The sequence below is a fragment of the Hetaerina americana genome, unplaced genomic scaffold (genome assembly GCF_022747635.1).
Source record: "Hetaerina americana unplaced genomic scaffold, ioHetAmer1.1.p SCAF_38, whole genome shotgun sequence".
Classification (NCBI taxonomy): domain Eukaryota; kingdom Metazoa; phylum Arthropoda; class Insecta; order Odonata; family Calopterygidae; genus Hetaerina; species Hetaerina americana.
In genome coordinates, this window is record NW_027286963.1 from 4,301,344 (window position 1) to 4,434,191 (window position 132,848).

The 132,848-nt window shown below is 40.4% G+C and overlaps 2 protein-coding genes across 2 annotated transcripts in view; one reads left to right on the top strand and one right to left on the bottom strand.

Annotated features, from left to right (window-relative positions):
• Positions 1 to 39,471: 39,471 nt before the first annotated feature.
• LOC139691556 (cyclic AMP response element-binding protein A-like) lies at positions 39,472 to 117,577 on the top strand. The gene is made up of 10 exons (XM_071589430.1): positions 39,472 to 39,624; positions 61,629 to 61,863; positions 108,552 to 108,943; positions 109,701 to 109,827; positions 110,715 to 110,935; positions 111,653 to 111,796; positions 112,735 to 112,983; positions 113,327 to 113,420; positions 113,523 to 113,741; positions 114,777 to 117,577. The coding sequence occupies exons 1-8, from the start codon at positions 39,472 to 39,474 to the stop codon at positions 113,366 to 113,368; spliced, it is 1,563 nt and encodes a 520-aa protein (XP_071445531.1). The 3' UTR covers positions 113,369 to 113,420; positions 113,523 to 113,741; positions 114,777 to 117,577.
• An 8,527-nt stretch (positions 117,578 to 126,104) lies between these two features.
• LOC139691582 (uncharacterized) overlaps positions 126,105 to 132,848 on the bottom strand; it is a 15,640-nt gene continuing 8,896 nt past the window's right edge. Inside the window, exons 8-13 of the mRNA XM_071589473.1 lie at positions 131,553 to 131,664; positions 130,110 to 130,156; positions 129,574 to 129,681; positions 129,046 to 129,171; positions 128,713 to 128,878; positions 126,105 to 126,311 (exon numbers count right to left, since the gene is read on the bottom strand). Coding sequence (XP_071445574.1) covers positions 126,184 to 126,311; positions 128,713 to 128,878; positions 129,046 to 129,171; positions 129,574 to 129,681; positions 130,110 to 130,156; positions 131,553 to 131,664 — 687 coding nt within the window. The 3' untranslated portion in view covers positions 126,105 to 126,183. The remainder of the gene's footprint in view (positions 126,312 to 128,712; positions 128,879 to 129,045; positions 129,172 to 129,573; positions 129,682 to 130,109; positions 130,157 to 131,552; positions 131,665 to 132,848) is intronic.

Here is a 132,848-nt window from a genome sequence, read left to right on the forward strand (position 1 = left end):
AAGCGTAAACTCAACTTTGACGGAAGATATACTCATCAGACACGGATGGCTTTAGTCGTTGAAAAGAGAGTTTCTGTTTGTTTTGTGTGTCCATTTTTTCACGGATGGGTTTACTGAATAAAGACAGGTTTATCCGAATTAAACTAAGATAAAGAGTTGGAGAAAGTTAGCGGTGTGAACGGGTCACGTTTTACTTCACTTTTAAAACTAGCACCTCAAGAGGGTGAGGTTTAAAAATTAAAGGAGAACGATAAACACGATAATAAATTGGGTGCCGGTCAAATCTGAATGACACACCTTCGCCGGAGAGAAAACGTTCACATTGCCAGAGAACTTCCCCGCCATCTTGTCGTGACAGTCCGCAAACTCTGTGGCGAGGTGGTTTGGGGGGGGGGGCGGGTGCAAAGTGATCGTCGCTTCTCTCTCTAAAAGCCTCTCCCGAGACAAAAGGACCGTAAAGGGCAGAGGAGAAAGAGAGCACGTGCGCCTTGAGAGTGAAGTAGACCGATCGGTGTGCGGGAGGAAGAAAGATAGGGAAATGCGGCCTGATGGCAGATGAGAGTGGGGAAGGCGTGCGTGGGGAGGGGGACCCTTCCTCGCGAGCTCCGCACCCCTACCCCAGCCTCTCCCCCTCCGGCGACCACTGCTCTGCCCTTCACCCCCTCAGGCAGCCACACCCTTCCCCTCTCCCACAGCCCTCACGCGTCCTCTACGCCGCACCTTTCTTCTCCTATCCTTCCTTCTCCACTCCCTCCCTTTACCGCCGGCATCTTTCCCATGCCCCCATCACGAAGTCGGTTCATATAGGCCAAGTAGAATATCGTTCTTACGTGAGTACTCTACTGTTAGTGGGTACTTCTGTTTCTTCCGAGGAAGACGCAGCTAAATTCTGTCGACATTATTAAGAAATAATGTGTGAATGTTCTTTTTATGTGTGTGTGTGTGTATATATATATATATATATATATATATATATATATATATGTAAACACAGTCATCAACCCTTAAGTCGGTTTGGTAGGTAATGATTAATACTGATTTAGAATTTTAAACATTGAAGCACAAAGAAAGGACACTCACATATGTAGTTTTGACGTTTCGACGGCACGGCCGTCATCATCAGAATGCCGTTCTCTGGGGAAGAGCGGAGATGATGTGTGTGGGGGAAGGGTGAGGAGAGGAGTGGTAAAGAACGAATTGAAAACGGATAAGGGGGTGGTAGGGGGTATGTAGGCGGCTATTGGATGTATCCAGTTGGCTTGATTCAGTCCAGGAGGTTTTAATGACTGGACCACCCAGATATACGCCATCTCGCGGGTTCTCACCTCTATGCTACTTAAAGATTTGGGAAGGGTTTTAATCATCAAAACAGAGAAGCAGTCGTCATGAGCTAGGTCGTGGAAAGCAGTGTCAGTAGGGATGGGATAATTAAGGAAAATGACAGATTTGGTGGAATAGCGGTGGTTATTCATGCAGAGGGAAAGGGTGGTGGTGCATTCCTCCACGTAGAAAGCAGGGCAAAAGTTACAGGAGAGGCGGTATATAATGTTTTTGAGGTACAGGTGGCGTAGGGTTGGGAATTGGTAGTAAGGGAGGTGGTGGGTCGTAGAATGTGTCAGCATTCGCAGCGTGGGCGGTTTCATGGTGCGGACAGGGGTGCCCGCTGATGGAGGAAAATGGTGGAAAAAAAGAAGGGAGGATAGAAAGTATGAGAAACTGAAGTAATTTTTATTATAGTTTGTAGGAAGTCAGGGCGCGCCTTATTAGACGAAGCTATGAAATTGAGCGATTATCAATCTGTGTCCATTCTATGGATATCCTCATCTCATTCTATGGACATCATCCAAATATTATGTTAAACGGATGACTACCTAATAATAACAAGGCATTTCCAATAACAGCAAATTTTCATCCTCTATGTAATTTTCCTTCCGCTCACGTATTTGTCTTGCGAGGAATGGTATTCGCAAAATTCTTTTAATTCGCTCTTTGATGTTCCCCCGGACCGAACAACTACCAATTAAAGTCGAATAAAATAAATGATCGACGAAGCACGTAAGGAAACGTGCTAATTCATCGCTGTGCGAAAAAAAACACTATCCTTTTGTCCTGTAGATGGATGGATAAACTCAATCGATCCGGTGGAGTGCAGGTCATCAGGCCCTCTTTTCCATTTAAATCCTTGAGGGTTAATGATTAATTTTTCTTTTTAATTCTCCCGCCGGGAATCTTGTCGGACGAACGGCAAACAGTTCAAGAGTTAATGGACCAGGCGTGGGTCCGATTAAAGGCGTGAAATAGCCTCATTGGCCGCCGGACGAGAATATTTCGAGGGCGGAATTCACGCCACCACGTAGTTAGGGCGTAATAATATTTTTCCACCCATTCACTTTAGATAGTGAGGGAGGAAGTCTGGGGAGGGTGGTAAGGGTTGAGGAAAAATCAGTTTCCTCGCCTGAAACACTATTTTCGTTCCTTGAATTCCTTCATGCTTTCCGTAATTAATGGCCCGGGAATTCTGCTCCCGTCCTTGGACCTGGTACATTCTATATTAGACCCTTTCTCCCTCCCTTTTGTACCCTATTTTTCCGCATCCTTGCCGTCATCCTGGACCTCATTCCCTTCCCCCCTGCTCAATCTGCCGGTCATTAATCATCTTTGAGGGGTCGCAATTTTTTTAAGTCTCTTTTCCACGAATCAAGCCCCCGTGTCCGTTTGACTTGGCCACTCCCCTCTTCCTTCCCTTATTCCATTCCGCCCTCCTCCCTGCGGGGATCTCCTCCCATCAGAGATACGCTGGTACGATTACCTCAAAAATCGAAAGAGTATTACGATATTTTGGGTCATGCTTCGATACGGATATTCCCAATCGCGATTTTTGACGCTTCACTTAAAAGAATTGATCAACTCTGTTTGTAAATATCCCATGAATCTGTTTAATCACTCCCGATGCCCAGTCGATTCTTCGGAATATCGAATCGGTCGAAAGAAATCCGTTCTCTTCCTCTCATGAAGAAAAAAAGGACCAGTTTCCTACCCTCCTCTCCCGTCTTCAAGGGGCAGCGTAGCCCGACCGATTCAACCTAATTTTTTATATGATTCAATTCGATTTTGATTCGATGTCTCGATTTGTATCGAATCGACGTCAAACCCACGTCGTGAAATGTGATTTTCCGAGTGGGTCTCTATACTATCTTATCGTCTCTTTCAAACAGATTCTTTCCGCTCTTTGAATGACCCCCACCACACACCCCATTCCGATATCCCCTCTTCAAGCCTTGTCTCTCTCTCCTCTCCGGAAGCGAACCGCTCCACCGGAGAGAAGAGTATCCGTATCCCTCCCTCCAGATCTTTTAATGGTCAGAGATAGTGGTCAATAACCGACGTTTTCGCCCTTCCTTCTCGCTCACCATCTTATTAATCTTTTTGTGCCCATTTATTTCACCTCCTTCCCTCTCTGTGTGTCTGTCTCCCACACCCTTCCCTTCGGAAATGCGAATCGGTGAGCGCGGGCCGTTAGGAATGCCCGCCCGAGATCAGAGGCACCCCCATCCCCGTCCGCCACCCCTCCCCCCTCACGCCCTCCTCCTCCTCCCACACCTCTCCTCTTGGCTCGTATATTACCCACAATGCTCCTCCCACGCAAGTCGAATAACTGGAACTCCATTGAGGGTGTCCTGCTCTCTTTTTCTTCCTCTATTTTTTTTAATGGTTTATACCTCACGACCGCTGGTTCCCTCCTCCCCCGCGGCTTTGCTACTTTCCTCTCCTCCCCATAGCCACCCACCACCCGACCATAATTCCTCCTCCTTTCTCCCTCTCCTTCTCTCGTCTCCGACTCCTACTCTCCCTCCTCGCCTCACACGTCAGCGAAGCACAAAAATGTTAAACCTTTAACTGAGAGAATTTTTTTGTTCCTGCCCTCGGTTTCAATCGCCGACTAAAACGACTACATACGTACGTATGTAGTTGGTTCTCATTTAAAGAAATGCGATAGAAATCCTACTGATTTAGTTAAAGTATTTTGACCTTATTTTAAATAAAAACGGGCCTATCTGCGAGCGCAGTTGAAGAAGAATCGTCAATGAAACTAATACCGACCAAAAGTAAGGAACTGATGACAATGACGCTAAGTACCAGACGCAGTTATTTACCCAATGGTGAGTTTGATATGGCAGGGTAGCGACCACGCGGTACTAAACCCTATGCGGCCGGTGAAATTCAAGCATTAGCAAGGTAACAGTAATAAGAAGGGGGCAAGTTCATCATGCCCTGTGCCCCGCCTGAGGTTTCCCAGAAATTTCTGGTGTCTGAAAAATTACGCAGTTTGGGTGAAGCTAGGGTGCCCGGAGACGTCACCTGGAATCAAAGCCGGGCCCAACTGTCAGTAAGCCCTGTTCTGTTACCAATGGGCAACACAACACTCTGCGGGCAAGTACTTAGAGGCAAGGGCCTAGCCATGTAGATAGACGTACCGGTTCCCGCGAGAATCAATTCACTCACCGATGTTCCCAGGGGTATGCCTTCACTGTGTTGCTCCTGTTTGAATGTGGATCCTGTCAAAGCTCCCCTCACCAACAATCGTAGGGCATGAATTAAATGAGCCGATATTTCCATTTCAAGATCCAGGATCGGAAATGTAGAAATTGTTGCCGAAAGACCGATATCGTCAGCAAGTATCCCACCTAACGATTTGTAAGTACCAGTACATAGACCAGGTATTGTGAACACACCCGGTACTTAGTTAACATTATCAGCCCCTCTTTTTTGCTACATTGAACCAATTGTTTTGTAATTTTAACTGTATTAATCTTAATCTTGTGAAAGAAAAGGAGTGGTGGGTGGAATAGAATAAAAATAGGTGTTCAGTCTTATCCGGAAAAATTAAGAATCCTGTCTATCGCCCATTCCCCTCGGCCGGCGCGGTGCTCTGCAGCCCGTCTACGAATCCCTCACACATCCCTCCAGCCAGGCTCAAGAACCCTGCCACTCTCTTCTTCCCTTTGCCCACAGAAGCGTCCCTCCTTTATTCCGGAGCCGGAACTATTAGTTCCCTGCCCTCTCTCCCCCCCCTGACCCAACTCCCAACGAATCTCCACACACCAACCCCATTTCCCATCAATTTGTACCAATTTCCCAGGTCCCGCCACCTCTTTCGCTTCTCTCCCTCTGCTCGCCCCAAGCATACACCCTCTTCCTACACTTCCACTCTCCACGGCGCCCACCGTTCTTCCTTCAGTCCTACGTCATTCGTCGCTCCTCCTATTTTCCGGTCCCCTTATTAGACTTGATTAAACCGGAGCACCGTATCGCATTATTGAGTTGGCCAGATTGAACGTTTCGTTCGTCCGATGCGCAGCGTTCTTCGGAGCTTCAGATCGCTCCTGTGTGTATATGTGTAGCACGCAGCTCCAGTACAGTGCACCGTTCGTGGGGTGAGATGTTAAAGCGAGTGACATCTACATCTACATAATACCCCGCAAGCCGCCGCAAGGGCGTGTGGCGGGGGTTGTTAGGTCACCAACCGTAAAAAAGAAAAATACCACATGCAAAAAAAACAACACGGAAAATAACACCCACAGCAGCGCACACACTCATGCAAAAATCCATTCATCCAATACTCATGCAAACACATATACCGCAAACAAACAAAAAACTGCACCCCAGGATGCAGCACGAAAGCCATCCTACAACACGGAAGCCAGGACACAACAAGCAAGAAAGTGAAACATCACTACCACATGAAAATGCACCACGAAACACTCTACCCCCAAAGAGTCTCTAAATGGCAGGGAATGCGACCCAACGTTGCAGGTAGCAGGAATTTGCCCCCGCGGAGAGGGACGAGGGATTGAAAGGGAGACTTAAAAACAGATGAACGGAACACGAATGAGGTCATTCGGAAAGAATGGGTTATTATAGCAAAACACATAAGGTTAGTGGAAGAGCATGTATTTAAATACAACTAATTATTTTTTAGACGCTGAGGGTGGCAAGTGGAATTTTTGCTATCTATAACCCTGCAGTTGCTATCCCGTATTGTCCGTGGGAAGAAGGAGTCCTTGAGTCGGCTAGTTCTGGCATCTATTTCCCGAATTTTATATGCATGATCCAAGCGACTAATGTATGTAGGAGTACGAATAATTTGCGAGACCTCGGTGCTGAAACATGCGGATCTAAATTTATTTAATAATTTCAATCTTGCATTGAATCGTCTCTCAGCCAATGATTCCCACCCCAAATCCATGAGCATTTAAAGTGACACGTCGGTGTGTCCTGAGTTAATATGAAGCCATGGCTGTGGTCAATTTATTTGAATAATAGGTAATCCCTCTATTATCCTCACGAGTTTCCTGCCGCGTCGACCTTAATAGCCTTTAGTCTACCGTTGCCAAAGGCATAAATATCACGCGTGTGCATGTAATCTCCCTTCCGGGCGACCGGCTGTTGTAATTTAATAACTGCCGCGATGCGAGAAATTGGGGACTTAGAATTCTTCATTTATTTTTGTGTGCGCGCTGTTACTTCGCAAACATTTAATATCAATATATAATATATATTACTCTAGCAAACAATATGCAATTTGAATGTACTTTATCGTGTTATATGCGTTCGTGTATGTGTATATATATAGTATAATTGGAATTATTAGGATGCACCGACATTCAGGTTTATTTTTCTTATTTTATTGATCTGAGAAAAGAAGAATCTCATTATCACAGCAGAAACATTAAAATTGTTTTTATATTATCTTTGTAAGGTAAAGCAATTATATTGGGATAAATCAAGGAACATTGGTTAATTTTGGTTGTTAATGGCATATTTTATCGCAATAGATATTGATTAGCTCAGCGATATATTTGCAGTTTTGTCTCATTTTACGCTTTTTATTAGAATTGAGCCTGTGTATGGATCTAGTGTATATGGGTCGCGGTAGTTCAGAGGTAGAGCGTTGGACTTCTGATCAGAGGGTCCCGGGTTCCATTCCCGGGCAACCCTCTCTGGGCACCTGCAGCTTCACCCAAACTATGTGATTTTTCGGGTACCAGATCTTCATGGGAAACCATAACCGGCACAGGGAAAGGAACTGGCCCCCCTACCCTGATATGTGAATTTTACACGCCGTCGGGCTTAGTACTGGATGATCTCTACCATCACCTACCAAACCGACCTTCGGGTTGATTACTGTGTTTATGGTTTGTATGCAAGTAGTAAACCACTTAATATGCGCACTAATGCTACTAAAATAATTTCCAAAAAAGAACTTATCCAATTTGGTTGGGTGCAGTCCAATGAAAAGCAGATGCTGAAATATGTATATCTGCTGCCGATGGAATATTGTTCCAATTAATTCACGGTGTTTTCTCAAAATGTAATTTTGATGGCAGGTACTTGGACTTGATTTGTTATTCCAAACAGTTCACTTGCTGTTCAAGACGCTTCCACTTTTCCTCAATTAATGGCTCTCTCAGTTAATGTACTGCCAGTAATTACAAGCACGTGAAGCTACGCGCATTTACGATACTCATTTCTCTCTTGCCTCGGGTGGCACCTGCTCTCCCTTAAGACATTAAGCGTTCGATCAATCAATCACCCTTCCCTTCGATCTGGTCGTGATCGGCCGCCTCATCGCATGCAAAAGAAATATTTGTGCTCGGTCGAGTGGTTTGCCTGCTTTGAGATGAAAGATTGGTTGGAGTTGATTAAGCTTTTGTTTACTCCGTAATTATTAATCCATGCCCCGTGACTAAATAGTCCATTCTATCTCTGAAGCTCCAGGGCAAGGCTTAGAATTGAGGTTCTCTTGCTCGTCTTCCCTTTTCTCTCTCTTCCCGCTCTGGTTTCTCACGTCTTAAGATCAACTTCAGTTTTCTTTAAGTCTTCAATTTTTTTCTTTCCATCTTCTCGAGAGATATTTAACCCCTTCCACTGTACCCTAGGGTTCAGTAGTGTTTTTGATCCTCAGAACGGATTCCCTGGCGTTAGTAATGTAAGTTTCTCGGAACAAAGCTATTAATGGATCGTCACTTAACATCAATAAAATGCATTATTAGTGTCCAACATTTGATTGATATTTTCGCGAGTACGAAAATGTTACCGCACCTTCATGAAGCAGAAAATTGTGTCACTGAGCAGAATAAGTTCCTTATATTTCTACTCAAATGGCAGGAAGACAAGAGATGTTCTGTTCCATAACAAGTTTCCTTGGGATTTCAGTATCCTTGCCACGTCATTGTTTTCTTGAAATATTCTCTATGATGACCCCACGTGCTGTTGCAATAGCTATTTTTGTTTCCTAGATTCAGGTATTATAGTAATAAACAGTTGTCTTGCAAGTTAGGATAGGTTTTGGTAGACCTTGCCACTACACGCAACTGTACCTCTAAGTTTTAACTTACAAGCACAAGATATCTTCAAACTCGAAAATACGTGTTCCTATTCCTTTTCTCCCTCTGCCTTGCTTGGCAAGCATTCTCTCCTCTATTACCGCTTTCATCCACATCTCTTGCCTATTACGACATCATTTGTTTTCCTTTCCGTCCATTTGATTTTCTCCATTCTTCTCCTTATTCAAATATCGAAAGCCTCCGATGTAAAGTCAAGTTATAGCAGAATTAATATCCATACCTATGCATCTATGCTTGGACTTTAATGGAAACATTTAACATGTTAAAGGATAGCATAAGAGAATCCGGAATGGAAGGGGGTAGGAATAGTATTTGAAAGACAGACGTTCGAAATCAAAGGTGTTAGTGGCAGAGGGGAAAATATATTTGATGCTAAGGTACTTTATTTCCATCCCTTGTTTATACCAAGTTAAATGGAACTCCATTCCATATTAGATGCACCTTATCAAAATATTAGAGTTCTATTGGAGTAAATTAAGCGGCCGTGTCAGTTTGAACTGGCCAGCCTGGGTAGATGCGCGATTTCATAGGTCACGAATTCGAGTCCAGCCACGGGCGTGAATGTGTTGTAACACCGATGTCGAGTCTTTGGAAACACTATGATTCATCGAAATATATAAATGGCAGAAGAAATATAACTCAAGGGGGCGAAAGTTCTACGTTCTTCGGGTCTGAGTTCATAACTCGGCGAGGAAAAAAATATAGGTGTATATTTTTATTCAGCGTTCAATCCAAACAGTTTTAAACCGAGGGAAATGATGCAACTGCTTATATTTTAAAGTATTGCGCTGGTGATGATTCATTTGTTTGGGAGGAGAACGAATGGAAGAAATCATTTTGCCGTCTCGGTAATCGAAGGCCGTGCTTTGCAATGACCGAACGAGTGCGATAACCTAATTTGTCAGCAATTAGTTTGACTAGCTAAACACGCCCAACTGGAGATATAGTGTTCGATTCCAGGCTTGGTGTAATGATTTCTCGGTGGATTTCTTCGTGCGTCTATTTAATTGAGACGTACCGTGGGGATGGATTGGTGAACAAGAAAGTGTCCGCCCACAAAATAGGGCTCTCTCGATTCCCTCCATCTCCCCCCTTCCTCCGAGAACGGCCCTCCTGAAGACGCGCTAACCCCCCCCCCCCCGCCCAAACCCCCTCACCCCCCCGGCCAGCCAGCCCTTCCGTGTTTCCGCCGTCTCCTCCCTATGTCGCGTGTGTCCTGTGCCTGCGTGATGGCGTGCGTATCACTTTGGGAGAGATGCAGAAAGAAATCCTTTCCCGAGGCTCACAATCGCCCCGCTCCCGTCTTTTGTTCTGTTTTCGTAAAGTTCCCGTTTTGTTTTTCGTTTTCTTTACCGTGTCACGTTTTTTCCGTTGCATTTTTGTTTTATTATTCTTTACATTCCTGATTTATTTTGTAGCTTGCCTGTCGATTCGGGCTCTTTCCTCATCGTAAGATATCCGTGAGTCTGCGATGAGAGAAAAAGTAAACGGCCGTCCTGAGAAATTGCCCGAGGATACATACATATGTGTGGTTGTGTGTGTATGTATGTATGTATATATACATGGATATATACATATTTACACACACACGCACACACACATACACATATATATATATATATATATATATATATATATATATATATATATATATATATATAATACACACACACACTTATCATTTTTTCCATTTTTTTTGACCCGCTGCACTCTCATCTCCAGTTGCTAAATTTCGTGCGGTCGTACATTTTTCTCTTTGGAAAAAAGTCTGAGTTTTTTTGCCAGAATAATGAATTTTTCACTTGCATGTTGCTGAGGCCCGTAGTATTTTCAGTTGGGTGGGAAATATTTTGACCAATGCAATCACAGCCTATCAAATTAATACTCGCCTTCGTTTCCTTCCTCTAATCTCTTTCCTCTTTCTCTCTCTCTCTGCAGGTGAGTGTTTTCAAAGACGAAGGGCTGCCTTCGAGGGCGATCCCTTTCGTATACGAGAGCGTCAACAACACTTCGGAAGTCGTAAGTGTTTGCCCACCTCCGGCTCACAACGTGATCAAAGGGAGTCGCGCACTCCCTCGGTGAGCGATGGAGTTCCGGCGGCCGCGCATGACGTCGAGTGAGGGAGGAGTGAGCTGTCTCGCGCTGGCTGACGGACGCCATCGCTTCCAAGGGATCAACGCCGGCGGCTGCGAACGATCCCCATCCCCAATCGAAGGAGTCACACCGGTCCTCTTTTTGCCGACTTAGTCGATTGCCCGACAGCGTCTGATGCGAGAGATACGGAGAGTGAGGGCGGATCCCTGATATCAATTAGCTATGGTGGTCCATTATAATGTGCCGCCCCTAAGCACTTATTCTGGGACCTTTTAAAAAGATCCCCGTCCTTAAACTTAATAAAAGGGTAAACTGAGAGATGTCGTGATTTTCCACGGTTGTTAATTAATTTGCGGTAAATTCCAATAATTTTCATTCCCGCTCTTTAGGGACTTTTTGAATCTCTGTCGGTAAACATGTCATGTCATTTTCGGGATGATGGAGGAATAATCTGACTGAGCGACTTTTTTTGTAACTTGAGGCGGGTCCTTAAATCTAGGCTGCGTTTCCTTTGTTTCAAAATGGCCTCTTTAATCTCTCAGATTTGATTTTCCCATTTCAATGATATTAGTAATATATGAATTTATAAAATGTGGAGGCATGCTCGCATAACGCCTATGTTCATTTCTATCAGATCTCAAATTTGTCTGTGGAATATGTAAACAGTATTTATTTTGAGGGGATAGAAATGTGCTCATTTTTTCAGGGATTGGGTATCCTGTGACATTCCTCATACTGTTCTATCTTGTCCCATGGTGGCTCAGTGTTCAAAATGGATTCGGGGAATAAAAAAATGCTGCACTTCTCTACAGATTTACAACACCACTGACCGTAGTTTCAACGTTTGTGCGTCGTTCTCAAAGTACTATATTCATTGTGTACCATCATTTTGGTAAAACTCATTCACAAAAAAGTAAGGATAGAATTTTTTTTAAATATCCTGACGACCCAAATGTCTGGAAGAAATTAATTCCTTCGTTTACACCGTTAGGAATTTTCTTTTTTTTTATTATTATATTTTAGTACCCTGCAAGCCACCGGGTGTGAGGCAGGGGGTGAATACACGCCAGAATAATTTTAACTCGAATATGACCCTACCGCGGCTGGACAATGTTATTCTGATTCCATATCGTTTGCGGAACAAATGACATCTTAAATCTATTCTATACTTAATCTCTCTAAGTGAAAGTTTTAGTTTTTTAAAAGATTAGGCTTCGACTCAATTTAACGTTTTGTTTTGAGAGTTCTTAGGGTTTATTTGTATTTGATTCTGGGCGCCAAAAAAATTAATATTCCGTGATATGTGTGCAAATAATTAATAGTTTACACTTTTCGTAATCGAAAAGACGGTACCGGAACATAAATATGAGTATTTTCGCTTCTCTAGTCAGTTATTTGATGAGAAATGTCCCTGAGTTATTTTATATCGGTGAATCGTGGCCCATACATCATTCGTGTTCCGTGTGAGATGTCCGCGGAATGCTACAGGCATAGGCAGGTATACTATTTAGAGCTATTTACCAAATTATGTTAATTTCGGGGAGTGGATATGGGCAACCGGTTCCATTCAGAGGTTTTAAGATTAGTCGTCAATAAGTTGCACGGATAGGAAAGAAAGCATCCTAACGCACGGCATAAACATACGTTCTCCGTTATGCTTAAACTTTTATATCTTTCCATCGGAGTTTTATTCGCTGCTTGAGCATCAACGGGTGAACTCGTGCGTGTCTGTTCGCCTAAGCATGGAATTGTGGACCTCGATAGCGAACGAAGTGTGTTGGGATTGAAAGGTTTCACCAGGGATGGCGAAAGAGATCCATACCCCTGCTCCAATTCAACCAGGAAGCAATGCCGCGAGGAGGAAAAAGACAAACGGATGGAATGAGGGTAAATTTTAAAAGAGTTCACTACCAGGGACCCACACATTCCTCCGCAGATTCGTGAGCTGATTCACGATTGGCGCACGGAGTTTCTCAGGAGTTATCCGCGGAATTACCATCTCCTAAACCACACACGTGAGCATTCCTCTTGTTTCGACTGAGGATCAATTCAATCGGTCATCAAATCTCGCGGCCAGTCAGGTAAATGAGAGAGAGAATTTACATCGATCAAAGTAAATTATATGTTGAGGGACGCAGCATTGACCTACACTCCGAGGAATTCCATTCGTACGGAGGGGTATGAAATCATTTCAGCAAAGCAAAGTCTCAAAATTTTGTTTGTACGCCACGGTTGTGGGAAAATGGAATTATGAAAAAGTTCGGTGACAAATCAACATGAATATTTCGTGCCCTGTCGGCACTGGTAAGTGTACACACGTGCATATTTTCACAAATTAATGGAATTTACGGCTTTTACCATCGAATTCTTTGGTGTGAAAATTCTTAAAAACAACATAATTAGCTTAGAGGAAAAACTTACTTGGTAACAACTTCCTCTTAAATAATTTTCTTGTGATCCATTTACAGAAAGTATTTCTAATTAGAAGAGCTAATTATAAGTAAGATACGGAAGGTTTGTTCCTTTAAAGTCCTTAGAAATTCGCAGTTTAAGAGGACGGCTTGGTTGGTTAATTGGTTGATGCATTCCACCGGGAATCTCGGGATCTGGGTTCGAGTCCCGGTAATGGCGAGTGATATTTACGCTGTTTAATTTCTCCACTGCGGCACGCATCAGTGAAAGATTCCGTTTTAGTAACTGTCGCGGAATCTTTCTCAATTCTTTGAATTAGTTAAAGTATGTTGGGAGTGTCCTATTACCTTAAAAACTAATCTTCAACTGCGAGGATATCCGCCGACATGGAACAAGAACTTGCCAAATGTACATAGAGTCAGTCATCGAAGGAGAAATATCATGTGCAACGGCGCTTTAGCAGTGGGAACGAGAATGTATGACTCCCTTCCAAATACTATATGTCATTGTAGAATCTATACGTATATTTAAGAGTAGACTGAAAAAATGTTTTGCTGATGAAGAGTTATTTTGGTCTTGACGAATTCTTTATGGACAGCCAGAAAGTATTACTGCCTACGTAGTTTTATTGTTTTGTGTGCCCTTTGTTTTATAACGTATTTATCCTGTACGTATTATTCTTTAAGAATCCTATACTAGCTTATAGTTTATTAATATTCCCTGGATAATAATAATAAAGTAAATCCTGAATGCAAAAAAAATCATGGTATGAATCTACTTTGCCGTAATTTAATCCCGGAAAGTGATTATCCTGGAAATCTTCGAATCGAAAATTCCGATCGGATATTGCAATCGACCCTTGATCAGTCCTGAGACTAGATCCCTTGAATGGTTCAGGCCCTGATTAAAATAATAAAATCGTAAATGAGACACCTGCCTATGGTACTAATCTCCATTTTACCGTGGTTATTTATTTTAACCGGGGATATATTTCAAGACTGGTGGTTCCAGACTCATTTGCCATCGCGTGGACAATTATAGAGGAAGGAAAAAATTGTGGGATGCTCACGTGACGGGGAGCTATCCTAATCCTTACGGAAATTACTATCACTTAGTATTTTCCGGCCACGAGAAGACGGGACTAAATACGACCCTTAACACTGAGAAGAGCTCGGGAGGAAATAAACCGTGAAATGTGCTCCTAGATATTTTTTTTAATGTCGAGCTTTAGTAACCCGAGCACATTTATCTTGAACTCGTATAGGGACCTTCTTATTTTCAGTTACTTGATTCATTTACCTCCGTATATCACGTCGTGAAGTGACAGTCGACCGTTGTTTTGTTCTCTTGATCCATTCCTTGCTGTGAAATTCATTTGAGCAACTCCTGAAAAATCTTGAAGATTTGATGGTGACTGGTAATATGTGACAACTTCGCGTTAAATTATCACCTAAACTCTCACTCCGTAAATAAAAAAAATACATTGTAACTGAACGTGACGCGAAATTCAATGCAATGGCTTAATTCTCACGACAGCGAACGCGCGTGGGAGCAATTTTCCCAGCGTCATATATCTCCTTAGCAAAGATGTTGATGCGTCTCTGTGGGGATTTATTCATGAAAGCGCTTATTCGTGCAGAAAATAACGGGCGATAAATTGGTGAATTTAGTATTTCACGTCCATTTATTTGTAGAATTTTTTTCCATATACCCCCACCAATGTTCCCGTGTGTAGTCGTAGTTTTCAACACGGCTCAAATATAGGGTGCATGCCTTATGCTCGCTTCTAAGGTCGCTCTTCATATTTCTGAGCCTAATTTGTGTCTCGTCCTCTGCCTGAAAAAATTGAGGCACCCTGACGGAAAATTACGTTTCGGACTGACTTTTCATGCGGCAGTTCCACAGCTTTAAATGGGGAGCACTATATTTCATTCGTCGTTTTTCTTTCTATGCTATTCGTTCCATGGCCTAAGATGTTTCAAAAAGCAGAGCTTATGTTGTTCACTAATGAAGGAACATTCTCAGGACACTTCTTTAGAACATTCCTTTACTCACGGTGCACTCGACTGTATGAAATAGTTGTCATTGTGCGTACTTATGAGAATAAAACTTTTGGAGCGTAATGGATTGGTTAAATTGCATTTTCTTATGTCAGCAGAGCTTTTAATGTATTATTTTATTATATTATATTATTGTTGCATTGTTATTTATTCATTGATTGCTGCTGATATCATAATTTATCGATGTAACTATTAAGTGTAGAAGTGATAGATTTAAGATGTCATTTTTTCCACGTAATATAAGGTATCTGAATAACATGTCCCACCACGGTAGGGTCATATTCGGGTCAAAATTAGTCTGGTATGTATTCACCCCCTGCCACACACCCTAGCGGTGGCTTGCAGGTTACTAAAATGGCTAACTAACTAAAAGAACTAATAACTAACTGAAATTAAACTTATATTATGCCACGTTGCATGAAAGGTTCCTTATTTTGTTAATTTCGCCACTCGCATTTCTCTGCAATTAATTACTGTCTGAAGACATAAATAAATTCCGGAAAGTTTTGGCCTCCCTCTTTCCATTATTTTATTCTTCTTGTCACTTTTTATATCGTCTACATTATCTCCTCTTTCGTCGGGTCCCAAATACTTGCCGCGCACCTTCGAAGTGCGGTATCGCCAATGCAGACTAAAACGCTTTCTATACGCTCTCATATGCGTAACATTTTCTTACGATTTGTCGAATGAATCCAAGTCTCTTTCAAGGCATCTCCTGAAATCTTCCTTACGTGCTCGCGCCATGATATGTTTTTCGTTAGGGCGACACCCAATTTCCTTATTTATTCCGATTATTTTCTTTCGATCTCGTAAATTTTGTACTGTGTTGAGTTCCCCATTTATTTATCACCAATATTTCTAATTGTACATGCCATTCCTTGTACCAAGCCAAAATATTGTATAAATACGAAAGAGTAGACCGTGATCAATTTGGCGACTTTATATCTCTCTGTGCATGTCACCCTGTCGTTCGAAAATGACCTATTGCTACTTTTTATGGGGGAGATTGTCGTTGATGTATACATACAAGGAAGAGTATAGACCCTACGCAAAACACTTCCCTGCGGGACGCCGGAGAATACAACTACTACTTAAGAGCTCATTCCACCGACTATTGATGTCAAATTAGAAGTCGAACATCACGCACGTCTAACTACCGAAATGTCTATGTACGTTTTTTTAAGATCCTTAAAATATTGGTATCAATAGCGAGTCACTGGGTACAGATTGTGTCTAATCGTCAGGTCCTTTTTAAACGCTGGGTGAAGTAACTCTGATGGATGTGTACCCTAATCAAAAAGTGCTATTGGGGTCATTGGCTACACGGTTGCAGTTATCGGAAAAATCATCTTTCAAATGATTGAAGGCTGAAATTGATCGTTTGTAGGCATCATGTATTTGGAAAACACGCGTATTGAGGTCACGGAGGCGACAAACCCTTTCGTGGCCATGGACCTTTAGCAATGAACCGTGTTGATTTCTCACGCACCCACAATTACTAACACTACTCTCCTTGACACTCTTCTCGTCCTCCCCGAGTGATTTTTTCCGTCGCATCGCAGCTTCAATCTCCGGCCTCTAATGAGGGAAACACCCTCGGTACTTAATGCAAGTCCTAACCCAGGGATCGATGGATGGGACATCCTCGGCCGGGGCCAGCCATGGGACGAGTCGGGTAAATGTTAATTTCATCGCCGCGCTTTTGTTTGTATTCATAATAGGAAAGAGACATCTTAATCCCGCGAACCCGCCCGTATATGCATTATCCGGAACATGCGGCGGCCTTTGGGAGGTTAACGCGTCCGACGCCATCTCCCGAGGCATTATTGGACTAATCTGTCTCTTTCTCGGGGAGGGTGAAGAGGATGACGGTTGTCGTGGAACGGGGGTGAGGGAGAGCTTAAGGATCGAGGCGGTGGCGGCCACAATGGAAAAGGTCAAATGGAGTGAGAGATGATGCCGCTTTGTCGAAGAGGAGATGAGGGACGGTTCTGGCGGCCAATTGGGAATGGAATAAATATGATATGGGTGTATATGTATGTATATAAATATGTACCAGGTTATATAATAGATATTTATGTGTGTGGGCATACGCACATATTATGCCCACGCACAAATATATATGTACTGAACTCAAAAGGGAATCGCAGAATTTATTAATATTATGGATAATGCGAGTATAGGTTTTGGAACCACATTGACTGAAAAGCGCTACAGCTACCGTATGAGTTTGTGTGCTTCTAACAGACGGCAACCTGACATTCGAAACTACAATGAATCCTTCTTCGATTCCGGATACTTCCTTCATTCCGTCCGGCCTGACTATCCTATTTCTACCCCTTCCTGGTTTACCTAACGTTCTCCTGTCTACTATATATCATAGTCTTCAATATCCCATTGCCAATCAAAATGTTGTACCACCACATTTCCCGACTCCTTGGGATTTCTCTCAACAATTCTCCCTCCTTCCCCTACACAATGCCTAGCACTTCATCCTTTATTTTCCTTTCTGTCCATTTCCCTTTTTCCATCCTTTTCCGCGCCCAAAGCCTTCAATCTGTGCCTATCATCTTTCTCCAAAGAACATGTTTCTGCACCGTACGAAACCCCACTCCATATTAATGTTTTCATGAGTCATTTATTAACGTCCTTAATCGACATACGTTTCATCAATGCCCTCCTTTTGGAAGCAATCGCAGAAATATATGTGTATGTAAAGTTACATATATATATATATATATATATATATATATATATATATATATATATATATATATATATACATATATACATATATATTTATATTTATATAATCTTATTGATTATCATCCTTACATTATCACCCCGTTTATTTCGTTATTGTAATTATACAATAATACACTACCATTTTTGAGGAATACGAATACGTATATCACGTAAACATACTGACGTTTTGTTGTTGTAAGGACTCAAAAGCGTGAACATGAGCAGCAATAAAAATTCGAAATTTCCAACACATCGACATGAGAATACAAATGAAAAAGAAAGAACGGATTAGGTACACGAATTTTTTTCGGTGACCTCCTAACCGTCTTCATCATCGTAAGGGAATGACCGAAGGCTGGGTTTTACTGGGTTTTAACGAATGGACAGCGATCGGACTCACATGCACGCACAAACTCACAGACGAGCACATAGTCAATGTATAGATTGATTCGGTGCCTTGGTTCCTTTTGGTGCGGGGGGGAGTAGGGATAGAAGGGGGCGGCAGGGGGGTTTCGTGGTGTTTACACGTCTTCGTGCGTGCGCGCATGGAGCGTCTGCATGGCCCACTCACGAATCGACGCTCCCGGACGATATGCGGGCATTAAAAGAGGAGCGGTGACGGGTGAGTTTGGGGCGTAGGCTTGGGGGCAGGGGGTGAGGGCGGATCGGAGGGGGGGTTGGTAAGGGCCGGGACGGTTGCGAGGGGATGGGTGGGGTGGTCCCGCATCTCGAATCGCCTCCCGTACACACGAGTAAGGCAAACAAAGGATGATTTGGTCGAAAAAAAAAGAGTAACGAAAGGTTGGACGAACCAAACGCCTTGTATCACGATTGGGATTTCCTCCCGTTTATGACTTCAAAATACCCACATGCATGCGCCCCATAACTATGGTAGCGGCATGAATATCACGGTTTTTTATTAAGTGAATCGATTAAGGATTAAGCTTTAAGTTCCTGATATCACATTCTATGACCAGAACTTATTCCACATGCATGTGTGTGTGCGTGTCTTCATCATCAGTACTTCAGTCCTTTAATTGTTTTATTTCAGTCCTCCATTCTTATCTATTCAGTGAAGATAACCTCATCCCCTGATGGTGTCTATTTATTTCCTCCCAAATGTGTCCTATCTCTTGGTTTTCCTCACCGGATATTCCCTTCAATTTCGCTTATTTTATGTTCCTAACTAATCAATCGCTCTTCGGGGTTTGTCCAATCCATATAGTTCTTCTTCGCTATTGAGATAAGACTTGATGCCGTTCGAATTTCTTCTATCCCAAGTTATACTGCTGCCCAGATAGACAAAGTATTCCACTCCATCTAGATTCCACTCCTCGAATTGCGACATCTGCTATCCGCTTTTCTAGTCCACACACAAGAATTTTAGTTTTCTTCTTGTATACTGATATATTCCCTACGTACATGGTCCCTTGCATTCAAAGTAGGTCAGCATAGTTTAAAATTCTATCTTTCGGAGGCAGTGCTGAGCTAATTAATTTACCCAGTGCAGCCATATATAACTCGGAATATAAATGGAAACCCTTCGCCCCGGAAATTCAGCTCGCTTGCCATCGCTTCCATCTATTCCCTTTTTTTTCTGGTCTGGTGTCTTAATGTCTGGTATCTTAATGATTACATGAGAAATACTGTCCTGGGACTTATGGTCTATTGTTGATTAGTATTAAATGAGGTGTCATAAAGCCGGACTTAATTGATTAAACTACGATTATTTTATATCCGTCTTGAGGTGGAAGAATCTAACGTACACATTATTTTGTGAACTCAATTATCACACACCCACACATGTATTTTTATACATATATATATATATATATATATAATATATATATATATTATATATATATATAATATATTTATTATATATATAATATATATATATTATATATATAATATATATATTATATATATAATATATATATTTTATATATATATATATATCTGTGTGTGTGTAAACAGGGCAGTTTCTCCTCAGGTGTATTTATCATCTAAAAGATACATTCATAAAGGATGTGGAACGGGAGCATTCAGTAGTACTTAATCATAAAATAGTTTCTTGACGCGAAAGGTGGTGCTAATGGACTTTGAATGTTCATTTATATGCTTATTATTGGAATACTACCTTGATCAAAAAGTTCCCGGAATAACCACCGTGTGGCGCTCCCATTGTTCCGATTTGTGTTCTGTTTTTTTTGTTAAATTGGTACATCTGTTGTTGATATTCCCTTTAAATCTTAGTGTCATAACTTGACATTTGCAAAAGTTACGGTCGGTTTTCGGTATGTCCATCAGTGCTTCCTGCGATTTTTCCATTACTTCCTCTCGGCTGCTAAAACGCGTTCCCCGTAATGGTTTTTTAACTCGATTGAACAGAAAGAAGTCACAGGGAGCCAAATCAGGTGAATTCGGTGGCTGTTGGATGGTATTTGTTGCATTTTTCGTCAAAAAATTACGAATAATGATAGCACTGTGCGACGGTGCGTTATCATGGTGCAAAATCCACGAGTTTTCTGCCCACATTTCTGGTCTCTTTCGGCGAATTGCTTCACGCAAACGTCTCATAACGCCCAAATAATACTCTTTGTTTACTGTCTGGCCTTCTGGCAAACATTCATGATGCACTACACCGTTGTAATCCATGAAAACCGTCAGCATTGCCTTCTTTTTTGACTGAAAACGACGTGGTTTTTTTGGTCTCGGCTCATTTGGTGAACGCCATTCACTTGCCTGATGTCTGGATTGCGTGTCGTACTCATAAACCCACGTCTCGTCTCCAGTAATGATCCTTTTGATGAATGTGGGATCGGATTCAGCCTCGCAAATCATGTCTTTTGCGACGTCAACACGGTCTCTTTTTTGCATGAAATTGAGGTCTCTTGGCACCAACTTTGCTGCTACACGACGGAAACCCAAATCATTAACCACAATGTCTTGGGCGGATCCATAGGCAATGTTCAAGTCCTCCGCTATTTCTCTGATGGTTAATTTGCGGTTATTGACCAACATTTCTTTTACTTTATCAATTTTTTCACCGACTTTCGATGTCGATGGTCTGCCACTGCGTTCATCATCTTCGATTGACTCACGACCACTTCTGAACCGCTCGTGCCACTGGTAAACGACCGTTTTTTTTAGAGAATCGTTGCCGAAACACTTTTCCAACATTTCCAACGTCCGTGCGCCACTAAATCCGTTTTTTACGCAAAATTTAATACAAGTTCGTTGTTGCAAATTTAAATCCATTTCTGCAATTGTAAAAAATCGCCAACACACACAGAGATAGATGTACTCTTGGCTACGTAACTTTTGCAAATGTCAAGTTATGACACTAAGATTTAAAGGGAATATCAACAACAGATGTACCAATTTAACAAAAAAAACAGAACTCAAATAGGAACGATGGGAGCGCCACACGGTGGTTATTCCGGGAACTTTTTGTTCAAGGTAGTACACCTGTATCGATGTGGAATATTTTCTTTTTCCTACGCTCAGCCTTTCACTTGATCCTGCCTTCGGTCTCACCGGTTCACAATTATCCGTCACGTACTGAGTGAGAGAAACTCATGTGGAGAAATGTTACAGATTGCACATCCTTGCTATATTTTCTTTGTGAAAGGCGACTGGCAAAAACTTCCAATCTTTGAAAGTTCTGTGTCCTTAAAGCGAGCGGAGAGGATACTCATCTGATTATGCATTCTTAATGTCAGTGTATTTCACATTAAGGGTTATTGTCATAATTTAATATTGCATGTACATTACAAACAACCTCTTCGAAGTCGTACTAAGTTAAGTGTTGACTGAGTTAAATGGAATTTGAAGTCGTATTGAAAATTTACTAACCCCATAAAGTAATTGCCAATGACTATTTAGTTCATTCCTGTTATGATGGATCAATGCTTGGAAATAAATGTTTATCTCCTCGTTTATTCGCATATGTTTCAACAGCCTGCAGCGCTGGACCTAGGTATTCTTACACAGGTTTAGAAAATGTATCACGTGGTGGAAGAGCCTCTTAATTCGCTCACCAGTAAAAATAACCCAAAAACCATCGAGAGAGTTTTTTTAAAAATGCATACATCCCTCGTTCCCACCTAAAATGAAGAAACCTGTTTCCTAACTCCAAGGTGATTAATTTTCTCATCCCTGAATTTTGCATAACGGCCGCATTAATTAATTGTTATCCCGTCCTAAATGCGGTGTAATCACCGTTGCTATGATTAATAACCTTCCGCAGCAATTTGGGTGACCACAACGAGCTTTGGACCTTAGGGACTTCGGTGGGTCTCCATTACCCCGATTAATTAATTGGCGGACCCGGCGGCAAATTAAAAATTCAGCCGGAAGAATCCGCCCGCTGTGTGCAAGTGCGCCCCGTCTCACCTTGAAGCGATTTAAGTAGAATTCAGTCGGCTAAGGGCCTTGCATTTTTGAGTAATGCCGTTGTATGGGGACTGCCGAGTGTCGATGGTTGTTGACTTGGGCCGGGAGCGGTGAGAAGAAGAATGGACGACGACTCCTTCGATTGGGCCGTAAAGAAAGGAAGGAGCAGGAGGAGAGAGGAAGGAAGGATGGGAGAGAAAGTGGGCGCGTGGGATAGAGACGTTGTTGGTTGCGGGAGGGGGAGGAGGGTGGGCGAGATTCGAGAGGCGAGATCCATCGGTGGTCCACGCACGCCGCCTCGCTTTGGTAGTCAAATTGGGACAGTTGCGATAGCAACTGAGGCGGGAGGAGGCAGGTGGATAGGGGCACCTAGAGATCTCATCATCTCGCGCGCGATGGAGCAATCGCTATGGAGTTCCGTGATCTGCCAAAAGGGGAGTGGGGGGTTGTTCTTTTCCTCCGCCGCGTCCCCTTCCCCCGCCTGCCACCCTAGTCCCCTTCCCCGCTCCCCCCCAGCCCCCGACCCTCCCCCGCATCGGAGTGGTGGTTGAGGGGAAAGGGTTGCAAACCTTCTTCCATGGGGGTGTGTGGTGGAGTTGGTGGGAGAAGGGGGTCGATGCTACGTTGGAGGCGGCTGGGAAAGCGGAGGAGATGATGGAAGGAAGCAGAACATAGCGGAGCCGCTCCACTTACTTCCACGAGAGGTCTTTTACGAATAGCACACGTCAGTTTCCGCCCACGCTTCTTCAACCAGGTCTCCCACACCACCACCCCCTCTACCGTCCTCCCACTCTCTCCAACCTCACCCCACCAGCTCTTCCTTCCCTATCTCTTCCCCCACTCCCTCCCTCTCTGTCTACCTCTGAGAGAATTTTAAATATATTCTCTTCTTATATTCCAACGTATCCGGATTTAGATCGTGGAATTCCATCGCTTTCGTTGAAGTACATACTGGTTTATCCTCCACGGGAAATTAAATTTTGTCCCCGTGTAGATCGGTTTCGTCCGGCAAAACTACGGACGTTCGATTTAAGCTATTTTTAATCAGATGTATTAAGTGCGTCTAAAATATATCCTTCCGCACAATTGATGCACATATTAATTGATATTTCTCTTCTGGCAATTAAAATCTTATGTACTTGCTTGTATTTTCTATCTTGTACCTGTATCTTGCATTATTGACGCAGTTAATCGTGTAAGTATGTTTTGTCTGCTGGACAAATCTGCCTGTTCGCCCGCGTAGGTCAGCGGCTATGTACTGATGTTCCATTGGTGAACTTTAGTAAGGTAACTAGGACACGAAACCAAGCCCGAAAGCTGAAAAAAATTTCTCGGTCGAAACTTGGGAAATATTTTGTGAGATTCTGGCATGCATTACGTTTACAACATGACCGATGCTAAACACTGCAGCAACCTAACGCAAAACTCTTCTTATCAACTGGGATTCCTTTTGCCGTCACTCAATAAATCTTCACATTTACGAAGTTAATAAGCCTGTTGCGATTTGAATTTCCACTCTTCGTACACAAGTTACAAGTTAGGTTTCGCTGCGGGAAAGGGCTTTCCCTTATGAATAATAATCCTTAGAAACAGGTATAACATAAGAAAAATGTCGCCACATTAATACTTATTACCTAATGGGCTTATGTTGTACTTGCTCATTCGATAGATTTTAATGTAAAAAATGTATTGACGAATTTTTTCATAGTTTTCTACCCTAACGCCGTTGAATTATTAGCTCTAGCTATCATCATTCTGTTGGAAAGAAATTGCCCCAACCGCTACCAACGTAATTCGAGAAAGACTTGATGTTGCCATTGAAAGAGGCAAAGGTCAAGCCAGCCACCTGTTCTGGTTGCCTGGCGATCACTTTCGTCAATAATACTGCTTAGACCCACGTACTTACATATTATTCTGCCGATGGCAGTAATGACATACCTCTTCGATTATACCTCCTTCCTTGCCACTTTACGATGTCCGTTGAACTCAAATCTCTATCACCGGTGAAAGTTCTGGAAGCCGGTGGCTCAATGTGCTCTCTTCTTACCTTTTTGCACCACCCCCACACCAACCACCCTCCCTCTCTCCCAACCTCTTCCAGTTCCCCGCGGGTGTTCATCATTGAGTGTGGTCCCGGTTGGAGGGAAGAGTTTGGACGGAGGGATGAGGTGGCGGAAGGACTTGAGCGCGTCTTTATTGAGGATATTGAGTGACTCTTCGTAAGGGTTTTTGTAGCCGAGATTGGAGTGAAGTGGAGGGGGGGTCGAGAGAAAGCGATGTTGGGTGCGATGGCGGTAGAAATACGTATATTAAAAGAAGGAAGGAGCAACGAACTGGAGAGAGTTTTACCCTCGCATGAGGTGGATGAGGGCGCATGAAGAGGGGGTGGATAGCAGCTGCATATTCCTCTACGTTTCCGTCCTTCACTCTTTTCCTAAGGGTTTGAGACCAAGGGTTGAGGTTTTCGGTGAAAATTATGAAGGACGAAATTATATTTAGCAGGAAGAGCTAGAGAATGAGTTATTCTAATATGTAGTATGAGATTTAAGGATATTTTGTCGCATGTTAGTTAGGACATAGAAGATGGTGTGTAGTGCTATGGGTCATCAACAACTTAACCCAAACTGGTAGGCTACCACTAATAATGATAAAACTCTGTATTCATATATATGTGTGTTGCGGTAGTCCAGTGGGTAGAGCGTTGGACTACTGTCCGGAAGGCCCGGGTTCGATTCCCAGGCAAGATTCTCTCGGTACCCGCAGCTTTACCCAATCTATGTGATTTTTCGGGTAGTAGCAGATCTTCCTGGGAAACCATAACCGGCACACGAAAGGAACTGGCCCCTCTACCTTGATGTCTGAATTTTACACGCCATATAGTGCGTAGTACTGGGCGAACTCTACCATCACCTACCAAACCGACCTTAGGGTTGACTACTGTGTGATATATAAATATTTATTTATAGTATGTTATTATTTTCTTTTGGGAGAGGTAAGTAAATGTATTGTTGTACAATTATCTAGGCTGTGTCCATCCAAAACAGACTTTAACCGGTAGAATACCATTAATAATTTTTTCAGGCAGGATAAACTAACATTCAAGCAACAGGTATGATCAAAGTAACAGAAAAATATAAAGCGAAAGAAGTAAGCTTCAGTAAATAATTTAAAAAATAAAGCGGTCGAACTATACACGAGAGAGATATTTATAGTGAGTTAAAAAAAAGACAAAAGAAGTTACATACGTTAAATTATTTGTAGTGTCATTTGGGCAGTACTTGCGCTACTGGCAGTGAATATCGCTCAAACTCTCACGGTCGATGATAATGGTCGATGCTGTTGATGCATTAAAATAATCTAAATAAATATCGATTGCTTATAACTTGATAATTATCGTTAATAACTTTATATTATATTTATTTCTGTCCTTATTACTTGAGAATATGCATTTAACCGAAGGTATGAAGTTATTATCAATTTCAATTCACTGAAATTAACTATCAACATTTATTGATCAAGAAAGGAACTAGTATCGTCTTACATACAAAATATGTGTAAATGTCGAAAGTTTCATGTTAAAAATTTGTTATCGACCAATGTACGAGTATACTCGGTATATATTTGTATTTTATATTAATATTTATTTTATTAAAATTAATGTTCACCTTTATGTACAATTTTCTGCATTAATCAGCACTCTAGTGACATTCATTTTCATTCCAAAATAAATATCTTGGATGTAATTTCTTCGCCGACGGGTGAGATTTCGTGCAGAACTCGCTGATTCAAGAGATGAAAACGGATGGATTAGCAATCCAGGCAGGGGGAAGGAGGAACGAGGGCTCCTTATTAAGCTCATCCTTGGTGGGATATTAATCCCGGTAATTTACCGCCGTCTGTCCGGGAAATATTCTCCGGTGCGTGGGTGTTTCATCATTCATCCCTCCCCGACCGCCTCTGCCTCATCGCAAAAATAAACTGAGGAAAGTCGCGAAAAGTGTGTACCGAAAGAATGAAGTCCGACCTCTCTAGGCTCTTCTCCAACACGATTCAGGGAGGTACGCGGCCAAACCGATTTTCTTTCCCGAATAAAAAAAATGTGTGCTATGGATTAAAAGAGGGGATGGAGCCGCGAGGGAAGGGATGGAGAAAGTAATCTTCCTGATTTACGGCTCGCATTCCTTAAAGGTTCGCGCTATCACGAGAAAAAGACGAAGACGTTCCCTTCCGTGGTCTGTTTGTTTTTTGCTCGGCCCGGTCCCGGTCTCGCATGTGGCTCTGGCGAAGAATGCACTTCGCGGTATGATTTGCGATTCCCGCCGTAGAAAATGATGGGGGCAATGGAATAGCCTCGGGCCACGTAGCGGATCCCTCGAGTGGAAGGTATGGGGCTCAGGAGGATTCAACAAAAAAAATAATTCCCGACGGAGCACCTAAGCACCCGGCTTTCGGCATGCAAAAGGGGTAATTGATACTTATAGATTCATCTCGTCCAAAAGAAAACCTGTCTCAATTTACGCATAAAAATCCCCTCTAACCTTCGTCCACGCACGTTTTACAAATTCAAATTTAATGCCTTTATTTTGCGATTAATTAGCAGCAAAATTAACGGGTTCGAATACTACCCCAAGAATCAATACTTTTGAACGAAGTATATGGGATCCTAATGAATCCATGCGTCGAAAATACCCAGGTCATAGCATGGCATATCCTCATAGGGGCAGAGAACTTAGGTGTACTGATTTCGTATCCCTTACGTTAATATCTAGTGAAGCTTTTGTTATGAAGCGATGTTTTGCATCGCTCGGAACCGAAATGCTCATTGGCTGCCCGAACTGGCAAGTATACAAGTGTACTTGAAAAACCGTCCCGTCCCGTGAGTGAAATCTCACCTTTACCGGTCATTGTGCATAAAAAAAGATTGGTATTGGGACGAAATAAACATGGCTGAAGGTTAAGTGTGGTTTGTGAAAAGGAGAAACTTAAAACTAGGAATAAAATATGAAATCTTAATCTAACAAGAAAGTAAAGTTGACTGGGAACGGCTTTTAATAAACAAGTGAATATTCGAGCTAAGCAATTTTATAGAACGACTCTTGGTTGGTTTGTACATGCTCGTAGAATGTGTACATTTATTTATTCAATTAGAAATTGTTATCATTTTTCGTAATTTTCTCATATTTTTTTTGTCATTATCAGTGCTAAGCAGGAGAGAATTAAATGAAGGACTTCTAAATCCGTCCTTCTTTCCCTCAGGTGCTTAAACTAGATTAACCTAAACTATAGCTAAGTGAGAGGTTGAGAAAGAAATGAAAGAAAAAAATAACAATGAAAAACTGCCCTCCGGCAATCTTGTTCGTTGTGACAAGGGTGTAAGCGTACATTTGAGTATTTCGAGATGTTAGTGTGTCCAAAAATGGAAAAATATTAAATAGACGGAGAAGAGAAACAAAGTATGAAGTTATCAAGGAATGGTATGGAAGTGAAGGTTGTTCAGGGGATTTGAAGGAGGCAGGACAATGGGGGTCAGAAGATAGTGAGACGCAATAGGGTGCTGAAGTAGGTTATAGACGGATAAACTTGAGTCAATCGAGATACAGGGAGAAGAACGATAGCGGACAATGTTGAACGGAATGAAGGGAAGTTAAAGTGTATGCGAAATTGAAAAAGGGTTTATCTTGGTGTGGGGTATCTGGTTTTGTTCCGTGAGGCGAGGCTAAGATATTTAGCATTTTTCAGTCTGTGTCCATCCAAAGCCTACCTTAAACGATATACTATCAAATGTAAGCAATGTCTCCGTGCTTGAAAAAGATAGAAATTTTGGATTTTTTAAGGGGGATAGAAAGTGTCCAAGGATAAAGGACGAAGTACATGTATTGTAATATGTTCTGTGCATTGTATTTAAGGAAATTGTGTCGTGTTAGTCAAGGCTTAGGAGCAGAGCAGTGTGTACTGACAGGGTACGTGGAAAACGTAACCCTTGCCCAATATCCTACTGCCAATATATCATTAAATGTATGAGAGCGTGCCCCTGCCCAAATACCTCAAGCGATAGACGCAATCGAGGGAATGCAGAATGAAGGCGGTGGATCAAGCAAAATAAAACTCACGTTCATCCGTGATTCGACCGGAGTCATTTATATCCCCTGAGAATCTATCGCCTATCTGCTCTAATTCCAGCAATTCCCGTGACGACTTAGTGGTCGCTTCAAGCCTCCTAGAACTTGACAAACTCCCCCGTTCAAAGATTCGAATCGTCATTCATCATTCCTTGATGGATTTCCCGAGGAAAACTGAAGGAGATAGGAATCTATTTCTCTTCGCTTCGGGTATTCCGGCCCGCACCTCGACGCGAAGTGGCAGAGAGAGAGAGAGGGGGGGGGGAGGACCCGTTAAGTAAAAAAAAAAATATTCCAACTCACGAAACTCCTCAATTCATTTTAAAAAATGAAAAAAAAAACTTCGATGCACCCCGCGATAAGGTTGAGAAGTTACCATGAATGACAATGAAGCGAAAGCGGGGAATGGAAGGGAGTGAGGGAAGGAAGATAACTCGGGTGGAAGGTGTTGGGGAGGGCGGAAAGGGATGAGGAGCGGAGAAAAAGAGATGCAAATAAGTTTCGCGGGTGCTCTCCTCCCGTACGCTCCTCTGAATCTGAGAACTAATTCGCCCACACTCTCCGAATGGGATGCCCCCGCGGAGGCGGCCTACCCGAGTTAATTCCCATTCCTACACCGTCGCAAACCCGAGAGGGATGGGGGAGGGAAAGGGTTAGTGTGCGTTCCTCCGTGGTGGTTCCGTCGCGTGGGCGGACTGGGGGATGGCATGTGGGAGGGTTGCAGGTCGGGTCTGTCGGGGGATCGAAACTTTTTCTCGCTCTCAACAGCGACAACTTCCCCCGGGCTTCCAGCCCCTCCCCCTAGATCGACCCGAACCCCTAACCCCCCCACTAAAACCCTACCCCTTCGCCTTCCCTCCCGGTGACCCCTTTCCTCAATAGGGTCCGTCCCATCCGTCCGTCTCCTGCCGCGACCTTTAAAAACTCCCACGCGCCCTGGGAGACCGCGAGCAGATGAGATGAGGGAGATACGCCCACGCCTCCTACGCAGGCACGCTGACACGCACACCCTCCCTCAATAACTGTCACCGCCAACCCCTCCCTCCTCTCTCCCTTACGAAGGGAAACCCTTTCAAACTTATCCCCCTCCCCGCCCGTCTCCGACTTCTCTTCCGTCGGAGTGGAAGCCGAGTTTCCCCGGAGGTCGTACGAAATTCCCCTCTTCGCTCGCATAGGAAAAAAAATGTCCATTCAATTCCGCGAGAGGGGATTGATTCGAGCGGGTTACGTGGGATAAGAGTAAAAAAGAAATACCTGGCTGGTTTTCTATCGCAAAAGTGCCACTAGGGATTGATGTTTTTTATTCAAGTTCCGAGGGCATTCAGATCTGATGGTCTTGGAGGGCGACAACGTATTAATGAGAGAGTGGGACGTCTATCCCCACACGATGTAAAAAAAATACTTTGCCAAAGGGTGAATACTCATTATAAGGAATGTTTCCCCGGAGGAAATCCAGCACGCAATTTATATTGAGGTCGGAAAAAAATCGATTAAGTAAAACAGTCGTGATGCATGAGGGTCTTTCAATTCGATCAAATATTCATTCTGTGCGCTTTCAGTTCAGTTCGGCCCCTACTTAGGTGGCATCGCTCCCATGTCTTCGTGTGTGGTAACATTGAACAAAACGGTTTCATGACGATTTTTCTGTCATTTTTTTTCGAAAACATTTATAGTTTTTTTAATGGATTTTGCTTTAATTATTGAGAGAAAAGGGTATTTCGTCCAGACAAATTAGATTGTGTTAATCCCGACCCTTGTCCAGAGTCTACGAAATCAGTGAGATGCATAAACCTTTTTATTTTTGTGCAATTCTTGTTTGTAGAGCAATTATTGCTCCTATTTGTTCTTATTGATTTACTGTGAGATTTGCGAAATCATTAAGCACAAACGCCATTCAACTTTCATTCATAATGATTTTTATGTTCAATGTCTTTTAAAAAATTTACCATGGTAGAAGTTGAACTTAACGATTTATTTTTTTCATGGTTTGACTTGAACACATCGGGCTGTTAAGTCTGTATTAGTTTGATAAAACTATTTATCTAAATTATTCGAATCTTCTAAGAAATCTTCATAATGTCTAATTGAGTTTTGTCAAAATGATACCAGCACAAATTTAGAAGGTTGAATAAAAACCTTGTGGGTTTCATGGAAATTACACGTGCTTATCTCAGTACGAGTAGTTTCTTCACATAGTTTCCAGTCACGAACAGTTTAATCGCCTGACATGTTCAGATCTCTAGAAGTTACATTGGTAATGAAGCTATTACCGTAGTAAAACATTTTTCATGTAATTCACAAAATTTCTATTAAGTCTTCAAGATTGTATTTTGCAAATTTGACCCTGGAACGGTTGACACTTTTTTATTTGGGAAGTACCGTATGTACCTGTGTCTAAGTCGACTTTTAAATTTTAAATTTCGATGAAAAAATCAAGGGTCGACATATACCCGAAAGAGGTATTATAGTAATTTAAAAATGATGTTATTTGAGAAGTGAGTTTAACTTCAACAAGGTCACATTCCGTAATTAACCGCCATCACCACAATGCATTAATAACGTAACAGTTGTGACTTTTCTTACCGCTGTTGCTGCATGATGAAAGTACAGCGGTAAAACCGAACAATTGCAGCAGTATCCTTTAGGCAATACCTACGGCACTGGCGGCCGCTATTCGGAACGCTATAAAAGTATCGCTGTCGATGATTTAGGTCAATGATGTCGATATCTTGAAATAAGCGAAATAAATATCGATTGTTTACAACTTAAGAATGACCGTTAAAAGTAAAAAATTATATTTTTGAGAAAATTCATTTAACCGAGGTTCAAATTAAATTAAATTCACTGGAATTAACTTAACAGAATTTAGCAATTACGGATAAGGAAACTAATGTGGACTTACATACGAGGTAAGTAAAAAAAAGGCAAATTTTAAGTGTAAATTCAGGGGTCGACCTATACACGAGTATATTTTCGGTAATTGAGACGTACACCTGCAATTTAGAAAGAACATTAGGCGTAGAATTGCGTTAACTGAGGAAGCAGAGGTTTAGAAATAGGACGGAGATGATGACAGTGAACAAGAGTAAACACGTAACCGATACATCGCAATCAGGAATTTTTTAAAGTAAAATATCAATTCTCCGAAATGCTTAAAACCATCAGGGCGGCCCTAGATGTCATCATTCCAACAAGAAACACCCACGCCCGATACATCCTCCTCCTCCTCGGGCTGTCCACAAACCCTTCACTCGGTTGCCTGGGTGACGTTTTACTGGGACGGATGAGGAAGCAGGCGATGCGGTAGGTGAAGTAGGGGATGATTGGGGGTGGGGGAACGTGCGGGGGTGAGCGTAGAAGGCTTAGGGTATTTAGAGGAAGATTCTCACCTCATGTCTTCGCAATCCTCCCTTCCCCTCGTATCGATTGTACTTTTCGCACCTATACTATTCTCCGTCGGTTGCCATTTCGAGGAGAATAGTGAGAGAGAGATTTAGTGGGAGGTATACAGGCAGTCTTAAGAACTTGGCTTAACAACCCCTCCGTCTGCTTTCCGAGAAATTTTGCGAGGTAACGTTGTAACTCTTGTAGCGAACCAGGAGAAGCTCTCTTGTGCTGATATATAGGTCGCCGACCAAATCTCTCCACACCCTCCGGCTCTCTTTAAATGCCAGCCTACCCTTTTCCTCTTCTCATGCGTAGATTCGAAGAGATTCCGAAGAGTGGTGAGTCATGGAGGAATCTTATTACTTTCTTCCAATAATGATTTCCCCCCCCCCTATATATATATATATATATATATATATATATATATATATATATATATATATATATATATATATGGGGGAATTCCCCCAAGATAATATGATGAAATTGTGGAATCGATGCTGAAAAATAATGGTGTTGCTTTTTCGCTTGAATTTGGGCTCTTAAAAAAAATCGAATGAGGATAGAGCAAATTGCGAGCGAATATTTTCGCAATCCTTGTATCCGATGCACTTGCGACATTTTCAATATCGAGTGTGAGGAGTGAGAAATTCCGTCTCCTGCACTTCTTAAGGAAAAAATATAGTCATATAGTGCTCAAGGGATTTGAAAAGTTGATGCAACCGAACCAAATTTGGTATTTAGTGTAAGCTATATAGTATATACTATGGGCAGTCAAACAAAAACCGAACACCCGCTACAACGTGATCGTGGGTCCAAACGGACCGTTATGTACCGTGATTTGTCATTATGCAGTTCTTATACCACAGCGATGGTAGTATCGACACGTAACAACAGTGTAGCCACCTTTCACGTGGAATGTGTGTTACAGCGGATTTAGTCTTCATTTGACTACCCGTCATAATATTAAATATTTTTATCAAAAGAAACATTCGTCCTATTCCTAATGTAATAATTACTAATTAATCATTAATTGAGAATACAATGCATAATATTTAAAAATATTAATATTTGCCTAGGTATCGAATCGATCTGATTGAATAAATAATAAACTGAACTATGGGTTTCATTTTATTTTTTTGCCGTAATTATTTTCGTAGATCAGCGTTAATTTCTAATAGCTATCACCTCAGAATCCTGCTAAAATGTGTTGTCTTTTTCAATGTATTATGTGTTATAATTTATAAAATAATTAGTTACTGGTTTTGGAATATGTATGTACCCATCGCCATCATCCTTATTCGTTCGCGCAGCCTTTTGCGGTATTGAAATTCTCGTTGCGAAACATAGTTACCGCCAGTAGTTCCGCACGTTGCCGAATTCTCATCAGATTCGTGCCGCCGTATCTGCTGGTGATGCATCGGCTAAATCTTGAGCCCCCCCCCTCAGTCGACGGGAATCGAGTTTACCTTATAGGGACATCGGAGTTATTCTATTTTACTGGGTCACTCATTTGGGAGATCGTTTTATTCCGCGCTCGTAATATAAATTCGAGGGTTGGGTGGGGTGAGTCGGCAGAATATCCAACTTCGGGACGCGGTGAGTTTTCGCCGCGGATTGTAGGTGCGTGGGGGAGACCTTTGCGGTTCAACCCTTCGGCTACGCGAGTGCTGTTGCAGGCATTTCGAAATTTCCCTTCCAAGGATTCGTAGCTTCGGCCGACTAAGAGCAATTTTTCTTTTTCTTCAGTCACTCCTCTGGGGTGAGGGTGGAGTGGGGGGAGAGACTTTCCCTCCCCGAAATTATAACCCTCCCGCGGGCCGCAAGCACGACTCCGGAATGCCGTGGAAGGGAGAGGGCATTTCCCCGAGAGCGGAAATTTTCCTTAATGGAGCGATCATTCGTCTCCACGTCGAGCGGTGGGATATTCCGCTGGAAGTAAAAAGAGGTTGGGGTGAGATGAAAGGGGGCAGGAAGAAATCGAAATTCGCTCTTTATTCCGCAGTAAAGCTACTCCCGTCTCCCTCTCACTCTCTCCCCCCATCTCTCTCTCCTTCTCCCTCCCTCACTCCTCCCCTCCCAGACCCAATAACTTTCGATCTCACTAATCGAGCTCGGACGCGTGACGCGAAGTGGTAAAATCGACGCGATGTGGAAGTATTAATAGTCGCACTCATGCTTTTATTTCACGCATTCGATCGAGTGGATGACTGCTCTAAAATGCAGTGCCGAGCTATGCTGATCATTGCCGATGAGAAGTCTGTTTTTGGTTTTGAATTGCCTCTTGCTCATTCTCAATCCGCGTACTTACACCAAGTCTGCTTGATTTGCGTTATTATGCCGACCGACCGAGTCCCTCTTCGCTTTCCTCCATCGCTCCCCTTGATTCCCTTCCCCCAATTAACGAAACTATTCCACTTCTTCGGACGTTTTTGGTGACCCAGTTTTATTTCTGTGTTATCGTCGGTATTTTGCCTCAGGGGATAATGTTTGGTTTGGCTTCTTTTTGCTTTTATAAATTACTTTTTCATCACTTTCTCCGAGTTAATCAGCGTCTTCGCTTGTTTCTCTGTCCCAACAGCTCTGTCATAGGGAGAGTTCAACGTTTTGTTTTTTTTTCTTCCCGCAGCATTTTCTTGTGCCTAATTCATTTATTACTCTTTGAATGTATACGTTAGAGATGAGTGTAAATATCTTTTCCCTTTCTTCAGTGTGGCTTTCTCGCTGCTTATTCCATACTCTCCAGCGGCCTGGTATTTCTTATGTCCTTTAGTATATGACTCAATCTTTTCGAATCGATGCTATCAAATTCTGTCACCAATTACTTGTGACTCTGGTCATGGAGTTGAGGAAACGGTCGTCTAAATTTTAAGAAGCCGATCACTTTTTCGTATCAACATCTTCTTTTGTTTTATGTAAATATTAGTACCTCGGTATGTGTTTGTTTTAATCATTGTAAAAATGTGGAACAATACGACCGCATCATTTTACTTTTAAGGAGTAATTTTCTTTAAATAGTTAGCATTCAGGTACTTCCAAATAGTTAAGCCGACGAAAAATAAACTAATGTAGTTCGGGGTTTAAGGGTGTCTCTTGTTAGTCGAAGCTAAGAAATGTATGCGAAGTTCAGTCTAGCCCCATCCAAAACCTATCTTAAACGATAGACTACCAGTAGTAACAATTCCAGTCCTTATAATTCCTTAGGTTTCCCATCGGCCATGCAGTTACACGGAGACCTTCCGTCTCAGACAACGATACTTTGGAAGGATTTTAATGCAGTGGAACTCAATAAAAATCAAGTGAAAATATTCCATGTATTTATGATTCAGAAATTTTTCGGTATCGTTTGGGGGAGAATTTTTATTAAATTATCGGAATATGATCTGGAAATCGGGGACTGAGCAATCCATTGGTACACAGAATGGCTGAAGGATGGGAGGCTCATCTTTAAACTGAATACAATCCTGTTAGTGGGCATTTTCGGCACCGCCCTCATACACTTCATCATTAATAGATTGCACAATCCTTGGTGCGAATGGGGGGAGAGTTCAGGTGTAACGTTTAAAATGCGCTTCAATAATTTCTTATGTTTGATGAATGATCTCGTGACGGCGTCTTTTCCCGCCATCTGTGACGCAGACTTAGCTTCTTCTTTCCTTAAGCGTGCGTCATTCTCTCACGTTTTTAAGTCTTGTGCCCCGTCTAAAGGGATTACGCCACGAATCTCTCACTACCGTTTCACTTGGCGTGGCTACACGTTAAATAAGAGTCCGAAAGTGTGAACACTCAGTAGGATGTAAACATGGGTGCTCCCGGCACGTGACGAAGGCTCTAAAAGCTCTTTAAAGGCTTCTTGTTCGACACTACTTCGCCGCCAAGTAGAACAAACGTGGACTGCAGTAATCCTGATAAATATTTCAGTGGAAAGAGCCCAAGAGGAAGGGGTTGATCCGCTTCTAATTTCGGGACAAATTTTAGTAACCCTTCCATTTCAGCATTCCGTGAAAATGAAACAATAAAATAGTTTGAAATTAATTTTCAAAAATGTGATGAAACTGTAGGTAATGGAAACCTAACTGAATTGAAACTTCACGCTTGGGTAAATCAAAACTTGAGACCGTATTATCTCAATTCTTTGTCACTTCAGCTGGGTCTTTTTGCATAAACAATATTCCAGTGGGCACAAGTGACCTATATATAAAAGTGGGATTTTTTAAGATTTAGCATGAACTTTTAACTCTCGGATCAATTATTGTGGCAGAAAAAACTAGAAGGTCTTAGAACTTGAATGCACCTTGTACCGTAAATAATCGTGATGCATAATCGATACCCAATGATTGAAAAATAACTCTAATTAATGATGCTTCTGTAAACAGTTGTGCTAAACTGAAAGATTATCTTTAAAAATTAATACGGAGAAAGTATCCATTTACTCTCATTATCTTGAAAGTTTCAGTAAAAGCTGAGATATCTGTTTAGAAATCTCAGATAATGATGTTATTACGCACTGAATTCGATGAAATTAATTTTTTTGCAAATCCATTTGTCCCTTTTCTGGTCGAGAAATATTATGTGAAGCGATAATTGAGCAGGTACATTTCATAAATTATTCAACGGAAAATGAATAGACAGTAAATGTGTATTATCGTTCTGGGGCTGTAAAATTAATTACTCTATTAGGCACTCTCGAATTGCACGTAGTATTTCGCACATTTATTTTATGAATTTATATTGAAGAGGAATACCTTGTAGCTTACAATGGAAACGCTCGAGATCGATAAAACGTAGTTACGAGAGGAAAACACAAATGGAAAAATAATGGATACACTATACTAAAAATGCCCGCGGCGCTCTCTTTAATGCCTTACTATTCGCAGCTGAAAGCTTAAGGAATTTTTCCAATGACACGAGTCTCGAGACTCATGCCAACTCCATTGTCAATATACAGGAATAAAGTAGTAGATCGATTATTCCTTTGAATGTATCTATTGATGCGAACCTGTAGGCGTCATTTCACCATTATAAAATAATGCAAAATGGAGTGAATAAAATTCAAATAATGTGCTAATATAGAAAAAGGATTAAGTTCTTTGATTCAATTAAGCGAAATAATACTTTCCAAAACAGCAAGAGCCGTTTGTGGTAATTTTATTCGTACTTTATATTTTTAGTGACATTTTTTTCTTTGACAAATCTCACTGACCACCCAACTCTTGCGTGTGATTTAGTGCCCTCGCGACTTCCAGATTACACCAGTTCTGCGTCGGTGGATTTTAATGGACGAGTGAGACAGCTGCATGGTTTCAGGGTCCTCTGAATTATAGAGTGACGCAGGGGATAGGTTTAGTGAAATATTAGGTTGGTACCGTGTGAACAGGGATAACAAAGTGCACGCATCGCATTTCTTATCTGTGCCCTTTTTTCGGTCAAATTCATCGACTCAATCGTCAATGGAAAATTTTATGGGAATTTCAGTCATGCCACTTCAATAAATATAAATCATAATCGTGTCTCTTTAGAAATGGGCAGTATTGCGCTGAATTTTATATCCGCCTGGTTCAAGATAGGTAGGTGTATGCAGTCTCTTTTCGATAACCATCCCCTGTGCCCATGAAGGTATTATTTTTTAACAATTCCACTCGTTTGTAATTCCTATCTCATCGCCAATTAAGATCGCACACAATCCGGACCGTGGTTATGGAGAAAAATTCAACCGGATCCTCCTTGCTCACACGCCCGGAACGAATCTCGTTGCGTCGCGTGCAAATCACGACCTCGCGGGCGGGAGAGTACGAGGACGGCGTGGGTGACGACGCGCGTGGAAGCAGGACTTGAAAAAAACTGTGGTGGTTGTACGAGGCGGCGGACTGAAAGACTCGGGAGGGAATCGGATGGGAAGTGCTCGCTCGTGCGAGCCCGCTTGTTCGGGGGAAGATGGGAACCCAACGAATGCATCGCGCCGAGTTGTCAACAGGAACCGAATGCGGAGGGGGGTGGGAGTGGGATACGAGTCTGCGAGGGAAAGGAGAGGGAAAATGGTGGTGACGGGCGGGGAGGGAACGGAGATGGATGGGAGAGCCGAGTCCGCCGGGGGATGCAAATGAGACAAACGGGTAGTCGCCGAGGGAATGGACATGGGCGCGGATGGATGGACGTCTGGACCGACAGACGGACCTTCCCATCCCCCCTTTCCCCGCACGCCACAACTCCAGGCGATACCCATCCCCCCTATACGTCGTGCACATCCTCTCCAGGGTAGGTGGAGCGGAGGAGACCTGGAAAGAGAGAGAGAGAGAGAGCAGCCTCTGAGACGGGTCCGCGAGAAAGCGAATAAATCTACATCTCTCATTTCCCACCCTTTTCGGCAACGGAAAGGCGGGGGTGGTTGGGCAGTGGGGAGGGGCGTTCAAGCCGTCACCCTTCGTCTCGGACCCTGGGGTGTTAGTTTACGTCCAGCCGAGACCGTAGTCTCCTTCTCGGATGTAGGATCATTTTGTTTTATCTCGCCCCGCGGAAATGAGACGTCAAGGTCTTTCTTGCCGATTATCCATTCGCTATAATGAAGTACATGATAAAAGCGGACGAATTTGGTGTCAGAATTGGATTATCGGTCTGGTTTTAAAAAAATATGTAAATGATCATGTCATCATTCGTCAGTTTTCCTTTCCCTGTCCCATTCAGTCCACTTTGTCAACTAGTTTCTTGATAAACACTTCCAATGATGAATTGCTTGAAAATGTTAAATCTGTTCCGATGGAACGAAGGCATTCTTTATTCATCGTGGTTTCTTTTTATTTCAAAATCAAAGAATTGCGGGATATGCTGTGACGGTTACTTTAACCAAGCTTATCTGCTCATGTAAACCGAAACACAGGAATATTAGATTGAAAAAATAATTTGCCTCGACCCAGATTCGAACCCGGATGCTTTTGTTTTCCGGTTGAGTGCCGTAAGCAATCAAGCTACCAGCCAAAGATCCGGGTTCAAGTCCCGGTTGAGATGAATGATTTTCACTCTGTGGCATTTCCGTATTTAGTTCGAAATAGCAGTGAAACGAATAGTTTTTGTTTTTCTTCAGAATAAAGTTTTTTCTCGTGTTCACAAAATTTCTGGTGTGTTTCCATTACTGCGTTGTTATGCTTGGAAAATATTGTTGATTGAACAGCTGTTGCGGAATTACTGATATTACCTTCGGAAAATTGTCCATTCTTTTGCTGTTTGAATAGTAAGAGTGATCTTTTTAAAGCTAACCTTGAGCCTCGGCTGATATCCGCTAAAATAATCAATATCCGACTAGTGTTTCAACAATCAATTGCTACGAATTTCTATTTTTTCATGTTCGTAACGGGTAGAATTGTATCCGAATCGTAATGATTCTATCACATTCTTACCCCTTCCCTATTTTTTCTAATGCATAGGAGGGCGAACCATAATGCAGTGTTCCCCGAAGGCTAGTCCATTACTTTTTCCAGTCCCATCTAGGGCAAGGCCACTTTGGCCTAAAACGAGAATCAGAAGGACGGGAAGAGACCGGTCTCACATGCTTTGAGACCGTTTTAAACGGACATCCATCCACTTAATCCATCAAATCACTCATTTGAAAAGACTGACATGGAAGTCTTCACTTGTTTCCTTTTACACGGATACGCATTCCTACCTCAGACAAGTATATGGAGCTGTACCACAACCCCGTCTTTCCTTCAACGTCGGTGGACCGTTTGAGTGGCCGGTGGTGGACTGATCCTCTCCTATTGAACGGAATGACATAATAAATTTGCTCCGGGATCCTAAGAGAAAGGAGACCGATGGCACCGGGAGGGCGGCACCGTGGTGGGCCGTGCCCCTAGCATGAGGCGACTGGGGCTGAGTTTTGGGGAGCTGGGTGTGGCCGTTGAAGTCTCTCAAGATCAAGGTCGGCAGCTCGAAAGGACATTGGCTTTTGGTCGGAGGGCTGAAGACGAGAGAAAGAGGATGACGCTTCAAGGTGGTTGGGGGACCAAGGTGGGAAGGGTGAAGGGGCATTGGACGCGGAGGTGGGGACGAAGAGAGGCGATGGAGAGAGGGAGTGGAGGCGGGAGGAAGGGGAGGTAAAGGCGGGGCACGCACCTGGGGTCCCTCGTGAGATCGTATGAATTTATGCGCTTGGCCCCCAGGGCGAATTTAGTACGGAGGGGACAAGGAAATAGTGTATGAAAGGGACAGGGAAATAGTATGTGACAACGAGTGCTTCCAAGTTTGCCTCGCATTTATCTTGTGTGGCGTATCGTCGGTTGGGTGTCGCTCTGACTCCGATGTCAAAGACTTAATCACAGAGAAGTCTCTTTTTATTTATTCTCTGAGTCCAAATTATTTTATGCGTCTTTTGTGGGCATTTATAGTTTAAAGCTTTATATATATATATATATATATATATATATATATATATATATATATATATATATATATATATATATATATACATACATAAATATACATACATATATATTCGCTTGTGATCTGCTCGATTCCGCCTTCCCCACCTCTTCTGTGTTCGCCCTTCATATGTGTTTCTATCCCCTTTCCTTATATCTATTTCCATGTAAATGAATGTGTATATATATGTATATACCCGAATTTGCTTAGCTTCCATCGCAATTCACCACAAAGTGTCCTCAATAGCCCTTAATTGAATATGTCTCGTACTCATCCTCGGGCTCCAAAATGAACTTCTTCCTGGACTTCCATGCTACATCATCAATGTGAGGTGTTGTCACTCTTTGTACGGATAATGTCAATGCATAATATTATATTATGATGTGAATTCAATTCTTTAATCAATCGCCCAATGTTGTTAGAACTTGTGTCGAGCACATCATAAATTTTATGTTATATGCACTGAATTCATTTCATATATAGCGCATTGCGCCTAATTTTTACCTATTCGCGTGTTTGCTCGCAGTAAGTGCTAATTCGTTATCTTTCACTTTATATTTTTCAATTATCAATGATATTATTAATACTAATTGAGTACTCTTAAATGTGTTCCGGAAATTCCATTAGATAGTGTCGCAAAAACCGAATGATGCTAGTGTCACGGTGGTACTCATAAAATATTTGATTATAAGCATGTTCTATTTAATCTTAATTTTATGCGTCCTAGGGGAAGGAGTTTGCTGATGTTATCAAGCCATACTATAATGTCATACATAGGCTTATTTTCTGTCATGTTCGTTGTATTTCATCACAGTTGAAGGAAAGCATGCTCTTCCGCATACGTGTATTTATTTCTAGGTGTTCGATCGTATTGGAAGCATGCATTTCACCTGTCATTAAAAAAACAATTCGAATTGTTCTGGTAACCAGACGAAACGAGCTCACTTAAAATCAAATAGTTATTACTAATCAATGAAATATTGATGCTTCAGTGAGAATACAGTTAACATCTTACGTATGTTCCAGAATATTTGAACCGAAATTACCTACAATTTCGAACCGTGTAGTTAAGAAGTGTCTTCGTGACAAAATTATTCCCGACGCTCGATATGCAGTGGGTGGAATATGCGTAACTCTCTGAGAAATTGGATGGATGGTCCTCGTTGTTCTCCAAGGTTATTCTTTACGGCGAATCTCGGCTTCCATCTCCAGGTAACCCACGACCGGTTGGGTGAGGGAAGATAGGTGTTGGAATGGGAGGAACGGAAGTCTCAAGAAAACACGACGAGTAGAGAGGCTTGGGCTGCCGTGAAGAGGCGGAAATCACCGCATGAAATCATGTCGATAAGCCCATACGGGCACTGAAATGCCCGCAGATTATAAGGTTATCACTCGGACTCCATTTTTATCGTCCGAAGGAAAGGAGTGGTAAGATCTGCGGGGTACAATCATTAAGAAAATGAGTATGTCTGTCGGTAAACGTGTGTTACTTTGTCCATCAAGTGAAGATAAAACAATTCTAGTTTTAAATGAGGTAGACGTATCGTAATAAAAAACGTTTTGCTTCTCACTGCTGATGTCGATCGGATGACAGTGACGGTCTAATTTAGGGATGGTTTATAATGGAGGGTTGGTACAAAGTCATCCTATCAATCTTTGAAGATTGATGGCTGAACAGGGATGAACATCAACAACCTCTGCTGGATGATGGAAGAATATTCGGTCGTGATGGTCTAATGCAGCTGAAAGTTGAACTTTGAGCATCGTTGAATGAATAAGTTTGCCAGTTTACCAGTATCGTTGAATGAATAAATATCAGGGTTATATATGTTACAGTACAAAAATGTGTGAAATAATCGAATAACTATTGGAAAAACGTGATGCAAAGCTTCGTTCGATTCAGTGGCCATGCAACCACTATTAGGCTGAGTTTATTACAGATTGGATTCAGGGAGAGAGAATAGATAATAAAGAAATATTGGACATTGAATATCCTGACCCAAGATACGGGAGAAAGAAGAAACTTCATTGGCAGATCAAGTACGAATTACTAGAAATGATTCGTGAGAAAGCCACCGACACAAAATAATCAAGACAGAGGGGGATTAGCCGGCTTAAGTAAAATCAGTTGTTGCTGGTTATCAATGATATCGTATAGAGAAAACGTTATTGCATCACATTCGGATCTTCCGTTTGTTGAACTAATTAGTATGTTTATTTGTGGTTCTATATGATACCATGTTTTCAGGTGGAGCCGGGAATACAACTCCCTTTAAGTTAAATAGTTTAAGAGGCACCCTTTCATTAATGCGATACCCTCGAGTAGGTAACTGTCGTAGGGACCAACGGAAAATAAAGCTGCGAGAAATGATTGACTTTCCCTGGCTATTTTTCTCCGAAAGCTCTCATTTTATTTGTAAGCCAAGAGGTTCACGTCAACAGCGAATCATCGCTCAGAATCATCAGCAATGCGAGCGGCTTCCCCATACTCAAGTCCCATTCTGTCAGATCGTCCTTCTGCAGGCTTCCGTGGAGAATAATAGCGATCGGCGAAGGCGCTATGCATCACGTAAACGAAAATTTCATCCGGGTAAACTCGAGGAGATCTATTACCCCCACCGCGCAGTCTTTCTCCTTTGGCAGCGGATACAGAGACAGGACAATCACTTTTCCCCCCTTCGCTCACCCCCTCTCAAGCCTTCCCGCACGTCCTAACTCCTGCTTGCTTGAAAAAGGGGTCGCTGACATCACGCTCCTCCACGGAGACGACTACGTTCCGTAAAAGAAGCTTCGAGGCGCGTGCCACTGGGGGCAATTATTCCCAGAAAACAAACTCGAGACAATCAGTCGTGGGGAAAAGGGGAGCGGACGAGGGGAGCATTTATAAATCATTAATACCGGTCCGTCGGGTTTGGGAGCACGGCGTGCGGAGAGGGATCTCTCACAACGGGTGTTTTATGAAGAGCGCGCGGGAGATCGTTGGACATCAAAGGGAAGGGTTTTCTCTTCCTTGCCCACATTTTTTGGAAATTATATATGTATATATATGTATTACATATATATTTATATGTGTGTGTGTATGTAAAACTTATGTGAAAGTCTCACGGATGTGAATAATAATGTATGTAAAAATTTCTTCCTTTAGAAAAGTGGTAGCGCCACCGAAAATTCGTAATGCGTGTGTTTCTTTTTTGTGTGTTTGTGTGTTTGTGTTTTTGTTCGCTAGTGCTATCTTGATATACATTATATATATACATGTGTATATATATATATATATATATATATATATATATATATATATATATATATATATATATATAATGAAGTAATCTAACGATTTAGATAGGTTTTGAATGGACACAACTACCTAATAAATATTTTGTGACTCCTGGCCAAACACAATCCAGCAACCTACTCTGCATCAAGTCCCTCTTCAACTCTGTGTACTTCCTTCCTCCATCCATCCTGTCCAATATCCCTATCCTGTTCCTGCCCTTTTCTCGTTTGCTTATAATTCTCCCCTCTATTACAGTCTTCAACATCCCACTGCCGATCAATACGCCCTTCATCCATTTTTCCTGCCTCCTTAGGATTTCCCCCAACAAACCCCTCTACTCGCCCAACATATCTAAGACTTCCTCGTTTGTTTTCCTTTCCGTCCATTTTAACTTCTCCATTCTCCTCCTCAGCCACATTTCAAAAGCCTCCAACCTACTTCTATCATCCTGATTCAGTGAACACGTTTCCGCGGCGAACATAACTACGCTCCATATCAAAGTTTGACGAGTCTTTTCGTAACAACCGTACTCTACGTTGCTGTCATCAACTCACTCCTACTTACTAAAGCCTCTTTGCCTACCGCAATTCTTCTCCTTATGCCCCTACTACTTTGACCGTGTTGGTCCAAAACACTTCCAAGATACGTAAACTGTTCCACCTGATCTGGTGTTTGAATAATCCCTCTAGGTGCCCTTTTCTCAAGCCTACATAAAAATATTTGTACTTTTCTCATGTAGAGCCTTCCAATGTAAATTTCGAAAGGATAATTCCAGACTGACTGAGGGACATTGTCGGTGGGGGAAACAGTTGAATCAAGGATTGAGTGAAAGGAAACGGATAATGAAAGCGTAAATAAGCAATACGTACTGCCAAAATACTGCTAAGCGGATAATGTAATGAGAGGATTTGGTTTTCGGGAATAATTTTTAACGCCATGCGCATATGCGTAAGCGGAGGTGACGGATCGATCGATAAGAGGAGCAGCCGCTCACCATCGTCGCGGAGATATTTATGCAAATATGATGTTCGGGAAAATTGCAAATCGCTGTTTGCATCAAAGCGGACAACCAGAGAGAAAGAGAAAGAACCCTGGGGCCAGTCAAGGGCGGAGAAGGAGTGCGGAGTGAACGGAGAGGAGATGGGGTAGTGGTGTGGCGAAGAGGGAAAAAAAGCTGGAAAGCCTGCTTTCCCTTTCCTCTGCCGCGCACTCTGCTCATCACAGCGGGGTGGTCCCACAAAAAAGAATAAGCCGGTGCTAGGGAAGGAGGACGTTAAGCGACCCTTAAGTCAGTGGCTGGCCGAACTGAAAGGCTCGCAGATATTTTTTGGGAAAGGGAAAAAAATCTCTGTCGTTTTCCGTCTCTCGATATTATAACGTTTTTACCAGCGAAGATCTGATATGAGCGCAGAATGACAGAGCCACTTTCCATATTTTGGTTCCGTGGTTCCTGTCCCTTTTACTTATATGGTGATATTAATAAAATTTCAATTATGGAAAACCGAGCAAATGTTTTAGGTTCATGTATTTGATCATATCGTACGTGATCGAGAAGGAGAACGATAAATAACGAGTAGATATATTCTTGCAGATTTGTAGAATTAAAATGTAGGCCCTTTTCACTAAAAAGAGCCTCTATTTCGATGACCCCACCACGTTCAACACTGAGTCTTACTTGCATACGTGATGGTGCCTCATTACCATCAGATGTTGTTGTTGACAATGGCTCATTGGCATTTTGTGGGACACCGGGTATTAATTCAACCTTCTATTCTGTGGAAAAGTAGTGTATTTTTAATTCTGTAATAGGAATATGTTCCACCAAATAAATCCTGAAACTATTAGTCTTACTTTGAGCAAGCGAAAGCGACCAACAGCTGAGATCGTTGTCGTCATTTGCAATTGGGGCATCATCACGGATAAGTAGCACTTCAGTAACTAGGTCAATCAAAGTACATGCCACTTTTCCGACAGGTTATCAATGATTCAACTTCTGATGAATGTGGCTTCGAAGTATTTCACATGCGTGAAATATGTACACAAGTCAATTCCATCGCAATTCTTACGAAATAATGCTAACTTGAAACAGTAAAATAGTGCTTCCTGCGAAAAGAAGTGCAAATCTTAATGCCGCTGACTCGAGAGCTCTCGATCAAATAGAAGTTTAATATAGTTTTCTTGAAAGTATTCAATTTACATAGATGGGCTGCATTTTCCTACTAATATTTTTATTGAAAAGATTCGATTGACGATAGAAATCCAAAATAATCGGCGATAAACTTGAAGCAATCCAGTTTAGGAAACTGATTTCCGCGAATAAGCCAAATCACATCAATCCATTGGATTATATCTACGTTTCTTGCGAAGAGTCCTAGTTTTCTGATATCAAAGAGAGAAATAGTGGAATCGCAGAATCCTAGACCGTCGAAAGCATTGGATAACCTAAATATCGCAATTTTATTATATTGTTACTGCGATTAGTTTGAATCTCCCAACCCCAGTAAAATTCTTCCCGGCGAACTAAACCTCCTTTACTCTCGATTACTACGGTGCAGGTCTATGGTTGAGCCCCTGGTGTCTCCTGGATGTCATTTTCATTCTTTTTCTCCTTATCTGTATTCTTCCATCCCCATACTACATGAGCACTGATGAAATTTTTCACTTCAGCATTGTGCCATTTTTTCGTTGGCCGATTTTCTTTTCCCCATCAGTGTCTGCTCATATAGGTACTCTCACTGCGGGGCTGATTTCGTTGAGTCTACCAACTTTCTTAAATCAATCCAAGACGGTTGATGTGTAATCTACCCTTCTAATGCGATGAGTTATGTGAGTTCTGACGGCCGACATTGTTTCAATCAACCGCGAGGTAATCGAAAGGGTTGAGGTGCCCCACCTTTGGAAGGAGCGTTACCAAAGGAAGGCGCGTGACGCAACGGAGCGAGTATCGTTAGAGTCATCACTCGACCGCTTTCGGTGTGACACGCGAACTTCGCGGTTTGGGGCCTTGAATGAGGGTGTCGGGATGGACAGGAGAGGGGCAGAAGGGGGTGGGGAGTAAATGGGAGGGAGGGAAAGAGGATGGCGGTGGGTAAAGGACGGAACGGAGGGAGAGGGAGGGAGGGTGTGGGAGGTGTTTGGGCGTGGGGGATGGAGAAGTTGAGGACAGAGTGGGGTAGGTAGGAGGAGAGAAGAGGCAATGCCCCTTGACGACGATATCCATCCCTCTCGCTCCTCCACGGACCTCCCCATTTATCCCCCTACTCCTCCCACCCCCGAATTCTTCTACGAAGGCATTCACCTTTCCCCTCCCCACTTCCCACTCTCTCTCCCTCCTTCCCTCCCCATCTCTCTCTCTCTACCGCGACCTCCGTGTGTCTCTCTCCGAATGTTGCGGCGCAGTTTTACAAAGCCCTTCCCTCTCCTCGCCCCACGTTGCCGACCGCGAGGTGGTAGCGGGCCCCCGTGGGATTCTCAATGTGGAGTGCCTATAGAGTGAGACATGCGGTGGCTACGAGGCGCAAAATTTCCTGTCCATCGACTCAGACTTAAGGGAATTAAATGGGAGGGGGGATGTTGTAACTTCCCATGGGATCGAGGACCGTTTTTTTGCTCAAGAAGGGAAGGACAATCCTAAAATGCTGTCCCTAAAATTTTGTCCGATTGATTTTCGTACTGTTTCCAATGCTGAACCATGTAAACTCCTCAGCGCCATGACAAGGTGCATGTTAGCAGCTCACCGAGCCCATTCTATGGACCGGAATGGTATGCGAGGAAGGAAAGCGCGGGAGGGTCGACACCCTTCCTTGGGGAATCTCCGACTCTGGTATTGACGCACACAATGACATGACTGTGATAACAATCGCTCCTTCATTCCCAGCCTCCTCCCTTTGTGGCGGGCGATAGCGAAGCGGTCTGTTTTGACGCCATTAGCATATGGTCCCTCTCTCGTCTTCTTTTCTTGGAATAAACGCGGAAAAGCGAATCCTCGACTCCATTCAAGCATGGTAGTTGCCCTGAATGTCGTGGCCACCTCACTCTACACACAGTAATACCACTTGAAAATGTTCCCGCACCTTAAACACATTTAATTTACGGAGTTGATTATTTACGTTGGAGGAGAAGAGATTGACGAGCAGATGGGCGGTCTGTAGACTTTCCGAAGATGGGGGTGCGATGAAGGTTCATTTATCGACGTGTGTGAGGATTTTTTAAAATATTCACCGTAGACGATCCACCATAATGGTTCTTGACCCTTATTTCTTTTTCGAGGATAGTTGTAGAAATCACAATTATATCACGGTTCCTTTTGGATTGGAAGCGTGACGGACCGCTCACCGAGCCCATTCCTTTAAGTTTTAAGAATCCTCGAGGGAAGATGGGTTGGCGGAGGGGGGAACTCCCCTTCCCATGCGTCTTCCTCGATGGTTTCCTTTGGGGAAGAGAACGCGCCGAGAAGTCGTCTGTCCTTCACGTCTCATCCTCCCAGGACGCGGTGATGCGCGCGTTCAAGTCTCCGAGGGTATCTCGGCGAGGATCGTTCGCACGCTCTGTTAAATTTTGGAATCCCCGGCAAATAGCGTTGCGCGAACGTTTAATTATTTTCAAAACCCATTTCCCCTCCTAAATTTTGCGAAAACCCTTCAAGTTAAATCGCACTTGCCCTTGACCCCTCGGTTTTCATCGGCGACCTATCTCAAACTTGTTCAGAGCGCCCCTTTCACTCTTCCGGAATGTTCTTTTATTTCGACGAGTGCCATTCATCGCGTCTTACAAGTGTGTGAGGGAAGTTTAGGATGGAAGGTCCCTCACACACTAAATAAATGTATTTTAAACCCATCATTTTGGCCACAAATGAATTAATTAATTGGATGAAAATCGTCCAGAAAATTGTGAGGAAGGGATTTCTGTTCAGGATGAAATATTTGTCGTTAATTTTCTCACTCATTTAAAAATCTTAAACTTTTTAGTATTTTCCTTTTTACAATACTATATATATTTTAATAACTTATTTGCTTAGTTTGTTCTCTTATGGCACACACTTCCAAAAAAGTATCACCTAGTACTTTCTAAGATGGAAGTGTTTGGTGAAAATTAACAGGCTAACAATTTTCTTGTGCCTATTGTGGAATTTCACTGAATTTTCTCAATCTAAAAGCTCAGCGTTAAATAGAAATTATTTGCTATCATAATCAAAGTAGAATTAAAGAGATGATGAAACTGGAAAGAATTTTATGATACTATTCGGTATGATGTTTTTTCATGAGCTCAACTGATATTGGAACTTAATAGTTAATCTACAACTTTATTGAGATGTAGCTTTGTTTGTTTATAATATTACTACCGTGCATATTATATATTCTTTTACACTTTATTTAATATTATGATACGCTTAAAATGTTAGCTAAAGCCCTTAACAATAAAATTCATCACCATGTTTCGTAGCAAATTCCTAAAACGTTTTACGGAAAAATACTTTCCGTTCAGAACTGTTTTTGTCCTTAAGGCAAACTGGGGCTGTACACTTATCTGTGTCATTCATTTCTTTATTATAACTGATTTCCATATTTTTTCAAGATTTTAATTCCTGAAAATTGAATGTCAGCAGATTCAGCAAACCTTTCAAATCCATTTTCATCTCGTGAAACCTACCCATTCTAATTAATGAATTCGTGCTTCCTCGACTGTCTTATCAACGATGTGAGGCGTATCTTATATTTGAAAATATTATTTCCTTCGCAGTACGCTCACGCTCAATATGATCGAAATGCACGTTTTGGCTCCAGTAATCTTCTTGCCACAATATGGTTTCTTTTTCCATGCCAAGGCTCCCTTTCTCTTGACCCAAGTGCCTGTGATCACCCCATTACATTTCCTTGAAAAATTTCTTCATGATCTGGTCGCGAGCCCGTTACCCGAATTCGAAACTCATGACTCGAGTTACTCATTTCTCTCCGCTGTCTTTGATTCATACTCAGCCATGCTACTCCCCGTACGTAATTTATATGTAGCGTAGCGTTCCTTAATGTGCAGAATCCGTGTTCTTCGTTTCCGTGTGACTTATTGAATGAGTTATTGAATTATTGAGTGGGGCATATTGGACGTATTGAATGGGATATAGCATATTGAATTCTTGGATGCTTTGCCCCGGCTATATCCATGCTAACGACACAAACTTAGACAGCATTTCTAGGAAGCACAAATCCCGGGATGTTGGGTGCTTCTGGAACCTCTTTTTCTATCAAAATCTTGTGTGATTGATTTACTTCGCATTCATTGCGTCGAAAAGAATCCATCTCGCGGTGACGTCAAAATCGTTGGAGGAAGTGTTTTGCTATCTTGCAAGTGTGTCTTCATTCCTCCTCCCCTCCCACCATCAATCGCCGGCCGGCAACCCAGCCCCCCCCCCAGCCGTCCCTTCCCTTTCTCCCCCTGCCCCCCTCCTTCGCAACAGTGCGCGTGTTCAACCTCCTACACGCGAGAAATTGCGTGAGGTCATAAAAATTACAGTTAGCTTTCGAACCGCGGTGAGTTGTGTAATTAGTGCTTATTTGACGTCGCCGCTGCCTCCGGGCTCTCACCGACAAAGAGTCGATGAGAAAAATGGAACTTGATCAATGCTTCCGTTGTTTACTCCCTCTCGGTCGATTCGCCAAGCGGAATGCGAACTTCGTCTCGCTGATTTGGACGTCTCCCCATAAATAAAAGCGAACGCAGGGGTATTCTTCGGTGTTGAAATTTCTCCTGTGACTAGTCTTTGATAGACGTCATCATCAAAACTTCTCTGAAGCGTGGGGAATATATCGTTGGTCCTCCATATTAGAATTTTTTCTCTCTGTTTCACCGCCGCGCCGTGTGTGTGGGGGCTCAAGTTTTGTGGGGCTCAATAATCTGCCCTTGGTATGATTTCGACCGCCATTGCGACGACCCACCATCGCATTCAATCAACCAAAACCTGGGAATGTTTAAAAGAAGATGAAGCATTCATGCAAAGTATTGAGTTACCGCTGTCGAAACGTTTGAACCATGGTCGTAATTAATACACGCTCAAGTGTGCAATCTTAGGAATGCGCAAAAGTCAAATTTGTACGGTTTCAGTGAAGCGTTCGGCAACTCTTTAAATGCGTCGACTTTTTTTTACCGTTACGAAATTTAATGGGACGGCAATTTCTTGAGCGTCTTGCGCTGCATTAATCCGAAGCCCTCATGTGCTCGAAGGCGCTACTTTCCAATGAATCTTTCCTTCTCGCCGTCTTCTTTTGGAAAATGCCGACGAGCGTCCGTGTGATCGCTTCGGCGCTGTTATTTTATTTGATGCATGCCGCCATCCCGCAATCTTCAGCGATATTCCTTTCCCCATGCGCATGTGGTGGGCTTGTATGAAAACTTTCGCGCTCGTAAAATAAAGCAGACTCAGAATTTATCGGTAAGTATGCGTTCGGAAATACCCTGAACCCTTAACTCTTTTTTGTAAATAATTTTCCCGATTTTACGCGTCCATTTCGTGTTTACGAGATATGTATTTATGAATGTGTGCGTGTGTGTGAATGATCATCTACATGTTTGCATGATTAAAAGAAAAGTAATGAAAATTATATTGCATTGAAGGAAATTCCTTAAAATTGAAAGAAACCTGAGTCCTAGCACAAGCTTGGGTATAATAAATACTTAAATAATCAAGGTTAATGGAGGAAAGTATGTATAGGAAATTCCGAAGGTAATTAGTCAGCGAAAGGAGATGGTAATATTTATTCTTTATGTTGAGAATGTGGGCAAAATTAGCCGAAGGTGAAATGTGCTTGTCCCTACCAAAGAGGTATGCGTTTACAGGTATATCAATAGTTGGAAGTTTATTATAAAGACTTACGCAGTTTTTTACGGATTCCTCCGGCGGTAAGGAATTCATGAGAAAAACTTATGAGATTTTTTAAAACCTACTCCTAATTCATTCTGATACAACCCCAGTTTGTAGAGCGAATGAATAGTAATGGATTTGTGAAGTAAGAAGTCGCTTATGGTTCGGAGCAAGCTAGCATCCTGCCGACTTCATCGTCAAAAACTTTCTCTCTTAGGCCCTTGCTATAAATGACCGTTGAAAGAGTGCAAGTGGCAGGCTTCTTTGATGTATGGGTTTGTTTACTTCACTTTCTTCCTTTCCAATTGGGAACAAAAAAGTAAGTGAGATCACTCTCCTCCCACCATCAAAGCAGTGTTTCTTGCGTGGTCGCTTAATAATCAATACCGTCGGTACGAAATTTCCCCATTCCTCGCGTCCCATAGACATTCTGTAGACTGGTGACAGTAGAGAAGCTATATATGTGAATATATATATATACATACCTATATATATTTATATATACAGACTAGATTTACATATATATACACATTTTTATATATATATATATTTATTTATTTATTTATTTAAACTAGATTTACTCGGCGAAAGTTTTTACTGAATGCAATTAGCTTATATTTAAAATTGAATTCAACTGAATTTTAATTCAGCTAATTAGTTATCACCATGAGTGTAACCTTCCGTACACCTACCAAATACTATCTGGTCACATGTTGAGCCCTTTAGCCGTCCACGGTCGTATTAGGCATTCTCCACCTTATAGGAAAGTCTACGCTTGAAATAGCTGACTTAAAGTGAGCTTCCTTCTAATTGAGTTGCGAGTTGAAAATACTGGAGGTGACGAGGCGAAAATACTTACACCATGAGTGGATGAAATGCATTGAGTTGCTACAATGATGAGATCATTGTATTTCACTTGATTATGCATCCATCGGCGATCTTTCATTTCTCCATTTGAATTACATTATTTGTTCTCACGCCTCGTTTCTCTGAACTCTTACGCGCATAATTTCAAAACGTTTCTGTACATGACGGATGGGATTTACGGGATGCCACATGACATTACTGAATAAAAAATCAAAGCTAATTGAGTGATTGTACCAATCTCAGCTCGTCATATCAAGGTGATCAAGTTTCATTAATGTGTGGCCTGGTATCTCCATCTTTTCTTTTCTCGATAATTTCACTGCCTTTGTAAATCATCGTGCAGATACTCGGCTAAAAATAATAGTCTGTCTTGCTTGTTTTTCTAACATGAATTTTCCACATTTTGTATGTAGACGTGGTAGTTCAGTGGGTGGAGCGCGGGGATGCCGATCGAAGGGTCCAGATTCGATTTCGGGTACAATGTTTGAGTTCCAGACGCCGCATAGGGCTTAGCATTAGTTGGGCTCAACGCTCGCCTGTCAAATTAACTTTGGGTTGAAAACTACTGTTTATCACCTGTTATGACCGATGTTTTGGTTTTTCTTAGCCGGGTTTGAGGGTCTATTTTGCGATAAACTTTTTTGTCCTTGATTTTAATATGTATATATATATATACATATTATATATACGATATATATATATATACTGCCTTGATCAAAAATTTCCCGGAATTTATTCAGAAAATTAAAAATACAAGTTTATTCATCTAAATCTATATTGTCCCCTTCAAAGTAATCCCCATCGACTGCAACACACTTATGCCAGCGCTTGATCCAATCCTCGAAACATTTTTTATATTCGGTTTTCGGTATGTCCATCAGTGCTTCCTGCGATTTTTCCATTACTTCCTCTCGGCTGCTAAAACGCGTTCCCCGTAATGGTTTTTTAACTCGATTGAACAGAAAGAAGTCACAGGGAGCCAAATCAGGTGAATTCGGTGGCTGTTGGATGGTATTTGTTGCATTTTTCGTCAAAAAATTACGAATAATGATAGCACTGTGCGACGGTGCGTTATCATGGTGCAAAATCCACGAGTTTTCTGCCCACATTTCTGGTCTCTTTCGGCGAATTGCTTCACGCAAACGTCTCATAACGCCCAAATAATACTCTTTGTTTACTGTCTGGCCTTCTGGCAAAAATTCATGATGCACTACACCGTTGTAATCCATGAAAACCGTCAGCATTGCCTTCTTTTTTGACTGAAAACGACGTGGTTTTTTTGGTCTCGGCTCATTTGGTGAACGCCATTCACTTGCCTGATGTCTGGATTGCGTGTCGTACTCATAAACCCACGTCTCGTCTCCAGTAATGATCCTTTTGATGAATGTGGGATCGGATTCAGCCTCGCAAATCATGTCTTTTGCGACGTCAACACGGTCTCTTTTTTGCATGAAATTGAGGTCTTTTGGCACTTTAACTTTCCTGCTACACGACGGAAACCCAAATCATTAACCACAATGTCTTGGGCGGATCCATAGGCAATGTTCAAGTCCTCCGCTATTTCTCTGATGGTTAATTTGCGGTTATTGACCAACATTTCTTTTACTTTATCAATTTTTTCACCGACTTTCGATGTCGATGGTCTGCCACTGCGTTCATCATCTTCGATTGACTCACGACCACTTCTGAACCGCTCGTGCAACTGGTAAACGACCGTTTTTTTTAGAGAATCGTTGCCGAAACACTTTTCCAACATTTCCAACGTCCGTGCGCCACTAAATCCGTTTTTTACGCAAAATTTAATACAAGTTCGTTGTTGCAAATTTAAATCCATTTCTGCAATTGTAAAAAATCGCCAACACACACAGAGATAGATGTACTCTTGGCTACGTAACTTTTGCAAATGTCAAGTTATGACACTAAGATTTAAAGGGAATATCAACAACAGATGTACCAATTTAACAAAAAAAACAGAACTCAAATCGGAACGATGGGAGCGCCACACGGTGGTTATTCCGGGAACTTTTTGATCAAGGTAGTATATATATATATAATGTATAACACTTAGCACTAGTGGACACAGACAAAAACACAGAAACACACAAAAAAGAGACTCACTATTTTTCGAATTTTCGGTGGTCGTTGCCACCTTTATCAAGGAAGAGAGGGACAGAACTCTGAGTATATATATATATATATATATATATATATATATATATTCCTGTTTGTGTGTCTGGACCATACTCCTTCCTTGGGCATACACATCGCGAAAGATATTGGATTTCCTAAAATAGGAATGAAGAAGATTCCGGACGAAATATCTCTCGTCTTTAAATTACCCGTGTTTCACGCGCGAATAGAAAAAAGCAACGCTTTCATTCGCTTCTCTTAACTTGCGAAGTGATGATGAAATCGTGCAGTGTTAATCTCATTCATGCACGTCGCCTCTAATAATCGTTTTCGGCTCCCCAGCCCCTTCTTTCAACTCCAACCCAGCGGCCCCCGCATGGGGTCCCCCGTCCCCAATCCACCTCCACTTCCAGCCCCGCAGCGATAAATGCCGCGGCCCGGGAGGCCCGCGGCACCTAAAACCCCGACAGCTGAGAGTTCTCGACATTCAAATGTTCCCCGGCTGACGAAACGCCGACGGTAACTCAGGAGGGAAGCGGTTGGGAGATGGGCAGGGAGGTTTGATGATATCTGAGGCCGGTGCATCATGTAGTGAGATGATGGTAGGGCAGAGAATTAGGCAAAGGGGAGTCGATAGGGGAGGGTGGTGGTAACGAGGGTATGGCGAAAGGTTATGATCACTTTCGGAAAACATCTGATGGAACGAAGTGAGTGCACCTCACCAGTTAATTGTCAAATCTGCTTTTCCAACCATTCAGCAGCGCGTAATGAAACCTTTTCCACGCCAAATATTCGGCTGAATTTCTTTTGAGCTCAATTTCCCGTCTCTGAAATTTTCATTTTCAACTGTCTTCAGCGTATGCTTACGTGTTGAATATTTGTACTCCATCACGAGTTTCTGGAGGCGTTATTGATTAAAAATTTAAGATATTCTGGCATTTTTCTTGTTGTTTTTGGTGCCATCTGGAACTAGACGAAAAACTTCAGAATCCGTGCTATATTTAGGTATACAGGCTTTGGGTTTCATGCCATACGACAAATACCTGTTAGGAAACTATGCGGTTAACAATGGATATGGTACTTCGGTGAAACAATGAAGTCATGTCTGCTTCTTCGTTGCCTATATGTTCTGCAATAATCTATTATCCCAAAAAACATGTTTAGATAAGAGAAAATGGCATATCTTCATATGTAAACCGTAGTGTGTCCCTAGACTAGAAGAGTATGACCCAATAACCTCTCACAGCAATGGAGAACGGGTCTATAGGCTTTGAAAAAATGGCCAAAGCTCTTGGGTTAGCTCCTGAAATATCGTCTTAGCTGCTATGGGAAATTATTTGGATATTTATATCGTCGAAATTTTCTCTACCCTGTAATTCATACATAATCTCGTTAGGCATTTACAAATTATGCTGCTTATAGATAGAAACTTGAAATTTCATTCCTCTTACTGGGATAGTGATCAGGATAATTATCAGGTATTTTATTCGCAGGATTTCGTAGAAATACCCGAAAAAATATTTGTTTCTAAGCCATAGTTTTTCCAAGAGTGCAATTTATTTCTTTCCTTGACGATATTAGATTTGAGTCTGCATTGATAAAACATTTTTTTGATTCGGTTGCAGTTTCCCCGCAGTTGTATCAATGGCAAAAATAACCAGAGTTCATAGCATTCCAAATAAACAATATGGCGTGTTTCAGGAACGGGGTTTACTGTTCAATGCGGAAGTTCACTGCAAGATTACAAATTCGTTTTAATAAATACAATTCTGAATGGAAAATTACCAGCCCGTCTGCTTATATTTGCCTGACGATCCCATTCAGACCAATGATTTCACGAAGGAAAACAAAGGGATACGTGAAAGCAATCACAAAATATGTAGTTCTTATAGCCTGGTGTTTCAAAACACTCGAACCAGTTTCTGGCCTTGGTTCTTGTTTGCTTCCATTGCAACTCTTGGGGTTTCTTCCCTCGGAACATGAGTGCTCTGTCTCCCCCCCCACAATCTGTGAGCCCCCGCTTTTGAAACGCACGTGCGAAAATTTTAAGTAGCACCAGAGGCCACCCGCGGCTATCACGATTTCGAACTGCGACCTTTCAAAGGTTATAGAGGCAAATAATGCTCCAGCAAGACCGCCCGATAATATCCGGAAATCTCCGCGCGGAAAAACTTTCACTTCGGTTTGCAGTGAAACTCTCCGATTCTTTTTGTGACTTATTTTCGTTTCGAGTTTTATTAAAAGATTGAGAGATAGTACCTCGCCAAGTCGATCGGATAATTGTGGTGCTAAATCCATCCGCTTACTTTTATTTCGTGTGCGTTTAGCTTACAACTCGTTCTGGTGTTCATTTTAATCGTTTTGCTCTGATTAAATGCACGAATTCATTCCCAGGAAGTTCCGTTGGTACGGAGAGTCGATTTGAGAGAAACGGTGTCAGTATGAAAAATGGCTTTCGGTTTCGAGAAATTTCTATGGCGCTAAGGACCGAGCACGATGAATGTTAAAATTTTGTAATGACAATCTATAATTTCATTTTTTCAAAGCGTTGTGAGGGTAAATAATGAGTTTTACGTACGCTTAAAAGCGTATGTGCTTTGCACCTCGTTCTCCTCTTGTAAAATGTATGTCGTACTATATATAGAAATATAATTACTAAATGTGCTTCATGCAGTCCGCCTCCTCTTAGTGTAATGCGTATTCATTTTTCAGCACTGCAATCACGTCTTGCCTCGAATTCTTTTTTTTTAATATTTTCCCCGAAAATTCTGTGATATGGAATGTAGTTGAGCTTCAATGACTCTCGGTGCCAAAAGAAATGAAGGGCAGTGATGAAAAATTTCCGTCGGTGAAGTAAAAAGAAGTAGATCGCTTATTAATGACTAAGGAAAACCCTGCTGGGCCTTTAAGTGGTTCATACATCATTTTCATGACAGACACTCTTGTTCTTTTTTCAAATCCCGGAATATATTCATAACGGTCCGCTATCAACTGGAGTTTAGTAAGGGAAAATATTGACGTTTACTTTATAATTCCAACTAAGCTGCCTGCGTATAAACTTGATGTAGTTTTCTTGGTGATAAATGGCGAAAACCTTCGCACGGATGTTGATATAATACATATAATGCCCTAAATGTATTGCTTTTTATTTTCTACCATCTGCAATTAGGCAGCTTATCCTTTTTTCGGTGACATTTTTAGTAAGCGTTAGTCATTGAAGCATTTATTTTTTTGAGACACGTTATTGCTTTCTGTCGAAACTATATTCAGTGATGTTATTGAATTAAATAATTACTTCAAAACATTCCTTATCATTTTTATTTTTTTTCTGCCCATAAATATCGGAGAGGATTTGCGCAGCACACGTGTCTTTAGATGGCATAGTCTACCCTTGCCGTTGGTCTACATTTTTTGCTAAAGTAAGCCAGCAATGTCAGCGGCGTGTGAAGAGTCAAGGATATTTAGCGCAGGTTGACGGTAACTTTTCTTCGCCACCTCTGATTACCCATAAAGTTGTGTTATTTTTTTTAATTGCAAATGTTAGCGAGTTAAAAAAATTCCAAACGCTGGAAAGAGTCGCGTCGGTGCGTTTAAACTGTGCTGCATGCCGCACTCACCGTCCCCATTAGTTTTCGTCAGGTGGATTGGGTTTTTAGCGTCGGCCATTAGCACATTATCGCCCCAAGGGTGACAGGATGGGCCCGCTACTCTTTTTTTCAGTCCATTCATCCGCGCCCATCCATTATCTACTCCTTTTGAGTTTCCCTCGCCCAGGTTTAATGTCCCTTCCGAAGGACACACAAGTCGTAATCGGCGGCAAGAGATAGCACGTTACAGTGGCGGTAGCTGCTCTGTTGGTGTAAGTAGTAGTATTGACGGTATCACATTGTTTACTTCCCTTGAGATTGTGTCAGGTTACACTCCAATTTATACGTAAACTGAAATTTTTGTAATGTGGAATCTCCGAAGCACCAGAAACTTCCAAAGGGGGAATTAAAGGAATACCAGTAATGAACGTTCATTTTCGAATAGAAGGACGGAAGCCCAGGAAAACATGGACGAAAGCATTAGGTGTATCTTTTATTTGGTCCATGAATGTTTCTGTTTCAATCTGATGAAGACGGGGAATAAAATACCAGACTTCATGAGATTGTTTAAACGTTTAAACTTCAACTCCGAATGTTAACTCATTTTCCTCATTCAGTCAGTTTTTTGGACTGTGACCTATTTTTTGAATGGAAACTTATTTAGCTAGATTAAATATTTAATACAATTAGATTTAATTTTATTCAATGCGTAATAAAACCGTCATGCATTATGTTCTTCATTCTTGCTAGGACTTTCATGCCGGGAATCGGGATGGTGCGGTAGTTTAATGTAATGGCTTCTCATCCTGAGGGCCCGAGTTCGAATCCCGGAGTCGACTAGGTTTTTCTGAGTTATTCCGATCCCTGCATGGGGCGCTGTATGGAGAGCCTTTTAAGTGAGTACACTCCGTCGGATGGGCGGTTGAACTGTGGACCTCTTGATGCCTTTGGTTTAGAGAAACCGAACGCCGGGTTTTTCTCCATCCTCCTCATGTTTCATAGTCTGAAGAGCCTATCCCTAATGGAGCAAATGACCTAAGCTGATTGCCACCTTTCCGTAGCAAATGATACAAAGATGTCCATTACCTTGTTTGAACTTTTCAACATGTCCCCGAAAAATCACGTTGTCCCCTGAGATTACGCCTTTGGCAAGTTAAACCATTTAAATTTAAGCAGGTATTATTGCCCGTATAATTTAAAGGTATTGATAATTTGTGGCTAGGCAATGATAAACATTAAGTGAAGGCAAATTGACATTTTTTGTTTGTTAAACTCCTTTCTTAATGCATCATTAGTACAATTAGGAACTCTAAGTGTTGACTTTTTATTTTATTCCAACGAGTCTTAATTATTTCAACTTGGTTTGATGATTCGCTTCACCTTTGAAGGCCGCGGTGCTGTTTAAAATTAGCCACCGTTCAATCTCGTTTGCATTGCAGTTCAGAAAGCAGAATGAATGAGCCTAAAAGATATTTTCAGGCATTTATGAAGCCAATGCCTTCCATTAAGTCATATCTAAGGTCGCGGTCGCTGCCTTGTTTTCACGGCTAGTAGTAAGAGAGTTTCAAATTAGATGAAAATAATACAGAAACTTCTGCGAGTCCTGAAGATACCACAGTTTAGTGAAAAGTATTGACCTGTGAGTTATATTTTCTGTTGAACGCAAAGTCTGTGATACTTTTCCATCATCATGATGGAATTCCACAAAGTCTCGGTCGCGACTATCTATCAGAAGTAGAAAGTTAGAATTTAATATGAAAAGAATCGAAAATTATAACGTAATCAAGTCGTTAACATTAATTTTTTCCAGATTTGTGCGGCAGAATTTCTCATGACGGAAGCCTGGCTTTCCTGCTGACTTCCAAACGGAGCGAGAAAAATCGGCCTCTGGGAACAATCTCCGAGAATGGCCCCGAAAGAATATTAAAGATTCCGAAGATGATGTTTCCGAGCCATTATATCATTTTTTGCCGCCGCACGATTTACATAATTTCTCCTTTCCCCCGATTCCATAGCGCATTAATACACGAATGAGAATTACGTCACGACACGGTACTTGCATGAATAAAAGCCTTACGTTTGTTAAATTTTTGACGAGGAATATGACGCCCAGACGCCATATCTGGACGTTATTTTTCAGGCGTTCCGCCGAAGGATAAGCGTCCTCTCGGGCCGTGTCCCTTTCTACCTGCACCTCACCCGTTGTTGACAACGCCATCCGACGGGCAAACAACTTGGCTCGCCCCGCGGGCGCTCGTTCTCCCAGCCGATGCGGGCGTTGATGTCACCAGCCCCTTCAGAGGTTCGCTCCGCCTCCCTCGCCTTGTTTTTCCTCCGGTGAGAAGTGGAAATGGGAGTGGAGGGCCCGGGGGATGAGGATTAAGTTTTGAGTGCGCAATGGAATTGGGGAAATGGCTTCCCCGGAATTGCAAATTTGTTTTGACGTACTGGGCTTGCTTTTTGTGAGAGAAATGGCGGGATGACCGCCGTGTGCGTGGCGGAGTGTGTCAGTGCAATTAGCGAAAATTTTTCCGCTTAGCGAAAACATACAAAAAGTACGTCATCATGAAGAGATGGAATCTGGACGAGTTTTAATTTCTCAATTATTTCCATGAATTAATCAAATCGGTTCCTAAGAACTAAATGCAGTCCGGTGTCACTGTTAGTCAACAAAGACTGTTAAGCGATTGTCTTAGACTGATATTTTTCGATGTGCATTACCATACGGATTCCATTTTTATTTTTCACCGCTAACCTATCACATTTAAGCGGGGGCCCAGCCATGACCCTCTATTTAAAATCAATGGCCATAAACATTAGCTGTGGCTCCATTTGAAGGTGTCGTTTGCGAAATGAATTAAACTTTTCTTTATTTTCGCAATAACCATGCGCTTACTTTAAGTTGGTATGGTTGTTTGCATAAATAAACGAACTCAAAATTTTAACCAATTGAATAGCCGAGCAAAATTTTCCCCTAGGCGAAGTGGAAACAGCTGGTTTGGCCTCCCAGTCGACGTTCTGTTTATCGGCAATCTTGTCCTGAATTCAGTAGCTTGAATTCGTTACAACTATTTCCGTTGTTGAAACGCAATAATCACACCAGAAAAATGGTTGAAAATCATTACATCCTCTTTACTGACGGAACCAGATCTAAAATTCCCCTTCTAAAAGTGCTTCACTGCCGAAAATTCATCGAATTCAACTTTATTTCTGCATGATGTGATGCAGAATGTAAGTTATCGATATCCTACGTACACCCATAAAAGATAACCAATGGCACCAAACAGCCGCATACGAACCTCGTAATGCTGCAAGGTGAGTCGGGCGAAAGTGGAGGAAATTTATCGATTGTGTTCTTTGAAAATATAGGGAATTTGATATTCGTATCGGGATTTTGTCAATGGTAATTGGAAATCCCCAATGAGAAACCTTTCCTTCGCTTGTGACATCAGATCCTGTTTGTTGTAAGACCATCACGCTGGCAGGAAGTGGCAAAATAAATTTGTTCGAGTTAGACGTGATGTTGTGGAAGGCGAACATGATCGCTTCGTAGCTGATAATAATGGAAAGTAACAACGGAACAGTACATTATCGATTTCTACAAATCAAACTGGCAAAAACCTTAACTTCTTACCAACTCAAAACCAAATAACCAACGTAAAAAATACCTAATTAGTTTCATAACGCTTCAGAAGGAAAATATCGGCAGCGCAGAATTTTCGTCGTGAAAATCTGTTAAAAAAGTTGGGAAATAGTACATTGTGGAATAGAAGTGACCACCCTATAGGGGCAATGGGTAATGAGTTTGTTATTGAGTCCTCGTGCATCAATCAGATCCTCATCCTTCGCTAACCATCCGACGTGTTCTTGTTCTTTCCAGGCCATCCATGAAGTTTTCCGCTCCGGGACAGAGCCAGAGGTGGAATGGTGCGCGGCGGCGGATGCCCTCCTGCAGGACGAGGTCCGCACCCCCCCGGTGGTCTTCAGAGATCGGTTGATGACGGACGCTGTGCTCGGAAACATGCCCATCAAGACAGAACACTCCTACAGTCTTTCCTCAGACGGAGACTCAATGAGCGCAGATTCACCCATCAGCCTTGAAAGCAAAATGGACGGTAAGTCAACAAAATGCAGATATACTTGTTTCCTAATGCTAGTTTAGTGGAAGAGAATAAGATTAAAACGGCATGCACTGCAAAACTAACGATGCGACCAAACCGTTGCCAAAAGGCAATGAATAGCCTTTGCGAAACGAAAAAAAATGTTAGCGTTTGTATTAGTCATTAAGTTTCTATCAACCTAAACTGTTTTCGTCTTTCGGCTCGTAGCCATGTTCATTTAGAGAAGACTTGTGTACAGTGTCTCTTCAGTCAAAAAGATTTCTGTCTGGCACATTCCGAGCGAGGCGTAATTGTGTAGTAGAGAGATATTTCAGACACTTGAGGTAATTTACCCCGGGATCATGTCAGTAGCGTCTGAACAAGTCACCACGACATCTAAGAAAAAATCAATCCTTAGAAACTATTGCTCGGTAAAATTATGCATCGGGCTGTCATAAATACGAGGATATTAGTGAGGAAAGACTAAATTGCCTGATAATCCGCTGGAGTCGGTACGTGTGGGAGTACGAGTCGTATATTTGGTGGCTTTTTAAAAAGATTTGTATTGAAAATAGCTGAACTAGTTTAACGCTGAATAATTGCACACTATTAACGTCAAAAGTTTTGTCAATGCGCAATGCTTGGGTTAAAATGCTGGTGGTTGCTGGCGTTGATTCGAGCGTAACCTAAATGGTTTTCCGAGTATTAGATCGTTCGCTGGTGGTAGACAAAAGAGAACTGGACCCATTACCGTGAATCTGTAAAATTCACACGCCCTGGACATTCGCATGAAGTAATCTTTAAACTCACTCATCAATTTCATTAGTCTTCTGGTTTATTATGGATGTGATATTTGGTTGAAAAAAGTGTTTTGCTATACCTCAAAATTATCCACGTGAATAGTAATTTACATTTAGTGAAACCCCTGCCACACACCCTAGCACTGGCTTGCAGGGTGTCATTTGGAAAAAAGCTGATGTGTGTGCAAAACAAGTTCTGTTTATTAATTGATTCAATTTAAAGTCCAGACTATTTAGCTAATTTTCATCTCTCTGAATCATTTTCTGGCAAAATAAAGAAGCCAATTGTGGTTCAAACTTATTTTACAATTATATTTTTTCAAACAACATTAGATTGTTGTCATTCTATTTCAGAAATGCGCATATTCAATTTAATTTATTTCTGAACAGATAATGGTTGCTCTTGTTCGCAACCCTTATTATTTATTGACTAGGGATTTGATCGAATGTCGAAGGCCATAACTGAAGTAATATTATTTTATTATTTATGTTGATATATTTTCTTTTTAATTCAAAGTGTGGCAAATGGTTGTAATAAAAAAATTGTTCATTTTATTTTCTATTCCGTTACTTCTGCACGGGATAAATTTCCCAAAACTGATATACGTGTAAATATATTTATTCCTATTTATCAAAGACACAAATAGCACAGTGAGAAGGCAACGTGCGTCCTTCGCGTATTGAGTCAAATCAGTGGCTGTACCCTTCCAATGGCGCCGTCTCCTTTTTGCTCTCCTTCCGCCAGCGGTTCAGAACGTTGCCCGAATTCGTCTTGCGAGACGTCTTACGGCGCGCGGGTGTACCGTTCTTTGCGCTCGAGGCCGGGCGTCATGCTCCGCCACCCCATCGGTTCGTCGTGATCTAAGTGCAGAGAGAAGACCGGGGAGATAGGCGCCAAAGGCTTCGAAAAACCTCGCCTCTTCACGGAAAACGGTGCCGTCGATTCTGAAGGCAACCGCTGCGAAGTTTTCCCATTAACAGGGGGCTTGAAATTGGGGTTTCGGTTATTGCCAATTATCCTTTCTCAACCCTGCAAAACAATTCATTTCCATAGGCGAAAACAAACTTTGGAATTTTTTTATCATATCCATTGTTTCGTGACGCGTTATTTCACATTTTTTTTATTCTCCGTAAATGTTCAATCACTCATTCGCTCAAGCACATCACTTGTTGTTTCTGACCAACCCGGCTTTGAGCATCCCGATACATTTTACCTAGTTCGTTCTTTTTACCTGCAGAGATACTTATTTTATATTTATGTGCGCAAACGTACGTATATTTACACTTACGTATTAAAACCAATGATTTTAGAAGCACTTGTGTTCATTTCTCCTGCAATCGTTCTATTTTAAGCATTCGTTTAGACGCCGATTCAGGTTCGGCTGTGCTTTTCTTATTACCCTCAAATTTCAATGAAATCTAAATGCGACTCATTACGTTGAAACGGTTTCTTCATATAGAAGTAGTCGTTTAAGATAGGTTTTAGATTGACACAATCCTACGTAATGGTGCAACGATACATTTCCTCGCCTCTCCTAACAAAACGCAACCTGACATCCGACACGACAATAAACCCTTTCCGCGTACTTTCTTCATCCCTTCATGAGTTTTAACATCCCTGTTCTTTACCTTTCCGTTTATCAGTTGTCTAGCATTCTCCCCATGTGTAGCGGTACTCCTATTTTCATTTCCCATCAAAATCTCTGATTCTACTTTTTCTGCACCCTTTGGATCTCTCCCAAGAATTCTTTCTCCTCCCCTTGAATCATGCCGAGCACTTCTTCGATTCATTTCCTTTATTCCGATTATACTCATTCCATCCGTCACACACTAATTTCAAAAGCCTCCGAGATTCACCTATCATCCTGCTTCAATGACCATGTTTCCGTGCCGTACTAAACCACCCCCAAAATCATAGTTTGAATGAGTCTTTTCTTAGCATACTCAATCTGCTTTCCTGTCTTCAAGTTCCCTTCTCCTCGTGAAAGCTTCTTTGCATAGTTGTTCTCCTTATGTCCCGACTACTTAGACCATTTTGGTCCGGAACGCTTCCAAGAAAGGCAAACTCTTCTACCTGCTCCAGTATGCTATGACCTCCTATTTTGGAAAATATTTTGCTTTTATCAGGAGGAACATAAGTGCCGTGAGGTTTTTTCTTGTTTATCGTGCGAATAGATTCCACCAGGTGACGAAAGTAGTAGTTTCTCTTTTTTTACTTATATTTTTTTCTCTTTTATCATTGATCTCCCTCTCTCTCTCTCCCTCTCCCCATCCTTGTTCTACGCCTCCGTCCACATCATCCCCCGCGGTCGGTCATTTCTCTCGTTCAAGGTATGCCTTCCGATTCCTGCGAGGCCATTGTTCGCATTTCGACCTCTGCGAGCATCTCCCTTATCCTTCAAAGGGTTAAAGAGCTCTCCGGAGCGAGTCGGGTCGTCCCATTCGCCTTATTCCTTCGAGCTCGGGAACCGTTCGATACTTGCGGATAAGGGTCGACCTTCCGACGGCGCCTCATGAAAGCGGAGGAGGAAACGCGAGCACCTATTTTAAAAGTCTTGACTGCGTTCATGTGCCTCACGCCCCTCCCTAGCCCGAGTTCAAAGCACTCCGAAGTAATGGGATTTCGTTCAGAAAGTTACGCCTTTCGAAAAACGTCTCATTTTCCCTGTCGCCGCCAGGAAAGCTTGCCGGCGGGTTGAAGATGAGAATGGTGCCGTAAAATAAGACCGTGGAGATGAAGATGTTATGAATATATATGAATTCTTTCCTTCCGCAATGTTAAGTGGGTTGGAAATGCGTGAAAGTGATGATATGAGAAGGAGTCCAAATTTGCTAACTCCAGTCTGTTTTGACTTTATATTTTCCTCCATTTTTAGTGTCTTAGTATCCATTCCATTCTGCACCGATTAACCACCTTGTCGCTTAAACGACGAAATAAAACCTGGACGCTACTTTAAAAAAATGATTGCATTATTTTTGCACTGTGAGTGGTTGTAAAATATAAAAAAAATGAATACGACAATTATGAAATAGAAAAATAAGGTTAACAAGTAAATTAAATGAGTTTCATTTCAATCTATTACTTTTAGTATTGAAAAAGTGCGTTGATTCTAAAAAAATATCATTATCGGTTTTTTTAAAGTCTTAAGATTGATAGTTGCACTCCTTCTTCGCCGTACACACCCTTTTTATCTGTCTTGCAATATTTCTTTATTAGCTGTAAAATTCAAAGATTATACCCATCATTTTCCCTTTTAATCCTTAGTTTCGTTTTTCTTTCCCTACGCTTTTTGTAAATTCATAGTGAGTCCTGTGTCACATGAAGATATTTGCGCAACTTTACTCAGGAACTAAACTTTGGAATGACCAATGCGTAAACGTATAGGAGGAAACATAAGCATTCAGACGTATAAGGAACTTAATATTGCGTCTCATGTGATTTTTACTTATAAGTTTTCACCTTCCAGACTCGCCTGTCACATTAAATTACATTTCATTACACATGATGTTAGAAAATGACCCTTGGAAAGGATTGAGTAAACTGATTCTACAAATATGTTATGGAGGCAGGATAGCTCGATTAATGCAGTTGTGGAAGGCAAAAACGTCAAGTAAATTTGCAGGAGAAGATTACCGATGAGAAAATTGAAAAAAATACGGAGAGCATGAAAGTCAATAGGTATGAACTCTAGGAGAGATTAGCCGATAAGAAGGTTTGTAGCGAGTTCCTCTTGACCTAGGATTGACGGAACATTAATGATTATGAATCTGATAAAATTTAATGAAATTCACTGTCCTAACTTAATTATCTTTCATTCGGGTGTGTAAGCTTATCGTTGAATAATTGGTCGATTATTTGGTTTATGAAAATTAAAACTCTAGTGAACGAAAATGATATTTCATTGGCTTATTCGTAGTTAATTCGTAAGCTGTTTTTTTATTGCGGTTGGTAATCTTAGGCTTAAAAAATTAGAAACATCACTGTGTATGAATACACGTTCCTCAATTGGCGAATGATTTGTTGCCTAGCATCTGAAAGGGTTTTCATGGCTGAGTTGAGTTACAATGATTTGACCTTTAGTCCGCGCCAATACATGCCAGCGTGTGGGTAATTACTGCACCGCGCCACCGACTCTGAAGGCTAAGCGGTTTTCGTTTAAGTTCCTTCGAAGGCACTCCTCCGAGGGAAGAATTTAGGAAATTATGTGCGAATGAAAATTTATAAACGGCGTGGAAACTGCAAATAACTCCGCGGGACAAGAGACAATGGAGAGCGCAAGGGAGTTAACTAGCGCGCATCTATAAACATGTCGTGCATGCCCATGGCATAAATTTCGCACAACCGTTCCCTAATGGTAGACCAGAAAGACGTCGCTAATCCGTGAAATCTCTTGCTCCAACAAGCCGATCGCAGAGGAAAACAATGAATTCCGATATTTATGGAGACTGACCTCAAGGAATAGGTCAGGATAAGCGATGGGAGAATCAAGAGCCTCCCCACTCCCCCCTCCTGCACAAACGGGTTCCGTCTGCTATACGTCGGCGAAGCTGGTTAAGTTTCCCCTTTGTCCGACTTAGATTCATATTTTTTTTTAACGGACAAGGGTTATATCAACCGCAGTCAAGAAGGAAAGGCGCAGGCTTTACTGGAGATATCCAGCTCCTCTGAAGGAGCACATTTGTTATTCCAAGGTCGTGTTCATTGGGTACTCCATTTTACAACCGCCCACAGGGTTCGTTTCCGGAATGCTTTGACCTTCATCCGTCCGTTATTCCATTGTTGCGGTAGGGGTGGTCGCTTATTCTCCCACCCCCTTTCCGTCCCCACACCCTCCGATTGATAGTGCGCGCTCTCTTGATACCCCCGTCTCGCCCGAGTCGTCTACGTTCTCTCTCAATATTCCTTCCTTTTTTTTAACAAAAAACAACCCCTCCTCAAGATTTGCCGAAGGCGACACCCTCCGGAGATTCTCGCATGAGATTGCTTCGCTCTCTCCTTGCGTAATTCTCCCCTCCCTTTTTAATCGCGCCCCGCGTGTTTCTCACGGCGCTCCAGAGGCCTTTCTCGAGTCGAGATCCGCGCGGGGCCGCAGAAAATCTCTTTTGAAGACCGCACCTACGTTGACGTCAACCCTGACAAAACCGCGGATCGACCCCTTCGGGACAAATCGAAAGAAAGCGCCACACAGCTGCCTTTCCCTGCCTCTATCCCTCACACCCCCCCCCCCCTCTGTTTCTCTCACTTTTTCCAATTCCCCCCGGGGCTAACTCTTCCCCCACCTCCTTCCCGGTCGTATCCTCGGAAATAATACCCTTTCTTCGCTAGGCGTCGTTCGTATCTTTATCTTCCGGGTGTGCTTGCGGTAGTGGTAGGGGGTGGGGGAGAGATATAGGCGTGAAACGGCTCTTCGTCGAGAGGAGAATGCCTGCGAGCCTTCTTCGGAGTGTTTAGCGAGCCTTTTGTAATGTTTTCCGGGAATTCAAACGTTTGGAACGAGGGGAGAAATGAATCGGTGTGCGTGGATTGTCAACTCGGCGGTTTGCGGCGATCAAGCTTCCCGTCTTTTGTTAATTCGTGCTATTATCGAAGCCGTGAGTCTACATCATTTCTTGAACGAGTCTCATAATCTCTGCTGATCCCCGATTGTAGCTAATTGTGGGTTCTTTGCCCGAGATGACTGTCATTTGGTGTAGGAGTTGGCGATGGGAAGGAATTGCCGCTCGAATGAGCGCGCGTCGTCTCTCTGGACGCCAATCCTAGCGGTTTTTTCGTACATTCCGTCGGCCCATCACCACGCCAGACGGTACGAGTGGTACCGCTTTCAAAATACGTAATCTCATTTCTGTGGAATCAATATAGTGTCCACAAACGTCTGAAAAGTCCGAACGGTTGTCCTCAAACACGACTTAGTCATGTTTTTATATACTATGACTATTGGATGTATTTTGCCTGTCTGTAGCTTTGATAAGAAGTATGTAGCCGAATCTCGTTACTGCAGATATTAAAAATACGAATTACAGCAATAAATTATGAGGCTTGCCGTGTGCATGCTCATACAATCCACTCCATTGGATTCTATGTGGATCTTTCGGTTTCTTAATTATCTTACGTATTCTTTACTTTTGTTGGCATTTGATTGTTCGTCATTCGCGGAAGCTTGTTGCAGTACTTAAGCATGAGTACATGGTCTTCATCAAGATTCAAGAATTTGAATTTTCAGCATCCACTTCTGTGGGCACTCCAGCGCCAAATAGGTTAAACGTTTCATTGAAAGCTCCGCAGGAATCCGCCTATCTAGATCTGGAAAAATAATTCTTGGGATTCGGGAAAATGGAAGAAAAAGGTTTCTTGATATTAATACGTTCAAAGCAAAGAAAGCTAGACAACCGATCATTTCAGCAGTTAAATCTTTTAATAAATGCTTCTTATTTCGTAAGTTTAAGTCATCTGCTAGGATATTTACTGCGTTTTCCGGATTCAAAATCCTGGAGTATTCATCGACAACTAATTTCACTTTCATTCCATCAATATATTCTGCCTATTTTCAGATAAGTTTCGGCCGGTACCTTCTTATCTTGTATGTATTTATCGTGATTACTTCTTGTCTTGTGCCCTAAATTAATCTCTACTTACCCGTCTAAATACAGCTCACATAAAGAAAATACTACCTTGTATAGAAGGTATACTTAACACGCAGCATCTTTGTTGTGGAATATTTATGTATTTGTCACAAAAATTGTGAATAGTGAAGTATTATTCGTTAGCGTTTCGCCTTTGCATTCCGCTTCATATCCCCCAGGCTACCGGGTTCCTTTAAAAGTGAATCGAAGTATTATTGTGAATAGTAATAACATCAAATTGATAGGTGATTACTATAATAATAGTGGAACTCCATGATCTAGAAGAGACATCATCATCATCCTGAAATGTCGGACTCTTCCTAATGATTAATTATCATTTGGCAGTCGAACGTTTTAAGGCAAGTTTTGTATGAATGCAGGCTAACTGCCGCTAAATTCCTATGACGACTGATTCCGGCGAACAAGTTCCCGCACCTCACAAAACTACGCTCCATATCAAAGTTTTCGCCAATTTTTTCTAAACTTTCTTGCTTAAAATCTCTCCCTCAATCACTTCCTCCATTCTAAAGTTTCTTTGCCTAACGCTATTCTTCTTCTTATATCCCTACTGCTTTTGATTACTTCCGCGATAGGTTAACCAGGTTGCTCCAGTTCAGGATTTCCATTTTTAACTTTTAACTTAGCCTTCCTATTTCTCCTTCGCCTCATAATATTTGTTTTGTTTACATTAAATGCCGTGCAGCGAACCTCATTAGAAGATTGAATACATAATTGAAAACAAAATTAAAAAAGTATGGCTAACTGCATGTCGTATTCGACTGCCAGTATGGAGCGAATACACAATTATCTAACGTTTTTGATTTTTTTGAAAAAAATGGACGAAATCCATCTCTCTTTGATGGTATCAGCTAAGGAAAAAAGGAAAATTGCGGATGTGGAGGTCTGCCCCCCGCCCCCCAACCGTCTCGCCGACCTTGGATTAAAATCGGTGAAACTCTCCCGTCCCGAGGTAAAGAACGTCCCGGGGTGTGTGGGAGTGGAATAAAGGAGCGGGAGCAGCCGGGGGGCGGGGAGCGAGGCTTGGGGGGGGGGAGGATGAGGTAAGGGTTGCGGAAGAAGAAATCTGAGAGGGACGGGAGACATGAGGAAAACAAAAAAATAGAGAATCAAGGCGGGTGTGGAGGGAGGGAAAGAAGAATGGAAGAAAGGCCGGTCATTGACATCGAATTCCATCACGAACTGCTACCATCGACCGTCACGAAGAAAAAAAAACAGAAGAGAAGGAAAAAGAAGGGCCGGGCTGCATCGCAAAAACGTAAAAGGGCCCTCTTTTCCCTCGGTCATTTCGCTCGCCCTATCCGGTGTGCAGATGCAAGAGGACGCTGAAGGACGGTTGGTGGGTGTTGGGAGGGAAACGATTAAACTTGACAGGCATCTTCATCTTTATCGAGCACGGCACGCTTGCTATTGTCACACACACGCGAGAGAGAGAGCGAACGCACGTAGGGGATCCGCCGATATGGAAAACCTCTCTCTTCGGGTGAACTTGAGGAAATTCAGCTGGTATTCTGGGAAAATCGGTTCTCCAAACTTTTCAGGATTATGCCCTTCCCACCCATCATATTTAACCGTCTAGTAAACCCGCTAAAGATTTCCCCCTTTGATGAAAATTCGCTATGGCGACGGCGTGATAGTTCTTTTTACTAGATAGCTCATTGGACTCATAACACCGAAGGGATTAGTTTTGTTTTCTACTTAAGAAGGGTCGTCTACTTTTTGTTACCATGGTATATTAGTTACTTATAACACATTCCCATCTGATTGATGAATTATTTTCAGACTTTCTGCATTATTTTTTTGTTATCCTAGTGGTAGTTTTAAAGTCTCAAAAGCCCAAAAGTTTGAACAACCAAACACAGTAATCATCCCGAATTTTGGTTATGTATAGAAGTAGTATATGTAAGGGTAGAGCTCTCTCTAATTATACGAAACATAATGGGATGTGAAATTCACAAATTAGCAGGGAAGGGGAGCCTGTTCCTTTCCCCCGTGCCGGTTGTGTTTTTCCAGTAAGATCAGGTGCCCGAAAAATCACTCACAGCTGAGGTTGTCCAGAGGCTTCATCCGTAATCGAGCCCCGAAGCCCTCCGGTCAGCAACCCAGCGCCCAACGTATACCCTCAGAACTATCACGCCTCCTTTCGAAAAACATTCCCACGGAAAATTGAGGGAACCAACTCCCTCTCAATCTCGAGTGATTCTCTTTTCCGTACAATTTTCCACTCATTAATGAATTGCCACACCTTCACGTTTGGACTACCGGATTTAACCCTCTTTATCTTCAGGGGCGAAGGTTTGAGGTCTACAGATCTGGGAGCCAGCTCTCTCCCTCTCCATAAATATGAGTTAAAAGTCGTAAATAAGGCAGTTAATGGGAACTGGATTAAAAATTGAGTCCTGAAAAAACCTCCCATTCTACTGTGCGAGGGCCATTCATTTGTTGTACAAAGTCTCGTCAGGCGCACGCATCTACTACTCTCGGCCAAAGGGATACTTTTGCATGTTAATTTCGCTAAAAAGAAAGCTTCAAACCAACCACGGCTTTCACTTAAATATGGATGTCCAAAAATGAACAAAATTGAAACAAAATAGTTGTGCTTGTTTTTTTTTTAGGTACTCAGATTATCAACCCGGCGTTCAGTTCTAAACTCGTTCATCAGCTTCGACTGGCTTGGTCTTTCACTAAATTACCATATTGGATTCAATATCTCATTTTTATTTTGACTCAATTAGTTGCTTGATTTCAACGCGGGGCTAATTTTCATATTTTTTTCCCGACCAGGGTTATTTATTTCTATCCATAAGTCTGACGTCAAGTTTGTGTCCATTATCCTGTTTGTTTTCGTTTCGTCCGATTCCAATTTGGGTGGTCTTTGACGTGTCGTCTGCGCATGATGTGGCGCCAAAATATTGTGGCTTGGAAACCTGTTGAGAAAATTAGCATGGGAGATCCTTTAGAGGAGAGGCGTCTGGAGTCGTGAGCATAGAAATACCTCGGTTTACAAGGTAAACCTCGATTCAAAAAATAATATAGCTATCATTTCCCCCACTGTATTTTAAATTGGCTCATGATTTACGAAAGTGTTCATTGGCTCCTTAACTGAAGACTCAAGAATTTTCATTTACCATTATTTTGCTTCATATGTCAATTCTATTTATGGATGAGGAAGATCCTCGTCTCAGAATCACGTTTCAATTCCGTTGCTTTTGTTTATCTCGTATTTCCAAAAGGCACCCTGTCGACGAATGTACCATCAATTAATCAAGAGATTGTTGGTAATTTTTATTTTGTTTCCGTCATTTCTATCTCTAAATATACGAAGTTTGTGCAGTAGCAACTAGTCAAGTAACTTCCCTGGGAAATATTTTAAAGACGTCGTATTTCCCGTGTAAAATTATTGGAATTGAGGAAGAACTTTCGATATCAATACAGGAAAGCATTTAAGAAATCAGATTAAAGTCTCTATTTAAGTTATTTTAACTTGAATACTCAATGAGTAAATAGGAAAAGATAGATTGGGAGAGGAAAAAATAGTGGTAAAACTTGGGGTTACCTAGTCCTTAAGAGAAAGGTGGAAATGAAATGAGCCTTAACTTTCATTAAAGCGGAATCAACTTCTATAAATCGAGAAACTTTAAGGCATTTGACGTAACATACGTTCACATGGAACTGTTTTATAAGAGCATATCTACCACTAACCCTGTGTATACGATCTCCAAATGGAATTAGAACGTGAATCCAAAATGCTCAGTGTTATTTTGGATATCACTTAGGTTGACATCGTAATATTGCTACTGTCTTCTAAGCAATACATTCGCAGTATGGAAGAGGTTAAATTACCTTTTGTATGTCCATATTAAAAGAGTTGATAGTTTTCCACAGACTTTATTTCACAGTGCAACGCCTTTCACCGACTTGCGGCATCATCACTTAAAACGCTTTGTACTGTGAAATAAAGTCTGGGGAAAATTACAAACTGTTTTAATATGGACATCAAACAATTCCATGAAGTGAAGCCTGAAAGTGTAAAGTATACCTTTTGTATACTCCTAGCGATTGCCCTCCATTGCTGGAAAAGTTTAACTTCGTTTTTACCAAAATTGTTATTCAAATTCTGGTCACTGATCCGAGATCACGATTTTTCCGAAAGGGAGAAAACCAGTAAACGAGCTTCGACGGCCATTCTCTAGGACACAGGATTGTGAGCATAAATCGGGGATGTCTTTTTTTTTATTTTACAACATTGCCACGGGAACACCGTTAATCCAAGTGCCATCGACCGAGATCTCTTAATGGTTGTTTTTTTCGCGGAAACCTGATTAATTAGCGACAGATTGGGTCGAGTTGACTCGCTGGAAGAGGAATCACTCGTTATAGGTCAACGCCCAAGTGGAATTTCACGATGAGCCGTCGTCAGATGCCGAGATGAAGTGAGTCGATAGGCCGCTTAAAGAAAACCCTCCCTTTCCCTCGCCGTCCGTCGCGACCACGGCGAAGGGAGGAGAAAAAAAGAGTTGCCGTCCCCGAAGGTAAAGGGAGGTTCGGTGGTGTGGGAGTCGCGCATAAATTTCGAGCGGGGAAGTAGGAGGGGCGCAACATTCGGAGCGACCCCTGCGGAGAGTTCCGCCTTTCTTCCGTGATGGGAAGGCGAGAGGGCCGCTGTATTGCAATGGCGTTAACAGACGTGAACCCTGTGCCAAACGAAGGGTGGAAGTTCGTAGGGATCAAGTGTGCTATTTGTGACCTTCAAAGAGGGTGGGGCTACATTTTACAATCCAAGGGTCCTAATGCCCCAAAATCTACGCCTGTGCCAGCTCTAACGACATGCCGTAGCGAAAAATAAAAGGATGAAAAATCTCGATGTTTCGATTTAGCTCTTGAATGAGCGATTTATGGCGGTCAAAGTTATCATTTGGATCGCGTGGTTTAGTGTTTATTTTTTTCAAATTAAATTCTGGAATCAGTTCGAATTATTTACTACCCAGTATTAAACTCAACGGCGAGTGATATTCACACATCAGGGTATGGGGACCAATTCCTTTCCCTGTGCCGCTTATGGTTTCCGAGGAAGATCTGGTACGCGAAAAATCACAGAGCTTGGGTGGAGCTGAATCGAACCCGCGCCATTCGGTCAGATGTCTAACGCTTTACCCCTGGACTACACGACCCGCGTTATATCGTTATAAAATATATATATATATATATATATATATATATATATATAATATATTATATATATATAATGTTGTGCAGTGTTGTGTTTACGAGTAATACTTGAATTTTCACTATTTCATTCCTGTAAGTAGGATATTCCCAAACTGCTCCTATGATTCTCCGCTTCAAGATGTCTCTGAGCGCTATGAGAAGTGCGTGCAAGCATGCATCGCTCGCACGCTTCGAGCTAGGAGGTCCTTTGATTGGACCCTAACGTTTGGGACACCCTTCGAAAGATGTCTGATACCTCCTAAGTACCCTTCAATGGTGCGTGGATGTCGTTTGGGACACCGCTGTATTTGCTAGCATCCTCAGTATAACATGATGAGGTTATCAATGGAATGGATAACTGTTATTATGATCATATTATGAGACCCATCGTTACCGTCCTCTGGGAGTTGAAAATAAAAAGGGCATATGAATGATATTTTACTGATCGAGTATACTACCTTGATCAAAAATTTCCCGGAATTTATTCAGAAAATTAAAAATACAAGTTTTTATTCATCTAAATCTATATTGTCCCCTTCAAAGTAATCCCCATCGACTGCAACACACTTATGCCAGCGCTTGATCCAATCCTCGAAACATTTTTTATATTCGGTTTTCGGTATGTCCATCAGTGCTTCCTGCGATTTTTCCATTACTTCCTCTCGGCTGCTAAAACGCGTTCCCCGTAATGGTTTTTAACTCGATTGAACAGAAAGAAGTCACAGGGAGCCAAATCAGGTGAATTCGGTGGCTGTTGGATGGTATTTGTTGCATTTTTCGTCAAAAAATTACGAATAATGATAGCACTGTGCGACGGTGCGTTATCATGGTGCAAAATCCACGAGTTTTCTGCCCACATTTCTGGTCTCTTTCGGCGAATTGCTTCACGCAAACGTCTCATAACGCCCAAATAATACTCTTTGTTTACTGTCTGGCCTTCTGGCAAAAATTCATGATGCACTACACCGTTGTAATCCATGAAAACCGTCAGCATTGCCTTCTTTTTTGACTGAAAACGACGTGGTTTTTTTGGTCTCGGCTCATTTGGTGAACGCCATTCACTTGCCTGATGTCTGGATTGCGTGTCGTACTCATAAACCCACGTCTCGTCTCCAGTAATGATCCTTTTGATGAATGTGGGATCGGATTCAGCCTCGCAAATCATGTCTTTTGCGACGTCAACACGGTCTCTTTTTTGCATGAAATTGAGGTCTTTTGGAACCAACTTTGCTGCTACACGACGGAAACCCAAATCATTAACCACAATGTCTTGGGCGGATCCATAGGCAATGTTCAAGTCCTCCGCTATTTCTCTGATGGTTAATTTGCGGTTATTGACCAACATTTCTTTTACTTTATCAATTTTTTCACCGACTTTCGATGTCGATGGTCTGCCACTGCGTTCATCATCTTCGATTGACTCACGACCACTTCTGAACCGCTCGTGCCACTGGTAAACGACCGTTTTTTTTAGAGAATCGTTGCCGAAACACTTTTCCATCATTTCCAACGTCCGTGCGCCACTAAATCCGTTTTTTACGCAAAATTTAATACAAGTTCGTTGTTGCAAATTTAAATCCATTTCTGAAATTGTAAAAAATCGCCAACACACACAGAGATAGATGTACTCTTGGCTACGTAACTTTTGCAAATGTCAAGTTATGACACTAAGATTTAAAGGGAATATCAACAACAGATGTACCAATTTAACAAAAAAAAACAGAACTCAAATCGGAACGATGGGAGCGCCACACGGTGGTTATTCCGGGAACTTTTTGATAAAGGTAGTATGCGCTCGTTGATCCTGTTAATGAAATGCTGTTATTGAAAAGAGTAGTCTACCGGTAAAGGTAGGTTTTTGATGGATCCAATTCCTGAACTCTGCTACATTTCTAAGTCCCACCTAGCGGATTTCTTAACTCCACCTTAAGAAAAACGTTATTCAACTACAAATACTTCCTGCCCTCCTTCATCCCGTCGTTTAACATGCCTAAATAGGCATGCCGCGACATTCTCTACCACAGGTTCCACTTATCCCTTGACAATAAGTACCTCCTGAATGCATTTTCCTGCCTCCTTTGAATATCTCCCGACAACCTTCCACTACCATGCCTTTGCGCTTTTTCGTTTATAAGGTGCGTTTCACTTTTTTCAACCCACCCCTACAACTCAAAAACGTCGTGCGTGTGTGTATGTATGTATGTATGTATGTATGTATGTATGTATGTATATATATATATATATATATATATATATATATATATATATATATATATATATATATATATATATATATATATATATATATATATATATATATATGTTTGTGTGTGTGAAATACTTCGCCATTAAGGTGACATAAACTCGTACTTTAAAATATGTATGAGGAAACTAACGATGAAAGATAAACCTGAATTTTTCGAATGCCCCTTCGTCATCAGTAGAAGACTGAAGGCCTCGAAAGAATGAAATATAGTTATGGCACCTATTTGTTGTTATGTAAAGGAGCATACTGAGAAAATTATGGTCAGCAGCTTGTTAAGAATGAATCCACCACCAAGTACCCTTAATTTAACATGCCGGGCGACTTCGGCTTGATTTCACTGATCTACAATAATAACGCAATAAATGCCGATAGCTTCCCATCGCCACCCCTCTCCCTTCAAAAAGTAACTTCCAACTCGAACAAGCGGTCCCCCATCCCCCTGTCGCCGTTCATTTTGTTCGAAGGGGGAGAGAAGGACACATTTGGAGGGGGTCGAACTTAACCTTTTCCTCATCTCCCTCCCTCCCTCTTCCCTAATACCCTCTCCTTCCCGAGTAGCGGTGGATCTAAGGGGGAGGAGGAGAAAGGAGAATGTATTCCGCCCTTTTGAAATATTCCTGGGTTTCATTAAATTTCGAAATTAATATTAGTTTGAATACTTTTGTGACCCGAACGTGTAATTATCATCTACTTTAGGATGCGCTGCGGTGTCTCTAAATAGGTGCGATTGCTTTAAATTTAGCCATTTTTTCAAATTGTTTTGGGAGAAAAATCTCATTATTCAACTGGAAGGTGAGTTTTAATATAGGAGCTTATAGTGCGCCTAGTACTACTAAGCCCAACGGCGTGCGAAATTAACACATAAACAGGTTAATATGGGGTCCATTTCCTCATTCCCTCTGCCACCTGTCATTTCCCTGGAAGATCTGGCACCCGAAAAAACACAGCCTGGGGTGAAGCTGAGGATGCCTGGAGGCGTTACCCGGGATCGAACTCAGGTCATCCAGTTTGGAATCAAGCGCTCTACCCATTTGACTACCATGTTACCGCTCGTGGGGGTAAAATATGGCGGAATTATTTTTGTTCACCCATGAAATTGCCGCCCCCACCCCCTTAAAGAGTTTTACTGAATCCGCCACAGTTCCCGGGGGGCACATACCCCTCCCCCCAGACCACGCGTGAAAGTTGCGGCGAAGCCCTACGCAGAAGAGAGGCTAGCGTGGGCGGGAGAAAGGTAGTGGAGGTGGTGATTGGAGGGGGAGGGTGAGAGAGGGGTGCACGCGGAAGGTTCGACGCGGTGGGTGGAGTGGATGGATTGGGAGGGTCCGCGGTGAGGGCCGGCCCGCCTCATTCTTCGTGTCCTACTCTCCCCGAATAGTAACTCCTCCCCCTCTCCTCTTAACTCACCCATTCCTCAAATCGAATGCACTCTCACGATATCGGCCGTCGGAGATTTTCGCGATGACCCAAAATGCTCGAGAGCGACTGTGTGTATGTGTGCCTGCGTGGTAAGAAAGAGCACCATAGCTTGCTAACTTCGCTGTATCGTTCGCTTGAGGCCTTCCACGCGAGAGAGCCGGCCGAGCCTTCTCTCCCGAAGTCCACGCCTCGCCCTGGAATGTGGGCTTTCCTCGGGTGGGGCGGGGGTGAGAGATGTCGGAAAGAGGTGGGGGAGGGAGAGAGAGAGGGAGAGAGAGAAGGGAGGGTGGGAAGGAGTGTGGTGGGGTTGTTGTTGTTGTCCGGTGGGCGAAGGGCTGGTGTGGTGGGAGAGTTTTATTTATATTTTTTTCAACACTGGAGAGAGAGAGAGAGAAGGGGGTGGTGAGTGGTGGGCGGGGCACGACGGGGGCGGGGGTGAGTGGGTGGGGGTGGTTTTTTAAAAAGGGGGCGCGGAGGTGGCAAGAGAGGGTGAGGGAGGGAGGGGGAGGGGTTTGGTGCGTCAAACGGCAACCTTTCCCATCCTGCGGCGCGATGCGAGAGATCGTTTCGAGATTTTCGCCGGACGGAATGAAAGGGTCTATCGAAGCTGTTCGACGGCGAAAGCACGCGATGTTTTATTTTTTTTGTTTATCCTCCCACCGGTGGGGGGGGTTATTACTCTGACACTTTTAATGACTTATTCACCTCGGACCAAAAAACATATATAAAAACATATACATCCAACGGGCGTCGAGCTATCTTGCGTCGCGAGAGGGAATTAAAATGCAACTTCGTTTTTCGTTAGCCAGAGCGAATCTCGCACCTGCCAACTTCGGGTTAGGCAAAGGTCGAGGGCTCGAATGATGCCATTACAGGTTGTATGGTGTCCCGTCTCGCAACAATTCCTACTAAATTGGAACCCCTGTTCCTGCTGCTGATGGGGCTTGCTAAATGACCAGCCCGCCTCTCCTTGTCTTAGGGCTAAGTGTCGACCCACTCCCGATCGCTTTAAAAACTTATTTATTTTTGCCGAGGGTGATGGTTTGTCACTTTTGTCCATCTAATTCAAACAAAATCTTAAAATTACCGACGACATTTCATTTTGGACAGTACTCTATAGACACCCTACATTACCCTAAATTTTGAGGTATGTTTTGAATGGACGCAGGCTAACTACGGCTACAATCCTAAACTTCGCGTAAAAGATACAACATGGGACCCTGCACTACACCAAACTTTCCTTTGATCACACGTGATTTTGCGTTCTCTTCATTCTATTCAACATGCCTATCATTGCCCTTCCCCTTCCTCGTTTGCCTAACGTCCTCTCCTCTGTCACAGTGTTCAACATCCCATCGCCAAGCATAACAATCCATCATCGTCAAAGTTACTTATTTCATTTCACTGCTTAATGATCTACTCCTACTGCCACCTTTGTATTTCTACCAACAATCTTCTTTCATCCCCCACCATGGCTATAACTGCCTTGTTTGTTTTCTTTTCTTGTCATTTCACCTTTTCCATCATTCTCCACAACCAAACCTCGAAAGCCTTCAATCTATGCCTATCATCTTGTGACAAAGTCCATGTTCCGGCGACGTAAAAAACCGTGCTTCAAATCAAAGTTTTGACTAGCCTTTTCTTAACATCCTTAGTTAACATCCCTGTCATTGATTCCCTCCTCCATGTGAAAACGTCCTTGTCTAACGCAACTCTTCTCCGTGTCTCTACTACTTCGACCATCTTGGTCCTTTCTTCCAAGATAGGCAAACTATTCCTGCTATTTTGGTCTATGACCCCTAATTTTAATGGTAACAGCCATGAATAAAAAATAATTTTCAAATAAAGTTTTTTAGAATTATTTAGGATTTGAGAGAAGGACTTGTATACAGAAAATCAAAAGCCCAATGCGCCGTGTACGCAGGATGAGAACTCGTCTGGAAATTTGCTTTTGAATTCCGCTTGAAAATGTTTTTCCCGTTGAAATTTCCTCTCCCTCCCCAATCTTGTCGTCATTTATGGAATGGATCCGTCCGACGTTTGACTGGTTGGGGCGCACGCCTGAACGAGAGGGAGATAAGGTTTTTGTTGAAAAAAGCCGCGTCGTCGGAGTGTTTAATTCTTGGGAGAGATAAAAGGGGTTGGAAGGGTAGAGATGGGGTGGATGCTGCGAGAGTCCGCATGGGAGGGACGGGGTTTGGGGGTGTGTCTGTGGGGCCTCAGTTGCGGAGGGGACGGGGATCTCCGCTCAGTCCTCTGGTGAGAGGAATAAAATTGCCTGACTCCTTGGAACTCCTTCGTTCCCTCTCCGACAAATTTCGGGGTCGTCCAAAAGGGTCGCAAACATTTTGAGAGTGAGCGGCAGCCACGGGCTTTGGGGAGGTGGAGGGAAAGCCTCGAATGCGCCAGGGGAACATTGCAGTTTCAGTGAAATCTGTCTAAGGCGGAATTTAAAAAAAGTGATGTTGAAAATGTATTATTCGTATACATAGCACCCTACGGTAGGAGAAATCATGTCATTGAAATTAGAGAGATTAAGTGTAGGAGAGAGAGATTTAAGATGTCATTTTCCCACGAACGATAAGGGATCAGAAAAGCGTTGGCCAACTACGCTAGGCGGGTGAAGTATTTTGGGTGAAAGGTAGTCGGGTGTGTCATCAACTTCTGCCATACACCCTAACGGTGGCTTGCAGGGTACTTTGTAAACAAATAAAATAATAATAAACCCATTTCCTACTTTGAAATACCTACTTCTATTCTGAACTTATAGGTATGCTTCACATCGAAAATTAATCAATTGAAAGAAATTAAGTTATCATATCATTTTTTTCAATTTTTACAAGAACGTCCACGTTCGTGAGTTTTAACCTGCCCAAGAGGCAAAGGCTGAATATCCTGGGGAGATCACGTGGTCCCCTATGTTTTTGCCGCTGCAGGATTTGAATGTAACTCTGTTTCCTTGAAGAATCTCACGTAAAACCTATCAAGACAAAAATTAATTGTGATTTATTGCGGTGAAATTGTGGTCATCCGTTTAAAACAAGTCAATTGAAATGACAACTTGCTACTCCACTCAAGTTACAATATATTTCACATGATAATGCTACGGTGTAGCGGGACTCGTCGCACCGTTGTCCCCTTCATCGAACGTGTGAAAACTGCGAAGTCGTTCTTTTCATCATTGACATCAAGCGTTGTTATTCCTTGACGTTTTGCCAATTCGCTGTAAGCAATTCAACGGTAAGCGGCGTAGACTGAGGTCTTTGCCATCAGCAGTCATTTGAAATGGTCGTTCTGCATAAATTGTGCGCAAATTAAATAAACTAGAGAGAAATATCGCACCGGTAATTATAACGGAACCACCTCCTGAATTTCAAAACAAATGCGAAAAATATTAACGCCGGGAAAATCATTGCCATAATCCCAGCCTAGGTGAACGCTTTCCCGCCGCGAAGGTTCGCATAGTTCTTTTTACTCCTTTGACGAGCTGAGATTAGTATGAGATGTTTTCCAAAGAAACTGCGGGAGATGCCGCAATAGTAACTTTTAACGGAGTCATCCGCTAATGTGCATTTCAATGCAATAATTTCAGAGTGTAAAAATCATTCGCCTTGACTGGGATCCCAGTCAAGGCGAATGATTTTTAAACTCTGAAATTATTGCAATGAGATGTTTTGACTATAATTATTTACATTTACAAGAATAGTTTTGTATTTAAATCAATGAACGAAAATGTAAATGATCAAAGTATTTACGGAATTCAACATGCAAATATTTACTCTTTGAGGACAAATAATGTTAATTTTTTAATTTTAAGTTTTATTGAAGCCAAAAATTTTTCTCTCGGGGAGAACTATTGGGGACATGCCCCATCTCCCCTCCTGGATCCGCCTGCCTTATTGTTCCCAAAGCGTACCGTACTAAATTGATCGTACCCGCACCAAGAGTGACAGAAGTTATAATAGATGTCAGTTTCCACGCCCTAAAAGGCACGCTTAGGTCGATAGCTCCACCTATAACACAACACATCAGTTGAGTTATGCAGGAAGGAATCGAAACTGTAGAAATTTAACGACAATAGTTGAAATTTCGACGTCAAATCCTCTACAAATACCGAAGTTTTATTGTTTGGGAATCGAATTTTTGCAGTCGTTGGCGTGAAAACTTCCTCATTGTCGAATTTCGATTCTTTCCCGAACGGACGCCCGAGGGCGAATGGCGGGAATCTTGAAATGAGTTGTTACACTTTCACTGGGAGATAATAGCCGTTCCCGATGACCCGGGTGGAAATCGGTAGGCGGTGAGTAGAGGAGGAGTTCACTCTTCTGGAGCCTTGCGATCGGAGCCGTCGCCCGCAGCGATGGCTGCCTGCAGTGGGATTCGAGTGGACGTGACTCCGCCGCGCGGGATAAGTGATGGGTAATTAGGGGATGATATCATGGGGGAAGTACGGAAGAACATTGAGGAGGTGGACACTGTGTCGGAATCCTCGTTCCGTTAAAATAAAAAAATAAATAAAAAGAAAAGCTCTCCGGGGAGTGCAAATTCAACCTCACGGCCGAGGGAAGCGCCAGTGTGGAGTTCTTCACGAAGTGATTAAGTGCGTGGAGATAATCCTCAAATTCTTGGAAATCCTTGTCTTACGAGAGAGGAAAAACATTAAGCAATCGCTTGAGTTTACTCGAATGATTCCATTCACGTCGTGGAATGTAGAACATAGGTGGTGTAGAAAACATTTTATAGTACCATATCGAGTTACTTCTTATAAACCAGTCGATTTTAATACCTTCACTTTGTCACTATTCAAAGTAGCTATATCAGTATTAATATTTCAACAGTAATAGCATTGTTGCCTTTAAAATACTGGGTTTAGACGTTGAAATCGATTAGTTGCAAATAAATTGTTTTTAGCAGTAGTTTATTTTCGTTGTCGGCCCTTTATTGGGTCATTATGCCTTGTTAAAATCTATGCGGGAATATATATTTAATCCATTGAAGGGATTAAGAGAACTCCCTGTTAAATTTGTGGATTCCTATGTTATTTCCTCTCCTATATTTCTTTTTCGCCGAAAAAACTCTTATAATCAGTTTGTCCGACAGCGATTCAGCGCGAATCCATGTCAAATGTTATTACTACTGATCAGGGAGCCGAAAATTTTTCTCTCCATCCAGCTATTTTAGGCGTATTAAAACGGCCATTTGTTTCGTAAATGCTTAATTGGCCTTTTAAAAATGTCAGAGGTTGACCATGCGCCGGGAGTGATTCGGTCCGAAATCCGCGCCCCGTTCACTGGATTGTATGCTTTCCACCCTTTGCGGTATCTTCGGAAAAAAGCATTGATACTAATATTTCTCCGCCATTTTCTGTGTGATCATTTCATATGACGACTGCTGAACCTGTATTCAAATTAAAGATCCCACGACTCATTCATATGAGGAAACGATTAGTTTTTTCTAATTATCCCTCCCCAGGCGATCATTACATTAGTGCCTGATATACTTTCACCTTTCCGGGATAATCGAAATTTAATCGCTAGCTATTTTTCATTTTTTTTTAGCATGACCGTTTATTTCAGTTCATCAGGTCCAACTCTACCCCACACAAGTTCTCCCGATCGCGTGAATTTCGAGGGTGTTTGGTATAGGTTAGCTCAATCTCACTCTAATTATGTATTTCATTAAGCCATGGATCGATTGAGTTCCCGAATCTAACACTTAATTAACTTCCTGTGACTGAGGTACAATAAAAGGTATGTGATGATTTCTCACACAGAAAATTTTCGTTTGCTATTGATGCGGTGGATTTTGCACTATACTATTAATATTTTAATTTATTTTATGGATATTCATTGCGCTGTGCTCTCCTTATCGTACATATTATCAATGATATTCTTCGGTTTTTTCCTTCGTCAAAGGATAAGGTGCGACGTTGGTTTATATAAAACTTTCGAAAGAGTCACTGGCGTCAGGATTCTAATGTGTTGAGTTTTCACTTCTCAAATGTGATTTCCATATTATTCGTTCAAATAAAAATGAGTTAATTTTTCCATTATAAGAACTGCTTTCACTCCAACTTTTACTTATTTTGATCTTCCCAATTCTGAAAGATGTGACTTTTTTAAACGGCGGTGGACCAAATTCTTTTCACGGCGGGAAAATAAAAAAAATTGCCATTTATCTCGATAAATTTGAATCCAAGACTTTTGCGAAAATTTCCGAAAACTTCGAATACTTGTTTCTCTTCTCCAAAATTTAGATTCGCCGACTTGAGAATCGGAAACGAGAGTTTTTTGAAGTGCGTAGAGTCCTATAATTTAAAGCAGAGTCCTCAGCGTATCTCTCGTCAAGCTTCCTAGATGTGAATGCGTGTTAAATTAACCCTTCGCCTGATTCCTTTGGGACCTCAAGACCTGCTTTTCAAGTCGTAAGGCCGTAAGCAACAAGAATTGTCATCACCGCATCTGTGATTTCGGGCAGCGACGCAACATATTTCTTCATTTGTTCTTCTATTTTCATGATATATCAAGAGTCCGAGCTAAGTCCGCGTGCATTTCATTAAACCCGTCTCACGTTGCGGAAGCCTTTCACCAGAAATTATTGTCTACGTAGTTCTAATCAGTGGTGTTTTTGAGGGCCATTTCGCAGAGCAGTAATTTAAGATACGGCGTGAAACCTGTTTCCTTGTTTACCTCATATTTCCAATTGCGTCACGCCAACAATGAGCGCGGGATATAATTGGTCTCCGGATCTGCACAGTCGATCGCTTCCACTTAAGAGACATGTTTTTCGTGTGTACACTTCTCTTGCTCAAGGTGACCCCCCGAGGGAAGAAATTTTTCTCCCTTCCTGGAAGTCACAGCAGCTTTTCTAAACAGTGAGCATTTGTGGAAACAGCTGCAACATGGGGATGAATGCGAATGAATAATTGTGGCATTCGACTCGCTAAAAATAGGTCGTGCGGATTGATATGCTCTTCCTCCGATGGTGAGTGTCCCTTTACCTGTTTCCTCCCTATTGGCGTAAGGAGCTGATAGGCGCTTATATCTCTCTGTTGTCGTCGCGTGTTTCCATTCGGTTCGGAAAGACCGAAATTTCTCCCTCCGCCTCTTTGTTTCATTGCGAGAACCGTATTTTCGCATCCTCGCGCGAGGGTAAGGAAAACATTCTAGCTTCTCCGTTTCATATTGACTTAGGAATAAGCCGGATACCTCGAGAAATGCTATTGCATTCGTGAAAAGTGAAGTAATCCCGTGTGGAAAGATTTATTTATCCATTTATGCCGTCAGTATCGCATATCACAGGTTCACCATCGCGCACTAATTCGTCACTGACGTTTCGTTCCAGACCGCTACAGTGTTGCAGATGAATCCATTTTAATCGGGCACACTCGTACATCGTTGTAGACTGATGTGTATTTATTTATTTTAGTACGCTGCAAGCCACCGTTAAGGTGTGTGGCAGGGGATGAATATACATTAGACTAATTTTGACCCGAACATGAACCTATTGCGTTCGGACAATGTTATTTTGATCCCTTATCGTTCGTGGAAAAAATGACATCTTTTTTATTATATATATAATATCATATATATATATATATGGCATATATATATATATATATATATATGGCATATATATATATATATATATATATATATATATATATATATATATATATATATATATATATATATATATATATATATATATATATATATATATATATATATATATGGCATATATATATATATAATATCTGTTCTGCTTTTATTGATATTAGCTCTCCTACAGTTGTACGATGGGGGTTATAATAAATTTTCAACATCACTGCAAAAGAGATGCCCTTCCAATGAATGCAAAATATTTTATCTACACGTATAATTTAACCTTCTCTCCGTGGGGGATTCCCAGCCCAGCTCCTCTAATATTTTGAATACGCTCCTAAGTCTATTATAACAACATTTTACCGATCTAGTTCCTCTACGCTGCACGCGAATCAATTCGGCAATTAATCCAACTTCGTGAGGATCCCGTACACTAGCAACATATTCTAAATGAGGCCTAACCAGCGACAGATAACATTTCTCTTTGACCTTTTCATCACATTTACCCAGTACTCTTCCAATAAATCCTAATTTAATCCTAGACTTGCGTCCCATGTTGAGTCTTTTTACGCGGACCAAGGCCGAGTAGAACGAAATTGCACCGAAAAGGTGTGACCCGCCATAAGATCCCTCCGCCCGAAACATCCTCTGTCATTAAGATGCGAGCTTCTCATGTTTCAACTTGTTTCCAGTCGTCAGCCTTTTCTTTTTTTCCGCACTTTTGTTTTGTTTGTCTCCAAGCAGCGGAATTGGATTTTGTTTTATGTTTTCCTGAGTGATGGACGCTTTAACCTATCAGTTAATTAAAAAAATTAAAAATGGGCAATTTCCCACAAAATAAAATTTATTCATGCAACCGGTTTCAATGTAACTACATCATCTTCAGGACCTTGCGATGATGCAATGACATTGAAACCGGTCTCATTAATAAATATTATCTCGTGGAAAATTGCCAATTTTTAATTAATTATGATATTCCACCATATCACGCCTGAAACGTCTCTTTTTAACCTATCTGATTGAATATTGAATACGTGTCTACGTTTCCAAAGTATTGAAATAACGGAATTGTTCACATTCCTCGGGCAAGATGTGAGACAGAAGAACTTCAAATTTGCTGAGCTTTAAGTGTATAACAGATAGATTTAAGATGTCATTTCTTCCCACGAACAGTAAAGGATCAAAATAACGTTGGCCGACCGAGCTAAAGGGGGGGGAGTATTTTGGGTCAAAATTAGACTGATGTGTGTCTCTTGCTAAGGCATCCTAGCGGTGACTTGCAGTGTGCCATGTAACGTGTTGTAGTTTTAAATAGGTACACGGGCCAGCTCGAGCAGCAGCCGCGCGCCTGATGTGCCGACGGCGACCATACTATGTATAGCACCAGTGAACAAGCAGTGCAGTGTGTGACGACATAACCTTGTGGGTGGTTTTATTCACGCGTTATGGATTTACGTAATAATGAGCATGATATTCTCAGAGGGAAATTGCAATAAAAAACGCGGATATGTTCTCTTGTGAAAACAATTATGTGAAATGAAAATAAAACTTAGGTCAGTGGGATACATGAATTTGTCAAGTTTGCTTGAGTCACGAGATTTTTCAGGACACCCAATGTCCAATCAGTAAGAGGTTTTTCAAATGAACATTCAAAGATAAACCTAATCGATCATAGGTTCGGGGTAGCGTTTGCTATGCAGAGTCGTTTAGACCTCATTGTTCAAGTCCGAGGCAACAGTGCGTCATTATTAATTAATAACATTATGTTAGTGCAATGGCAGGCAAAATGATGACGTGGAATGGGAAAAGCGACGGCGAATGTTCATGGGACAGAGTAGACTGGCACGGCAAACCAAATCCACGGATTGAAAGAGGTCGAATTAACATTCGAAATGGTGGAACGAGAAACGAACTCTGTTGATAAAACTTGATATCAAATCATTCTCATACTCAGCATTTTATACATCGCGAGCGCGTGTATTCCTTTCCTCCGAGCGCAGTTTCTCCTCATCTGAAGACAAGAAAAGCTTACGTTTCATATTTGATACCGGTGTCGTAACTTCTTCGCGGTTTTGCTGTTCTATTACATTTAGCCAAAGTCTTTCTTTCCAGTCGCCGTGGACGCTGTCCTAATATAGAGAGGAAGTGACAGAGAGAGAGAGAAAGAGTCAGACCAGAGGACCTAGAACCTGCTTTATCTGAGCAGTGACGATGACGAAATCTGAAAATATTTAAGTGTTGTGAATGTGCTATATTTAAAGGTTTTCTTAAGAGGTGGTGGCTGGAACTTAATGAGAAACAAATTCCTCAACTTGATTTTCGAGGTGAACCTGATCGATAGATGGAACCAGTAGGTTAACGCACTTGAAAGTTCAAAATGTCGGCACGCTTGCTTCAACCCTACTACCTACTCCCAATGCTCGCGCACTGCGTCAATACGCTTGTATGGAGATATTAACGGTTGTAAGTAGATGAAAATGCTTTATGTTAAAATGGGTGGGCATCAAACGGGCAACTTTATATCCCACGAGTTTATTAAGTGTGTACGACCCAGGACTTAACGTCACGCCTTACCGCATTCAGATGACAAGGAGATGTCACGAGTGTGGCACTACTTGGGCCTTGCGTCATCCAGTACAACACTCGCTTACTCACGTGTACGAATTCTAAGAAAACGAATCCGTAGAATATAAATATTTTTCATTTGATTCCTGTACGGAGCTATCCCTCCCACCTAGCGACCCGGACCATTATTTAGTTCTTAAATATGTGCTCGTTTGTATATCCTCTAGTCGAAGGAACTTAGGTCTATCTACCGGACTACACACCTAACTACTTCAGCACAATGCTCCGCAAGGACCTTTGGTGGAGGGTGTTTGGTCACGACCCGTAAAAGAGAATAATACTACATGCAAAAATGACAAATTCATGCCAATTCACCTCCCTCCGAGACGTATCTGTGTACTGTTAAGGATGAACAGGGACGCCTTGGTTAGTTTGAAATATTCTACCAATAAGTATTCTTTTATTTATTGTAAGAAAACATGCATAATTGAATCAAGTTGACGATATCCGGAAAAAGCGCCGCAATTACATTGAAATATATTTCCGAACCGGATATTGAAATAAAGAAATGATTTTTTTTTTGCACGCCGGGAATGGGTAATGATGATTTATTATTAGGGTGTCGCCGAGCTAAACGGATATAGTAGCCTCGTTTAAGAATTATACGTAGCTCTCGGTGATTTGTAGTGAGTGTAATTGGCAATTTTGTTTCGATGAATCCAGGTGCGTGTTTGCGCCCCGTGCTGTGACATTGATTGGATTTTCAACCATCCCGAATTTCAACTGCGAGCTCACGAAGACCCGAGTCGGTCGGGAAAAAGGTTCCTCCGTTTCATTCGGCTCCCTTTCTATTTCCCCTCCTCGGCGATCCTCCGGTTGTCGGGAACTGACGGGGAAGGAGAGGAGAGAACCTTCGTGGATAGAAGACGCCCCCCGCACACGCGAGCTCAAGACATCTCCCCCCCCCTCCGCCACCCATCACTCGAAATGCGCTGACGATGTGGTTGAAGAAAAAACATGGAAAAGTTAAAATAAAAAGTGTTCACGCGGAGTGTGCGAGAAAATGCGCTAGCGTCGTTTCATAATTTCTATCCAGTTCCGCTGATCGCGCGAAGCCCGTGCGCTTTGCGGAAAGAGAGGGGTGGGTGAAGTAAGTACAAGGACATTGTCACTTCTTGTCTGGGAAGACTTGAGGCGGGGAGAGAAGGAGGGAGAAAGAGAGAAATTGATGTTAAAGTAATATGATTCTTATTCGGTTCAAGGTCGCTGCTGGAAAAATAAATGTATAAGCCTAAAGTAAGTGTGGGAGCCTAAGACATCTCGGAAATTCCCATTCGATAATTGTGCCCTTAATGTTTCCATTCTTGCAATGGTTCGATATTGTGTGTGTGTATGTATATATATATATATATATATATATATATATATAACGATTGTCCGGAAAAACTCATACGAGCGGCACAATAATGGGCTGACACAACATAACACAAATAGAAAAGAATAGACACATATAAAAGAACACTTACACGGTAAATTGCTCGAGCTTTCGGCCCTCTCAGGGGCCTTCTTCAAGAGAGACTCTCTTGAAGAAGGCCCCTGAGAGGGCCGAAAGCTCGAACAATTTACCGTGTAAGTGTTCTTTTATATGTGTCTATTCTTTTCTATTTGTGTTATGTTGTGTCAGCCCATTATATATATATATATATATATATATATATATATATATATATATATATATATATATATATATATATATATATATATATATATATAAATGTGTGTGTATATATATATATATATATATAAATGTGTGTATATATATATATATACATATATATAAACACACACACATATCAATGATGTAGGAGCATACACGTGAGCAATATAACATTTGGACGGCACAATAGAACACAAAATAAAGGATAGATAACACGTGAAAGCGCATTCACAACTCAAAAGTTTAAGCTTTCGGCCTTCTCTGGAACCTTCTGCAGGTCACTCTCACACACACACACACACACACATATATATATATATATATATGTGTATATATATATATACATATATATATATATATATATATATATATATATATATATATATATATATATATATATATATATATATATTAGATACGTGATGTGGTATGCTTCATTTACATATTGTTTGGCACGCATACAGTCTAAGATTAAAACATTGGGCCTGGTAGTGCCACGATAAAACTTAAAAAAATGTTGGAAACCTTCGTCTGTCCAATCTAAACGAAACGAAAGGTTGAGGAAATAAATTTCAGCGAGTTTATCTCCCCCGACTTTATTCGATCCGCTACCGCATCAGAAATTTTGAATTAGTAAATTGAATTATTGCGTCGACAGTCTTATAAGACGTAGGTATCGATAAATATAAAAAGGAAGTTCCCCATTCTCCAGCTTAACCGGCCGGAGTGGAGTGAGGAATTCGGGACGTGGAATTCGAGATAGTTCGGAGGAATTACATCCCACTTGGTCATCCAGCGAGTATCCCATTACATTTGTGATCAGCGCAGACGGATTTATCATTTGATTTGCGTCTTAATTTTACTCTCAATCTTAGAGCGTTGGTTGATCCTCTCAAGTTGAACACTGGCTGGAGGTTTAAGCGCTGTGGACCGATCTGATTACGTCAAGACAGCGAACTATTTTCATTCTTTCCTAAATATAAAATAATAAAATAGAGTGTTAGTTATTTTTTAGTCTTGCCAGAGAGATGTGGTATTACACTACAATTGAAATTAATTTCTGATCTTCACAATGTAATATAAATTCAGAGATTAAACTTGAATTCAGCTCCTCTCGTAGTATACCTCGTATCTTTGAAAGAAATCGGTACCGTATCTACTTAATAGATAACGTATTGAAACTTGCAGAATATCTGTAACAAGTGACCCTGAGGTCACCTTGAACCAGTCGTGTGTCGAGCATATCGTGGTGTGGAACCTATAATGCTGCAGAGGTGGAAGGACTGTGACCCGCGGACCTGATGCGGCCCGCCGATAATTTCACCTTGACCCCCCGAAGGCTTCGCAATGATGAGTTAAATTATTTTTCAATGAGCCTTATAAATGCAAACTTCCATAGAGAGACCCCCGGTGGCCAGTTCCTGGTAGTTAGTAATTTTACAAGTCCGCGTATTTTTTTCATTTGTTCCAACATTAGTGCCAACAACCTGTTTACTGTTTGTTGTACTCTCTGAACATCAAAAACCAAAAACAAACTTCTCGGAAATTCTCCTTTGGGGGACTACATTGTTGTGGAGTGATTGCGTATCCCATCGGACCCTTAAATGGGATATCCTTATAGTCCGGTTAAGGTCGATTTGCTTCCATCATTAGGATTGTTTTTACCGCGGATGGCGGTGCATTCGTCACAGCTGTCGAGCGAGTGACGGCAACGCTTTGTTGCGTCACGCCAGACCGGAATAAAATTTTCTATCTGTGAAATCACTTAGTCCAACCTTAATCTCTTCGGAATCAGGGGAGGAAAAAACTTAAAATTAGACCTTTGCTGGACGAATTAACTCCGTTACGCACCAACCGAATGCATGGAAATAAACTGGACTAGCCGTCGCGCTGTGGAATCGTTTTTATCTCGTAATATTTCCGCGATCGGTTTGATACCTTAAACTTCACCATACCTCTGCTGCGAACCTTGACGAGCGGCCTTGGGCGTTGGAGGAGAACAAATGGGTAACGCCCCCACGATGCATTATTTACTGCTGTTGGAGGAGAGAATTCTTTCTTATTTTCGCGATCCCCCCTCCCGGTGAATGATTCTCCCCCCCCCCTGATGCGAAGATTAAAAACAAAGAGGAAAAGTTGATTCGCAGGACATCACTGTCCGTGACAAATGCACGCTCGCGAACCCTAAGAGACGTGAGAGAAACTACGGGAAAATGATTAAATCACACTTTCGCACACGTTCTCCTTTTCCAGCACGTGATACCACCTTTTGTTCTACATGGTACTCTGCGTGACACCATTGGGGTCTGTGGCAGGAGATGATTACACACCAGGCATGCAGCATCAAATCATGATGGCTGTAGGTACATTCTCTGCGGTATGCGAGACGCACTTCTCTGAGCGAAAGAGAGAAGCTATTAGCAGCAAGAAAGGACGATAAGCTAAGATGAAATAATGTAGAATGTGACGCGCCTATGGGTTTTCTAAGCAGTTTGCGAGAAACTTGGAAATGAAATGGCTAAGGGAAGAAGACAATCAATACTTATCGCTGAGGAATGTATGAAAAGGATTTATTTTCTTGTTTTTTTAAATGGTTCCCTACTAAGTCATTTCAGACACGCATATTCAACCGCCCCATGCTCGTTTCCACCCGTCGTATAACTTCGAAGCAGCGATCGTCGAAAGGGTTTTCATTTGCATACGTTAATGCAATGATGGTGCTTTCCAATCCTCGGAAGAAATGATTGACCCAAATCTCTCTTTCTCTCTTGTGTGAACCCGCCAATATTCGATTGGATGGTATCGTAATATTTACATCCTCTGAGCGTGAGATCCCGCGCGGTTCGGTACTTGCTTCGGCACGAACGATTACTTAGCATGTTAATGCGAGGGGGGGATAAGATTTTCGCGTCCTCCCTTAGTCAGTCAGGTGTTCCGATAGGGGAGAAAAAAAATACGTGACTACAGTTCGGCTTCTTTGTCCCGCCCTTGGCTAATTACCATATGGGTCCATCCCAAAGTTCGGCACTGGTAAATTGTGTGGAAATCCAATTAAACTTTTAAATAAATGCTAATGTACTCTAACTTGAAGACAAAAAAATATGGAAGGCAAAAACCGTTTCTAGCAGAAATAATATATTACAAAAGTGTTGAAGTCTATCTCACGTACGAGAAACGATCAAGTTTCGCTTTCCACCCAAATTTATATATGTATTTTATCCATAGTTTCACGACAGTGGGGCGTCCTCTGAAATCTTGAATGAGGGCTTTCATTCCTTCAGGTATATTTGAAGAGTGCATAGAATTTTCTTCGGAACGCTTTAGTCTTTGTGTCGGCTTACTTTCCAGTCATCAAGATTGAACGCATTCTAAACTCCAGTTTGCATTAGTATTTCGTCGTTTCCGATCAAAAATATTTTCTCTCAAAAACATCGCCAATATTTGCATATTTCCTCTTTTAAAAGTGTAATTTTTTTACATTTTACCAACTTCAGCCATGCTTCTCTTGCTCTCGATCCAATGACCTCAATGTATCTTCTCAAATGGATTCTAAAAAGTGGCCTCGGTTATTTTTTTTATTCAAGAGTAGATGTGTCTTGGTCATGCCAAAGGAATGCGCGTGTTGTATTTCGTGAAGTTTTGCCACCGTCGACGGCAGAAAATGGGAAAACTTTCACTCGAAATGAACGCCAATCATTCACCTCTACGTACGGATTTCCACTTGAGATTGTAATTTTTTGCTCCCTAACTTCCAACGCGGTTCTTTTGTTCTCTCGCTCCGATGACTTCAATCGATCCCCTGTAGTGATGTTATTCACTCAGTTGGAAGGAAACATCCAAACGATCATAAACCGACCGAAAGGTCGGTTTATGATCGAACAGAGGTTGACTGAGGGCTGTGGGAAACCTCCTTCGATAAAATGATAACATACTAAATAAAATCGCCCAGAAGTGTGATGAAGAAGTATACCGACTTGATGAGAATTCAGGACATAAAAAATACCCCCCCGCCCTTGCATTAGCGGCGCATTGCCGTCGGTATTCCTAGATAAACTATTTCATTTTTTACGGTAAGTCGCGCTTTGCCATCGCTGGTTGATGTTTATTTTTTTAGATTTGAGTGCAGAAAGGGTTGATGCAGTGGTTAGTGCATTTGCTTCCCACTCCAAGGGCCCTGGATCGAGTCCCAATGGTGGTAGAATATCTTCGGTATCCCAATCCATACCATGGTGTCCTACGTGGAGTGGAGTACGCCTTTCGTCGGTTGTGACGTTAAATTGCATGACTCCTTGGCGCCATTCCTTAAAGAGAGAATGCTGATCCCTACGCAATGTTTCTCTCTCCACACTTTCTTCCTCTATTCCCTGATAATGCCGCCTCTCCCAAATAACCCACCTATCAATCCCTAAAGGCACTAATGACCTCAGTTGTCTGTCGTCTCCCTCTAATGAGCTGTTAGTATTACTACCAATTAGTCAGTGGGGGCACTGAATCTGAACGGATGTAAAATATTTTGTCGCGGTAACTGCTGCGACAGATTTGTTGAGGTATTTGAACTAGAATGAGAAAAGCGATTCGAAATTATCTTCAGGGACATTATTAGCTGATTACCGTTCCATTTCCTCTGAAAGGAATTTTTCCTTCTAGAGGACACGAGTTGAGTATCGTCGAGCCTGGTGTTGTGGGATTAGACCTTACTGAATGGGGAAAAAAATGCATTTTTCCGCGAAGTTAAATGATTTTATTTGACCTGGATTTTGATAAATCACGTCTCCAGCTAGAGTGAAACCAAGGTATCTATATAGTATTGGCCTGAAGGAGGAAATAAGGGTGGAGCAATTTTGTTCATCCTTCTAAAAACAACCAATTGTCCTTCGTCCGTGGGATTCTATGGCAATCCCTTATGTCTTATTCTTCTAATCAATCTCTTTTATTTGACGAAGGGAAGATGGGAGAGAAAGTCAACTGAAAATCTAAGGATGCGATGAATATGGCTGTGTGATATGACGATATATCGGCACCATGTCTATATATTGTTCAGATCGATATACATTATGTTAGGAAGCCGATGAATCAATCGCCCATGGTTGTCGTGTATATGAAGATATGTATGATAATTTCGATATGGACGAATAGTTGACATGTACGATTTGACCTCTATTTCCCGATATAAATATTTGATACGAATGATATTTTTCGATATACCAGATAAAGTCTATATTACTCGTTACCGAAACGAAAGCATAAATTATTATCAGTACCCCCAACTGAAATATTGACATGTATAATTATTTGTACTTGAAAAGTAATTTTAGGAAGCTTTGTGGGAAGAGCTGTAGTGATATCTTTACAAAACATGGGTCATAGTCACATATAAAAATATAAAAAGGCTACAGTAAGGAGCATATTTTATTATTTATTGATACATTCGTTTGATAAAATTTCTGCATTAAGCAAATTATTGTTGTATTGATGTTTATTTGTCATCTCAAGATATATTATCTTGGCGTTCGATAATGTAAAAGTAACATATGCGCAGCCCTAGACTAGATAGTTCGGTAGTGCAAAAGTAGTTGCGTGGAGTAGCGCAGTTGTGCTCACGGCGAGAAGCAATAGATGTCGGGGGGACTCCCGCGACTCCCATTCCCGCTCTTTTCGCATTCGAGGCCTTCCCTCCTCCCTCGCTCGCTCAAGGTTAAGGTCGCGCGTGGGCATATAAGGAATATCAATAAAGGAGAAGTCGTTTCATGACGCTCGCCGTGGCGACCGCCGCGGTCGGCCAGGAGCCGGTTATCCCATTCGAAACTACACCACCTGACGTTCTCCCTCGGATATAATGCATCATTAATGATCGCTAATTTGATCGATTGCCCGCCTGGTGTTACTCGTGCGTCGTGAAATCCGCGAAGCCTCTCGCTAGCATTTAGGATGTCTATCCCAGGCATTCGAAGGCTGGGAAGCTGGAAGGGCATGTATGAAAAAAAACGTGTTGATATGACGGAGGTGAATCTGTTTGGTATTTCGTTTGACAGATGGTCTACATGTGGGGCTCCGCGCCCGGGAATAGGGTGGAGGAGGATGTTTCCGGAGGTGAAGGAATAATCTAAAAGGATTATTATTAATTTTTATAAAGGTATTTTGTTTTAATCTTGCGCTTCTTATATTAACGCTGTTTCTCACACCTTTTCACGAGATGGAAAAATTGCCCGTGGATAGAGTGGTACGGAAAACATTGGTGAAAGGGAGTGAAGTTTCCTTATATGACTTTAAATGAAGCTGTTTTAAAATTTCCTACCTCGAAAGGGTGTTTGGAGAAACTAGTTTTTAAGCATGAGAGCCTCCGGAGTTTTGGACTGGAGATTCCGTCTAGAGACTACCTATTGATCATTGTGAAGGCTTCCGCGGAGTGGAGCGAATGAAGATTTGAATACTACTGAATGCAGCGCGAGCAATCCTGGTGGACCCTGGGTTAAGTCCCTTTCGCACGATGAAATGAAAATATTTCTAGAAAAATTGTACAAGGTTCCAAGTGATCGAACTCCGATATTTGTATCACAAATTGGACCAGATTATCACATAGGGTCAAAGAATCTTTAATGAGAATACTTACTACTTGGCCCGAGGCTTGTTGAGCGAGAATTCATTAATTAAAGGTAGTTGCGGGATTTTACACTGACGGCAAGAATCGATGAAGGATTTGTTTATTTGTTTGTGTTTTGGAAGCGTCTTAACGTTAACAAAGAGCGTAACGATTTGAAAGGAACCATCAACCATTGTCGCTCCAACAGTTGCATAACTGTGTGCGTTTTCTGAAATGGTCAAAATATTCACAATCATTATATTTTATTACTTTAGTTTTTATTGGAGTTCCTTATTTTAATTACACCAAAAACTCAAATGCAAGAATACATTGCTCTTAATTACTCATTTTCGCTCGTTATTTTTGAATGCTTACTTAATTTTTTTGCTGTACAAGAAAATTTAGAGCAGGTTTCTGACCGAGAGAAATTTGACGGGAAATGTACCGTCCAATTCGATTGAAGTTGAACCTGGACGAGGCCAAGACGTCAGTTATACCCAAGTTTCTTGTACAAGATTTCATGAGCGAAACTTTGTGGACAAATTTGACAGCGTGAAAGTGATTCTATCCCGTGTTACTTCGAAACAACTTTCCGAACGTATTTATGTGAACTAGATCATGCTCACCGAATGGTTCCTCGATGGATCAAAGTAACGGAGAATATAATAATTCACGCGTGTTTGCTCGAATCCCTAAGGCTTCTTAAACAAATATCCCTAGCGAATCGCAGCTGTAGAACGACTTCGCGCTTGCGGGGGTGTACGCTCATAATGTGTGAGAATTCATTCGATTTGGCCGGAATCAGAATTCTGCTTTTCTGGAGGCGATTTCCATCAAATTTCCTGTACTCTGTCCAGGATAAGCGGAAAATGATGGCCTGTAATTTCCTACGCCGATTGGTAGAAAGAAAGCCAACGGCCATTAGGAAGACGTTCTACACATGTGACATCTGTAGCATTTTTAACCATTTGCGGATGCTCTATGTGTTTTCGCGGATAATACGAGAAAGCACGTTGGAGCCCGAACCCGGAGACATCTAATTTTTTATCCCGGTCAAGTGTTACTCTAGTGGTACCCCATTGCAATTTTTACGAAGCGTCCGATAGTGGTCGATATCCCCCTGCACAGGCGAAAGTGCACTCGTCCTTTGCGATAACTTTGCTCCGAAGAGGTCGTCTTTAGAACTAGCTGTGTTCGCGAAAATGATGGCGGTGGGGGGAAAGATACGAAAACCCGTGGCTGATAGATCTTTGACTGTGGAAGAGGAGTGATAGGTCGGGGTGCGCAGTGTCGGCTTTGTAAGCTCTGGCGGAAAGATTTCAATTGCCCTTGATTTGGTCTCTAGACCGCGTAATTGGTTCGCGACCATTGCAGATATTTTAGCGTCGCATTATCTGCCACGAGAGACGGGACGGCATGTCTCTCTCTTTTCTTTGCCTTTAAGAATCAAGTTTAAGAATTCAGTCCGTGATCTTACCCCGGACTCGAGACCTCTGGAAGTCTCTAGTTGAGCGGAATGTGCGGCAATAGGTCGTAGAGTCATGTTATTTATTGGGGTAAGGTTGCAAGGATGCGAGTAGTGGACAGATAATGCTTTGATTAAAAAAAATAATTATGAGACGGTGTAGAAATAATTAAGGATTGTTGAAAGAGACTGAGAGGACGGTTTGTCGCCAAGGAGTGAGCTGTTTTGGAGATGGAGTTGTGATAGAGATGTACGAAAGTCATTTAAAATGTTTTAAGCATGTTTGGTTATACTGTGGAAGGTATCTCAAATGACATGCTTTGATGATTTGAAAAAAGAGTAGCCATTGAGAAATCTTACGGACATTTTTGGTAGGATTCCGAGGGGAGTTAATGTGATACCATATTTTTTATTGCTAGTCGGTCACCTGGTGTAAAGGAACGACTAAGAAATAAAAAAATGGAATGGTACGTATTTTTTATCTCCGAACTCGAAGGAGATTTCAATTTTGGGTTAAAAAATTATTTGTCACCAATATTATAAATTTAGTAATTACGGAGATATTTCAGTTTAAAAAACTTGCTATTTGGCACTGCAGTTCATATGTCCCAGTCGAGGAAGGATCATAAACATTGGGTAGTAACACAGCTATCTGCATATGACACAGTTGAATGCGGGAGAACTCTTGCCGAGTTCGCCTTTGCGGAAAGGGAAAGATTTCATTCCTGCTGACTAAACAAACCTTCTTCTCCTTTCTTGCTGTACTCTTGGAGTTTTGTTGAAGCTACACAATTGTAGATGAAATCAAGTCCGTGGCAATTAGTGTCACTCGCAGGCCTAGCAAAAATGGAGGAATATTCTTGAACAAACAATTTAAATTAAAATCGCAACAACTAAATTGAATGAGGGAAAACAACTGCTTTGCAATCACTGTAAGTTTCTCGCCGTTTTGTGGGTGAAATTGTCATAATTAAGTGTCCGAGCTTTCTTTTTAATGCGTCGAGAAAAATTGGATATTCCATCTTGAATTTTTTTAACATTCCACTTTGCAATGAGCAACTAAAAGGATTTCGCAGATTTGTGATCTTCTAACTTTTTTCACTATTGCAAAACGAGCTTCTCTGAACGACCTGACAGGAACATTCCACTCCAGTAGTCATGGTTTCAAAAAAATAATGCGATAGGGCCTTCACACTACATTGCCAGATTTCCTTCCCTGGCGCGAATAGAATTGCTCTCTCGCTCGCTATCTCGCTCCCGGCGCTTGCAAGGAAGAGAGATAAAAAAACATGACCTAACTTAAGCCACAGTACAGTCGCAGCAGCGACCAACGCGTCCCCGAATCGCTCTTCCAGCAGTTTTCATTTAATCTGCATTTTTTCCCTTGTAGTTTCTGACACGCTGTGATGAAACCTGGAAATAATTTACCCTCCGTTTTCCGAAGTATGGACGGGGTTGCTTTTGCGTATCTCCAACATGCACTTGATTCCCCGCTATCTATTCGACCCCTTTAAAGCTGACTCCGAACTAATTTCCATCGTTTTAGATTCCTTCCTCCGCACAATCTTAGAACTTCTTTTTTTCCGAAGCACATGATCTCAGCGGAAAAGATTATAAGTTCATAGCAACCTAAGCATTCGTTCATTTGGTTGCGCACTATTCGAATGTGCCAATTTCCATCAAACGCATCTAATCGAATGCCACATTTTCATGGAACGCACATATTTATACTATAAAAGAGTTGAAAGTGCTATTTTTTTAACTCTTCATTAAATTAAAAGACGGAACCCTTGGTTTTTTTTCTCGTTAATATGATATAATATTTAATAGGATGCACCTATGATGTAATTACATTTAAAATTAATTTCTTGTTCGAAGTACAGCATATAGTATTTCTCGCAAAAAGAATGACCCCTTTAAGTTGAAGCTTGAATGGAATGAGCGGGAGAGTTATTCCATATCAATCGGACACCTAGATTTTTACATTGAGACAAGTCTGAGGGGGTGATTGTCTTTGGGTGGTTAAATTTAAGGTTTGAGGAAAGTAGGAAACGAAATACACAAGAAATATAATGGACTTATGGGATTGTTCACAAATTTCGTCGAGATTCAAATATTCACCCCAACGTATTTCTCGGCGTAATCTGAAGTACATTCCCCGAAACATGTTTTTACGCCCACTTAGGCTGGCTTGACCCTTCTTCTTGCTTAAAAATTTTACGGACTTTTTTTTTTCTTTTGGGTGTCCTAGTATTAACTTGCTATTTTAAAGTTAAGAAGCCGAGGATGTTTTTCATAGTTTATGGAAAACGTTTTTTATTTATTACAATTTTTTCCCGAAAGTTGTTAGAAATGTCAACAAAAAATAACTTGAGAACAAATCACTCGATTTATTTCAAAGATTTAGGTCTGAAATCAGCAAATTAATATACCTTTTTGCATGTACAACGTATCGAAAAATCGTTGCTCCGAAATTGAATGATGTTTACACTTTGAAATTTTTGCATTACGATGTGGTGATGAATACTAATCATTTGTATTCCATAATTAAGATATGACGTGAATATCCAGCTTTTAAAGCAATATTAAAGCAATTCGTGTTCATTTTTGAACCGTGCTCTCTGAAACCTATTTTGGATTAGTTCCGAGGCGCCAATTTTTGTAACTATGCGATTTGAGCTTTTTTCCTCATTAATTAATAAATGTAAATTAAAAAAAAAATAGGCGGGTAGGTGTTGAATGTGAGCACTATTACAAATGTCGGATGATTGTGCACATGCTATCAGTTTCTCGCGAGGACGACATGTATTTCTTCACGATAATTAAACCATAATTCTGTTGGTGGTAGTCCTTCACTACCATGAGAGAATGCATAAAGTTTTGAATTCTCTTCGTCCATTTATATGAAAATCAGCTCAGGAGGACCCTAAATTATAAACGTCATTTAATGGAGTGCACTTAAGACTAAAAATTCTGAAAATTGTAATTAACTGTCTTAAACTTCGATGCAACGTCGTTTAAGTTGAGATATGCGCAATTGCGGGAGTTTCTCGACAGGAAACCTTATCGACCGGATTTTAGTTTAAAGGAAATCATTAATTAGCTGTTCGCGCGCAGGAAACTTAAGTTGGCGTGTCTAATTGTAATTCGAAAGATATTCATTTCTTGAAATACATCAAATAAGACGGTGAAATAAGCTCATATCTGCGAGTTTGGAACGAAAAATTTCCGTAAATTAAACTCGGATGTGCTTGAAAATGTCACTATTACGCCTTTAAAGGCAACGCGATGTGCATTTATAAATGCTGATAAGAATAACTCTCAGATACGAATGGCAAAAGCAGACGCGCATGGTCGAACTCGAAGTAATTATGGCATCCGAAGGAAGTTTCATGTAGAAGACTGTCTCAAACAAACTTTCATGGGTTTTTGCGACTCGTTTGTTTTAACATATAATGGAAGAGGAACCGCTGTAAAACCTGGTTAGACGAACGTACCTCCTCATTAAGTGATGGGTTTCCCAGTTGAGGCGAATAGTCGGAATTTATGTTTCGTTGAGGTCAGAGGTGATCAAGGTGCAGACCCAGGCCAGATTTTGTTCTTGTTTTCTTTGTCTCGTCGCGAAGTGTTTTCCAAAGTGTTCGGATTTATCTCTAAATACAAAACCTAATGAATGACAAATTATTTTCCTCATCTTATAAAGATAATGTGATCATCATAATTTGTACACAAAGAGAACGGAGACAAACAATTCCAACAGGATGTTATCGTGCTACAATGGGAAACATGGATATACTGCGCGGTAACTAAATTTTAAGTTTTTGTGAATGTTTCTGATAGAAAGTGTTGATGAAAACATTTCCATTCGAATTTGATTTTTAGAAAATTATGCTCGAATTAAAATCCCAAATAGAAATATTTCCATAACTAAGCTTTGCTGGTTAGTGTATTTGATCTTTGTTAGTTTAGCAACCGTAGTTATTGATAAAATAAGAAACTTTCGATTGTTGTAATGTGATCGGAAAGTATGGAGGGAATAAAGCAACTGAGAAAAGGTCATGCAAAATATCCATTGTGCCAACCTCTCGGCACAAAGCCGTGTCGTCTTCGTCGGTGACTTTTCATGGAGAATTTTCTGCTTGCGCAATGTTTCATTTTTACTGGTGCATCTTCAACGACACAAAGACGTGAATTTACAGTCTCTACCGTCATCATCGCTGGCCATCAATGCTAAAATTAGTTTGTACCAGCCCTCCATTCAATTCTTCTGTCAGCTAACCTCGTCATACCTATACGTAATACTTCTCCTTGATGCCTATAATAAATTGTACCTTGTGTGTCATTCGGAGTATTCCTCAGTAGTTCTGCTCGTTAGCTTTTCCCCCAAGACGACTTTTTTTAAATCTCCTTCAGTTTTGATGGATGGTCGTTTACCTGTTTTAGCCTCTGAGGGAGTTTTCGTTTGGATAAATCACGATTTACCCTTTAATCATATCCAAAACGGTTCAAATAAAACTGTTTTGTCTTCCTATGTATTTTGGTTCCGTCCCGTTGGGCGACAAAAGTGCTGGCGCAAAAATTACGACAGTATCACTCGTGTTGAGGAAAAATGTCAGTTCACGTGAGGCAAAACGTATCCCATCGACACGCGTTCATCTTTTTTTTTTTTCAAACGAGGTGACGTCATGACGACCGTTGGCGTATTAAAACGACTAGTCGAAAGGAAGCACGTTTCGATCAGCGTGCCTGCGCGGGAGGCGGTTGCCGGAGAAGGATCAGTGGATGGTCGTGGAATGTGACTCGCTCGTGTGTACATATGGTGCGGACGGGGCATGTTCGCACTAAGTACATGCATCTGACTAGTTTGGAACCTGGCCTTAACCTGACTTGACTTTTGCACGCGTCGTCTTCGGATTACGCGCACGCGTGCCCCGTTCATCACGCCCCAAGCTCGAAGCCTCGTGAACTCTTTAGCCTGAAGCTTATTATCCAATATCATTATCTCTCCATTCGCGTATCGTCGCACTATCAATTTAAGTACGTATCGCGCCCCCTGTTCTAAACATTGCTGCGCACCACACTCATTTGAATGGAAAAAACGGCGGATCAGCTAATTTGTTTGGAATGATTACATAGATTTCATTCGTATCGTGTGCAACGGCTTCCGAAGGCCAAGGGCACACTAACGATACGTAATAAAGGAGGAGGCCACCGAGGAAACCAGAAAGCATTTGTGTGCATTTATTTTTTCTTCGGCGATTTTTCAAAAATAAATTCCAATTCAAACTAGTTACAGATGTTTCGTGAGCCTTGTTGTTGGTTTTGTGTTGTTCGATAGTAGATAAGACTGGACAAGTTTGGAACATAGTTTTATGATGGTCGGAAAGTAGTCATTGTAAAAAAGCATTGTTATTTTTCTGACGTCTATCGAAATGTGTTTTTATTTTAGAGAATGAAAGCATATTCGTCAGTGTAACTGAAATGGCCGCCTATAATTTTCGTGGTTCTTAGTTATTTAAAAGGCAAAAAGTTGTCACTAATGAGTGCTGAGAGTGAGAGCTACCTTATGCTTATTATGTTTAGACGTCACAGTGCTCTGTTTAGTATTGGTATGCTCTATTCTTCTCTCGTGCCGGAAGAGATGGATTTGCGTAATTTCTACGGCGATAAATTTTCAATCATAATAAATTCATGTCCCTAAGGCCCGGTTTAATTATGTCTCGTTAAATCCCATCTTTAGTTAATGTGAAAGTTTACTTGACGTGGAATTTTCCAACAAATCCAGTTTTGTAAACAAACAAAATTGCTCATTGGTGAAGGTAAACATTGCAACCATAGTAACATCGACTGTCAGTTATGAAGTCGTCAAACGGTCAGTTTTGAACTTAAGTAGAGGTCATAAAACTGAGTTTTGGCCCGAACTGGAGTGAAGTTAATCTTCAGTTTAACGAATCATTACGAAGTCTGGCCTAAGAGTATGAAATGTTTTTACCCTTCCGAATCATACGTACGCTCTGAGTTCCTCTTGTTAATGTGATGCCTGAATTGTCAGCAGTAGAAACAGCCTGCGTCAAACATTATTTGAAATACCTATCCCCCAGTTTTTCAACTCAGGTTTACAAAACATGGAACACTACGTTGTCCGTGTAATTGATGTTCGCAGGAAAGATATGCATGCCCATATATATATATATATATATATATATATATATATATATATATATATATATATATATATATATATATATATATATATATATCGAGATAAGCACAGCCGAAACATTTTTATTTTAGTACAAACATAAATGATTTGGAAAACCATATCTGAATGGTTAGCAAAGAGATAAAAACTCATCTCTTAGCCATTTTCCTCCACTCAGAGTTTTTCATGCTCTAAAAAAATGCTTCACTGTGTCAGACAAATATATTTACACTCTAAATTAATATGATTTTTGCGAACAATGATTATGAACTATCAAATAGTAAAAAAGTCTCAATTCATCACGAGCCCATTGAAATGTAAATTAGTGCATATCAACTTCCGAGCACGAGCATTCGAAATTATTTCCCATCCATATCCAAATTTGGAATGCAAGTTGTAGAAATTCAACGCTAAACGTTCGACGAAACTTTAACATTCCCGAGAAGGGGTGGGGTTTATGCCAGTAACTTAATTGAAATTATACTCATTATACACTCTTCCTTTTCCAATTATATTTGCCCCAACTCTGCCTAACCACTCTTTCCTCACCCACGTGTTTCATGATTACACAGTATTACAGAGTTCACCCTGTTGCAAACTAAAATGAACCAACATTTGGGACGTCACGTGTCCCTTCGCAGCTCTTTCACCTCGGTAAATAGCTGTACGCAGCTGCATTCCATTATAAATGTAAGAAACTCGAAGAATATTAACAGTACATTAGCTTTTATCGTACCTTTATAATAGTCGAGAACGGTATGAGGCAATCGCTAATTATTCGATTGAGATATACAAACCTTCGCCTTGGGTAAGGTTTCACGTTGGACCCCAATCTTCCCTCGCGGTATTTTTGTAAACTGTACTGCATCCAGGTGCTAAACACGTTAATAAGGTATCACGCGTTGTGTAATTATACTTCAATACCTATTTCATTTGAGAAAGTGCCGAAATAGGGCTGCGAAGGCTTCAATTGCTATGCAATCAATAAACCGTGCGCCAAATTTGCCGATCAAAACAAACCGTAGCGCCGTAGAAATGAGCCTTCTTATTCCCTGCACTTCCTGTTTCTCATCTTCATTGCGGTGTTCCTGTCATTGGCTCTATAGTCACCATTTTAATGGTATGTTTGGTCAAGATAGTATGGATGATTTCGCATAACTAAGCTTCAAACTCCAGTGTCCCCTCAGACTGTGTCTGCAGGCTCGAATCGCAGTCCGGTGGCCTTATTTGGCCGTATTAACCCAACCCTTGACAAGTTGTCGGAGAATTTTACAGGTCATGTTACACCATACCAAGAAATGGTGCGATTAATATGGAGTAGATTATAACATTCTTTTGAAAAAAATGAAAATTTCATTATTATTCATGCCTGGTGATTTGACTGACAGTAACTATTTCCTTAGGTAATGCCACCCTAATCATCCCCATAGATACTTCCGGAAGCACTTAAAGTTTTGGTCTAAGCCACAAAAAGTGGTAAATGTTGCTCTATGAAGGGTCAAATAAATGCAATTGATTGCAGTTGAATTTTGTAAGAAAATTGCAATTATTTGGTCATCAATATGTACCAATTCGGTCAAATCACGTTTGGAGCTATTGGATTTCGCTCTAGCTTAGGTTCTACATACGGATTGGGCCCTTTCGATGTTTGGCGACGCAGTATCGACTCGAGGTGATTTAAAATGCCTGAAGGCGTACACTTAGCAAGGCACGGGGGTGGCGTGCTTGGCGTAGGAAGGGCGCATGGGTGGGTTTACCCTTGCTAACTGCTCCCGGTAGTGCGTGAGGAGGGACATGGTGCGTGCGTGGGGAGATGTGCGTTGCGTAGGAAAGGGAAAGTAAGAGGGGGGGCTAGACCAAAGAGCCGGGGATAACGCAATCACCCATCTAGGAAGTGGCATGGGCGGAGCAATGGAATTATTCATATGTTTGGGCCGAATTTTCAAATTCATTTGGTGTGCCCATAAAAGCCCCATGTGCCCTGAGTACGTACCTAAGGAAGGGGAAAACTTATATATTATTCGAATATTTTTTTCCCTCAACCCGAGTTTTCCTTGAAACATAAGTAACGTAGCCTTATCGCATGGGGGGTGGCTTCAAACTTCCATTCAACACTTAGCATATTTATTTTTTTCAATGCAGCTTGAAATAATGTTCATCCCCTCGGATGTAATTTTCTCACAACTCGCTGACAATTTTCTTCCATAATTTTCGGATGAGGTCATTAAAGACGAAATGAATGTTGTTTATTTTAAAAGGTATCGCGGATTCAGTGGGGCCACAACAACAAAGGTTTGGTGAGTGCCAGGGTTCAAAATATAAGCTCAATGCCTCCCTGCGTTCCGTAATTTATCTGGGGCATTATGTTTTTTGAAGCTTGATATTCCAGTGGGTAGAGCGTTCGACTGCTGACTGCCTGTTCTCGGATTCAAATCCGGGTGATTCCCAACGACGCCCTTAGCTTCTTGGTCACCAGACTTTCCTGGGAAACCAAGGGGGGCAGAGAGAAAGTAAACCAGTTCCCATATCCTTATTCATTTGTTAACTTCACTCGTCGAAAGGGTTATATCGAGATAATCTCAACTGTTAGACCAACCTTTGGGTGAATTACTGTTTTATAATGCATTATTCTCGCTTATTTAAGACAGCTGAAATATAATGAGGTTCTTGCATTCCTTAAGTAGGTTTGAAAAAAAATAAGGGCTAGTCAAGAATCTTCGTTGGCCGTTGCCGCTCCAATCGCCTTAGACAAACCCACTAAGGTGATTCCTCCTGCAAACCGACATTTCTTTCTCCTTTCGATCTTCCGCCGCGCCTTCTCTCCGACCTTCGCCGAATATGCAGTTGGCGGGAGAATGTTTACGCAGCCGGCTGGAGCGAAGTGCAAATCCTGGCGTCACTTTGCCATTTGCTGTTTGCGGAAGAAGGGGTGGAAATCGACCATGGCCCCGTATTCGATCCCCCTTCCTGTTCGGGTGTGTTACCATTTTCCCGTGGAATACAGTTGGACATTTTAGTTGATCCGAATAATCTGTTGTCTTGCTAATTAGCCAGCTCACTGGTCAGGAGTTCGAACCTCACCTGTGGCATGAACACTGCGTCCTCATCGAAAGGGTTTATATGCTTGGCATCCCAACTCAGCCATCATAGAACCAAATAGAAGCCCAATTACAGCCACCTTTGCCAAAAGTTTTGCACGCCTATCAAACTACGATGTAATATTATCGGTACAAAATATATGATTGGGATACTGGCTCCTAGTGCCGAGAGTCCGGCTCCATTTATGAGATGGATATTTTTTTTCAATTTCAGTCCATTTGTTATAGGCTACATATTTCATGTCCTGTTGCTTATCGTTCCTTAGTTTTGTGATAAATAATTGCTCTTTGGAAAAGCATTGAGCGGTGCATGGTCGGGGTACAGGCTGCATTCGAAAGGCAACTCGAGTGGTAAAGTAGAGATATCTTGGGCAGATATACTCATATATTATTATTTCAATATTTTGCTTCCAAAATCCAAATTACATTTTTAGGTCCTGCAAGTTGTTGATATCGCACTAAGGTATTCAATGAACATTCACTGAATAAAGCTGAGTATCCGTTTAGCCACCCATGGTTATAGGTGTGAGGCTCGTTGTTACTATGATATGGGGCGTGGTTTTGTACGGCGCGGAAACAAGGTCATTGAAGTAGAGTGATAGGCGTAGATTGGGGGCTTTGGAAATGTGGTTATGGAGAAGGTGAAGTGGACAGAAAGCAAAACAAACGGGGAAGTACTGGTTCGACGGGGAGGGAGAGAGGATTGTATGGAGAAATCAAAAGGGGGAAGGAAAGGTGGATGCAGAGCGTTTTGATTGGGAGTGGGATGTTGAAGACAGTGATAAAGAGGGGAGTTTAAGGCAAACGAGGACAGGGCAGGAATGAGATTAGGATGTTGGATGAGTGAAGGTGGAAATACGTAGTCGGAATTGAAAAGGAACTTACTTTGGTGTCCGATTTCAGGTTGTGTTTTTCGTTAGGAGAGGCAAGTAAATTTGTAGATTGTGTGCAATTGTATAGGCTATGTCCTCCATCAAGAACCTACCTTAAACGGTAGAATAATAATAGTTAGATGTCCTTAACCGAGTAAACCTAGTTATCATCCAACGAGAAACATAGTAATGATCCATAAGGTAGGTTTTTGATAATTATGGATAGAGTTCACCTCGAATTAACAAACAATCCTTCTTCTCCTTACAGACATGGAAGAAGAATGCTTCCCAGCAATCCCGATGAACACAGCATCCGGAGGATCCAGAACTTGCCTGGGCACCAGAAGCACGTCGGTCAGCGGATCGAAGAACATCGTCAGCGGCAACTCCCAGAGCAGCGACGACCACACGGCGTCCCTCGCCTTGGGCCATCAGTCCCCGTCGTCGGCCGGCTGCGGCAGCTCTCCGGCGGCGGCCGCCTCCGCATCAACCGCGTCCTCGCCTATGGACGGCCTCGTTGTGGTCAAGGACGAGCCCCTGAGCACCCCTAGCTCCCCAGCGTCCAGCGCCCCCTCTTCGCCGCCCCTGTCACCTGGGTCCCCCTTCGCACCCGCATCCCCGATCTCCTCGTCCCATCATTCCATCAAACAAGAATATAAGGTGAGCGAGAGCAAGGCTTCTGGGGTGGTCCGGTAGTGCCGTTAGGTGTGAGGAATCTTCATGGGTCTCCTCAGGATCACCACAGATCATGGGGACACTCTCGGGAAGGAGTCGAAAAATCGGTATTCATTGTGCGGCGTCACAATTTCACTATTTTCGAGGTTCAACAATCTCGACACTCGGAATTGTTGAAGTAAATTTGTGACGGCAAAGCCTCGAAAAATCCCGATGTTTACTACGCAGAGAAGAGTTCAATGTTACTGCGTCGTCAGAATTTCAATACCCTCTTGGTTTCGCGATTTTATGATCTTTGCGCAATTCGAGTCCTTCCTGAAAAAGTCCTCATGTAGATCAAGCATTCCATTTATTTGAAATCGTACCTTTGGCTTAAAAGTCAATGGCTCTTACTTTCGAACTTTAAAGATGGCAACTGTGCAAGGTGTATCCTCACTCCCTACGGGTCATTTGATGACACCTTATAAGATTGTCTTCATTCCGTCTTTTTTCTCCTTTTTTCCCCCTTTTTCCCTCCTCCTCACTTTCAATTCCATTCCTTCCTCTCCAGACCATCTGCTGCACCTCTGTTCTGCAACATAGGGAGGCACAACTGCTAATTGCAATGATGTGTCCTAATTTCTTGTGCTTTACACCAATGAGAAGCAAAAATGCGAGCAATTATTGTGCGATTGTTTGAATTATATGTGTAACTGTTTTATTTGTTGTTATTATAAAATTAATTTTTTAAATTTTATTCCAGGCTGGGAACCAACAGAGCTTACTCAAGCAGCCCACCATTCTCTTAGCAGCAAGATCCACACTCTTTAGCCAACAGAACAGAGTTGTAGTCCCAAAAATAAATATTAAGCTGGAACCAAGCTCAACAGGTAATTTGTTTGGAGTATTTATTAATTTTCTTGGCTTTTCAGTGATAGGTACAATACTCAGTAATTTATTCTATGAATTGAATGGGTATGTAATGAGTTGCTCTCTAACACTGAGTGAATGGGAAGGATTTTCACAAGAGAACAATTGAATAGAATCATGTCATCTGGCTGCACACATTGCAGGACTTTCCAAAACCTTGAGAGCCTAGAACCTGTTTAGACTAACAAAGCACTTCATCGAACCATCATTGAAATTAAGGATTTTTATGGGCAATTGCTCATTTTCATCTGCCTCAAAATATGTTACTTCAATGAAGTTGAATAGTCAAATAGTTGGCTTTTCAGTTTTTGAGAACTTTGATTGCTATAAGTGTGAACCTTGATTTTTTTTAAAAACTCCTATAAGTTTGAGATTATTTTTGCTGATTCCATCAGTAATTAATTCTTCACTTCTGATTGACAAAGAGTATATATTTTCCTCTTTCATAGAAAAATTGATAATTTTCTGCACCAATGAGCATAAAAGTTTTTTTCATTTCTTGGAAGAGGGGAGGAGATTTTGAATTTTTGGTATATATAGCATGTATCTAGTATGATGCCACCATTTTAGTTGCTGTACTCACTAGCATATACTAGAGGATGGTGGAGACATTTTCCCTTGTCGGCTATTCCCCATTGAATCCTTTCATTTAGTAATGTCAAGAATAAATAATTAATTTAAAGAGTTACGATGAAAGTCTTGATGAATATTTATTAAAAAAAACAATTGTAGATTATTTAAAGTTGAAAAAAATTGCATGAATTACATTTTCCTTGCTGATTTTTATGTTGTCTGCAAAATGTTCGTCACCATTGGCAGTAACACTCTTGTTGGCTGTATCTTGTAGGGTTCTCCCTTCCACCAACACCCCCTTCATCAAGCACCAGTGACAACGAGGGCAATCTGTCACCCATCCATCACCAACCATCATCACCAGCTGCTGGTGCCGCAGGTCATTCAAGGCATGGCAGAGGCCAACAACAGAATGCAGCCACCCGTCTCTATTTGTCAGCAAGCGGTTCTTCCAGCCGGCAGCCAATCCAGACTCCTCTCATCAGTAGTCAACCAGTGAGTATGACATAAAGAGTCAATATGCATTGAAAGCAAGGGATTTATCTACTCGTACATAAGTGATTTCATTGTGAAGGAGTCATATCAGAAGCAAGTTTACTATTTTCATTTTGCAAAAAATTATTGCATTTATCATGGATCCATTTCTTTTTTATATTACTGTTTGAATTATTATAATCACTATCCAGAAAATTCTTAAATCTTCATCAGATAATGCAAACCCAAAGATAAGTTACAATTTATTTATTGAATCATCCATTGATAAAATTTGGAATCAGAGCATATAATTTCTGCTCCCAAATTAGTATTCATGAACAAAATCTGCCCCATTTTTAAATCTTCACACTTTTTTTAACTGCAGTAAATTATTTAAATCATTTCTCTGGTTTAACTGCAGTAATTATTTAAATGAGTGCTCTCATTGGCAAAAGTTTACAGTGGGTCATTTTTGAAGTCTAAATCAGAATTTGATAGCATTTTAGTGAATGGAAAGTTGTTACCTTCATGTAATCTCTGTGATGCAATGGATCAACAAAGTTTGTCTTGTTTGTTTTTTACAATAATAGCAATTTGATTGGTTATTTATGGTTGGATGTGCAAAAATTCAGCCATGCCTACTTATCTATTTCCATGGTATTCAATTCAATAATGCTTAACCATGATAAAGCAGTGAAGCTAATATATACAATGTTTTTTTCTAATTACCTCTTGCAGAAGGGATCCACTGGTGTTTTGATGTTGACAGAGGAGGAAAAGAGAACTCTGTTAGCCGAAGGATACCCTATTCCCACCAGACTACCTCTCACCAAAGCAGAGGAAAAGTCTCTCAAGAAGATCAGGAGAAAAATCAAAAATAAGGTAAATTATTAAAATATGAATAATTATTCATTGGTCGCACAACTGTTGTTGAGGATGTAATGACCCTTGGTCAAGAATATATTCTGTTTTATAAAATGATTTCCAGCTTATTCTACCTACATTATCACTCAACCAAGTCATTGGTACTTAAAATGTAAGGTAAACAATGAATGGAAGATAATTTCACACATTACAAGAGTAATTTATGATAATGTCAATTTTATATATTACACTGATTGTATATTATTTTTAAATGAGTAATGTGGCAATGAATTGCACTTTTATTTAGTTTTTGATTCAATTTCGATTCGCGCATATTTGTTTACAAACTTGGTTAATATGTTCTCACATAATAATAAAATTAAGAATACAAAGTATCTTTCCACTGTCCTTTATTTGCGTACAACCAGTTTCAATGCTCAAGCGTCATCATCTTGAAACCGGTTGTATGCAAATAAAGGACAGTGGAAAGATACTTTGTATTTTTAATTTTATTAAAATGAATTTCCACAAGGCTGAGCCGGGAACAATTGAATATGTTCTCACATTTTTATCAGTGATCGAAATTGACTCTGAGTCTGGGTTTGAGTTCTAACAGTGTTCGATTTTCTGTGATATTCTGATGCTTTTAAATATACCATTTCTAGGTATATTGCCCTAATTATATCTGAGTGATCTAATTTGCTGATATAATGTGGGAACTTAATAATTATCTCTTGGTGTCATAATAAATCTCAAGCAAGCTAAAGCCTGCATTAGGTTACACTCCATCCCTCCTCATTCACCTCCCTGAAATTCCAACTTCCCCCAATTTTATTCTTTCTCTTTTTAATGTTGCAAATCACCTCAGCACTCAGACACCTTCAATATATAACCGCTATTGCTCTGTACTCAAAGTTATGTAGTTTTGACTGATTTTAATGGTTTAATTCTTGCAGATATCTGCCCAAGAAAGTCGGAGGAAGAAGAAGGAATACATGGATGCCCTCGAGAAGAAGGTTGAGAACCTCTCAAATGAGAATAGTGAATACAAGAAGAAAATTGAGAACTTGGAGGGAAACAATGCATCATTACTCAGCCAGCTGCAAAAGCTCCAGGCCCTCGTTGGAGGTCATTCCACATCCAGTTCACCAAGCAGTCGAATCAATAGAACTGCAGGGACACAAACAGCAGGTGCACCATCATCTGTAAGTGGCTGGACTTGAATATTATCAATTTTTTGAAATAATAATAACTTTTCAAAATTTTAAAGCTCACATTTTGTCAATTCATTAATAATTCAGAATTGAAAGCCAAATCATGGATGCAATTGATATTAGTTGAGAGAGTGAATGAATTGAGTTTTTGAGCATATTTCTTGTCATCATTAGTTTAGCATACATTGATTTCAATCATTTGCTCTTAACAAAGATTTGGTACTCCAATAATTGTATCAGTTCAAAACAAAACAATTCAATCATGATGGGTTTTGATGATTGATTATTATTCCTATTATTCCTTGTACTTAATGTTTCTCTACTTATTTTTCAGTTACACATGCCATATCCTGTAACACGGAGTTCAATTAAATAAATATTAATCATAATTGAGAGTTTTATTTTTGCAACTCTCTCTATAATCATGGGTAAGTCTCATATACTTTCTCTCAAGTCTATTCTGAATGTTTCTGCATCGTTCTCCATGTAGTTCTGTTAAGTTGACCATTATATTTTTCTCCTCATTATAGGTGCTGGTGCTTTGGTCTGCCAACTTCTGGTTACATATATGAATATATATTTGTGCATCATTATTTCATCGGTCTTTTGCTCACTGCTAGTCTTCCATTATCATACACCATGTACAAAAGAATGAAGCTTAGCACCCACACTGTTTCCATTGGATGGGCCTTGCAGGATATCATTCAACATGATTTTATGTTTCACCATGGATAAATCGCAACTGAGTGGTAAATATTGTGATACTTTTATGTAAATGTATTCCTGGCATTATGTATTACGCCATATGCCAAATAGTCAATAATTCCTCATTTGCAACTATCTCTGCAGTTCATGAATATTCTTCATTCCCACAAAAGAGAATTGAATGCAATAATTGAATTTCCAAATTATTATCAGCACGCAAATATTTTATTGATCCTATTCTAACCTTGCAATAATGTCAGGCTACATTTCAAAGTGTTTGTTCAAGGGTTATTATTATATCTCTTGATAGTAATGGCTGCTAATTCATATTAGGCATACAATATGCCCTCATCTTTGTGTATAAATTCTGCAAGGCAAATGATGCATTAATGAGTGAATTTAGTAGAAATATTTTCTTAATTTTAACAAGAATTTCATCAGAAATCAGTAATTTATTTACTATACTATTCCTCTGAAATCGTTTTGCATATTAAATACCAATCCTTCATTCATAGAAAAATAGCAGCAATTTTTCAAAACAATTTTATGTCCAAGACATGAGAAAAAAATTCAGTGGTGGTTGACATCTTCCATTAATGTTTCCACTGCCATTCCTATGTTCTTTTACGTTTTACAAGGGGGCACTTTGAACTTTTGCTACGGCTGAATGCATACCCATTGATCATGGAGGAGGATGGAAATCTTTCAATGTTGCAAACAAAAAATTTTAACTTAATTGACGAGTGAGAAGTGTATTGATATATTTTCCGTGGGATAGAATCAACTGTGATTTTCAATTAATGCATGGCAGAAAGACATGTTACCAAGGGTACCAAGGAAGGAGGAATATGGGTCGTGTGAGGCGTACCTACATAATCCAAAAATTTTCTCTTCCTCGTAAATCTCCATCAGAACCAAATTAATTTATTTTTACTGTCAATTCTCAATTTACTGATCACCTACTTCCTTCATATTTTGTGTTGTATTTCCAGTTAATCAGAATTAAATGTTTTTTGTTCTCTCTTCTTCGCCTCATGCAATTGCATATGATTGCTCATGATCTCTCTTTTGATTTTCAGGTATTTTCGCAAGGTCCTATCCTCATAAAATAGCTATTAGTCTGGATAGCACTGCCAATCGTCGGTGGTGGTATTTAGATCTGGCAGCGTTCTTGCATCAGGATTATCAATGTGATTTGTGTGTGTTTGTGATTTTGAAACTGATTCCAAAAGACTCCTGCTAAGGAGCCTGGATGCAGACAATTTTAGTGTAAAAACTTAAGCAGTGTGCTGAGTGATTCAAGAGTTTGGGTTTCAACGAATGATTCCATGTTTATCTCAGGATGCTGAAGTTCGAGAAAGACAAGCAGATGATGAGAATGTTCAAGTTGTGTGATGTATTTCTGTTGTACCATAAGTATATGTGCCAGTGGATTTCAAGCTGCATATATTACAACGATTTTTGTCATTAAGATGTACATTTTTTTATGTGATTAAGGGGTATGTGCTACCATAATGTATTTCCAATGTTCTCACAAATATTGTGATGGTTTCAACTGTCCATGTAAGTTATGTGAGCATTTCAAATAGTTTTTCAGTAGTGGTTAGCGTTTAAAAATCATTATGACCAAGAAATACCTACCTAATCGAATTCTTATTATATATTTGAACAAAACATTGAATTTTACACTGTTGCTAAGAGTTACGAAATGCAAGGAAGGTAATAATACCAGCCTTATATCTCATGATAGATACCTATGTAAGTTTTTTTATTAACATTTTAATTTATCAAGGTGTGATACACTTCTTTACATTTTTCACATCATAATTTCCTGTTGTAAACCTCAGTGTTTTATATAGAGGATAAAAATGACTCATATATTATATATATTGCATGAGAGATATTGTTGTGCTATAAGACAGATATATATATCTTAAAGCTGAGGTCATACCATCCAAGTATAATATAATCATAGATGAGTTGAAAACTTCATGTCATCTTGAAAAATGGTTATTTATTTTGGAATGAGTTTTGTGAAGATATCAAAGAAATGCAGTCACTTATTTTTGCTGAAATTTCAGTGAACTAGCTTTTATTGAATAAATAAAAAGATTAAAAGATATCTCTAAGTGGGCATGACAAACATATTATGTCTCATTAAATAGATGTTGACGGAGTGTACAGAGATGGGTATTTTGCAGTAACATATATGGTGTCAATCTTTTAATATATGCTTACCCATTAAGGTAAATAAATTTAGTTTGACATACCTACCATATGTTTTTTAAGAGGTTCTATTGAAAGTTTATGTCATATCAATAAACCAAACATATTTGCATGGTTGGATAAGGCACATTTTGAATGGGCTAATGTTAGAGTTTATTTTTAGCCATTTCTGATGGCAAGATTATTTATGAAAGAATTCTATATAAATTTAAGGATTATGCCAGAGATTTTTAATTGAATGTATCCATTGGTAGGTGTTATCTTTTTAACTGTCACGCTCCAATGAAATATGCTTGACATTCGAAGTAAGATGGCAAAAAATATATACATATATATATAAACTGTTATGCATATTAAATGTTTTTAATGCTCAGCTTACCATTAGTGTACAGCTGGGACCAATGTTTACTTGTCAAGCTGTGAATAACATAATCTTTATGTGTGTTACTGTTATGAACTGCCAAAGGAATTGTCATCTTGAAGGATCAAATTTATTAGCTATTTCATCATAAATTTTGAATGGCTTTAAGTATGGAAATGTGCAGACTCTGACTGTCATAATGAAGTTCAGAGAGCATCAGACTATTAATGGATTAAAGCATTCTAATCGTAAAATGAGACTGAAGCACTAGTACCCACATTTTAATCATTAACTATTCCAGAAATGTGATTTTGGGTAATATATTTTTGTAGAATTTTAATCCAATTTATGGAATCTGGAAATTTCAACATTCCAACTGGGTACTGAAGTAGTGAGAGGGATAAAATGTAAAAGTGGAGATGATTTGGAGTGCTCAGAGTTTGCCTTACTGAAATCATTTCATAATCTTTTTTTTTTAAATCATGTACAAGAATATTTCTGTACTTAAAAAGTCACACTTTTAATCTCATTAGCATTTTTTGTCAATGGAAGCAATGTTGAAGTGGAAAAAAATTGGGCTTTATCATTAATCAGCTTGTATTGTACAAAGTTCTATTGACTGTGCTTGATCTAATTCATTCCATATCATCATCAGGTTATAAATGTATGTACGTCCATTAGTGGTGCCCATTTCTTAGGCCTGATGGAAGTGTAATTTCATGGGTCGTGCAATTAAAATATAAACTTATATGTGTTAGTGATATTGTGATTCAAATGATGAATAATATTTACAATCAATGAATGTAATTTATAGTACTTGACTAGCCAGTCCAACTTACTGAGGGCATTAAAAAATCCTATCTGGATTGGAGATCATACCGTATATGACAGACATCATAGAAAGTGGAAGTTTATGACCACAAGCTGCCAATCTATATTTTTTAAATATTTGGCTGACATCGACAAAAATCGAAATTCAATGAATACATATTTTTTAAGAAATGGAACTAGTATTTGAAACGAATTTAATAGCTTAAGGAGGTAGACAAATGTATGATGGTCTGTAGTTAACTAAGCTAATATAAAAAGTGAATGTGTATGGTTGTGCATTTTAAGTGTTTCTTGGAAAGATAATTTTGGGGAAAATGGTGGGATTTCTGTGTTTTTAAAGAAACCAAGATGGAGCTGGGTTGTTGGGAGTTCATATAAGTTTTGATATATTGTAAATAGATAAGTTGCATAAATTGTTATACCAATTGCCTGTTGCATTATTGCACCTTAATGTATAAACAAGGATGGATTTGAAAAATAAATATCATTTATAACAGATTATTTCTAGAGTATTTTTTATTTTTTTAAATTTGTTCCTAAGCTGTTTATGTGTACTCCGAGTGTCCAATCCTAACTGGCAACATGACTAAGTAAAAATGTAGGTATTACCTATTTAAGGTACATAGAAGTATAGAATAAATCCTTTTGTTTGTAGCACAATTGAAGGCTAGCCCTGCAAGTCCAAATACCTCCTTGGGCAAAAATGTGACTCTTTCATTAATTGAGTTAATATCTTGGTAGGAGCAGATCCACTTAAGACCCATAAACCTATTTTTCAATCATAGTGAGCTTAAGTTAGGCCTTGGATGGTCACTGAAAACTTGTATATTTCCTTATGGGTTCATGAACAATATTGTATGATATGTAAACCTATTCAATACCATTGCCTCGTCCAGCTCCCATTATGTTTCGTGTTGTAGCTGAAGTATAATTGTAATAAATCATTGCATCAACTTTAGGGTCATGAGAAAAGTATAGCATTCAGGAGATGGGCTACTAGAAAAATCTCTATCATCATACAGTACTCCCTTTTACTAATTTCTTCCATACTACTTCCCACAAACTTCTTTCACTTCCGTCACATTCATCCATATATGCATTCATCCATATATATCTACATGCTCTTTTGTTCCAGTGTTCCAATACCTCTCATCAGTAGAAATCTCTCCAATCACATTCTCTTTTTGATCTACCCTTCAGCATTAACCACTTACTCTTCGTTCATATATGTTCAGTCATTCATTTCCTCAGCATTACCAAACCAGTAGATCACATATATTTCCTACTTTTTTATGACAAATGCATCCAAATCATATCACTTCATGGACCACGCATTCTCACCCTTTATTATTTATTTTCAGCACAATCTTTTTAGTACACCATTACCATTGAATTTAGTCAAAAATTATGAATACTTATCCTGTCCATAGTGAAGATTTTCCTCCTTACAATAATAAGGGTAGTAGGTACACTTCTATACATTCCCATTTTTGCTGTGTTCAACAAACATTCATAATTTTTTTACACCTCACATTCAACAAAAATAATTCTGCTTGCATTTGTGTGCCTTTGAATCTCTTCCTCTGTCCTGCCTTCTTTCATAAAAATTCTACCAAGAAAGACCAAGTGGCACTTTCAAATCTACTGCATATATTGCCATCAATGAAGTAGATCCAATCCAATCCAATGGAAGTCGTGAATGAGTTCACTTGGTTTTCCCCTCCTCAAGGTCCTACTAACTCCTGTATTCTTTTTAATAACTACTGAAAATTTACCAATGTCATGCACATGTCACCCATTATGTAAATCTTAATTCTGAAATATAAAGTTGGAATATGAGTGAATAGATAAATTCATTTCAATTCAGGGTGTGAAGGAAATTATCACTAACGGATGCATATCATGTGGTACACCACTGTGTGAGTAATGACTGAAAAATATAGTATACCAAACAACAGGTTTTGCTTTTTTGTTTCATGGTGCCAAATTATATATTTATGGGGAGTCATAGCATATGGAGTGCTGTCTAAACTTAGAATGGACTCTAAATTGGCATCAGATGTAAGATTTACTCAATATACTCAGTTTACTCATTTATACTCAACTAAACTTCTAAGAGAAGTATTGTGGAAGTGAAGCTTCATTTTAATGTCCTGGTTTAGAGTTCCTAATGAGGATGGGCTTTATGCATTTGTGAAAGAGTAAAAATATATTTTCAATGCAAAGAATTGATTGTCTCTCGCCAACAATGTCTCCATTCTATATGAACATGTTCTTTTATCCAGGGATAAGTTGGAATTTGTTGCACTTAGCTTCATGGCATTTCTAACCCGCGGGTATTATTTCACTAATATCACCACCAGAGCGCAGCTAAATAGCTTGCAACTTGTGTTGGACAAGTTTCGAACAGTGTGAAAGTTAATGAATGCTATAAATTCTTGGAGAAATTCTACTAACTGACAGAAACAGCGTAAATTGAAGTAGTTATATAATTCTTCTGGTGCAGTTAAAACGTCTGTGTTTCTCTGGAAGACGTGAATGAACTAAAGTACGGGTAGTATTCGAAACTTTGTAAGGATGTGCGAGATTTGTAGGATGACAACGCAGTGAGGTAGTAATGGGAAACGCTAACTAATGTTTTTACTCAGTTCATGTGTGTTTCTGAAGCGATAAGGACGTGTTGAAAGATAGACAGCCTAGGGATAATACGTTTATTAGGCGTGGATATACATAAAATTTTATTGGATTCGCCAAACGAATTACTAAGTCTTGATGAATGCGTAACTAATTCAAAATGAAGGTCGTTTTTGGCTCTAATATTGAAGTATACCTTAATTTATTAAGAATTTAAATTAGTTCTACGTGAGAAGTGATGTCTGGAATCGAAACGAATACTCCTGTGTAGCAATTTTCTACGGAAAACGTAGGGTTCTCGTCTCCATGCTGTCGAGTTGCATTTGGCTTTCTGTTGAACGGAAATATTCTCGTGCTCGAACTTTACAGGACTCTAAATAACTGTACTTTTTATCGAAGTAACTTTTTAATGTGGCCCACATTCTTTCTAAAAAAATTCACCGTTTTCACTTTCTCTCACCATTGTATGCTACTAATATCTCTTGTTTGCTGTCTTAGCCCAAAGCATCTATAGGGGATAATTATTTCTTATTTTCTACCATATTCGGATGCCGAACCAAGTCTGAGTGTTTGTTTGATCCTTGTGTATGCCTTAATTGCCATCACCTTTCCTCCTCCCACTTGCATCTCTTTGGTTCTTCGCCGTTGTACAAGTCAAACTGAAATCTACTTTTTTGCCCTTTAGGCTTATATTACATCCAGTGGTATCTTGTTAAGGGTGTATATTATTGTTAATTATTTCGGAACCAATGTCATTTCCATTTACTTTATTCTTTCTATCACTCTCCATCAGAAACTTCTCTTATTGGGATATGCACTTTGTGATGGATATGGAAATATTTCCCAGATGTTATCAACATTCTTCATCGATATACTTCGGCTTTTTTAATAGCCTGAGAGAGCTGATGAGCTTGAAGTGGGGAAATTCTGCTAAAGTTTAAAGTGTTCAGTGAAGACAAAAGCAAACCATTGAAAAGCAAAATCATGCATGATCTTAGGCCCGAACACGCCATCACCACAAATTGCACATTGGTAACTAAATGAATGAACGGTGTCAGACATATCATTGTGCACTGAACACTAATTTCACTGCCTACAATTTCATATAAAACACGTCCATACTTAGATATTTTAAACTCACAAATGATAGTTCTTGGGGAGTTAGTATTAAGCATGATCACATCGATTTCACCATGGAGAAGAAATCCAACAGGAAAACAGCTCTTGAGAACTATGTATACCATTGGAAAAAATAATCATGAATTTTTGGTATGTAGAAAACCCACCTAAACATTAGATTACATCCATGGACTCAAACCATGCTATCAGCGGGAATATTTCTGCTTTCCAGCCCTTGGTACAAATGTGTGTCTGCAAACCCTTTCCTAAACCAGAGTCCAATTATTAGGTGGAAAATATTTAGCACATTGGTGTGGCAAATTGCTACATTGATGCATGGAGAGTCAAATGAAATGTGTAATGCATTGAATTTCAAGTTGTGTAAAATTATTTATAGTTTTCCTGATAATTAAGTTTGGAACCAAGGAATTACTTGTTATTGGTGCAATTAAGTGAAATTTATTAGTACTTCTCCCCTTTTCTCTATATTTTGGAACTGGAAAACCAATGGGGAACATTGAATTAGTATCAGCTAATTTACGACTATTTGCAACAAATATTCTTGATTTTTAATATTAGAGATTTTTTCAGGTTTATGAGTAGATCAGAAGTAGATGATGAATAATATCTGTCCCTTAATAGAACCTTTTCAAATGTCTGTTATCAGTTACATTGAATCTGAATAAACTTCTTTGGGAGAAATGATTACTCTCTTTGTTTTTCCCAAGTAGCATGGACATATTCATTGGAGTTACAACTGAGCACTTAGGTTAACAGTTTTTATCATGAATTGAAAAACTGTAATGAAATGGATGATATCAACTCTATTGAATGTACAGTAAAAGTAAATTTACATGAATGCTCGACAGTAATTTGTGAACTAATTGAGAGAATAAAATTCATAGAATATACTGTTCTTTTGGAGTTCATGCATTTATCTGTTATGTAACCCCATAATTTCTTGCAAATTATGAAATGATTTTGTTATACTAATGAATTATCTGATAATACTTTCACTGCAAACTTCTATATAGTTGCCTGTTGTTCGAGGTTACCTACATCAGTTTTATTTTTCATGTGCTTTAAAACTTCCTAAAAGAGGAAGAAGTTGATTTTATTTTCATTGGCTGCCGTGGCATAATGTTGAGTCTCATAAAAGCTTTGCTATACAAATTTATCTTAAAAATAAAAAATTGTATAAAATATTTGTTGTGGGAAACACTAACCAATGTTTTTACTCAGTTCATGTGTGTTTCTGAAGCAATAAGGACGTATTGAAAGATAGACAGCCTAGGGATAATACTTTTATTAGGCTTGGATATGCATAAAATCTTTGTTATACATTGAGATGAATTTTAATCTTCATCTAAAAGAATGCTAAATTTGACATAAAATAAAATACTTGAAAATTTTCAACCAAATCTGCATAATGCTGAGAAAGACTATCATTCTTCTTTCTTTGGTTTTGCCCATTCAAAGAATGTGTTTATTAAGATTATTAGTTGACCTGTTAGTTTTCACCTTCTTATGCTCCCAAAATATCTCCATGAATTAATTATCTGTGTTGATTCTTGCATTCCCCTGACAATTTCCTGTTGATTTTCTTGTGAGATTTTTCTGTTCATTTGTGTTCAATAGCTAGTGGTCCATATGCCCTGCAATTTTGCATAGGGTCTTCTATGATGTCTAATACTTCTAGGTCCTCTTTCTAGCCAGTTAACCTGCTTTGTATTGATTAGCTTAAGTAATCTTTAAGTGATTCTATTATTGTCCATTTTGTATATGCATCCATAGAATGTCAAGTTCATGTATTTCTTGAATGTGGTATGAACCTGTCTGTTGAGATGGAAAAGTCTGCAAGTTCCTCTCTTGATCCAGATTCCATTTCATTGTATGGAGCCATACATATTAATGAGACTTTTCTGTGTTTCCTATTAAATCATTGCAATTTTAAACTGTTCTCCTAGGCATATGATTTCTGATCCACGTAAAACTTTTGGCAAAACAACAGTCTTTTAATGTTGCAATTGCACATTATGCAATATCACTTTTTCATTGTATGTACTAGTTATGGGCCTATATGTCTTATGGATTTTGGTGGATCTAAAAACTATCAGTTTTGTCTATGTTTGATTCAGAGACATGATGATTCAATAATATTTTTGCTCAAGTTTTGATTTGGTGCACAAAAAGATCTCTGTCTGCCAGCTTTATCAGGAATAGAGCATTAGCCCAGAACAGATTGAAGTTTGAAGAATGGTCACATTGGTTTGAATGAAGGATGATAGAAAGTATTCGGAATTGAAGAACAGTTAAGTGTGGAGTTGAATTGTGTCTTTTTGGACGAAGCTGAGGTGTGCTGATGATCAGTCTGGTCTATACAATAGCTTCCTTAAATGATGGACTCCCAATAATAAATAATTTTAAATGGTAGATTACAAATAATAATAATTAAAGTTTCATGCAGTCCTAGTCCAGGTCAGTTATAAGTATGCAAGAGAGAATTTCATTAGTTCGAAAATTTTCCCCAAGGAGGAAGGTAGTGATGGACTGGTTTCATGCCATTGTTCATGAAATCTCTTGAATGGGTATACTAACTCGGCGTGCCTGCCCCATCATCATTGCCCGGCAACAAAGGTCTGGTAACTTATAAATATCTCCAGAACGTATTTTTAGCTATATGGAGGATGTGTATAAGAGAAGATGTTTCTAATTTCAATGGTACCATTTTTATTATGCCCATAATTGTCATAGAGTGATTAGGACCTGAGCTCTTTAGTATGGAGAGTAAAACCCTTCTCTGTAATCTTAGTGTGATCACCAGTTGATCCTTAAATGATTTATTTTCTGCATGATATGTAGAGCTAAGTGGATGATACTATTGAATGGGTATGTTGAGGATATTTGGTGATTGTGAAGTTAATTCATGAGAAATTCACATGCTCATTTTCACTAGCAAAGAAAACTTATGTATGTTGCAATAGATGGTATCCCAAGCTGTTCATTGTTTATCTTACAGTAGTATGAAGAATATGATACTTTGTGGGAAAATAAAAAAATAAAAATGGTCAATACCTTTAACTTAAATGCAAAGACATTAATGGATGTCAGCCAGTGATTCAATTCTCATAGATATGTCATGGTAAGGAAGGGAAATCAATGGAAAAGGTACAGTGAGACTTCATGTTTTTCATTATAAAGAGCTTTTCGATAAAGAATGATCATAGGTTTCATTCTCATCTTTTGTAGTGAAAAAAATGTTATATTATGTTGTTAGCTTAATGTGTAACATAAATGTGGTACATGTTTTATTGACTTGACTGCATCTTTGAATCTGCAGCAGTCATTGGATGTTGAAACATGTTCTGTTTACCTTTGCCTGCTTTTGATAAGGTAAACTGTTTCCACAAAGGTGTTTCTACAAGTTGGGAAGTAGGGAATTGTCAAATGGGGTTATTTTTGGACTTTAGGGAGGATGCGGTACACACTTCACCTTCATATTCAGTGAAAACATCTGTAATGTGTGGCTGTGCATAATTCTGGTACAGCCTATGACCTGTTGCTTTGAAATATTGGCTTTACAATTGATATGGCCAATGAAAAATTTTCAGTTTACCACTATAGTGTGCTCAATTTACGGTTTTATACATTGATATCCTATTTGTAAAATATCACCATAGTTTTGTTGTTTGATCTCAGGATCTAAAGGATTTGGTAGAAGTAGTTTTTAGGGGAGGCGAACGACAGCTGAGGTCACATGCACCATTACGGATGGGCAGGAAAGGATGAATGGTGGGGAGACCCCCTGCATCAGCATTAGCCTACTCTTAACAAAAGGTACCAAGAGGTCTGCAGCTTAACGTCTCATCCGACAAATGACGTACTCACTCAAAAGTGCTCTCCACAAAGCTCCTCAATTAGGGACTGGGATACCACTGAAAAAATATCTGCCCCTGCTGGGATTCAAACTGGGGCCCTCTGGGTGGGAAGCCAATATGTTAGCCACCACACAATCCCAATCCTCTCAAAATTATTGGTTCAAGTTTAATCTGCATAAATAACTTTCAAAAGAAAATCCTTATCTTTCTGTGACACCAGCTGTAAAGTTGTAAGTGAAACGCTGTTGTTTGGGTGTGAGTCATCTCAGAACACTTGACTCAAATGCATATGCAATTCTCGAGTTACATACGTGTGTGGCACCAGATGAAATTTTGAATATACCTGACAGTGCTCTTAATAATAATAGATTGTTCTCTCAAACAATGGCAGATGCAGTTTACTAGACTACTCTGCTACTCTAATTGACTGTGGTACCACGTTTATTATTTTAAACATATTATTGCGATTCTAGGGAGAAAAAGACTTCATAAGCCTGATGGAGCATTACTAATTATTTCTGACAAAAGATTTTCTGGCAAGAACTTTCAAAGCAGTTTATTGCTTGTTACCTCCATTGTTGTAGACAAACTGAACTTGTTTCATCTTGCAGCGGATGACACTATTGCAATATTGAGAGCTAAGACAATGACACTCTTACCACATTAAGTGGATTTAATAGCATGAACTAAAATTTTTGCAATGTGAATTTAGTGAATAAAAATTAATGATTACCCTTTATTGAACCGTCATCATATGGTATGGTTAGCTGCAATGTACAAAACTTTCTCCTGTCCATAATCCTATTTAAAATGGCTATGTGAAAAAAGTGTTCCCAAAATTGCTTGAATGCAGTTTTTCTTATTTGAATCATCGTTAGATAACCAAAAGAAAAACAGGTCATTAACTGTGCTCCCAGTTTCCCCGAGTTATTGGAAGTGGGATAACTTATGTTTCAAATAAGATAACCCTAATCATGTAACACATTTCATGAAACTTCACTTGGTTAATCTGGAATTAAGTGTAATCCCGCTGGCAAGTATAATCTTAGAACATTTGGATAAAATAGGCTCTATTTCCATTTCCTTTAACATAGTTAATTTGCACATCCTGGTATTGACAAACCATTGCCATTTCCAGGCATGAAAAGAAATCAGTGTAAATCAATAAAAAGGGATTTATACCCATTCTTCATAGTTTCCAGCAAGTTATGGCCAATGCTATTAATCATATACCTTTAAAAGTTAATTATTGGATTCCACTATATTGTTGTTGCCTGAATGTAATCAAAATGTTTCCATTTGTGTAAAAGTCTAATAAAGTGGAAGGATAATATTTTATTTCATTAAACCAGTTTTATTTGAACATTGACACATAATAGCACAGACATAAGTAGGTTTTTTTAAGTCATCATGTATGAAACTGTTGATTATCAGCCTCTACAATTTTCTTTCTGCCTGTGCCATCTGGAATAGGGCAGGTCTGTTTATTTTTCCTCCACGACACTCTGGCAATTCATCAAGGATTACGACTCCTCCATGTAAATGCATGTGGTGGCATGCTCTCTCTGCAAGAAAATTGAAAAAAACCTTTCACTCTTTCAGAAAGATAATACTTTTCATTATTTCAAGTTGTTTTACAGTTTCTCAATTTTGGCATTGTCTTTTTATATTCAATGCAAATTTAAAATGGAGAATTTCACTCTTTCTTATGCTTGAATAATCCATTGAAAATGTCAGCTTCTTAAAATGGCATTAGTCCATATCAAAGGGAGGATAAACGTTTTGATGTTAAATGCATATTCACCCTGTTTTGAAGTTTTGTCTCATGACTTCTGTTATATTTAGTGTTTAATAAAATATAATATAGCCATCAGAATACTCTGCAAATCACTAAGACTGAAAGATTTATTGCTTTCTACTCTATGTAACAGACAAATACTTCTTTTTGAGAGAGAGAGCCAAATTTCCAATGAATGAATGGCACAATGTTAGTGTGAATAATCCATTGAAAATGTCAGCTTTTTAAATTGGCATTAGTTCATATGAAATAGAGAATAAAAGTTTTGATATTAATTGCATATTCACCCTGTTTTTGAATTTTGTCTTCTGTTTTATACAATATTTTAGAAAATATATGAGAGTGGTTTGAAAGGTTCTCAGAATCACCACCAGATGCTAGTGATAATGCGTCGAGTTTCCTGGATAGTGATAGGTAACCCTTTATGAGCAAATATGTAACGTATCAGTGCCTGGGGAGAGATCCGTAGTGCTGTTTCTTCTCTGTTGTTGTTCCTGTGTAGTGATTCATGAAGATAGAAAAAGTTGACTTTCAAGTAGTGATTTAATACTTCGTAAATAAAAGTATGAAAGCAAAGGAAATTCATGCCGACTTTCAGAACCCTGGGGAACTCTGCTCCTTCATACTTAACTGTTGCCAAGTGGGCAACTGTGTTCCAAAGTTTGATCCAGATGGCTTAGATGTTGATTTGAGTAGTGGTCGGCCAAAATGTTCCACTACCCCAGAAATTATGTTACGTCATAAGTGTATTAAATGGTTATGGAGAATTGCTGCTTGAAAGTGTAAGAAATAGCTGACGCTGTAGGGAAGTCATCTGAACAAGCACATAAAATTTTAAAATTGGAATCGGATATGAGAGAATTATATTCTAGATAGGTGGTGTGACTCTTGGCACAGATCACAAATGCATCAGAATGGAAATTTCCAAACAATGTTTGACCCATTTTAAGGGCAATCAACAAGATTTCCTGCACCAGTTTGTGACCACAGATAAAACTTGGGTCCATTACTATGCCCAAGAGACAAAACAGCAGTGAAAGCAGTTGAAACACATTGATTCAGCACTGCAAAAGAAAGCAAAGGCGATACAGTCGGCTGGAAAGGTGATGGCTTCAGTTATCTGGGATGAGAAAGGGATTCTGCTAATAGGGTATCTTCCCACTGGTCAAACAATTTGTGGACAATATTATGCTAACCTGTTGAACCAACTGCAGCAAAAGATACACAGAAAATAGCCAGGTTTGGCAAGGAAGAAAATCATCTTTCATCAAGGCAATAACCCCCACACACAAGTGTCATTTCCATGACAAAAATACGTGAACTAAGATACCAATTGCAGTCACCCCCACCTTATTCATCTGATTTGGATCTGTCAGATTTCCATCTCTTCCCCAAGTTTCAAATTTTCCTCGGTGGACAGAGATTCTCTATAAACAAAGAACTAACAGCTTAAGTATATGGGTATTTTGGGGGTCTGAAGGAATCTAATTTTGGGAATAAAATGGGATCAAGATATTGGAACATCGCTGGAACAAGTTAATTAGTGTACAGGGAGACTACATTGAAAAATGAAAAAGTTTCACTGAGATAAGTTGTTTATTTCTATTCTATTCTAAGAACTTTTCAAACTACCCTCTTACTATAGCCATCAAAATTCTCTGCAAATCACCTTGGCCAAAAAGTTCTTAGTTATATTGGTTTTCATTCTATGTAACAGACAAATATTTCTTATTGAGCGGTAGTCAAATATGTGGAATTTTATATAGTTTCTGGTAGTAATAATGAAATTTACTCAAATTTAATTAACCTATTTTTAATTGCATCAGACAGTCATGGACTCGGGGGAGCTTTTATTGAACTTTTTTGAGGACAATGCCAAATCTTATATGCTAGCAATTGAGGCATTGAGTTAATCATTTGATTATAATTATAATAATGAGAAGGGAGCCCATAAGCCCATGACTCCAGTAGGGTAGTAATGACAAAACACCCTAAATCAAGGGGTCCACTACTGGGGGGTCTGCCTGTAACTAATTTCCAAGTGGACATAGATCTTTTGAATTCAATGCAACATGCACCAATAATTATGCTTGAAGAAGGGAAGGCAACTCCTTGTCCTTGCATGACTATTGAAATTGTGAGGAATGAACACCTGGGAATATTTTTACCTGCAACGTATTTCTTTATGTCCTCTTCGGTTACTTTGTAATTTGGTTTCAGCACAACATAGGCTCGTGCAGAAGCTGTCGTGATGAAATCCGGCACACCAATCACACCAGCTATTGAAACGGCTTGATGCCTCATTATTATTGCCTCTATGTCTGATGGGGAAACCTAATTTAGTTGAAAAAATCAGAGAACATTTCAAAGGTTTATCGAAATAAAAGCAAAGGAAATCATCTATAGCTCTATTGCTCACATGTTCAATTTTGTTTTTCATCGTCATGAATTATCAGTTTGGTATCAGAATCAATCCTATTTTTCTAATTTTTTCAACTTACTAAGTGATTGTTATAGATGAATGTGAAGGCACTTCGATCCACGACATATAAGTTTCCACCCTTGTCTATGTATCCCATGTCACCAGTATTGAACCAGCCATCTTCGTCAATTTTTGAGATATAACCCTGCATTTAGTGGGACATGAAATATTTAATTCATATTGAAATCAAATGATATACTTAGTCATGCATCAAATTCCATTTCAAGTTCAGTTCATGCATGTTGCTGAGGAAATGGTTTTATGCCAAAAGTAAGAAAACAAGAGTGTAGAAGAGTTACTTAAAGATAAGTTGAATAATTTTATTTGATTTGTATCGTCATACTTATTTATCAGAACTGATTTTGTCATATCAGGAATCATGAGGCCTTGTTGGGAGGTATTTTAATTGCATGGTGAATTGAATTTTAGCCTCTCCTCTCTTATCTTTTCAATTGTTTAATAGAAATTTTGACCTCAACATATTTGGATGTGCTACTTTGTTCACAGAATGCATATGTATGACTATTACGTATATCATTTTCTATACCTTTTCTGATTTGACATCAAGATAGCCTTTCATCATATATGGCCCTTTGACCCACAACTGCCCTTTTGTGTTTCTTCCTACGGAACATTTTAGAAGTGGATCCACTATCTGAAAAGGAAAAGAGCTCTTGGATTTACAGGCATTCATTTCTCTGAAAAAAAATATGCACAACTGGTGATGTAGTATAAGGATACCTCTACTCTTAATAACTTTCATGAAAGAGTTTCTGCATTAAATAAAACAGATTACTTGCTCCTGTATGTTATGATTCTCTCATTTTATGCCAATTCGCCCAGGGAAAATACTCTTTGGTACATATCCTAGGTATTGAATGAGGCATGGCTGTGCTTTTGTCGAATGATACTTTTGGATTCTTAGCTTTTATAATTACCTTGTTATGATTTGTGCATACCTTGGTGATCCATTTTGCACTGCATTTTGTTAATTTAAACAGCTACTTACGAATATCATAAATACTATTGCCACTTTTTTCTATTAATTAATCAATAACCATTCTAAGGCACATATACACATACCTTGGCTTGATATGCAGGCAACAGCTGCCCACATGAAATGTGCTCACCTGAAAATGAATAAAACTGAGTTATTTTTCAGTTGAAATATAAGCTATGTTAATCCTTGAAACTTGGAAATTCATCCTGGGAAGAAATTTTGGAAGTGAAATGCATGCATTCATTATTTGTTATGATTCTGTGAATAACAACATTAAAAGAAGCATCAGAAAAAATTAAATGATGACTTCAATATCTGAATTTACAAGGTTAACAAAATTTGTTGATCGACATGAAAATTGGTGCAGTTGGTAGATGGAACGGCAAAATAATTTTGGTTTGGCATAACAGACTTTCAGTTTAGTATTTTTGATATAGAGCACAGTGCATTAAGGATGTGAGAGATGGTCTTTGAGGCAAGAAGATGGTCATAGATTGAAGACTTAGGAGATGTAGGTGTGTGGAGGGGAGTAGAGAAAATCAGTTGGGCAGAGAGGAAGACAAACAGTGCATTTTTACCAAACGTGGGGAAAGAAAGATAGATACAGGTGAAAACTCAGAAAAAGACTAGGGAAGTGGGCTCACAAAATAGTGAAATGAGTAGTATGTATGTTGATAAGGTTGTGATATAGAAAGAATGCTAGATGTAAATGGAGTAGAGTGGGCTTTTTAGAAGGCACGAAAGCCAGCATAAATCATTAAGAAATAGGAAATTCCCTTGATGCTTTGAGACAAATAATCATTAGGTATCATCCAAAACCTACCACCATTGTGAATAGAATACCTTGGTTGGCCCCTGAGGAACTATTACACTGAAATAAAAGCATGATTACTAAATCTGAACCAATAATTTCAGGGGTGCAAAAATATCATCTCTCTTTAGGGCTTTTCAAATTTATAAAGTTCACATGGTTAGAAGTGTGCAGTTTCTGTAAAAAGTATGATTTTGACCATTGCCATAGAGAATAGGCCTCCAAGGTTGTGATTCCCTTTCATGCTATTTGCAATGAAGAATCTTATTTCAGGACGAAAGAAGTGATATCACTGGCTCATAACTGGTTATACGAGTTACAGAATAATACTCAAGACATTGTGCCATGTCTGGTCTATATAAATAATGTTTGTGATTATTATAATGGCTGGATTCAAATTGGATCAAGTAGTTGCATATCACACTGATGTTGTGCAAATCACAATCTTGGGTTGTTGATTTTCTTGGGGCTTGTGAATAAGAATGGCTGTAATTACCATCCCCTTGCAAGAACCATATAATATTCAGGCCTATGTAGTAGGCATTTCACTCATTCTCATAATTCTCTTCTGATTTGTTTGCTTCTTTGCAGAATGCCCTTCAGGTGACTCAGCGGTGAATTATTTTATGGTTCAAAAATGTTTAATTTGGCGATTGAAACTGACATTAACTTATTTTTTAGAATGACATCAATATAATTCAACGACTGCACTTACATCCATCACTCATACCAACTGCTAATCCAGCTACACTTTTCTCTGTAGTAGGTTTGGCCTCTTTGTCAATGGATGAGAAAGTGCAAAAAAGGAGTTCTGACATGGCATATATCTGCAAGTAAACAAGAAAGAGTATTGTTAATATTTAATGACTGATTTAATGAATCATTCAATGAATGATTTAATGACCAGGATTAAATGTTTAAATTAATGTAGTGGCGGAAGCATGATGTGGAATAAGAAATGGGATGGTAAATGTATGTTCCCTCATGCAATTCAGTGTGATGAAGTGAATATGAATTTTTGAAAAACATCTTTAACACCACACATTATATGACAGTTGGAAAGGATCATAAATCGTGTTTTACTTTCTCTGTGAGGGCTCAATCATGCACTGAAGTATTTTTAACTAAAATACATAATTTTTAATAGATTTTTTAATTAAAGCATTCATAAGGTTTAATTATTTCAGTTCTAAGAATATTCCCATGGTTTGTCACGGTCTTATATACAAGTAAGAATTTAATTTATATATTTTATATATTGAGGTATATGCGCATGGTTTAGATCACCATGTGAGTTCGTTATTATGATAAGTGATCTGTGGTTTTCAAAATTGTGATTTAATTTTTAGGTAGTTCAAAATGATGAATGCAATGTTTTCTTTTACCTTTCTGAAACCTTGAATTTACATTTTTGAAGGTACCAGTGAAAAAAATAAACATTTTATTTAGTCTAATGTTGAGGTTGGTGGGAAAGTACTTGAAAAGTATATTTTCTTGTTACCTGGTTGTTGAACCAAGATGACAGGCGTTGTAGATTGGAGGCTTTTGAGATGTGGGTATGGAGAATGATGGGAAAGGTAAAATGTACCAAAAGCAAAACAAGCAAGGAAGTGTTAGGTATGGTGTGGGAAGAGAAGGGATTGCTGAGAGAAATCATAAGGAGACAGGAAAAATGGATGCAGAGTATATTGATTGGCAGTGTGATGTTGAAGACTGTGATAGAGAGGAGAATGTTAGGTAAAATAGGAACGGGTAGAAAAAGGAAGGAAGTAGGGGAAATGTAAGAGGGGATTAATGTGATGTTGAATGCAAGGTTGAGTTTTGTTAGGAGAGGTTAGGAAATTTATGTTGCACTGTTTTAGTATACTGATGGTATATTAGTAAAAATAGAATACTGATAGTTCTAATTTTCATATTTAATGAACAAAATATATCTCAGAGAAAAAATTAGATCTTACTGTACAAAGGTTAGTCTAATTTTTCAGTTGTAGAAAGAGTTCCTATTTAGCAC

What these genes read in the sequence shown, in the direction of transcription:
- LOC139691556 (XM_071589430.1), top strand. Translation starts at nt 39,472, where the DNA reads ATGAGGCGACTGGGGCTGAGTTTTGGGGAGCTGGGTGTGGCCGTTGAA. An exon ending in GGAGAAAAATCAAAAATAAG is followed by an intron (nt 111,797 to 112,734) that starts GTAAATTATTAA and finishes TAATTCTTGCAG; the next exon opens with ATATCTGCCCAAGAAAGTCG. An exon ending in CAGCAGGTGCACCATCATCT is followed by an intron (nt 112,984 to 113,326) that starts GTAAGTGGCTGG and finishes CTTATTTTTCAG; the next exon opens with TTACACATGCCATATCCTGT.